Below are 144,179 nucleotides of genomic sequence, written 5' to 3'. Positions count from 1 at the left end.
AAATATTTCAAAAACGGTGAGGTTTAAGTGTGATAAACCTTAATCAAGTTTACCTTTATTTCAATCGCAGAATCCAAAAATAGAATAATATACAGGGTGTTCTATTTAAAAAAATACAACTATGATATTTTTTACTTATTTGGGACACTCTGTATCTTGTAAAAATATTTTTAAATTATAGCTCTAATAGTCCTTCAACGAACCCAAAACTTACAATTTGTAAAAATCTGATCGTTTAGCTACAATACTCCGTGTCGTATGTGGTGAACAACCCTGTTTATCAAATAGATACCAGTGTAACGTTTTTAAAGTCCGTTACAAACTCTGATGAATCTTTCAGATAACGACATAGTATGTCAAGAAAAATTTTTGAACAAATAACTTCCTAACTACAGGGCTCTAACTCACTGACGACCAGGTCGCAACGACCTGGCCGTCGGCTGGCCGGATGTATTGCGTTCATAGCTGCGGCCAGATGAACGACTAGTTTCAACAGAGTTGTCAGATCTAACGTTTTTTGACGTTTTACCAATTAGAAAATATTGTTTCAGAAAGAATTAAGTCTCAGAAATGTTAAAATATCAGAGTTAACTAAAAAACGAAGTTGCTATTCATAAGCTTATTAAATGTTCTAATATTAAATAACGCATTTAAAATATTCTTGGATTTTGGAAATGGCGTAAGTAAAATCTCCAACCCCGACTACACGATAACGTCGTTATTTCCATGTTTTTCAAATCCGCGATGTCTGCTATTCCATCAGTCGTTTCATAACAGAATATTCTACATCCTACGTCTATGTAATTTAATATGTGTAGAGTGAGACATGTAACTCGTGAGATTTTCAGCATTATATCAATAAAGGACAAAAACAGTATTGTTCCTAAAGGTGCGTCCAGGCTTGAGCATTTTAGCCCGAACGAACCGAGCGCGCACGAACAAGCAGAACAAATAGGCCGAACAAAAAGCATTGTGTACGCGCGACCGACAAAAAGGGAGATATTCTGTTTCTTTTTTCAACTGATATGGACTTCTACTGATGGCTCTTATCGACTTTAGAAGTAAACATCGTAAAAAAAGGTCGTCAGACACTGGCTCTAAATATAAGCAGGTAGAAAGTTTAGCTTCCAGTTATTTTAATGTTTACAATATAAATTCCTCTTTTTTATTGTTACTGAGAATCTACAGCAGTAAATACTTCTATTTTTATGAACGTTTAAGTTACTTTTACTCTTATTTTTTTTTTAAATAATGTACCTAGTAGAAATATAGTCTAATGGACCCTGTTTGAAAATCGTTAAATTAAATATAATATTTAAAATACAGCTGTCCTCCGTGTACAGGGTGGGTCAAATTCGACGCTTTTAAATGGAAACACCCTTTTCTATAGGAGATAGACAAAAACTAATATCGCTGTCTGTAGCTCAATTTTTGACAAAAACATGATGGTGAAAACCGCATATCGATATCTGTTACCGTTTCGGAGTTACGGTGTGTTTTTCAATAATATGCATTTTTAACAAATCACTGTAACTTTTTTGGTATGGAAAATTTTGTATTTTTATGAAAACATTTCCAAAGCACCTTTTTACGTAGAATTTAATGGTTTAAGTATAATTTTTTTTAAAATTAATAATTTAAGAATTATCAACAGAAAATTTGATTTTTTATATGGGACACCCTGTATATTTTTAATTTATTGAAAAGGATTTAAAATTACCTCTCCAAAAATATAACACATTTGATATTTTGCTCCATTCCTCTTCGAGATATAGAGTACATAAAAATTCGCCCGCTTTAAATAAGTAGGCTTTGAACGGCACCGGCTGTAATGCAAAAAAATTCTAGCTGTGAGCATCAATTAAAACGAAAATAATATTTGCTATAAGAGATGCAGAATTTTATAACAATTTAAAATATATTTAACCAACATCAACACATTTAAACTATATCTAATAACAATAAAAATAAATAGCAAGCCAAGACATGAGATTTTGCTACAGGTGTTCGACATATCGACCTTATATCTGTTATGGACAGACGGGGCAGTCTTTGAACATTTCTCGCGGAATTCATTAACTCAGTAGGGGTGAAAGATACCCTTTCATAACTGCTAAGTATTTTAATTCTTGTCTAGATTATACGGAAGAATAAGGAACCTTTATTCGCAAATATATCCATAGGATTAGATCCATGGGCTCTAAGTCAGGCGGCCTCGACGGCCAACGGCTGGGATCTTGGTTAGCTATCCAATTATTCTTGAAATTGGCTGCAAAAATTTGCTAATAACTTCAGCGTTCAGAGGCGGTGCGTCGTCTTGCTGGAAAAATATGTTTTCGAGTTCCATTAAGGGCATATCATCATTAAGGGGTTCAAAGCCTACTAATTAAAAGTGGCGAACTTTTAAAAATTCTGCATTTCGAAGGAGATTATAACAAAATATCAAGTGTGCTATATTTTTGGAAAGGTAATTTTAAATTCTTTTCAGTTAATTAAAAATATAGAGGGTGCCCCAAATAAAAAATCAATTTTTCTGTTGATAACTCTTAAATTATTAATGTTACTTACTACTTAAACCATTAAATATTTTCATAGAAATACAAAATTTTCCATAACAAAAAAGTTACAACGATTTGTTAAAAATGCACATTTTTGAAAAACACCCCGTAACTCCGAAACGGTAACAGATATTGATATGCGGTTTTCACCATCATATTTTTTATGAAAATTGAGCTCCGATATTAGTTTTCGTCTATCTCCTATAGAAAAGGGTGTTTCCATTTAAAAGCGTCGAATTTGACCCACCCTGTACATGACTACAATACAACTAAAAAAAATAATTTAATAAAAAAAACAAGTGGTTGTAGAAAAACTTTAAATATGATGTTTTTTTTATTTTTTATCATCGAAACTCGAAGGTATAATAACAGGTATCATACCAACCATAAATAGAGTATGTCATATAAAAATATTTTGAATTTTTACTAGAATCGACCCTTGATAAAAAAAAGGGAGTGGATTTAAGTTTCCCTTTGATCCAGTCTGGATACTATTTCTTTGTATTTTCTGCACGTGTGCAAAAACTACACTGAAACACTACAACTGTGAGAAAATAAAATATTGTACGTTAAATTTGAGGGATTTCATCTGAAAAATAATTAATTTGGAAGAAAACCGGCAACAAGCGTTAGAAAATAATAATATTTTAGTGCAGTCTACTGGTCGCAACGACCAACGGCCGGCCAGGACGTTAGTGTGCGCGGTATCATTTGATTTAATGGTTTTAGCGGCCTGGCCGGTGCGACCTGGTCGTCAGTGTGTTCGAGCCCTACTACTGCCTATAAAAAGGAATATATTTTTTAAATATTTCAATCGCCATATGAATATTATTGATTTATTTATTTTTTACTTCAGTTACAAATTAATCAGTAGTTTTTCATGGTACAAAGAATACAAGGTATGATCGATAGCGGCTCCAATTTCGTTCAGTTCGCGCATACCACCTGTGACGTCACTAGGAAAATGAGGAATAAATAAAAAATAAAGAAAGTTGACAGGAGATCTGCATTTTTTGGGGTTATGGTTAAGAATTGTTTATTAAGACTTTTTAGTTCGTTTAATTTAATAATTACTGAAACAAGCAGTTCCAAAAAAATATATTTAAAAATAATAATTATCTATTAACATGGATTTGGACTTTGGATCATAATAGGTAAGAATACTAAATTTATTTGTATATTCGGTACCTATAAAATTGTTTATTAGGTTTTAGTTTGCGATGTTTATCGTAAATAATTTTCATGTTCATTGCCTCTGATTTCACATGAGGACAGAGATGAGGATATATATGGAAAAGTAACCACAAGAGGAATTGTTACATCATTTAAAAAATGTTGGGAATTTTATTGTTTCCCATCGAAAAGTAGAAAATGCCAATGCAGATGAATGTATTGTAATTGTGATAGAAGTAATTCCAAGGGTGAAGTTTATTATAATTAGTGACCTGTGCTTCTTTTTATATGTAGATGTTTCAGGTTTTGAGAATAAATCGGTTGAACAAAACCCAAAATTTAGAGGAAGTATTTGCATACCCAGAATATGCCCATCAAGGATTATATAGCTCAAATTTCCTTTAATGGTAGGCAATTATTCAATGCAAATTAACTTATGAAATATTAAATAGTTTACAATGTGGTATATCATTAAAAATATATTACTTTTAGGTACAATTAGGGCCCGATACCTTTCAAAAAGTAGAATATTATTTTATATTAAATGAGATATTGTACCAACAATCAATTTATATTAATACCGGAGATTAAAAAATAACCGAATAAATAGTTCTTTTTTTTATACTACAAAAATAAATTATAGAATACAACAGTATTTAAAAAATAAATAAAAAGTTATGTCCCGGCCGAGATTCGAACTCCGGTCTCTCGCTTCCTAGCCCGACTCCTTACGCACTGCTCCACAGTAACTTGCTTAGCGATAATTCAATGACGGTATATAAACAAAAAAACAGGTTTATAACAATATCTTGACGATTTGAACTGGCGCGCGGAGCGTGCTGACCAATAGCGCCTGTTATCACCTGTGACGTAGCGATCAACCTGCGCAATATCATACCTTGTATTCTTTGTACCATGGTAGTTTTTAGTATACGAATACCAATCCGAACCAGTATACGAATATCTGTCTACATTTTCTGTGTCACTAAATAACGGGGAATTGACGATATAAGATATGAATGCCCGGTGTGGCGTCTATCTGCCTCCTATGCGGAGGGTTGCTGCCGCCCCTCTACTTAATAACGTCATCGCAGCGCTAGCTAACACTGACTTTTGAGAATATACTTCGATTCTGTCTTGTTTTTCTCCTTATCCTTCTCTGCCACCTCCGTTTTATCGTGGGCTATATTTTTGAAGCATTTCTTTTGAATATACATAAATCATTGGCGGCTCAGACGTAGGGTAATTTTAAAAATCCAGTTGAAAAAAAAAATAATAAAACTATTATGTCACTATCATTCAAATCAAATTAGACATTCGGTTAGGGCTTGGAAATGACGAGACCATTTCATATGTATAATTATAAGATAAGCGTTATTTTTTCGATCACACTGTATGTACATCATTATAGCGACTCCCCAAGTAGCATAGGAGGAAGAAAAGCCATTGACCACGGAAAATTAACCACTATTTGGTTGAATTTTACTTATATTTAACTTAATAAATTTCTTGTAGAGAATAAAGTGCGAGAAATCTAAAAATGAGGTCGTAAACTAGTTAATAATAACCTAAAATTATGCCTTTGAAAAGTAGCAACGTTGGAGTTAGCTGGCATTGTTAAAATCTAGTTACTAATGACCTATTGAGGGCATTAAGACTACGGGGACTTAAAGTAGGTCAAATGATGTTACGGTAATTCTCCTACAAAAATAAATTCAAAAATCGATAAATATTTTTAAACTAAAAAACACTATCTTTAGTATTTTCCCATACAGCACGTCCAAATGAAATTACGTTTCTACAAAGGAGACACATGAGAAACCAAATATGTTAAAGTGAACCTAAGTGTTCATCTAGTTCTAACATATACATATGAGATATACGCAGGTTTATATTGATAGAATTGTGTGATACAGTGTTTACTAGTTGTATACCGTATGCACTCAAGATTCTAAAGAGTTTTTTGTGACGTAACAAATAATTATTAAAATGATGAAATCTGACGGCGGTATATGAGACATACAATGTATATGTCATATATACGTGTGATACTTCGTATCATAGTTGTGCCTATAGTACACACCTTGTAAAAATGTGACGTATACACATAATATAAATTTCTATATAGACACTTTGTAATAGTGTACTTCTTGTGTCTACATTCTAGCATGAAATGAAGGTGTGCGCACGCGCGGATAGCCTCAGCGTAGACACACCGACCAAGTGCATCTTATGTGTTCTCTTTCCTTTCTCCTTTCTAGGAGTGGTATGTGTTAGCAGCCATTACTGTTTTATCATTCGGAAGCTCTGTATAAATGTTCTGTTTGTGTGTAGTTTAAAACAGATTTTAAGGTAAGCAAAAGTTTTTAATTACCTTGTTACACCTTCCTAAGAGTATTATTAATATTATAGCAGCGACTCTTCCCTTACTCGATGCCCAATTTACCAAATTTTGACTCCAATGAATGAAAACTCTAAATATTCACGTATAATGATGCAGACGTTAGCTCTGCAATATAATTTTTTTTAATTTGGAAATAATAAAAATCTAAATGGACCAGAGAAAGAAAGATTTAAACACTTCAAAGAACTTCTTACACTGATATTCGGTAAGTTATTGATGGATCAATATACAGGTATGCTTAATATTGAATAATCAGTTTTATATAAAATTTAAGGGTGAGATTGTTAATCTCGATGAATGAGTATGCTAACAAACCAACTGCTTGGAGGGAAAAGAAGAGAAAAAAATGACTAAAGGAGGTCCACCAAATCGTGGCGATATACCAGTGTTTACTATTTTAGTATGTTGTTATACTAGGTACTTATATTTTTAATACATTTTTATACAAATTCTGTTCTTTTACAGTGTTTTCTTACTTCTGGTTTCTGCAGTGTAAATAATTATTATTATTGTGTTATTTGCGCTATTGCGTTCCATGATATAAAGAAATATAAGAATTTTATTTTTAACCACTTAATCCATTTTATGGAAAAAAATGGTACATTTAATACAAAACAAAAATGGAACAATTTTAAGGCTACTTCTCTTGAACTTACGATCGAGATACTTTTGGAAAATACAAAGTTCCGAATTTTCGTTCTAAAAAGATATAATTGGTATCATTGAATAAATATTTCTTAAAAAGAACGAAAAGTTAGGCATCAAAACTTCATAAATTCATTCATAAGAATGTCATTCTTGTCCTAAATTCGTTCATAAGAAGTAGTTTTATCTAGCACAAGATGTATATACTAAGCAAAATACATACGTATACACGCAGTAGTCACAACTGCAATGTGTAAACAGAGTTTAAACGTAATACACAAGCACTGTGTATCCTACACCACACTGTGTATTCCTTACTTTGTGTATACGTAAATGCTATACTGTGGCTACATTGCGAGGCGGACGTTTAACCTTTGTGCATACGTGTTGAACTACAATGTGTAACCGTAGCATATTTACATCGAGGGAATTGTGTCACCTTGTGTCTACATCTATAATGTAAACACATCGTAAATGTGATTTGATGTGCTGTATGGGAACCTAACCTAACCTTACACTGGACAAATCCGGTGTAAAGTGAAAAGAAGGAACAAACCAGCTGTATTTTGGAATTAATCGGAAAAAATAATTTACTAAAACATATCGCTGCCTCAGAAGCAAAAGTCTCAAGCGACGCACCTGACGAACTCGAAGGGGAGTAGCTGAAACGGTATTTTCACTGTAACCGAGAGCAAATATTTTGACAGGGTGAGAAATTTTTATTTTCACAGCGGTTTAGGCGCATTTATTTGAGATATCGAGGGGGCAGACGTTGATTTTGCGATTCCGAATCAGTCCTGACACTTTTTCACGGAATAAGAATTGTATGGAGAAGAGAACAATATATTTTCCGAAGTAGACTGAAAACCGTAGGTATATTATAAGGGTTTATTTAGAAGAGGCGTGTAAGAACAATTTTTTATGTTTCCTTTCGTGTGTAGATTGAACGTTAGGCAGGGATGTGTCTTAGCGCCTCTCCTGTTCAATATATTCATGGCAGCGCTCTCCATTATAGTGGACAGCAAACTGCAGGAGAGAGGTTTGGGCATTAGATACAGATACGACGGCGGCACAAATTAACTACAACAGATGCGAAAGAACACCGAATCAGAGTACGTAGATCACCGAGTAGCGACAGACACCGTCGGCTCTTTTGATGTGGTGGGACCAAATTTTCTTTCTCTCTCTTATCACGTGCTTGACAGATAAACAACGTATTTAACTGCTCAACTTATGAAGTGGTCCTATAAACGTGGTATACACTGCTCACCATTTGAAGTGGAATTAAATATTTATAATATTTAGAGATAAATGATATAATATGAATCTCATTGAAAAAGATTGAAAAGAAACCTTGTGGTTGCTATTTAAAATGCAAAAAAGTTTTTGTGCTTTTACCTAATATCGATTTTATCTTTTTTGTCAGTTTATTTTTTACCTATTTTACATAAAATAATTTGTATAAAACTTAGTAATAAAAAAAATGGAATTGATGCAAAAAAGAATTTAAAAAGTACAATATGATCGAAAAAAAAAGGCGTCAGCGATGGCTATGAAATGACGATCGCTGTCATTTTATATGTAAAATTATATGGGGAATGTCATCGATGTTCATTTCCAAGCCAACTGGACGCTGTTTTTTTTTTCGATCAAACAGTATTACCGGTTTACTTCTGCAATTATTTGTCACTCGTTGTGCCACGTGAGCGCTAAGCTTATTACAAAAAAATGTTGTTTACAAAGATAGTATACTTGCCAAGTACACGAGTGTGAATCCGCCTTAAGGTTAATAACAATAACTACCGCTGTTCTGTGACTACCGTATGATCGAAAAAAAAACAGCGTCCAGTTGGCTGGGAAATGACAATTCCCGTATAAATTTACCTATAAAATGACAGCGATGTTCATTTCATAGCCATCGCTGACGCTGTTTTTTTTTCGATCAAACCGTATTTTTAGTGAGTAATTAAATGTACTTACCGTTCATACTCTGACGGTAAAGTAAAAAGGGATTTACCATCACCAAATTTTGTTGAACAAGGCCGATATATACAAGAAATACGTGACATTATAATATAGTTTTTATATAATTATTACCAAACCACGAAATACTAAGATGAACACTTTTTAAAAACACAAACGCACAAGGATCACACGGGACACGTCGACTGACTAACTCACAAGGAGGTCCGACTAAAAATGAAGCGTTCTTGACACTGGCAACAGAGTACCTAGATCCGTTGCCTGAGGCATACTTGAAATAAAGTATATATAGATATTTGATAAATGGCAACAGTGGCAACGTCGCTTCTTCATATGACAGATAAACAACTTATTTCGCGCAGCCGCAAAGAAAATTGAAAACGGGACTGTCGCTACTCGGTGGTTTAAGTACTCTGAACCGAATTACGCGTTCAGGTTTCTGTGACCTTCAGAAAGAGTTTATAGACAATCCGCATCAATGTATAGTTTGGGTTATTATTTGTTTGGGTGAAAATAATCTGCACCAATATGTTATGGAGGCATATAATCTCACAGTAATTTAATAGATTGTTCGTCATATTATATCAGTTCGTAGGAGATTAGGAAAAAAAGATATTTATACTATAAAAAATTAATTTATTTAACAAAATTTAATTTAAGATGTGACAAAATAGTTACTTTTCTATTGGTTCTATCGGACTTTTTTCGACTATATAAATCTTTATTTTTTGTAAACTTTAATGCATAAAATATTTTCAATCTAATAAATAATTTAATGATGTAAATAAGAGGAAATTCTCACATTCTATAGTTTTCATTATATCAAACAGCCTCTGAATGTTTTCTTCAGTGCAAAACTCATCAACATTTAATATAAATAATTTTTCCATTTCCAGTAAATAAAATGAACAAATTTTTCCACTTTCATGATCAAAGGCTTTTAAATGGGTAAATAATTTCGAGTTATCCAGAGATTCGGATTGTTTTGCAAATTTTAGACAAATATCACATTGATGTATATGAAGACCATTTTAATTGATCTAGTCAAACATAAATAAAGGCATTTTGAGTTGAAAACATTTCTCAGAGGCTATTTAATATAATGAAAACTATATAATTTGACCACCCATGTGAGAAATTTCCTCTTATTTACACCATTAAATGATTTATTAGATTGAAAATATTTGATGTATTAAAGTTTACAAATAAAGATTTATATAGTCGAAAAAAGTCCGATAGAACCAATAGAAAGGTACTATTTTGTCACATTTTTAATTAAATTTTGTTAAATAAATTAATTTTTTATACTATAAATATCTTTTTTTTTTCCTTATAAATAAACACATTTGTATCCCATTTTAAATAAGATATACAAATTACCAAAACTTAGAAATAACAGTTCAAAAGTTCAGCAAAAATCCTACACCCGTTTTTCAAAAGAAACATATAACCACGCACTATGTCATTCCAGCAAGCGAATACGACACAGCATAGGTTTCTGGACTAAACGACTGGTGTATTTACACCACTCAATAGGCGTGTGGGGTTTGCCGAGCGGTTTCCGATGCAGTCGCTTTCTTTCGCATCTGTTATAGGTAATTTGTGACGGCGGTCTGTTCAACATAAAAAGACTCAGGGCAAAAACACGTACAAAATTCATCACAGAACTTCAATACGCTGATGACGGTGCTCTAGTTGCAAATACGTTACAGCAATTGCAAGAAATGTTGAACACATATACATGGGCATACGAGGCCTTGGGACTTAAGCTGAACATCGATAAAACTAAAATCATGTGCACTCCCCCGGAAGATCACAACAATGCTATAAAAATCGGAGATGAGCTGTTGGAATATGTCGGAATTCAATTACCTCGGCAGTTTGATTTCGGAAAAGACCAATATCGACTCTGAAATTCAGCACAGGATTAGCAGCGCCTCAAGAACATTCTGGAAATTAAAAGACAGGGATTTCTACAATCATGACTTGAGCACAAAAACGAAACTTGCGGTGCACCGAGCGATAATAATTCCCACCATGTTATATGGAAGCGAAACCTGGGTGCCATACCGCCGACACATGAACGCATTAAACAAGTTGCAACAGGGACATCTTAGACAACTCTTAAGAATAAAATGGTACCATCATGTCTCAAACGTATCGGTCCTTGAAAAAGCTACCTGCGAGAGTATTGAAGTCATGATTACAAAGTCCCGCTTAAGATGGGCTGGTCACGTATGCAGAATGCAAGAAAACCGCCTACCAAAATCTCTGCTTTACGGTGAGCTTGTAGACGGTAAGAGGAGGCCGGGTGGACAACTCAAAAGGTTCAAGGATATTTTCCACGAAAACTTAAAGGGAATTGACAAGCAGAATGAGTGGGAAGAGGCAGCTCATAATAGAACGGAATGGAGAAGAATTGTAAAGTCAGTTAACGCGAAGTAGCTAAAAGCAAAAACAAAATGTGGGAAACCAAATGTGAGAGAGTGGAAAGATATATGGGAGGTACAAGAGTGTCAGAAGCGTGGAAGACAATAAGGAACCTTAGAAGAGACGAAAAGCAAAACAGTAAACTAGAACTTATAAGCATGGAAAAGTGGGAAGACCATTACAAACAGTTACTGACAGAAAACAGGACAGAATTCAAACTAGAAGTGCCAGATTTGAAAAACGCAAAAGATATAGATGTAAATGAAATAAGTGTAAACGAGATAAAGAAAGCATTGAAGAACTCAAAAAATGGAAAAGCTGCGGGGCCGGGAAACATTTTCATTGAGCTAATAAAGCAGGGACCCGATATATTATTGGAAATTCTAGCTGATATCTTCAACAGATGCCTGATAAAAAACGAAAACATTCCTGAAGACTGGAACCTGGCGTACATCAGGTCTATCTTTAAGAAAGGAGACAAAAAAAGATGTAGCAACTACAGAGGCATTAGTTTGACAAGCTCAATGGGAAGGTTGTATGGCAGGATATTAAAAGAGAGAGAGTAGAAGAGAGCTTTGAAGAAATAGAAGAACAAGGTGGTTTCCGCGCTGGGCGTTCTTGTACAGACAACATATTTGTGTTACAACAAATAATTGAAAAAAGGAGAGCTCGAAATTTGGACACGCATCTGGTATTTATAGATTTAGAGAAAGCCTATGACACGGTGCCTTTGAAGAAATTATTTGAAATCTTGGTTGAGGCAAATGTGAGTAAAACATATATCAATGCAATCTGGAATATGTACAAAAATCCAAAAAGTATGATCAGACAGGGGAAGTTCCTATCGGAATCCTTCCTGACATCTAAAGGACTTAGACAGGGGTGCAGTTTATCACCTACCTTATTTAAAATATATATCCAGGAGGCATTGAAAAACTGGAGAAGGAAGAGTAGAGCTATGGGAATAGAGATTGACAACCACTGTCTATCGACCTTGTTCTTTGCAGACGACCAAGTTATTGTTGCAGGTTGTGAGGAGGATGCCGACTATATGTTGAGGAAACTTGATGAAGAATACGACAGATGGGGACTCAATATCAACCTCACAAAAACCGAATACCTGAAAGTAGGAGAAGAACAAACTGAAGATCCTAAACTACACATACATGAAATTAAAAGATGTAGCGAATATAAATATTTAGGAAGTATTATATCTGAAGAAGAGAACTCCAAGAAAGATATACATAGTAGAGTTCACAAGGTAAGAAAGTAATCGGTCTTTTAAACCCTCTCCTGTGGTCAAATAAAACATCCATCCAAACAAAGATAAGGATTTACAAAGCAATCGTAGATCCAATTTTAACATACGGTGCCGAATGCTGGCAATTTACAGCAAAAGAAAGAAGGATGGTCGAGTCAGTGGAGATGGACTTTCTCAGAAGAGCATGTCGAATATCGAGGATGGAGCACATTAGAAATGAGGAGATTAGGCAAAGAACAAGGCGAATATATACCAGCACCGACAACATCGAATCGAGACAGCTACTATGGTAAAAAGAATGGGAGGGGAAAGATGGCCAAAAAGGGCAATGGAGTATCGTCCCCAAAGCAGAAGGAAAAGAGAAAGACCTACAACTACGTGGTTAGATGGAGTAGACCAGTACATGAGAGACAGAGCTATTAACCAGGAAGAATGGCAAAATCGAGCAGTATGGAGGTCGAAATGCGGGATGCGGCAGAAGCTGTAGGACCCCAGCTTTATATATATAGTTAAAAAAAGACAAAACAGAGCAAAAGAGTCAACAGAGCAATGAGATTTTTGAATGTCCGGAGTGCGGTAGACAGATAACATCACGCATCGGGCTTTTCAGTCACAGAAAAGCTCATGAAAGAAAACGCCTTGCGTGACCATCTTCTGATGCGTGTCAAATACTCGTCAGCGAGTAATGGCGGTATGTATATGTAGATTGAACGTTTTCACTGATTATCTGCCGGAGTTTAAATAATTCGGATATTCAAACAACTTGATTAACAGGATCACCTTCGGGATATACACAAATATCGTTAATAAGACAAAAGAACAAAAAATAAGAGCCTTTATAACAACACCATATACCGGGCGTTTTTCAAAAGTAGCTTACCCCAATAATTTGTTTTAGTCATAGAGAACATTGTAAAAAACTCACCCTGTATGTAATTATTGTTTCTAAGACACTCCGTAGAGCAATATATGTAAAACTCTTTTAAATAAAAACGTAAACGCGTATTTTAAAATGAAATTTTTCGGGAAAAGCTGGAATATTAGTTTTTATTTCTTTCCCAATTTTCTTACGATATAATACAGGAAGCAGTAAACATTACAATAAAATTGTCTACATATTGAATTCTTCTCTTTGTCAAATACCAAACCGACTTCAGAGCAAATGAACATAGAATTTGATGGCACAAATGTCGAAAATAAAGTTTATTTTTTATTTTTATTCGAGTTCGGTATTAAAATAGTAGCATTGGCGTAACAAATAGTGTCATATTTGACAGAATACTTTCGAAACTATAAAGACTAATATAACTAAAGAAGTTTATGGTTTTCAAGTTGCATTCTAGAATTAATAGTAATAGTACCTTAATTAATAATTAAGGTACGCGTACACTGACCAGAGCCGCACGCACCGCACGAATCGCACTTTTTTTCTTTGAGTCGTACCGAATGCGCCTCACGCGCCGCACTATTCGCTATTTTGTTTCTTTTTTCCCCTTCGCCCCCTTTAAACATCACTCCCTCGCTCCTGCCACGTCTACCTGGACCCGCTGGACGCATCTCCTCAAGTAGAGGCCGGTCTGTTTCTTTTTTTTTTTCATTACCCCTGCTCTTCGCTGTATTTTGCCTCTAGTATATTTTGGGCCAGTTTTGAGATGGCTTCAAAGTTTTCTCTTCTTTCTGTTACCGATTTTAAGAAGGTATCTGCGGAGATGTTGCCACCAATCGTCATGCGTGCCTCACATCTTTCCTGTTCCCATCTTGGACAAGCAAACATTGTGTGTTCTGGAGTATCATTGGGTTCAGCACAGTATCGGCATTCCGCGTCTTCCCTCTTTCCAATTTTACACAGGTAACTGCCAAAATTTCCGTGACCACTCAATAAAAAACTCTTTTTTCCCCTACTACACCCGTATTAGCCAATCGAATTTCTCATCAGTCGCTTCCGGAGTCCTGTTTGCGGTGATAGGCGTGTTTTTTTTAATATTTCTCGACAATATATGACAAAGAACAAGAAATAATTATGAGCTCCTTGCTAATAGAAGAAGAAATCAGTTGCTAATAGAAGAAGAAGAATCGAAAGTTATAGGTTCACAATATTTGCAAAAATCCACATTATTTTGCATATTTAATTGAGGATGAACTAAACATTTTTCAATATGAGCCATGAAAAATTTGCGAACTTCACCGGAACGTTTCCGATGGGCCACCCTGTATATTTAAAAAATGTACCTACATAGTAAACTGACATTTTCTAAAGTACCTTACGTTGTTTCTTCACGCACAATCGCCGATTTAAAATTTTGCAACTACGCCATACATTTTCATATGAATAGTTCATCGATCAATGTCCCAGGAGTCGTCCATTCTCCGCGATTTTTCAAAACTACGAAGGATTTTCTTGTTCGTTGCGCCATTCCAACTTTCTGTAAGGCTGAGTTTCCTTTAAAAGATGGCCTCTGGAAATAGTAGTTTTTCTTATTTCTTTAACTTCGTTTGTTGTTACTATTCTTGTAGGAAACAAGTTGAAAAGAAGTGTAAATTGTTGCGATTTTTGCAGAATTTAAATAAAACTGAGAAGGTCGGGTATTTATGAAATTTATGAAAGATTGTAATCAGAAATATGTTGGGCAAACTAGAAGATCAATATTAACTAGATTTAAAGAACATTTAGCTCAGATAAGATATGGTAGACCGGATAAATCTTGCGTTGCCGAACATATTGTTGATAAAGAACATTGTATAGCTCTTAAAAAGTTAAAATTAATTAAACCAGTCTCAAATTACAGACATTAGATGCATATGAATGAAAGCATCAGAATTAATAAATGTAAAGATAGCATGAACAGAGACAACGATCCAATTCCTTCAAGTTCTTTGTTCCTACTACTCTAGTGGCGGAAATCTAACTGTTACGCTCAGTGGGCTCTGACTCGGTTGGCTAGATTTTGCCACGCCCACTCGGTGCCCACTGAGCGAGTATATAAACGCTCAACTTGTAGATTGTACTTTAGTTTATAATCATCTGCTGATGATGCTAACATGGTTAGCGAAACGCGCGTCCAGTGTAAAAGTAAAAGTGTTTTGGTGTATTGTGGTGATTTAGTGTTTTTATTTTGCTGTGTAACACCATAGGTCCCAACCCTCAATGTAATTTTCCATAAGTACTCGAAGAATTAAGTTAACATGTTACATGGAAGTAAGATTTTTTCCATGAAATAATATCAATATGTTTTTGAATTAAAACTGGAGTGGCAATATGGATTTTAAATTACACTAAGACAAACAAAATTTATTATTAATAAAGTTCTATAATATTTCAAAAACAAGCTGGTCCTAAGTTAAAAATATTATGGCGTTGCATTATATCAATTCCAGAAGTTCGCAAGGTATTGTTTTCTTTACATGTTTATACATTTTACCAAAAGAAACTTTCTTATCGTAAAGCTATTTTTGCTGGAGTTTGAAAAGAAAAAGCGTGTTTCTCGTCTAATTCAATAAACAGTGCACAAAAGAACTTTTTCCGACACTAAAAGTTAAAATGGCCGGATATTTGTCTCTGGACTAAAAGTTTTTACAATTCTCCAACGTATCCAAACAAAACTAAAATATAAAACGAAAAAAGAAATATATTAAATTTATTACAGTATCTAACAGTATTAAAGAATAACTGCAGACATTTTTTAGTATAGTATTACCGGGTATAATAAAAAATATAATCAATGAATCATTTCAACTATTGTTTTCCAGAAACATTTATGTAAAACTTATTATATTCTGTAAAACTTGGAAAATAAGTTGGTTATAATAATGGTTTTATAATTCGGAAACTCTCTATTTATTTATCTAGCAATGCTAGAACACTCTATTAATTTGAAAGTCGATTAGAGAAAACAGTATGATTCATTGGCAAGCGATGTAAATATTTGTGAGCAGGTAAAAATGTGATGTAAGAGGAGGCTTTGCTTGCCGACGCGCGGCAGGTCAGTCGGTAGGAGACGGGACAGCCAGCTGTGTAGTAGTGTTGTGTTGTGTTTTGTCTATGGAGTGTAGAGGTAAGGAGAAATAACTCTTATGGGACTTTTATTGAAAAAGTGGTCACAAAATGGGAAGAATAAGGGTTCGCCAAATGACCACAGTGGCGCTAAAAACGCATAAATCTAAAAAATGAAAAGTAACCATAGATAAGAGAATAAAAATAAATATAACCAAACATTACCCAAAAAAAGTTTTTTTTATTTTTTAGAATATAAAATAATTATTGTTTATCAATATTTTGTGCTTTATTTATTATTTAACAATGGTTAAAGTGTGTGTGGTGCGAAGTTGATTGAATAGCTGATGGAAAAATAAAGAGCAAAGGCAAAGCCTGTAAAATACATAATATAATTCAGTATTGTATTATTTGTATTATATGTAAAAATTAGAGTCAATCAAAAGTGTAGTAAACATTTTTCGTAAGATTATTACAGATGATGTACATACAAAGTAGGAAATAAGTAAAGTTGTAGGTACTTTCAAGAAATATAGTTAACTGTAAGTGCTGTATTTTAATAATGTGTCAAAAATCAAAATCATCAGGATAATATTAGGTATTGATTTTCAAACAAGAATTAGATTACAGCGATTGTCAAAAGCATTTAGATATTGCTTTGAAATCTACAGATAAGGTATGGCAGTTTCGTTTTAAAGAACAAGATGTTAAAGTTTATGATAAAATTGTCATCAGAAATACTGTCCACTTGCAGTATTTACATAGGAAAATGTTGGAGGATGAAGCTCTACCTACTGCCTCAGGTTAATTTAAATTCTGAGTTGCAACAACAGCAACAAGCAAGAAGGGCACCATTAAATGAATATTATACACATAAGTATTATTATACAAAGAAAGAGTAATGTTATACACATAAATATTAACATTTTGTAGAGCAACAACAGAATAAAAAACCAAAATATGAACACCAGCAACTAAAACAGGAACCATTAAATGAATATTATACCCGTAAGTACAATTTGATTGAATAAAATTTACGACAGCGTCAGCGATGCCTATGAAATGAAGATTGCTGTCATTTTATATGTAAAATGATATGGAGAATGTCATCGAGATGTCATTCCAAGCCAACTGGACGCCGTGTTTTTTCGATCATACAGTATTATTATACACATAAATAGTAATATTATACACATAAACATCCCTTGATAGAGATCAACATTTTGTAGAGCAATAACAGCATCAAATAATGGAAATAATGGACCTTATTGCACAAATCAAAAACAAAATTTCAGCATTACTACTTTATTGGTTATATCAATAAAAGAAATTGAGTTTATCAGTCTAGATCCTACAAGCAAGCAGATCTATCACATAATTTTAAATAAAGATTTATCTATCATAGTATGTATAAACACTTTGCATCTTTTATTCAATGTTGTAATGAATTAACAAATTCCAGGTAATTTATTCTAATAACGAAAAAAAAACTTTGGATCAAAAAATATTTTCTTCTGATGAGGTTTATGAATATTAAAGTCTGTTGAAGTTTGGCCATTATGTGTTGGTATACAATTTATTTATGATGTTACAGTAGTTAAACCATCCGAGTACGAAACATGTTTAATATCCACTATTCTTAATGAATGGAAACTACCAACTTGAGAGGAAGCTAAGAGAAAGGTTCTATTGTCCACCCAATACAAGGAAAAGGGATATACATGAGGATCTGGAAGGGCTATAACATTACGTCTCAAGCCATGGGACAATAGGAAACGGAATTCAAAGGAAAATATTACAATACGTGGGATGCAAATTATAGTGCAAAGAATTGAGAAAAAGAATTATTAAAAGTAGTTATTGTTACGATAGTTAAACCATCCGACTACCAAATATATTTAAAATCCACTATTCTGAATGAATAGCAACTACCAACTTGGGAGGAAGCTGCGAGAACGATTCTATTGGGTGAACTACAAGGAAGACATGAGGATCTGGAAGGGCTATAAAATTATATTATTCCACGTCCCAAGCCATGCAAGCCATGTTGGAATAGCTGGGAGTGAAAAAGAAGATAATACTGCACACGATTCTTGTCTAGAAGTAGTTGATATTAAGGTAGTTAAGCCATCCGACTATCGAACATTTAAAATCCACTATTCTGAATGAATGGCAACTACGATGGCAAAACGTAAATAAATACTTGTACAGTATAAAATTACATTATATTGGCTTAATTTTTATACTAAATAAAATGTGTTACGTTATTTTTGACCTGCATTATATTTATTTAAATCCCATATCATCAATTAAACTTTAAATAAAGTTTTCCCAATTATAATTAACATTAATTTTAAACTAAAGCTTTTTTTCATCTTGAATGAGATTTACGAAATAACTTATGAGAAAAAATAAAAAAGAGGCTCAGTCTATTGCTTCTGAATAATCGATAATAAAACCACATGTTGACTTACTTTTATACTAAATAAATGTAGGTATGAAGTTATTTTAAAGCTGCATTATATTTATTTTAAACCCATCACCAATCATTACTTTAAATCATTTTTTTCTTAATTATAATTAACTTTAATTTTAAGCTAAAACGATCAGAATAATGTTTTCGTCGTCTTGAATGACATTTGCGAAATAACTTATGAGAGCAATAAAAAAAGAGCCTAGTCTATTGCTGCTGAATAAAAATCTGTAATTTATTTCATGTGACATGAAAATAAATTTGTATTTTTTTGAAACCCGTGGCTTCACGTATATGATTCACGTCAAATATTTATGTCTTTTGAATCAGCTGTTCTAAAAATGTTCGGCGCATGTCTTAAATTTTAGGTTTTTGCTACAGCAGCGCCATCCTAATTCTTCCCTTTTTTTGACCATTTTTTAATGCACGGAGTTGTTTCTCCTTACCTCTACACTCCATAGTTTTGTCACAGAGCTGACGTTTGGAGGTTGCGAGTCTTATGACTAAGGTTAGATTAGGTTAGGTATAAAGGATTAGGATATACTATACTATAGTATATATTGACTATTAGGATACGAGTCTTATTGACTATTAGGATACGAGTGTTATTGACTATTTGGATACGAATCTTATTGACTATTAGGATACGAGTCTTATTGACTATTTGGATACGAGTCTTATTGACTATTAGAATACAAGTCTTAGTGACTATTAGGGATGCGAATCTGTTTGGCTGCAGATTTGCGTCCGGGGAAAGCCCCTATACTTATTTCAGGTGACGCCAGCTAGTTGTTGAAGATTAACCAATAGATCCGAATAATATTTGAATTAGATGGAAGATATGGAATGTGATATGATGAATAGAATACCATTGGCTAGGGGGCGGAGTACCCCCGGGTGAGTTTTACTATTTAACTATCAATTTTATCCAGATCAGTAAATGTTTGTTTTGTTATTTTCATGCACAATGAGAGCCTGCTTGCCAATTACCAACTAAATGGATATTTGAGGTGAATTTGCATTGTGAGACCCGATTGAGTAAGTCCCAGATATAAGCGATTTTACAATTCCATCTGTCTTTTTATTTTTCATTTACATTATTATTCTTTGTTATTTAGTTTATACAAATACACTGTAGTACAATGCGTCTATAATGTACTGAACAAAGAGAGGATAGTAAACACGTTGCCAAACATATGAAATAAACCGAGAAACTGTGCACGTCGCTAAGAGACGTGGAAGGGGATATAGCAGATTTGTCGCAGTTGACCGGTCGACCCAATCAATACCTCTGTCAGTACTTAAAGTTCTAGGGAAAGGTGTACGTCATGCGTTCAGCTTCACGATTTAATTACGTCTCGTGATACTTAATTTGTTCATTTATTAACGGATCGTTGTAATTTTCCCTATAGCTTGAATTTTTTTAAGTGCAAGCTAGAAACACTTGCATTTTTGGTAAAAATAAGTGGAATTGAGTGGGTGTTCTATAGTGGTCGCGCTATTAGAACTCTGAATTCAAAAATCGATATCTCGAAATCTATTAGAAATAATAGATTGTAGTTTTTTCAAGAACTTTGTTAATAGTTCTGCTGTATTTTCTTTGTAGAGAGTATGTGAAAATCTTTATCAATACAAAAATTACACGATTGCTGAAAATTGCTATGCTCTAAAAGTAAATGAATGGATTGTTTACAATTTTTGAATACAAAAAACCAACCTTATCGAATTTTTCTTATGTAAACATATTCTAAAATATCCGATCTTGAAAATAAAAAAACGTTTCAATATCTAAAGTGGTTCTTGATATGCCTGTTATGTGTTAAAAAGTTGAGTTTTTAACTTATCGCGATTACTGACGTTTTCTCGTTATAAAAAAAATGACACCCTAACGATATCCTTATAATTCCATTTCAGATGCTCCGAAACATGTCTAATGATTTTATCTAGTTATCTCTTGAAAAAAAGTCTTTTAAAAATAAGCGGTTTGAGATCGTGATTTTACTTCACTTGATAGGGAAAGGCGTATCGGCAACGCCGCAACAGCACACCGTCGCGCGTCACGTCGGTCGATCGCGTTTCTCTCACTCCGACTTAATAAGATCCCTATGCGATTTACTTCCACACATGTAAATGCCGACCCAAAAGTAACCATTGCCAGCACGGTATAATAGATAAACAGACCAACGGATTGTTAAAAATGTTCTTCTTGTTTAGTTAATTAGTATAAATAATATTTAGTAGAATAGTAATAAAAATACTACTATAAATATATAGGTAATGACTAAATTTCTATTCTAAAGTTCGCAGCATAAAATTAAATTGAAAATTGTAGTTTCAAGACATGCAAGCTAAACAGTGGATGTTCGAAAAAACATGTGCCATCTCTCGTAACACCTCTCGTAAAAATAAGATTTTTTTTTTTGGAAAAGCATAGGTCCGATGTTGGTGTATTTCATAGCTACAAACGTTTAACGTTTTTATTTTTTAAATGTATATACATATTTATTATATTAAATGTCACTATACAGGGTAAGTTTTAAATAAGCGCAAATATTTTCGGGGCTGGTAGATCTCGATAAAAAAAAACATATTTTCTCTTTTCCGTTTTTAAAATAAGTCCAAAATAACAGGGATATTTTACTTTGAAAATTAAAAAAAAAAGATTTTTCACTTATATTTTCAGAACCACTGGACCTTTTCTTGGTTTCATTTCTTGTAAATTTAATCTACTACACATTCAAAAATAGCTGTTGAATTTTTACTGGCGTAGTCTTAGTAAATCAGTGAATGTGAGCTTTTACTTGTAATTTTTATCTAACAATCACTGATTTCCAAACTTTTACTGTAACACATATAACTTATACATAACTTATGAATCTATGATTCTCAACTACTTAATTGGAGATATAGATATATTTTATATTTAAGCATTGTAAACTGGATATCTGATATAATTGTTTATTATTAGAAGTAAATAGCAAACTATTAACCCTTAAATTGCGCTACTGGAATAACATAATAAAACATTACATTGACATTTATTTATTTATTTCCACAAATTTCTGGGCAAGGTTGTAAAAAAAGTTCGGAATACATTAAGACCGTTTTATCTCTGTCAGAGCAATGCATTTTCGTTTAAAAAATGTCGTTCGCATTCGAAATTATCCCGAATCTGGAAATAAACGACTTCCCCTTTATGGAGTCGCTACGACGAAAAACTTTATTTACAGCATCCTGTAAGGAATGTCTTTTAATTTTTCAAGTTAACGTTTCGCCAGATCTCGGATATCTCCGCATGTGAACGTGAATAATGTCTCGTATTTATTTTATATTCGCGTAGAAGTTTTCCTCTTTGACATAGAAGAGACGTTATATTTTATTTTTGATATCAAAAGTATAAAAATTATTAAAGAATAAAATTTAGGTCAACAGTGTAACTCGGATATTCATTCAGTTTAGGAAGCTTAGGTTAATATGTTATAGGATAATAATAACTTTACTCCACTATTTAATAGTTAGTCAAAGAATGTGTTACATATTGTGTGAATGAATGATTGGGTGTTAGAATGATTGGGAGGGGGGTTAATCACCGCGACACAGACTGCGGAAATTACCGGGGAATTTCACTATTGGCTATCAAAGGGAAAATTCTTGCAAAAATCATGTCAAACGGCCTGCACCCTTATATAGAAAAAAAATCTTCCAGAATCGTAAACGGGTTTTCGTACCAATCGCGGCACTGTCGATTCCATATTTTCCATCCGCCAACTACAGGAAAAAGTAAGAGCAGCAGTCTAAACTTTCTGTTGCATTCATCGATTTAACAAAAACCTTCGACTCTGTGAACAGAGATGCGCTTTGGGCGATTATGAAAAAGTTCGGAGTACCCAACAAATTTCTTACAGTGTGTAAAAGCCTCCATAATAACAACAAATCAAGAGTGTCATGTCTTGGATCATTGAGCGATCCCTTCCTAACAAACACAGACGTTAGGCAGGGATATGTCTTAGCGCTTCTCCTATTCAACAAATTCATGGCAGTGCTCACCATTATAGTGGACAGCAAACTGCAGAAGAGAGGTTTGGGCATTAGATACAGATACGACGGCGGTCTGTTCAACATAAAAAGACTCAGGGCAAAAACACGTACAAAATTCATCACAGAACTTCAATACGCTGATGACTGCGCTCTAGTTGCCAACACGTTACAACAATTACAGGAAATACTGAACACATATACCTGGGTATACGACATGGTACAAAGAATACAAGGTATGATATTGCGCAGGTTGGTCGCTACGTCACAGGTGATAACAGGCGCTATTGGTCAGCACGCTCCGCGCGCCATTTCAAATCGTCAAGATATTGTTATAAACCTGTTTTTTTTGTTTATATACCGTCATTGAATTATCGCTAAGCAAGTTACCGTGGAGCAGTGAATAAGGAGTCGGGCTGGGAAGCGAGAGACCGGAGTTCGAATCTCGGCCGGAACATCACTTTTTATTTATTTTTTTAAATACTGTTGTATTCTATGGTTTATTTTTGTAGTATAAAAAAAAAGAACTATTTATTCTGTTATTTTTTAATCTCCGTTATTAATATAAATTGATTGTTAGTACAATACCTCATTTAATATAAAATAATATTCTACTTTTTGAAATGTATCGGGCCCTAATTGTACCTAAAAGTAATATATTTTTAGTGATATACCATATTGTAAACTATTTAATATTTCAGTCACTTAAAAAGTTAATTTGCATTGAATAATTGCCTACCATTAAAGGAAATTTGAGCTATATAACCCTTGATGGGCATATTCTGGGTATGCAAATACTTCCTTTAAATTTTGGGCGTCGTTCAACCGATTTATTCTCAAAACCAGAAACATCTACATATAAAAAGAAGCACAGGTCACTAATTATAATAAACTGCACCCTTGGTATTACTTCCACTAATTATAATAAACTTCACCCTTGGAATTACTTCTATCACAATTACAATACGTTCATCTGCATTGGCATTTTCTACTTTTCGATGGGAAACAATAAACTTCCCAACATTTTTTAAATGATGTAACGATTCCTCTTGTGGTTACTTTTCCATAGATATCCTCATCTCTGTCCTCATGTGAATTCAGAGGCAATATAAATGAAAATTATTTACCATAAACATCGCAAACTAAAAACCTAATAAACAATTTATACTGAATATAGAAATAAATTTAGTATTTTTACCTATTATCGTCCAAATCCATGTTAATAGATAATTATTATTTTTAAATATATTTTTGGAACTGCTGGTTTTAGTAATTATTAAATTAAACGAACTAAAAAGTCTTAAAAATAAACAATTCTTAACCATAACCTCAAAAATGCAGATCTCCTGTCAACTTTCTTTATTTTTTATTCATTCATTATTTTCCTAGTGACGTCACAGGTGGTATGCACGAACTGAACGAAATTGGAGCCGCTATCGATCATACCTTGTATTCTTTGTACCATGGGTATACGAGGCTTTGGGCACTAAGCTAAACATCGACAAAACCAAAATCACGTGCACTCTCCCGGAAGATCACAACAATGCTATAAAAATCGGAATTCAGCACAGGATTAGCAGCGTCTCAAGAGCATTTTGGAAATTAAAAGACATGGTTTCCTACAATCATGACTTGAGTACAAAAATGAAATTTGCAGTGTACCGAGCAATTATAATCCCCACAATATTATATGGGAGCGAAACATGGGTGCCGCGCCGTACCGTCGACACATGAACGCATTAAACAATTTGCAACAGAGACGTCTTAGACAACTCTTAAGAATCCGGTGGGTCCATCATGTCTCAAACGTATCAGTCCATGAAAAAGCTAGAGTATTGAAGTCATGGCTGGTCAGGTATGCAAAATGCAAGAAAACCGCATACCAAAATCTCTGCTTTACGGTGAGCTTGTAACAGATAAACAATTTTGTAACAGAGATTTTCGAATGTCCGGAGTGCGGTAGGCAGATAACATCACGTATCGGGCTTTTCAGTCACAGAAAAACTCATGAAAGAAAACGCCTTGCGTGACCATCTTCTGATGCGTCGATGCGTGTCGAATACTCGTCAGCGAGTAACACAACCTTTAAGATCTATTGTGTTCCTCTTTCTTGAGTTGTAATTCATAATATTGTCTATAACTCATCATACATGGGGATTTTTATGTTGTCGGGGGGGGACTCCCTGCAACCCCAACCGTGAAAGTTGGGATTTGGCCCGTCCGGGCCCTTCACAGTCGAGGAGCTTGTCTCCGCCTGAGGTACCCGTGAAGTGGAGGCTAGGGGATCTATCTTTATTTTCTCCACCTCTTTAACTTGGTCACTCCTAAGACCTTATATCGGTGTTGACCCGAGGTCAATATTCCGATTGTAAGGACCCGACCATAGCGATTATCCCACAAGTTGACGACTCGCCAACTCGATGTGCATACATTGGTGTTCTGAGCCTAGATAAGGCTCAGCAGCTAGTGTCTTTCCCTTTGCTCCTCGGCAGAAAGGCAGTGATGGTCGCCTCTTTAGGGATGTTTTCTCCTTTCATTGCAACCAGTCCAGGCCCCTGCGAATTCTTAAGCTAAAGTGATCGCGCCGTTACTTGATATAAACAATCTATGAGGAGTGAGGGTGGGTCTTAAATAAGTGCAAATATTTTTAGGGGTGGTATATTTCGACCCCTAAAAGTATTTGCACTTGAAAAAAAGAAAAAAAAAGAAAAAAAAATACCACTCGGCAAGGGCGTGAGACAAGGAGATACCATCTCTCCCAAGTTATTTACACTGGCACTGGAAAATGTCTTCAAGAAATTAGAATGGAAAAATAGAGGTCTAAACATTAGATGGGGTACACCTTAGCCATCTGAGGTTCGCAGACGATATTGTCTTGCTGAGCACCGACATTCAAGAACTGAACACCCTGCTAAATGACCAATCCCAGAAAATTGGCCTTAAAATGAACTTGAAGAAAACCAAGATAATGAGCAACAATATCCATAACATTACCGTTGACAACGTTATTATTGAAAACGTAGACCATTATATATATTTAGGTCATAAAATCAAGCTGGGCAAGGAAAACCAAAATACGGAGATCAAACGCAGGATCCATTTGGCATGGGTAGCATTTGGAAATATGAGCGATATTTTCAAGGATAAAAAGGTGCCCATGAACCTAAAGAAAAAGGCTTACGACTGTGCTTACGTATGGCTTAGAGACTATGGCAATTACCCGAAAAACAGCAGAACAACTACGAGTAGCACAAAGAGCCATGGAAAGAATCATGTTGGGAGTCACCATTAGGGAAAAAATACGGAATACCCACATACGTCAAAAAACAAAATTAATAGATGTCGTTAAAAGAGTGGCAAGTCTGAAGTGGCAATGGATAGGACATGTGGCAAGACAGGATCCAGACCGATGGCCCCAAAAAGCAATCCTATGGAGACCTAGGGGAACAACAAGAAGTGTGGGCCGACCAAAAAAGAGATGGGTCGATGACGTCAGGGCAGTGGCGGGAAGACAATGGATAAGATTGGCTAGAGATCGCGAAGCATGGAAAACCCTAGAAGAGGCCTATATCCAACACTGGATGGAACCAGGCTGAGAAAGAAGAAGAGAAGAAGAGAAGATATTTCAACCTCAGGCACACGCCCAATAGTTTTTTTTGCAAGAAAAAATGTTGAAAATTTTGCATTTTTTTTTGTATCTAGGTAGGAAAATACATCAAATGAAAGGAATATACCAGGCATGAACGTGAACAGTAATACTACAGTAATAACATTTTTAGTACACATATTAATAACACTAATATTTACGGTAATATAATACTAAACGAATAAAAACAGCGTCAGATGGCTTGAAAATACCGGTCGGTGTCGTTTTCTGTGTAAAATTATGTAGGGAATGTCATTGATCATCATTTCCTGAACGGCGATTTTTTCTTTTGATCATACGCTATAATATTACTGCTGTGTCCCAGTTCAAGTGCATGCCTCCTATTGTGTTTGTTTACTTTAGGTGTACCTTGGCGTCGAATAAATTGTAGAATTTTTTGGTAATATATGGTTTATATATCTTGGTATTTTACATAATCTTTTGTATGGTAAGATTTGTTCTGAGGTATAAAATGTTAACATGGTATACAGAATTCATTAAAAATGGTTTGCTAAATGTATAGATCTGTATCTTTATTATGAGCAAACTAAAGTTCGATTGACACGGTCAAAGTTTATTTGGATCAGACACTACGGACAAACGGCCTACTGGACAAACATGCTTACTTCATCATTAAGATGGAGCTGAGGCTTGGTAGCGTTTATATAAATAAACAAAATGAAAGAAGCAAAAAATGAAGGCCTTCAAAACCCTACATATATGCTTATTCTCTGCATTAAGTTCATCAGACCAGTGGAAACAGCCATATAAACGCTGCGCACGTCTCATTTGGAAATTGATTTAAAATTATTGGAAATGACCAAGTAAAATGCACGCAGCAACAAAGGGTATTTGATCCAAGTACATTTTGACCGTGCCAAACAAGGTTTAAGTAAATCATGTTTAGCTGTTATATGGTTGTCCACATTTCTTTTATGGTTAATTGTATTTGTGATTTTGAAATGAATTTATACAAAGACGGTTTAAAAAACACCCTTTTGCTATTATTGGTATGTACATTGTATAAAAATGAGTGAATAAAATGAAATAATACTTATAGCAACTTATTCTTAATTAAAAAACATTTATATTCCAATTTAATCCATAAATAAAAGGAAACAGAATGTTTGAAAGAAAATTTTTGATAAAGGAAAATCATATTTTACTTTTAAAGTAACTCGAAGATATTTTTACGTTCGAAGAATTACGCTCGCATTCAACTTCCAAAATTTCATTTGAAAAATAAAACGTTTTCGCTTTATTTTGACAGCTTGAATCTCTTTCTCAGAATACAACCGTTTCTACTACAGTAAAATGTTCTTTCTAGTGCGAATATAAAATTTATAAGTAAAAATTTTACTGGACTTACATATATCTAAAAAAATATTTGTGTAATATTAATATTTTAATTGCATTCATTCAATTAACCTAAATTTAATTATTAAAAATTGACATAAATAAACTGAGAAAAATATACAGGGTGTTTCAAAACAAATGCGAAAACCTTCAGGGGGTGATTCCTTGTTCAAAATAAAGGGTAGTTTGCTTCATAAACGTTGGGTCAAAAGTCAACCATTAGAGAGATATCGCGGTACAAAGATGGCGGAAAAATAATGTTCTTATTTTTTATCTTGAAAACGAAAAGAGATAGACTAATGAAATTTTATGGAAGCATTACTGTTATGAAAACACACTTTCTGGTAATTTTTTCACTTTTTTAAAATGAGTGGGAGGGGTTGAAATAAACTACCCCTATCATTCTTGTTAACGAAATTTAAAGAAAAATCTTATCAAACACATGCAAAATAATTAATTTGGATAGTTTAGTTTGTTTAGAAACTTTTATCTCTTGTATTTTTTTTTTATAAAACTCACCGATTTGAAATTAAAAAATAAAATGTAAAGCATTACATGTCAGGACTAAAAATATTTTTAGATTAAGAATCTAGTGATAATAATGATAATAATAATAATCTAGATAATAACGTATTGCAGTAGGGTAATGTCAAATAAAACAATATTAGAAACATCCTAAAAAGTGAGAGCGGCCGACTAGATTTTTTCCTAAAAAAATTACAGCTGCCCACTAGATTCTATATCTAAAAATGTTTTTTGTCCTGACATGTAATGCTTTACATTTTATTTTTTAATTTCCAATCGGTGAGTTTTATCAAAAAAACACAAGAGATAAAAAAGTTTCTAAATAAACTAAACTATTAAAATTATTTTTTTTGCATGTGTTTGGTAAGATTTTTCTTTAAATTTCATTAACAAGAATGATAGGGGTAGTTTATTTCAACCCCTTCCACTCGTTTTAAAAAAGTGAAAAAATTACCAGAAAGTGTGTTTTCATAACAGTAATGCTTCCGTAAAATTTCATTAGTCTATCTCTTTTCGTTTTCAAGATAAAAAATAAAAACATTATTTTTCCGCCATTTTTGTACCGCGATATCTCCCTAATGGTTGACTTTTGACCCAACGTTTATAAAGCAAACTACCCTTTATTTTGAACAAGGAATCACCCCCTGAAGTTTTTCGCATTTGTTTTGAAACACCCTGTATAAATCTATATACAAGATGTCGCAATATTCTGTGGATTTATATCATTTGATACTATACTATACTATCGTAAACTATAATCAAAAGCCAGTCTGACTGATTTACGGTTATTTTTATTTATTTATTTTTACGGTAATTTTTATTTTTTTATTTATTTCTTTTTGATGACGGATTATGATGGATGGATGGACTGGAATTCTGCTAAAACCATGTTTTTTGGATTCCTGGGGTCTCAAAACGTTGAGAAAAGTGTTAAAAGCCATAGTCAAATTTCGCTCTAAACCAATTTGCCTGCATAAATGAACACGCCGAACATCATCTGACAAATTTTTAGAACTGCGAGAATAAGGGTAATGATTTCAATAATTTTTATCCCATTTTTTACTTGCCAGTCATATTACCCAATCTCACAGATGATTAGCTAGACTGTTTTTTTTTTCTTAACTGTTCTAAACATCTCTCACTAGTAAAAGTATTTTTATCACTGGAAAAAGTATATTTATACTTTCTAACACATTTTCCGTCTCAACCCATCGGAACCCCTCCCCCAATCCCTACATTTTATATGAAATTTGATTAGAATAACATATCAAATAACTCTATGGGTGTTTGCTGACTAGGAAAATAAGTACTGAAAATCTTCACTGCCTCCTGTTCTACTAGGCTTGAATTATCTTTTTATAAGATATACATTTGATATTTTTGAATTCTAAATAAATTGTTATATATCGATGGTCTACATAGGCGCCGGACAGGGGGGGCAAGAGGAGGCATTTGCCCCCCCCTGGATCACTGAAACAATAAAAATAAAAGCTATCTTCTTACATCCATCTGTAAAAAAAATAATCATTATTATGAAATTGTTAGGTGTTACCTGTCAAATAATAAAAAATGTGGTAATTATTGGGAAAATTGGAAATCGTCCGATTTTCACCAAAATTGCTATACACACTATTTTGAGGTCGTAGATTAAGAATCTATTTTTTCTTGGCGGTCTCTTACCGTTTTAGAAAACGGAAAATTATTTCAACATTGAATTTTTCTTTATTTCGGCCCTATAAAGTAATAATTTCACTCTATTTCCATTATATTAAAGTTTATCTAAAAGCCACACCTGATTGGGGATAGAAAAGTGTCCAACATTTTACTGAAAAACACTTTTCTTAACAAAATAGCAAAGAAAATTGAGACCAGATGGAAGTTTGACATTTGATATATCCTTCTTTCTCTCTCCTATGTAATAAGAGAGACAAATATATTCTAGACCTAATCTAGAAATTTGAAAATTTACAACGTTGCCATATCTTCTATTTTTTCGGGTGATTAGGGATTTTAAATAAATTACTTATTATGAGATCGACAATAATTAAATATACACCTATATCCACAAAATTACGCGGAAGAGTTTTGATTGCATTGGTTTTAACTTCTTTGCGGAGGGGGTTAATCTTTTTTTAGTTAATCTAATAATATAACAACAAAAGATTAACACCCTTTGCATGGAAGTTGTAACCAATGCAATCAAAACTCTTTCCTGCAACTTCGTGGGTATAAATAGTCAGATCTCGTTGGTAAAATAGCAGTTATGGGAAGGAACCGTTCTTTCGGCGACCGCCTTCCGATTCCAGAATGAGCAAAAAAATCACGCTAAATTTAGGTTTAGCATTGGCAACGTTGCTTTAAATGCCAGAAACACATAAACTTACTTCGGGTTTCTCTTATTACCGATTCTGAACCGTCCTAGAACTGTGATGCGTATGCGCAGAAGGAAATATGAAGACATTATTTCATTTGCGCATGCGCTGCAGAGTTCTTGGACGGTTCAGAATCGGTAATAACAAAACCGAACAAAGCTGTGACCTAACATTTTCAGATTGTTTACAAATTTATTTTAGCAAATTTTCCTCTATTATGCATAGAATTGGTTAAAAAAGTAACAGAAAATAGCAAAAACATTATTGATTATTGAATACCTAACAAAATATGTGCTAGAAAACCTTAAAAATATGAGAAATTAAGAAAAATTTGATATTGAAAATATTTTCCGGTTTTCTGAAAGACGGTAAGAGACCGCCAAGAAAAAAGTTCAGATTCGTAATCTACGACTTCAAAATAGGGTGTATACCAATTTTGGTGAAAATCGGACGATTTCCAGTTTTCCCAATAATTACCAAAAATGTCAATTTTTTATTCATTTTTACCTTGCCCCCCCCCCCCCCTAAATTTCATTCTTCCGGCGCCCATGATGGTCTATCCTTTTGTATAGTACATATTTCTATGAATGAAACCCTTTTACATAATATTGCTGTTATTCGCTACACCGCACCGTCCACATCTTTTTAAAAGTTTCTCTTTTGTATTAAATTTCGAAACACGTAAAGGGATTTTGTAACGAAAAAGGGAAAATTACAAAAACTTAGTTAGTTTCTGTGTTTAACATTTCACAAGGCTAATTAAACTTGTGATATTTGTATTTTTCTCACGTACCATGCAAATCTTTCAGTTGCAATTTTAATGTTGTACGTCTTCTATATACATCCGGTATAACCCAATATGTAGTTAAAATAACGATTATACTTTAAATCAAATTAAAACTTACTGTTTTTATGGAAAGCACTGTTCATTAAAATGTTTTATCCTATGTTATAGGGATGTAGAATGTAGAATGTAGAATGTTTAGGAGGGGAGTTAGTCACCGCGACCTTAAAGATCTATTGTGTGTTCCCCTTTCTTGAGCTATAACCAGTTATAACTCATCATACAGTCTCAAGGCTTTAACAAAAGCCAGTATCTGAGACGGCTCCATAGAGGCCAGCTCTCCATCCTTGACATCAGCCGTACCAAAGTTCATGGCACGAATAGTCGTCGTCTCGGCGCACTCAGTGATGAGGTGTTCTGGTGTTTCCCCATATTCCCCACAGAGTCTGCATTCGCCGTTGTTTCTCAGCTTCAGCCTACTGAGGTGTTCGTTGAGGAGACAGTGTCCTGTTAGAAACCCCGTGACAATCCGAAGATTGTTTTTACTTAAATCAAGGAAAGCCTTTGATTTTTCTCAGTCGTAGGTTCTGAGGAACTTTTTCGAGTGTCTTAGACCGTTGGAAGACACCCATTCTAAGTTGCGGTTGGAGTCTTCCAGATTCTTCAGTTCCGCTTTCAGCTGGTTTCCGCTTGGAAAACAGAACGGTTCTGTCCAGTTAGTGGAGTGTTCGCTCCTTTCCTAGCTAGATCATTTGCTTTTTCATTGCCTTCTATCCCTTGGTGAGCAGGCACCCAGAGTAGGAGGACTTTATTTTCTTTGCCCAACTTGTTGAGCTTCTCTAGGCATTCTTTGACCAACTTCGAATTGATGGTTACTGAGTTGAGCGCGTTTAGTGCTGCATGACTATCGGATAGGATGGCAATTTCCATGTTATAGGTTCAAAATCGAAGGGTCAAGCAGTACTTTGTAACAAAAAACCGATACGCTTTCTTGTTAATAAACAAATACTTAAACATACATCATAGGATAAAGTTTCGTGTCTTTTCTGCGCGTTGGCCGCACCGAATAAAAAAGTCTAGGGCAATCTGTCGGCAACACATTGATCTCATCTATTTATTTTTCATGTTATAGGGCTTGCTTTCCTCTACAATTTCCTGTCTCACAATGTACCGTTTGTGTCGGGGAAGGGATCATAGTTTCATAGTTGTCGATGTTCAAAAGAAATCGGTACATGTATATTATTTCGTATATTTTTCATTTTATTGATTTTATGGAAAGCACTGTTCATTAAAATGTTTTATCCTATGTTATAGGGCTTGTTTCTCCCTACAATTTCCTGTCTCACAATGTACCGTTTATGTCGGGGAAGGCATCATAGTTTCATAGTTGTCTATTTTTGAAAGAAATCAGTACATGTATATTATTTCGTATATTTTTCATTTTATTGATTTTATGGAAAACACTGTTCATTAAAGTGTTGCATCCTATGTTATAGGGCTTGTTTCTCTCTACAATTTCCAGTTTCACAATGTACCGTTTGTGTCCGGGAAGAGTTCATAATTTCATAGTTGTCGATTTTCGAAAGATATCAGTACATTTATATTAGTTCGTATATTTTTCATTTTACTGATTTTATGGAAAGCACTGTTTATTAAAATGTTGTATCCTATGTTATAGGGATTGTTTCTCTCTACAATTTCCTGTTTCACAATGTACCGTTTGTGTCCGGGAAGAGTTCATAGTTTCATAGTTGTCGATATTCGAAAGATATCAGTACATTTATATTAGTTCGTATATTTTTCATTTTACTGATTTTATGGAAAGCACTGTTTATTAAAATGTTGTATCCTATGTTATAGGGATTGTTTCTCTCTACAATTTCCTGTTTCACAATACACCGTTTGTGTCCGGGAAGAGTTCATAGTTTCATAGCTGTCGATTTTCGAAAGAAATCAGTACATTTATATTATTTCCTATATTTTCGAAAGAAATCAGTACATTTATATTATTTCGTATATTTTTCATTTTATTGATTTTATGGAAAGCACCGTTCGTTAAAATGTTGTATCCTATGTTATAAAGCTTGTTTCTCTCTACAATTTCCTGTTTCACAACGTACCGTTTGTGTCCAGGAAGAGTTTCTGGACCATTGGTCCGGAAGTCCGAAACTCTTGAATGGTGAATTACCATTATGTAATTTATAATTTTAATACTATGCCCCTATGTTATGTAAAAAACATTGAAATAAAAATGGCAAACCAAAAACCTAATATAGAGCTTTTTCGGAGGTCTGGGTCATCCTGTAATAATTCATAAATATAAAGTATACAGAAAAAACATATTTTTTCATAAATTTCTGTTAACTTCAAACCGAACAAGGCTGAAATTAGCCTTAAGTACAACAAATTTGCCATGATTGATGAGTGTTCCACGTTGACTCCTTAATGGATATTTTACTATAATAAAAATAACAATCCTCTCGTTTATCCCAGTCATCCTTCGCGCTATAAATCATTCCCGTAGACATTTATGAAGATCCGCCACTATTCACAAATCTTTATTTGGGGAGGCGACTTATCATTCATTCGAGTCCCTCCATTCAGTAAGGTTCAGTTCCTCTCTCCTCTTTTGGAATACTCTACAACACAAAAGAAGCATAACGCCCGTTCTTGGATAATAGTCCTTCCAGTCAATATTCCCGATGTTCTAAATTGATATATGATTTTTTAATGCAAGAAAAAATAATAAAAACGGATTTATTGCGAGATTTATAATAAAGAAATAATTTTTCATAAACAAAATGAAAGAAGCAAAAAATTAAGGCCTTGAAAACCCTACTACATATATGCTTATTCTCTGTATTAAGTTCATCAGACCGAAAGAAACAGCCATTCATAAAATAATTAACTAGAAAGAAGTGTCAACTCTGTGTTAAATCGTGGAAACACGATACGCCACCGAAAGCCTTCGTTGTCGTCTGGAGAACTAATTTTCCAATTGACAGGTTGACATGATGGCTTCGTATTTATTTCCGTTTCCGGTTATTCAATGACGGGCCCTCTTTCAGTTTAAATGTATTTTGTACTCTTTCTTATCATAAATAAAACAAAACAAAATTTTATTCAAACATATTTATTTGAAATATGAGACAACGTGACTAAATATATATATAAAAATAACGAATTGAAAGATTTCAACAGCAATTACTTAATTATATGCAATTTTAACGAAAATTAGTAAGGTATAAGCATGACTTACAGTAATTTGTAAATAAATACACGTATTCACAGCCATCAGGGACAGAAAACGGGGGCAGGAACATGAAAACGGGAGCCTTATACAAAAACTTGAAAACAGAAAAACAATTTTTTTTATACTAAAATTAACAAATAAAAATATCAGTAGGTATAAAATATCAGTAGGTATAAAATACATACTGTTTAAAAAAAGCGCCCATTATTCCCAATGAGACCTGGTTTATAAATCAAAAAGAAGCAAAAAGAGTTTTAGTCGGATAACAATCGGATTGTATCAGTCAGATTTACTGCATTATTGACAATAAATCGCACATACTGGAGATAACTAATGTTGGCTATAGTTAAAAATGATCTTACCTTGCTGTAAATTGTTTCCATTTTCAAAAAAATCGCCGATCATAAACATAACAAAATTTTCTTGCATCTAAAAAATACAGAAATAGTGTTAATTTACTACCTATTTTTAATATACATGGGACATACCTAGTACTGCAGAAACGTCTTTTTCTCCAGGATTTTTCATGTAATATATATTTTATATGCTTTATTACCTTTATATTTATAAATTTCTGCCGAAATATCAAACTGAATTTACGAAACAAAACTACACGGAGAGAATTAAAATGGCGTCGAAATTTGTTCCATTTGTTCTAGAACAAATCTTAAGTTGTCTCTGAAATCTGTCAATTCTAAACTGTGAAGTTAGATAATAGTTAGAGAGAAACATTGCTGTCCTTGTCTAGGCGGCCATACTTGTCGTCAGGAGATGACAGGAATGACACTAATGACTGTTTCCAATTTTCCTATTTCACTGTCACCCCCCTGCAGCCATTCGACGACCGGTTTCGGAGATTTATCTCCATCGTCAGGCCGACTTTGCTGTAACCCTCGATCTGACAAACGAAAAAGCAGAGAATAGCATTTGAGTACAAAACGTAGAATTTTTAGAATTTAGAATGAGTGGGAGGGGGGTTAATCACTTCGACCTTACAGATCCATTGTGTCCCCCTTTCTTGAATCATAACTCATCATACAGTCCCAGGGCTTTGACAAAAGCCAGTATCTGGGACGGTTTCATAGAGGGTAGTTCTCCATCTCCAATATCAGTCGTACCAAAATTCATGGCACGAATGGTTGTCGTCTCGGCGCACTCAGTGATGAGGTGTACTGGTGTTTCCCCATCTTCCCCACAGAATCTGCATTCGCCGTTTCCTCTTAGTTTCAATCTACTGAGGTGTCCATTGAGGAGACAGTGTCCTGTTAAAAACCCCGTGACAATCCGAAGATTGTTCTTACTCAGACCCAGGAAGGTCTGTGATTTTTCTTGATCATAAGCCCTCAGAAACTTCTTCGAGTGTCTTAGACCATTACAAGATTTCCATTCCAGGTTGCGGATGGAATCTTCCAAGTTCTTGAGTTCCGCCTTGAGTTGGTTCCCACTTGGAAAGCAGAACGGTTCTGGTCCAGTTAGTGGAGTGTTCGCTCCTTTCCTAGCTAGATTATTTGCTTTTTCATTGCCTTCTATCCCTTGGTGAGCAGGCACCCAGTGTAGGAGGACTTTGTTTTCTTTCCTAATTTATTCAGCTTCTCTATGCATTCTTTGACCAATTTCAAATCGATTGATACTGAGTTGATCGCCTTTAACGCTGCTTGACTATCAGATAAGATGGCTATTTCTTGTTTCCGATAGTTCCTATCTAAGATAAGTTGTACGCATCTCTCGATAGCGTAGATTTCTGCCTGTAGGATACTAGGGTAAGTGCCCATTGGTTCGGAGTAATTAGCTCTCGGCGCAAACACTCCGATCCCTGTTCCCGTATTGGTTTTGGAAGCATCAGTATACCAAGTTATGGTATGGTCTTTTAACTGCTGGGCAAGCGTTTCGCTCTTCCAATCCTTCTTATTGCTCAATACTACATTGACATGTTTGTCAAAGTTGTACTTCTTGGCATATCGTCCATTGGGAGTTGCAGAAGTGGTATTTCCTTTTGAGGGTGTTCCAAGCCCCTGATCTGACAATTCTCCCAGTACTAATTCCGTTAGTGACCATTCTAATCATTGTCGCATTGGCATATCTACCAATGACAATGTGCAGTGGTGTTAGATCTAGAATGACCTCCATTGCTGCTGTTGGACAGGTTCTCATGGCTCCTGTGATGCACACACATGCTAGTCTCTGGACTTTGCATAGGTTTAACAAAACGTACTACTATGACGAGTACTAGATGCTCTACGCTATCTAGCGGTAGCTGTGACAATCACAGATCGTACCGCCAAAATTAAAACCAGCGGCTTACTGGACAAACATGCTTACTTCATCTACGTTACCGTAGATGGAGCTGAGGCTTGGTAGGGTTTATAAAAATGAAAGATGCAAAAAATTAAGGCCTTGAAAACCCTACATATATGCTTATTCTCTGTATTAAGTTCATCAGACCGAAGGAAACAGTCATTCGACGACCGGTTTCGGAGATTTATCTCCATCAAATAATTTTTCCTTTCATATAGTTAAATGTTTATTTTTTGAAAAATATAAATACCTATTGGATGCTTTTATTTTATTTAGATAATTATTACTGTTTAATCCATTTAAAGAGTATTGAAGTGGTCACTACCTTGGAATTGAAATGATGTAAAATAATTGGTTGTTCACCACGTACGACACGGAGAATTGTAGCTAAACGATTGGATTTTTACAAATTCTAAATTTTGGGTTCATTAAAGGACCATTAGAGCTACAATTTAAAAATATTTTTACAACGTATAGAGTGTCCCAAATAAATAAAAAAAATATCAAAGTTGTATTTTTTTAAATGGAATACCCTGTATATTATTACATTTGTAATTTCTACGATTAAAATAAAGGTAAATTTGATTAAGGTTTATCACTCTTAAACCTTACTGTTTTTGAAATATTTTCAATTTTGTGAAATTGGAGTAAAAATTTTAAGGCTTTATTTCTTCAAGGATATTAGAGTTTTGAACGCTAAATAATTACCGAAGTTTATTTATTGACCGGTTATTGCGTTGCATTAATAAAAATTATACTACCTTATACAGAGTGTCTAAAAAAATTATTTTAAATAATTACTAGCTTGAAACGGCAATAACTTGTATAATTTAAATGAAACACCCTGTATATTTTAATTTTCTACCAAATTTTATTATGCCATTCTTTACCTATCTCTTCAACTTTCTCATCGTATACTCATATCAATTTTCGTAGTATTCCTCGGAGCCGAATACATGAATTAGCAATTAAGTAAAATCGAACAATACGAAGCAAATAAAAAATAAGTGTGACAGAAACATAAGAACATATTTTAATATAAACTCAAGAGGTTACTTCAATCGGGCTTCTCAGTTAATATAATAATAATTTTGAAAAGATCCAAAATTGATTAAACTATCTTCTAACCTTTTAAAAATGGCTGGGTTTGGTTGCTCGCGCTCTGGATACCGCTCAAAATATAAATCAGCTGCCATTTGCTTATGTTTGTTAGATTCAATGTAACATTTTAACATATTGTATTTCTCAAAATTTTCAAATTTACTCATTTTTTTATTATTTAAAATACACACACTTCAATCTGTTGAAATGAAATATCCCGCATCACTCAAAGGTATGTTCCGATCACCATGACAACCGTTTACTTTGTTACTCGGCGCGGCCTACTATCTACTAAGTGGATATTTTAAGAAAAATTTGAAATGTTGAGGTTAGTAGTGAAAATAAATTTAGTTTAGTTTAGTTTAGTTTAGTTTAGTTTATTAATTCCTTTTAATATAAATACATGGTACTTAGATTATAGGATCGTCGATAAATATATATACAGAAAACAACAATTTTTGACAGAAAATCATACAAATACAAATATAAAACAACTATACATGTTTTTATACACAAACAAAAACAATTGTAAAGAAGAATCATTATTATATATGTGCTGACAAGCCTGGAATTTCCGGCTCCCGGAAGAATTCGTCTAGAGTGTAATAGCTCCTTGATATAAAAAATTTCTTTAAATTAAACTTATTTTTTTGTTTTAGGTTTAGAGAGTTAAACTCTACGGACACTCTTCTCATTTTGTTTAAACACTTTCTCCCAAATATTGATGGGTTGTGTTGCCCCATAGTAAGGCGCGTATATGGGATATCAAATTCATCTTTGTAGCGGGTGTTGTGACTGTGAACTTCCCGCCGTCGGGATAATTCTTCCTCATTCTTAATTGTAAATACAATAATTGAATATAAGTACAAAGAATATAAAGTCATAATATTTAGCGATTGAAAACATGGCCTGCATGAGTCTTTCTGACCCCTCCCAGCCATGATTCTTACTATTTTCTTTTTTGGGCCACAAAACCGAACCCACTTCACCGGAGTGTCCCCAGTACACCAGACCATACGCCAACACAGATTGTACCAATCCATAATAAATCAGTTTTATTGTTTCGCCAGAAACTGTATGCTTCAAGTTTTTAATCAAAAGGAAGCAGAACTTAACTTTGCAGTTACTGACTTGGTATGGCCTCTCCATGTTAGCTTCTGATCTAGATGCACTCCCAGGAATTTGCTGCAGTCGACACTCTCAAGAGAACGATTTTCGGCTTTCACCAACAAACTATAGTCGAGGGATCTATTCTTTGTAGCAAACTCTACTATATTAGACTTGGAAGCATTTAGTTTAAGTCCATTATGGTAACACCAGCTCATCATTTGCTGGACTGTCCAGTTGCATTTGTCAGTTAGCTCCCTATGGGTATCTGCCTGTATTATGACGTTACAGTCATCCGCGTATAGGATTGGTATACCATAAGTGGATATTTTCTGTGGTAAATCATTAATAAATACATTGAATAATGTTGGCGATAGACAAGAGCCTTGAGGTGTTCCCTAGGCTAATTTCTTCCATTCAGATCTAGTACCGTCTATCTCAACTAACTGAGTTCTGCTAGACAGGTACGATTTTAGCCAGTTCAGAGGAGGACCCCGAATACCCATGCAGTTTAATTTATGAATTAAAAGTTCATGATTCACCGAGTCAAAAGCACGGGTCATATCAAAAACAAACCACAAACAAATTTTCGTTCTTCCAAGCCTTTTACAATATTTTTTGTAGCATTATTAAGTGCCGTTTCTGTGGAGAAATTGGCCCTGAATCCATTTTGATGGGGAGATAAAAGATGGTATTTTTCTAAGAACTTACATAGCCTTTGATTAAAACAATATTCAAAAATTTTAGCAAACTGGCTCTGAAGGGCCACTGGTCTATAGTTTTTGCTTCGCGTTTATCCCCCTTACCTTTATAGATTGGCAAAATTCGAGATTTTTAAGTATCTCGGATATATCCCCTGTGCAAAACTACGGTTAATGACCACCGACAAAGGATACGATAATATTTCCGCAACTTCGATTAATAAAGTGCCCGGAATACCATCGACGCCGTATGATCGTTTATTGCATACTCTGTGTATAGCTTTCAAAATTTCTTCAGGATTGGTTGGATATAGAAAAATGACCTATATAAGGAATTATTATTAAAGAAAACTAGATTTTCCGTGTCTTGTGTGGTATTATCGACAAAAACTTATTTAATTTATTACAAATTGTTTTTGTATCTGAAATAATAACATTCTCGGAGAGTGGGTCATATAAATGCGATACGGATAAACTATTTCTACCTCCTTGTCTATTCTCGTTTATGACCCTCCATGCCGTTTTATTTATATTTTTTGAGGAAGATATACGATTATCGTTAAACGTTCTTTTTCATATTTTAATTTTTGCCGGTAGAGTTTTCGTACTGCCAGGTAGCGTTCGTTATACATAGCGTTATTTATATGTTTGTTTATTGAGGCCATTTCCTTTACTAATTTTGATAGTTCCTTTGTTTCCCTTGATATCCACTGATTTTTTATTGATTTTGGCCTCATTTTGACCATTTGCAGTGGGAAAGCAAAATCAAACATGTGAAAGAAATTGTTAAAAATGATTCAAAAATCAAATTAGCCTCTATGTTTAGATCCGTTACAGAAAACCAGTCAGTATTAGAAATTAATTGATTAAAAGTAAAAATCGAATTCGCATTAAATTTTCTTTTCTCCGACATAGGATAAACAAGAGCTTGTTTAACTTTTTAAATTTTAAAATTTGATATGTATGGTCCGAAAGTTCATTATCATTAACTGCAGTCGAAAATTCTAATATATCAGTAAATATATTGTCGATACATGATTCGGTATTACTTGTTATACGAGTTGGCACAAAATCGTAGGCTTTAAATTATACTCCAACAATAGGTTGGTCAGTATTGATTTGCTGTTATCATTCACCGCAGACAAGAAGTTCACATTCACGTCGCCACAAATTATATAATTTACTTGATTGTCATAATAAGTACATAAAAATGATGACAATCCATTCACAAAGATATCAAAATTTGCATTTGGAGATCTATAAACAGTACAGACTAAAAATGTTTGAGAATTAATATTTATTTTAACTGAGCATATTTCGAATTCTTTTTCGATACAGATCTTTTCACTTGAAATATTTATACAATCAAGGCCGGCTTTTAATATGATGCAGACTCCACCTCTCTTGAATTCCTTTCTACAAAATGAGCTAACCACTCTATAATTACCAAAACTCAAAGAGCTAATACTACCCTCTGTCCAATGCTCTGACAGGCAGCAGACATCGATTTTGGATTCATCCAGAATTGCTTCCAGGCTTATCAGCTTGTCTGGGGTCAACCCCTGAATATTAAAATGCATTATGTTGATGGTATCTCGATCATGGTCCTGTTTAAAAAATCGTCTTCGTTGTCGGAAACACCTGTGCCGTAGTTTCTTAAGTCCTGCGGTTTTGTTTTGTTTGATGGGAAGTAGAATCTATTGATCCACGTTCCATTGGGCCATATATTTCCATCCATGATTTCGTCCTTTTGTCGAATGGTGCGCGAATTCTAAACGATGCCACTCTGTCGCTGTTTTTCTGTTCCAACTTTGTACACTCAATTTTGCAGATCTGAGAAAGGTGAGATATTATATCATCTTGAGATGTATTTCTATCCAGACGAGTAACATAAATCCAGGCATGCTTCTCAACAGCTTTAAGACTTGTCTTCTCTACATTGCTCCCCTTGATGTACCTCTGCTGCTTAGGTCTTCCGGATTTCTTATGTTGCTGATGCGAACACTCTCTATGCGATTTGTTAATAGCTTCGGTTTTTTCGGCGCCCTTATTCGACAAATTGTTGCTATTTGTCTCCCTCTTGCGGTTTATCTTAATAACACTTGGATTAAGTCTAGATTCCTCTATTTGTTGTGTTCCAGTCAACGTTGCAGTTGTAGATGGCGGTGACTTTGTTGTTTTGGTTTTGGTTATATTATTGCAAATATTTTTATTTTCTTGGTTTTGGTAAATACTCAAAGATTTTTCCAGTGTGTGTATTCTTGTGCCTTGCTCCTTAATTAGTGTAGACTGTGTACTTACAGTTTCCAGAAGCTCGTTCAATTTCTTGTCTAAATTCTGGAAGACCGCTGACAAAATAGATGTGTTTTTGACACATTGATCACAAAACCATCGTAGATTAGGACACTCTGGTAAGATTTTACTTTCATTTCTTCCGAGATTGGTACAATGCTTATGCACTATTTGCTCACATATTCCGCTACATTTAATTATAGTATCGCTTTGCTTAAAATTCACAAAACACTTGTTACAATTTTGAACATTGTTTATAGCTGCCGCCATCTTTAAAAAACTTCGAGAAAAGTAAAACTTCTTAAAAAATATAGAGTGTTATATATTTTCGAGAAGCCCATGCCAAGCTGAATAAGAAAATTTAAAAATATACAGGGGGTTCTATTTAAAAAAACATAAGTATAGTTAATATCTCAAAAAATATTTTTTTCGAAAAAAGTCTGACTACGCCACTGCATTCTACACAGAAAAGTGCCTTTAGAATGTATAATTCATTTTTCCGTGGTTGTTGAAATAAACAAACTATCAAACATCTTCAAAAAGTACAAAATTTGAGAATCCCCCTGTAGCTTCGAAACCGATCAAGATAGCCACAATCCCTTTGCGCTATTATAATTTTTTCAAAAAAAGAACCCGAGACTGCAGTATCAAAATTTGAATATTTCTCACGGTTTCCTAGATACCCTATTGAAACAACCAAAATGGTCCACCCTGTACATTGTATTTTAAAGTGCTAAAACTATTATTAAACAAGATTTGGTTTTCTTTATTAATTAGTAGCTTGCAATAATTTAATGGAGAAATGAAATTCCAGTTATTCAATACATTACTATTTCGTCATTATATGAAACACTGTACAACAGTAAATATGATGGCATTTTGAGTAAAAGCCAAAGCTATCCTATTTTAGATACAGCATGCAACGTACAGATAAATATATTGGCTCTGGGTCTAAAACAGGACGTTTAGCACACATGCGAGTTTACGAGCTTAATCGAAAGCTGCACAGTGGGAACAAAACGTGCAGAGAATCTGACAAAAGCGGTGTCTGCGAACTTTACTTGCTATTCTGGCTGTTTGTTGATTTAAACGTATATTGTCATTATATTTTTTAATGTTTACTTTTCTTTTTAAGTTTTATTAAAATTGCAAAATATAGTCATTGCAAAAAAAAAGAAAACCATTGCACATGAAAGTTTGAAATTCCAGATGTGCGAAATTCAGATTTTTTGGGTACCGTACCTCAAAAGGAAAAAAAGTACCCTTGTTTGACATAAGTGACAGACACTCTTATCTCGGGAACGCGAGGAGGTATCGTGTTGAATTTTTTCTACTAAAAAAACTGGAAATTCTGTAAAAAATTGAGAGCACATTCGAAACTAGATTAAAATATATTTTCTTTTTACTTTTGTATTGTGTTGATGTAAGCATCTAAGAAATATTGCTGCTTGTACATATTTTAATTTATTTTACTATGTGCCCCAATTTTGTTTGATAGCCAAAAGCTGTTGTCCACATTGTAAATCGAAGCAATCGGCTTTAAATATATGTATTTAGCTCAGTTTAATCACTCCAAAAGTAATTAAGACATCTATCAATTTAAAAAATTTTAATAAATTATTTCAGCATTATTAATACATGTATGTACATAAAACCTACATTTACAATTATCTTGAACTAGCGTTTACCAGCGACTTCGTTCGCATGGAATTATTCATTTGTAATGGTAATGATAAAGCAAAACAAGAATTTCCATTAACATACAAACTGAATAAATTATGTCAGCATGAGAAAAAACAATATGGCGATATTATTATATAACTTGTTAATATTTTATGGGTAGTTTCATCTCGTTGGAATTTGACTTTCAAAAAATCCGTTTGCCAAAAATAAGCTTTTTTCGTCAAGCAGTTTAAGCAGAATCGTGGTTAAGAAATTACCTAACTTTTTGGAACACCCTGTATGATCTTTTAAAAAATTTCAAAATATGTAAAAAAACAAATAAATTATGCTTGTCCGAGCGTTTTCCCAAAAGACTAACCGTTTTTTAAATAACAAATATTGAGGGGCATTTTCACCCTCTTGGAATTTGAGATTCGAGAAACCCCTCCTTATCGAACCTCTACATTCAATCCGTTTTCCGAAAAACTCACCGGTTTTTAAATAAAAAATATTTTAATATTTGTGGGATTGTTTCACCCCCTTAGAATTCGAGTATCGAAAAATCCCTTCTTATCGAACCTCTACACCTTAAAGTCAATTTGTTTTACAAAAATCAGCTTTTTACGGCAAGCGCTTTAAGCAGGATCGTGATTAATCAATGACCAGATTTTTTGAAACACCCTGTATACATTTTTAAAAAATCTTGAAATAAAAAATAAAATATACGTGTTAAAAAACAAAATAAAATATACGTGTTTAAGCGTTTTTTTTCGGAAACTTCACCGTTTTTTAATAAAAAATATTGTAATATTTGAGGGGTGGTTTCACCCTCTTGGAACTGGAATTTCGAAAAATCCCTTTTTATCGAACCTATGCACCCTAGAATCAACCGGTATGCCAAAATTGAGCTTCTTACGTTGAGTGGTTTGAGCAGGATCGTGATTAATCAGTATGTCAGTCTCTTAAGGATTTTATATACCGTATGATCGAAAAAAAATGGCGTCCAGTTGGCTGGGAAATGACGATCGATGACATTTCCCATATAAATTTACATATAAAATGACAGCGATCTTCATTTCATAGCCATCGTTGACGCCGTTTTTTCTCGATCATACGGTATTAGTATAGATCATAATTCATAATATATAAAATTGGGTCATTATAGGCAGCGTTATTTTATTTAGTATGAAATTCATTTTTCTGTAATTCAATTTCATGTACCCAATTTTCGTCACCCACTTTTATCATTAATTCTACCTTAAATTATCAATTAAAAATGGATGACGAGAACTGGACGGCTGCGACGGAGTTTAGGGCATTAAACATGTAAGCCATATTAATATAGGCTTCCTGTAAAATACCCTCTGATTTTATAAATGCAAAATGTCAGAGTTCTGAAGATATTTTGGACTATATTAAGAGTGATATAAGAGGTGTTTATGATATACCTGATTATGGTATTATATCTTATTGATATACCTGATATTATATCTTAAACTAATATGCCAAAGTAAAACGAATTTTTCAAGTTAAAAGTTTATTTACTAATTAAAAAGTATTTATATACTAATATGAAGTTACTGTTTTTTTGTTTATTCTTTTTATAAAAATGTTTAATACTTTGTATTCTCTAATTATTACCACACTATTATTTTTGAGCTGATATTCTTAATTAAAATTTTATTGTTTATGTTTTATTTCTTGCAATGTGTCTAAATAAACTTTTGTAAAAAACAATGTTTTTTGTGTGAAATAACACATATAAAGATATGATGAAAATTAGGACAAGTTGATGACGAAATATAGGTTTGGTTTGGATTGGAAGATTTTTTAGTTTTTCTTGAAAATTTCACACCTCTACTTTTCAACCAATAACATGCTTTAATGTTGACTAGTTACCATGGCAACTGAAAAAATTTCCGGAAATTTTTTCGAGGCGCCACGAAACTTTAGTGGAAATTTTTTGACAGTTGAAAAGGTCAAAATTAGTTGAAATTATTTTAAAATGTCATGTTGGATTAATATTTTTTTTTCAAATTTAGGTGTGAAATTTTCTTACCGAATACCACGCAAGCTTAAATTATTCCTGGAAATTTTCTTTCGGGCACGAATATTTTAGGAAAATTATCCCTCGTCTTCGACTCGGGATAATTTTCAAAATATTCGTGCCCTCAAAAAAATTTCCGAAAATAATTTAAGCTCTTGTGATATTATAAGTGAAAATAATCGAAAATATCGGTCAGATCCCCTAGAGTTATATTTCGTTTTCTTGTAAGCCTTATACTTATAATTCGGATTTTATAGCTAACTGAACTGAGATATTCCCTTAATGTGACGATAATTGGAACATTATCATATTTAACTATTAAATTATCAATTGGTGTTTATTTTAACATAACGTGAATCTCTAGTACGAACGCAAATCGGGTAAACGTAAATTCGTCCGGCAACTTGCTATGTTACTAGTAGCCTGGTTTGCTCTGTATAAATAACCTTCCGAAAAGCAAGTTCTAAAGTGTCTAAAAATTCCTTCAAAAATGCTACGCATTCAAACTTTAAGGAGCTGAGTTTCCAAACTATCGGAAAACTCGGAACAGACATTTCGAACTTATGAATTGCGCTATACACAAAAATATTTTCTGGATTGCTAGAAGTTTTTCGGTAGATTTTACGTCCTTCCCTAGGAGTCCAATCAGTCATTACGACTCTTTTCAGACGAAGTAGTTTTACAATTCCCGCCAGTTGCAAAATGAATACGACCATCAGTGGCCTGAAAGTTATCCGACTGAAACGCGAGCTGATGAACTGTGAATGGTTCGACGAGAGGTTTGGGTTTTACCTCATTTAATACTATATTTCTACTTTAGAAAACAGCCAAAACTATTATATATAATAATGTCTATAAGGTACACGTTTTTTTTTGGAAATCTTACTTTTGATCTTAATCTCGTTGTATTTACTTATATATTTTTAGTTTTTTTCATTTGAATTTTAATTTGAATTTAATAAATATAAATCTTGTTTGCGAATATTCCCACTAGAAAATATATATTTAAAAAAATAATAAAAAATACATTTAATATTATACCGTATGATAGAAAAAAAAATGGATTACAGTTGACATGGAATTGACGATCGATGACATTTCCCTTATAATTTTACATATAAAATGACAGTGATCTTCATTTCATAGCCATCGCTGAAGCCGTTTTTATTCGATCATACGGTATTAGAGAAAATAATTATTTATAGGCTATTATATAAAGCGTATTTGTTTTACACTGTTTATTTTTAATTTTTTTATAATTTTGAAATAACTTATACATTTTTAACGCAATTTTATTTCATGCTTTTTATATATAATATTTTATTTTTAGGCCCCGTGTCTTCAGTTATAAATAAATAACTTTTATCTAACAAATAACCATCTAAAAGATAAACAATCTAGAGCCTGCTATCTATAGAATATAACATTTGGGTATTTTCATACAAAATAATCCAAAATATAACAATTTGGAGGACGGACCGTTAGACACTCCGTAGAGAAAGTGTTGCCAATATAAGATATCTGAAATTGAGATAGTTATATATGAAAAGTCTATGCAACAGACAGAGACTAAAACTCGGAATTTCAAATCGTTAGATTAAAAAGTGAGGTTATTGTTTAGTTGTCAAAAGATCGTCAAAATAAAAATAAAAACAATAAAATTCAACTAAAATATAGGTATTTTGTGTTCAACTCCAACTAGTTCTATTATGGTATAGGCTAGTTAAATTTACCTTTATGGAAAAAGGGAAAGATAATTCAATTTCCGCAGTGGTGAAATAGATCTATTGATGGAATGCGATTTATAAGAAATTAAAACAAGGAAAAAAGTATATGTAAGGAATTTATAATTTAATTACATGATATTACTGTTATATTTATTATATTAACATTTTAGTACAATTGATAATACAATATGGAAGAAGCTGGTGAAATGCAAGTTATAAACAAATCCTAAAACCACCATATGGTACGTTGTTAATATTGAAAAATAAAAATAGCATAAGACTATTAGTAATAACTACAAATATGTTATTGTTCTAGGGCTTCTTATAGTAAAGAAATAGGTAGGATAGCATCGATGATAGTAATTAAGGTGAGTTTTTATTTTATAAAATAGATAAATGCACTTATACTTTTGTCTTAATAATAATAAATGAATAGTACCTATAACAATTGTTACATTTACACATTATATGTACAAATTATTTAATAAAAAAATTTAAATAAAAACAATTTTGCCATGTTACTTTTATTTCTAAGAACTCAAGTGATGGAACTTCAAAAAAAAGAAAAGATAAAGGAAAAATCTTGTCTGAACAAAGTTGAACTAACTGGAATTCAAAGGACCACAAACACAGGTATTTTAGCAAGGTTTAGCTAGAGAGTTACTTAAAAAACAGCTTGGAGAAGAGATGTACCGTATGATCGAAAAAACGGCGTCAGCGATGACTATGAAATGAAAATTGCTATCATTTCATATGTAAATTTATATGGGAAATGTCATCGATGGTCATTTCCCAGCCAACAGAACGCCGTTTTTTTTAAACATACGGTATAAGGTACATTGTGCAAGAAATTAAACTAAAATTGTAACACAAAAGAAATAAAAGCAAATGTGAGTTGAATAACAGGTTCCTGTTATAATATTAATTAATTAATATATGCGAATTAGAAATGAAATAAATAGTTTGATTTAAAAAGTTTTATTTATTTTTTACCTACTTTAGCGCTTTATTAATTAGGGAATGGTTTATAATTGAAAGGATTTAAATAAAATAATTTATAAATTGCTGTTTTATCACTATTATCCTGACTTAATGCATTCTCTTCGTTCTGATGCTCTAACAGAGGCTCTCTTTATTTTGTAACACTCCTTGTAAAGTCCGGCACTAGCAACAATAGTTTTTTGCACCATTTCAATGTGTTTATTGGTGTTTATACCCCACGTTCTAAAATGGTGATAGTCTACTAGGTAAGTCTTTTCCAAGTAATCTAAAATCGAATTTGTTGGAATAAACGAAATCTTCAATAGCAACAATGTCTTAGGTTATGTTAAGCAATTTTGTCAAATAAAATTTTCTCCTCATGCCTTATTTGCTCGTGCGTCAAATTTTTATCCGACAAATAAAGCGCTATTTGGCAGTTCAGGCCCCAAATAAGATATCTGATGGATAAGGTCATTTTATCTAATAGATATTGCTAACTATAGGTGAAGATACACGTTTTTCTGCTATCCATCAAATAAAATATATCTGGCGGATTATAACGCGCTATCTGTACCTGAAAACACCGGGGGGTAATGTAATTTTATTATATCATTTTTAAATATAGAATATAGAATGTATAATGACAGAATAATAAAAATGTTGGAGCTGTGTTCCATCTAAGGAAATAATAATTTATAGTATGAAAACGGTGTAAAAAGTATTAAATAAATCCCTGTGATAAAAAAGAATTGAAATAACATTAGAACATGATTCCTACAATATAAGCCTAATATAAGATAAAAATGTTTTTCTTTGAAAAACAAACAATGAAATAATGAAAAAGAAACATTAATGTTATATTTAATTAAAAAAAAAACTTAAGATACTATAAATTTACTTTAGGACAACAAAATGCATAGATCGTAACTACTCTGATTTTTGTCCATGGGACGAAGCACTGTGCGACGCTCCAAAGACCCATCTAAACTTACCCATCGTAACCCATAGTAACCCATCGTAAAAAATCATTATAACAAACAAAAAATGTTTTCCCTTTGTTCCTCGGAAGATGAAAGACTGTGACGGTTTTACCGGGCTTTAGCTCCGGGGGGGCCTAGGGCTTTTGTTTTTTTTTAAATGAAAAATAATTTTAAAAAGCACATTTTTTGAATAAAACGTTTACATGAATTTCTCTGTCAATAAATTTCATATACTTGGTTATCAAACCGTGATCCCGTAGATTACTTAAATACCTACAAATGTTCTAAAAAAATAAAAATTAACACATTTTTGAACACAACAAAATAATACCAACTAAACAAAACTAGAAAACGTCATTTTTACTGCATCACAAGCAAATAAAAATTAATACGTAGCCAAGAGTCATAATTCAGGATTTCTCTGGGGGGTGCCCAGCAGTACCTAGGGGGGGCGGCACCCCTGGGCATCCCTGTAGTTACGCCAATGGTATTAGCTAAAAGCTGAACAAGTTTATTTTAGATGCAGTTTATTAAGAAGACACGACGGCAAGCAAAATTATCTGGTTAAATTAAATTAAAAAATAATACTCTTTTAAACTAGGTTAAAAAGTTAAATACTTTTTTATCTTATTTATGAAAATAAGTATGAGACTAGCGTATTTTTAGAAAACTCATAATAAGATAAAATAAAAAATATATATACCAAATGTTTCCTTGAAAAAATATAAATTTGAGTATTATTTCGAAAATCAGAGCTATCAGCATGAAAATAGTTATGCCAATGTGAAAAACTCTATTCTCTGAAAAACTCTATTCAAAACTTGATTTTCGTCTTTCCGATAAGTTATACGATAACCGAGATAAGAAAGGGGTCGAAAAATGCTAAATTTTCAAATTCGCCGTGTATTTCATGAACTAAGAGGGTGTCTTGGCTAGCGATGGGAACTATCGAATGAATTAGACTATCGAATGTATACTGAATGAATGATTTCAACTATCGAATGGTTTTATTCGAATAAAATCATTCATTTATTTGTATACTAAAGCATATGTGACAACCTCGCCGTGCGACTAAATGGTTATCGTTGCGCCACAACTATCGAATGCTTTTGATAAATGAAATTTAGTATTCGTTTGATTTTTCTGTGGGTCAGTGCATTATTAGTTCTTCCAAATTTTTATAACTTCGCCTTGTAAATACTGTGCTATTTTTGCGTTTATTAAAATATTTAAAATACTAAAATAGTAGTTTTTTTTTAATTGACGATTGTGTGCACAGTGGTCAAAATTTTTCCGAAAATTTGTGTGATTTTCCGTAGCCCGATCTTTCAATTATTTAATTTTATATGGTATATTATGGTTTGGTTTGGTTGGAAATTTTGAGAAGCAGCAATTTTTAAGTGAGATGAGATGGTACTTACAATTAATTTTAAAAATACATATTTGTATTTTAGATGTTTTAATAATATGAATTAGTTGAACTTAATAATCATATTTAAGTAATGTGGTTAAGTAAATGGTTATCAAACTTAAATTTTGGGGTGAGAAAATTAAATTGAAAGTTTTACACGTACCAATTTAAAAAAAAATTAACAATGTTTGTATTTTGTTTATGCTAGTTCTCTTACATGTAGTTTTTTGCGAAGAAATATTTCATTTATTTTTTAAAGTAAATGCCGGTAAAAGTAAATACTATTTTTAAATAGTAATATAAAGTAATAAAAAGTAATATAAATAATTTTGATTTCAAATTTTTTATTTATATTTTCCTTCCATTACACTGCATGCTTAGAAAATTAATAAATGTTTATATTTGATGATTTTAAAATTTGTTGTTAATATAACAAATTAGTTCTGTAATTATTATTATTTAATAAACCAACGTTGCCATTTAGAGACTATATTATTTTTAATAGGATCTAATATAAATACTTTTGACTTCTATTTGTTGTTTATATTTTGCTACTACTTAAAAAAATGTTTATATTATTAAATGATATTAAATTTTGTTGTTAATAGGTATAACAAATTATTACTGATATTATTATTTATTAAACCAGTCTTTGCTTAAAAACATTAAAAATCATTTTCCTACATCCAAAATAAAATGTATTATTGCAGTGTAACAACAGAATATTAATAAAAAAAAATGCAAAACATATAGACATACTATCCCTAACTAACTAATGCTAAAGAACGATATTCTTTGCTAATACCAACTAATACGAATATATGGCAACAGCGCCCTTCATAATGTATTTTTTGTGTAAATACTAGCACCTCAATAAAAAAAATAATGTGTCCTTATCTTTATTTGACTCCGCAAAAAATCAAAGATGCCGGCTTCTTTCATAGCATTGCCACCGACCGCTGTCGGGTTTCTAGGAAAGAAACCTACGTCGCCGGACGACAACTAAAATCCAGTTTATATTTTATTAAAATCGATCCTGACGAATAAATGAATTTGATAAATGAATGAATTTATAAATGAATGGTTTTTGCTGCCGAATTACTAGAATACAATATTTCAAGGCAGATGACGCATCTATTCGATAATTTTTATTCGAATAGTTTTCGACGAATGTTTTCTTACTAGCTATCGAATTATTCGAATGAATTGCAACTATCGAATATTTCGATAGTATTCATTCAATAGTTCCCACTACTAGTCCTGGCCCTGTTTCTAGTCTGTGTGTAGCATCTTTAGTTTCATAAAAAAGTAGCAAAGTGATATAAAAACCACATCTTTGTATCTCTACTCATAAACGAGAAACCCCATAAAACACACAAAAATGAGACACCCTGTACATTCTCACAGACAGAAAAAACTCATTACATTATTTAACTCGAATTTTACAAAACAATGGCTCTGTGGCCCTTCTTTACCAGCCGCCACTGGTAAAATGGAATCACCTGTGTACGGTTTTTACATAAAGCAATAAATTTACCCGGTGTTTGTTAGGAACGCATCGACCTGCCAAAATTAGCTGTCAGTTAATCGTGTGCTGTCACCAACAATTTCCAACGGCGTCAAGCAAAAATGAAACATTTCCGGTGCGAGTAGGGGACAGGATGTTGTGCGAGGGTAAGATTCAAGCATAATCAACATGTTAAAGTTATAAGCGCGGTAATTTAGTTACAGCAAAATAATTCGTAACTGAATTTCTACTTTATTAGAGCAATTCAATTTATCATTGCGTTGGCGCCAGTCGAGGGTCATTTACGCGAAATTTTAATTCGCTTAGAACTCAGACGATTTCATTTCCATTAAGGCATGAGTTAGTGTAACGAGCGACTCGCCTAATATGTCCGTAATAATTTACCTATTTGTCTTCGGGAGAAAATATGAGTTTGCCTGAAATAATCCGGAAAATTCTGGCATAAAAGGGGAAAAATTAAAAAGCAAATAAGCAGCGTCTGTTTGAAATAGAATTTCGTCGCCCGAAGACAAGATTAATATCTCTGGTTTTAAGAATCTAAATACAATGTAAATAAGATAGTAAAAGCTATAATTATTAGTACTGTAACGTTTTTTTATAAAACATTACCACTGCGAACGGCAGCTTTTCATCGGAGAGCAGTCGTGGATAAGGTATTTCACTAGAGAGAAAACTAATCAATAACAATAAACAAAAAAATATAGATATTGGGCGCCAGGCATGTACAGGGTGGGTCAAATTCGACGCTTTTAAAAAAAATTAAAAAAAAATTTCTATAGGAGATAGACGAAAACTAATAAAAGACTAAATCTTAACAGTAACCTATATTGTTTACTACACTTATTCAATATCTGACTTAGAAAACCTTCCGATTAAACCCATTTATTTCTCATCTCGTCTTGATTATCTCACATTATTTTGAAAATCGAATTAAAATATCGTCAAAAAACTTATCATATTATTTAATTTTTGGTTTGTTTTGACGTTAGTAATAACAGCTGATAAATAGTCATCCTATGTTACTATGTTGATCACTCCGTAAAAGGTACAAATAGAGAAAATAATAGTTATGTTTGAATAAAATATTTGTACATATATCTACCGTATGACAGAAAAAAACGGCGTCCAGTTGGATGGGAAATGACGATTGATGACATTTCCTATATAAATTTACATATAAAATGGCACCGACCTTCATTTCATGGTCATCGCTGATGCCGTTCCTTTTCCATAATGCGGTACTATAAAAACTATTTATATTTTTTCTTTTTTCAATTTTCTTTGACTTTTTTATTATATTTTAAGTTTTTAAAATTTTGGTTTTAAGTCAGTAGTGAATAAAACGAAACTTGTGTTTACATGTTGTTTAATGACGTTTCGACTAATTTTAATTCGGTCTTCTTTAGAATCTGTAATATACAATACAATTTTATCACTAACAATGTGTTTAATATATAATTTTTTCTTACCACAAAAGTAGAAAATTATTTATACGTATATTATAGATTCTGAAGAAGACCGAATTAAAATTGGTCGAAACGTCAATCATTAAACAAAATGTAAACACAAGTTTCGTTTTATTTACTACTGACTTAAAACAAAGATTTTAAAAACTTACAATAAAAGCTATATATAAATGTTTGTAATGACACTTATTTAGATTAAAAAACTAAAAATAGAAGTTTTATTTGACTATTTTTCATATCTAGCTTTGTTTTTAAAGAACAAATTATACCCTTTTGAGTTATACCAAATTTGTTAAAATCGGTCAAGCTAAGAGTCATGTAGTATATTTTATCCCCATCTTCCACTCTATTTCACTAATTTTATGTGGTTTGTTAAGATCTAAATATATTAATGTGTATTTGGTTAAGATCTAAATAATATCAATTTCCATCATAAAGCATAAAATATAAAAAGTTGCATAAAAATATAAATAGTAATAATACTTTATAATTTTTTGAAATGCCGAATGAATTTGACTAAATTTGAATAAACTTCTCCTCGTCTATGCTCAAATTTAAGCTGGTGACGTACTCTCGACCGTCGATCGTGCGACTCCAGTGCGCGGCTACAATCGACTTTCCGACCGGTCGTGCCGCTCGGTCTCGCCGATACCTGTCCAGTGCGCGCGGAGCTTAACGCTGGAGCTACGGCCGGCCACCAAGATATGTTAAAAAACATACATAAAGCTAAATTTAGATACTCGCGCATCAAGAGAGTGGTTTAACCATGACTTTTATTATGATTATAACATGATTGACATGATGATTATAACAATTATGATTACAACCCCCCCATTATGAAAAAAATGTCAAAAATAATTTATATCATAATTATATACACTCAGGGATAGGAACAGGTGGACAATTGCATTGGTCTCCTCGATCACATGAAATATACATTTTAGATTTTTTTATGCGGTATGATTAAGAACAAGGTTTACAAAAGAACTTATGAATTAAGAGAGGCAATCCAAGAGGCGGTACTGGAGAAGTTTAGGTAAGTCAGCCGGTCGTTCTGTGAAAATAGCTAGTAATTTAGTTATTAAAAGATGCTTTTTTGTACTTTGGGTAATGTAAATTGTAAATAACCGTTTAATAATATATTCTCTCTTTTTATAAGTTATAATCGCTGCGATCTGGCCGTCATTGTCAATGCGGTTGAACTCTGAGTGAAATTAGTCAAGAAAGATAAGAATTGGCTATAACTCAGTAATTTTTCGAAAAAAAAAACATATTATAGCTTATATCTCTGAAAAACTTAAAAAATGGCGCTTTTTATGAAGTCATGGCCAACTATGGTTTTCATTTTAAAAAACATATGTTAGTATCATATGTCAAAAATGACAGGCTTTAGAAAAAAAAACGGAGGACGCAATCTCATTAAGGATGTAATTATCTGCAACTTTGGTCTGAAAACTTTTTGTCTAAAATAGTTTATAATGGAATTAGGGGCAATTTTTAAAATAGCCGAAATTTGTTTTTTTCGAAATATACAGTAAGCCATGAACTTTTTTTAAAAATCTGAAAGGCGCATATTTATGACACCACAAAACTGTAATTCTTTCCCCATTTAACCGACTCTCCATCTCGAGCTGTTTCCGATATATATATACCCATAGAGAACATCATAGAAAACTCTCCCTGTATATATATTATGTCTAATATGATAGTAAAAATCAGTAATAGTTTTAAAACATCCGTTACCATTGCCACCATATTCTGAAAAAAAAATGAAAAAAAAAATCACAAACCAAAAACTTAACAAAAAACTATTTACGGAGGCTGAGGGTTACCCTGTATGTCATATTTTTTATTATTATAGGTATATTTATCTCATGCGCTGGAACATGTACCATCACCAATCCTGGAACAATAAAATAAATCCTCTTAATAAACTTTCACTAGGAAAGCGGATTAAGAGAAGTTTGCGTTAACGTGGTGCGATCGAAAGGCTCATCGATGTGAAATAATCTTAGATTAAATACTTAGATCAGATTTTATCCGATGAGGACCGAGCGCTGAATTTACACGATCCCTAATGGAATAACGATTACAGAGATTACTTCATACAATCCGAAAAAAAAACGTTTCTTTTTTAAACAGGGTCTCATTCGGACGTCATTTGCCTCGGTTAATTATACAAAAACGGAGAGATGTAGAGACAAAATATTTTATGAGTATACAGGGTGGGGTCTCTCCCCGTATAACCACGCGATATAGTAAACTCAAGCCTATATAGATTAGTTTCTTTGCTATAAAGATGTTGCGATAAAGACTTCATATATAAAGCATAATTAAAGAATACTCAAATATTTCCTTTACAGACATGTTCTGTATTTAATCGTTATATCAACCATAAAGCACTGCCTGTATATGTTGTCCTATAGAGAATAGATGAATGATATTTATAACGCAAATAAAGAATCTATATAGTATCGATAACGCATAAATACAGATTCTATACAGTTTTTCGATGACAATATTCACTGTTACGAAAACTTTACTTATCCTTTATTAACTCTATACAAATTTGTATAGTTATACATAGTAAATATACGCTGATCCTTTACAACTTGTAGCATTTTATTTAAAATACACATAATTTATATAAATATACAGAATTATTTTATTTAAATAAATCTAAGAAAAAGTCTAAGTCCTCGCACCGAGATTGGCATTCTAAGTACTGCTATTATCTTTTATTTTTTTCTTTAAGTTTATTTCTGGCGAAATATTTCAGTCCGGTCGAAGTTTGTTGGTCACTTTATATCTGATGGTGTATAGTCACACTTCGTGCCTACCTTCCCTCGCCATATTGGTGATAGAGCTATCGGAGTTTGTTGGCATTTTGCCAATTTGTTTGGGAAAACCCTATGAGCAGAGGTAAGACTTTTATTTTAAACGTAACGTTTCCTAATACCTTTTCCTTTTTTGTACAGGGTTTTATTTTATGGTACACATTTTGTTTTATGGTAGCATTTTCTGGTGCCATTTTGTTTTTGTACCTGACATTTGGGCCACGTTTTGTCCTTACATTTCACACCGGGAATAACGGAGGAATCTCCTGAATCCAGAGAAGTTTTCGATCCTGCCTGTGCAGAGACGTTTTTATCACAATCCAGTTCCAGTAGCAGCTCACCACAACCAGCTTGTGACCAAAACGGATAAAAAAAGGCCAGATCATTTCATTTTATATCTATTTAATTTAAGTTCATTTGAATGCATTAAGCCCTTCAGGCATATTATATATTTGATTGCTTTGACCAGATAATGAAGTCACTTTGAAATATTTTATTCATGTTATGCATATTTCTGATATCTATATAGTACGGTTTTTTAATATAAAGAGTCCCTACATTTTCGTACCAAGATCACCAGACTTTTTGCGGAATAATTAATAAAATCTTAATATTCAGAAGCGTGCAGATTTAACTACCATCTTGAGTGATCTATTTTGATACATACAATTTACCAACAAATATTTTCAAACATCAAATTTTTCATAGTCTTATTTTATTCTACTCAACATTTAATTATTAATTATACTTAGTTATTAGTTTATCTCAGCGTTTCATTTGTGTAATTCCTAAAATACGTAATACCTATATTCTGGGTTGATTTCTCAGTTCTCAACTTAGAAGTTTTCGAAAGTAAATGGAAAACTGAGTATCACAATTTAATTTTCATTAGCTTACGACCCATTGCTCACCGGCGAACAGCTCCGTCGCATAGTATTAGTTGTTTTAATATTTTTTCCAAAAGAAAATTCTTATAAAAAAAAACATTCCATCTTTTTTTTTATAACTTCTAATGCTACAAACTTCATGTATTTTATATATCTATAATAATATTCCGCTGGTGCATCATTTCTGGGGTTAGAATCATTTTAATATGCCAGATACAAATGTGCTTCTCCGTGTTTCTTCAACATTCTACTCTAACATAAGGGAAGAAAAATCTAAAATTTGAAATCTGTGTATTTTCCACAAGTTGAGTTATTGAAGGGCCAGGTCATACCTAATATATCTAAACAATAGAAGAAACTTCCGCGGGGTAATTATAATAACGGTACTGATGGTCACATGGTCACATTGGGGTAACAAGTAACAAGTAACAAGATGAAATTTTCACATGAACACCCTTGATGAAGTTACAAGACTTGATGAAAGTTTTAAAACTGATGAAAACAGATTTCTACAAGCCTCTCTCGTAAATACTTTAGAAGCCTCAGGCAAGTGCTGAATAGCAGTTTCAACACCAACGACGATTTCCTCCAAAGCGCTACCAGAGTTGGGCAATGCAAACTTTAAACCTTTGTTTAATAAACTGAGCTCTTGTTTATCAAAAGTCTGCGAAGAAAGATTCTCTACTATGTTTATGTCTCTTTGGAAAACATGTTTGTTTTTAGAGCTTTTTAATTTTTTAAACTTACTATTCATTCAATTTGTAAGTAAAAATATAATAAAAGAGTAATCAAATTTTCAGTAATTTTACTTAAATCGCCCTAATACAAATCTCATCTAACCTATAGGTTTGATAGGCGTCCTTTACAAAATATGTATTAAAATATATCTAGAAAAATGTTCTTCGTATTACCTGAATTAGAAAAGTTATGTTTAAGTAAATACTTAAACATATCGTTTGTAGTATTTTATGCCTATATAATATTTATATTAATATTTGGAATATTAATACTACCAAGGATATGTTTAAGAATTTACTTAAACATAACTTTTCTAATTCAGGTAACAAGAAAAACTTTCTATAGATTTTAATACATATATTTTGTAAAGGACGCCGTCAGTATCTATATCGATACAATAACGAATCGACAAATTAACTTTATTCATTCTAAATCCAGAATGTATAGTGGCGGTAAAGTATCAATACAGGCCAACTTTATTCAGTACAGGCTAGACTGTATTAAGAATAAAGGCTGCCTTTATCAACTAAAGATTTTAATATAAGCTCGATAGAGGTTCTATACTGTTTGGTTATACGGGAGTTACCTTTCTAGCGAAAATCAAATGAAAAACTTTTTTCCTAAGCGGACTAGATAACTTATTTCCTATTTCCAACCCTGTAGTAATTAAATTTGTTTTAAGGTGGAATTCCTGGAGGGTGTTAATGGTGTTCCAAAACTTTCGAAGCCTCTCGAAAAAGTTTACGCCTTATCTTCGAAATACGGCAATTGGGATAATCGGTAGTCCATTAGAAAGATGCGCCAATCCGAGTATCCATAGTAATCTAACAAATCTTCGTTACATGTATACGTTGAATATACAGGGTGGCGCACCTCATTCGCCTCGGTTGATTGTACGAAAATAAGAAGATGTAGAAACAAAATATTTTATGGGGATATGTGGGAAGGTAATGTGCATAGCAAAATAAAAACACTAAATCACCACAATACACCAAAACACTTTTACTTTTACACTGGACGCGCGTTTCGCTAATCATGTTAGCATCATCAGCAGATGATTATAAACTAAAGTATAATCTACAAGTTGAGCGTTTATATACTCGCTCAGTACGCACTGAGTGGGCGTGGCAAAATCTAGCCAACCGAGTCAGAGCCCACTGAGCGTAACAGTTAGATTTCCGCCACTAGAGTAGTAGGAACAAAGAACTTGAAGGAATTGGACCGTTGTCTCTGTTCATACTATCTTTACATTTATTAATTCTGATGCTTTCATATGCATCTAATTGCCTGTAATTTGAAAATTGTTTAATTAATTTTAAATTATTAAGATCTATACAATGTTCTTTATCAACAATATGTTCGGCAACGCAAGATTTATCCGGTCTACCGTATCTTATCTGAACTAAATGTTCTTTAAATCTAGTTAATATTGATCTTCTAGTTTGCCCAACATATTTCTGATTACAATCTTTACAAGAAATTTCATAAATACCTGACCTTTCCAGTGGAGGTGTTTTATCCTTTGGATTACCTAATAATTGTTGTAATTTATTATTAGCACTATACACAAGTTTATAATTGACATTCTTAAAAATTCCTTTTAGACCACGGGATAACTCTCTATCAAACGGTATCGAAAAATATTTAGACGTATCTTTCTCCACTTGAAAAGTCGAATTTTCAGAAATCAATTTCGATCAACAAAAATTAAAGTAAGATATTTTTATTAGATATTAAACTTACATTTTCACCCGATCTTTCAAATTAAATATCTCGGAAACTGTGCATTTTCGAAACATACATACATACATACTGCCATTACTCGCTGACGAGTATTTGACACGCATCAGAAAATCAAGATGGTCACGCAAGGCGTTTTCTTTCTATGAGCTTTTCTGTGACTGAAAAGATTTTTCTCTTATACTTTTTGGTAAGACTCTTTACTTTTTGGTTGTCGCTGTTAACTGAGTTTAAAATTCTTCTCCATTGAGTTCTATTGTGAGCTGCTTCTCCCCACTCAGCGGTTTCTAATTTGTTCTTCCTCTTTTAGAATTTCGCCATTTTGTGCCATGATTGGGCAGCTTACCTTTTTAGTTGGACCGTATACTTCTTTTACAACCTCGAAGAATTTACGATAATCGTAATGCGTGGCTTCTGAATTCTTGAATCTGATTAGCCTTTTCCGACCACCAGTTATCTTTTAATTGGCGCAGATTTCTTCGAAACGTGTTGTTGGCTGCTTTAAAGTTGTCTACCAGCCTTGGATTGTGTGGATTGGCATTAAACCAGTCTGGTTGTTTCTTTGTGTTGGACTTTCCCAGTACTGCTTCGCTAGTTTTATGAATCGCATCCCTTAATTGTGTCCAGCCTTGTTCAGCTTCCAAGATTGAGATAGATGTTATCGGTGGAAGTGATTCTTTGATGGCTTCCCGAAAGGCGTCGGCGGCATTTTTGGTTTCTAGACCCCGTACGTTCAATTTGGTCATGTTGTTTTGCTTTTTACAGTGTGGATTTTTGGATTTTAACTGGATTTTCATTCGGCATCTATTCTGGCTTTTGTGTGTCTGACATGTTTTAGAAGCGCTCTTCAAACGATTACGTGGTCCAATAAATGCCAGTGACCTGAGATCTGGGATGTTTTCAGGTAAAGGTAGCTGAAAACATGTTGTTCTTCAACATGAACCACGTATCGGTGATGCATAGATTATACTCTGTGCATGTTGTTAATAAGCGTTCACCATTGCTATTTACGTTTCCCATTCCATGTTTTCCCAATACGTCAGCCCCTATTTCCTGTTGTTTACCGACACGAGCATTAAAGTCACCTAGCAAAATGATTCGTTCGTGCTTTGGAATGCGTTGGAGAGCATTTTGTAGAGCTTGGTAAAATTAACCTTATCCTCAATTTTAGCGTCTAGGGTGGGAGTGTAGACACTAATGATGTTGACGTAAGTTTTGTCTTGTATGGGGTACCTTGTATGGGGTCATAAAACGTTCAGAGACACCAACAGGTACTTCTGTTAATTTGGTGACAATTTCGTTTTTGATTGCAATGCCTACGCCATGAATTCTCCTGTGTGTTGCGGGGTGACCTTTCCAAAAGAAGGTGTAATGCTCCTCAGTGAGACTACCCTCGCTAAAAGTGAGACTACTGTTTCGCTAAGAGCGGCAACATCTATATCTAGTCGGTGGAGTCCCTGTGAAACCAGTGCTGTTCTTCTCTTTGGTCGATTTGAATTTATCTTGTACAGTAGAGTGCAGACGTTCCACGCCACAAACGTGAAACATTGATGTTTTTTGTTTCCCCCGATGATACGCTCAAGTAGGCACCCCATCCCGGACATCCGATTGAGGGGCTATTTTACCTCCGGATGATGCTTTTTTCCCACTCGAATATTTCATCATTGATGTGTGTTAGCTGCGTGAAAAGGTTTAAATGTAACGGTTACGCTGCCGCACAGTTTTGGCTGCAACTGTAGCACGGGATGACTATGGCACAGTGAGGACCGCGACGATAGTTCCCTTGTGCTACGTTCTCGGTCGATCTATTTTCGGAACACAGTTTAAATGGGGCCAATACGAGCCAAACCACTACTTACCGTTACTATCCACTTATCGTTTCCGAGAAGAAAATCTTATTTTTATTTACACATTTATTTTTTTTCCGGCTGGTATAATTTAATGTAGCGACCAAACGCCAAAATTTTCGTAGTGACTTCCACGCTTAATTTTAACGTTAACATCTTAAAAATTATTTAGAATCATAAAAAATGGGCCCTCTTCTAAAATCACACAGATTTTGAAGTGTTCGACCGGTTCTATTATGAAGCTGCTCAGATACGCAATCAAATAGTCGGCCAATGGTCTCCATAAGAACACTGAAAAAAGGATCTCTCAGTCGAAATGAATATGACTTTGACCCAAAAGATTGACGCTCTTCAATAGATCTATCTGTCCAAAGTATTTCACTCTTGACCCAAAATTAATATGCAAAGAAGTTCTTGCTACAAGAACAATAGTCTCTTTGATTCATGCAAAAATTCTTGATTGAACAGGGACATTTCTTGATTAAAGAGACACTTTTCTTAAACCAATAGCGAATACCATTGACTTAACTAAAATTTATTTTGATCTAAGATTAGTCTATACATCATATACAGGCATATTACGAGGTATATTATTTTCTGATAAATTTAGGTTTTCCTAGTCTGTAGTAAGTAAAGTGATATTATTTTCCTCGATAGAAGGTAGTTATTTCTGCTTCTTCACTCCTTGGTATTTTTTGGGGTGGTTCATCACTCTACAAATTACAAAAAAATGTTACATCACGATTAATCAAAGTAAAGCAAACAAATTATTAAAATTATAAGCTTTGGTCACATTTTGAATTTTTTAATACGACGACTTGAAATTCTAAAATTTTTGTAATTGTTTGCATAAAAAAATCGATATCTATATACTTATTCTATCTATAGTCAGGCATGCATTATCTAAACAGGTGCATTAGGTAAATGTCTCTTACCTTCAAATAAAGCAAATAAATGCTCTAATTTCCATTTTTTCAGAAAGTCCTTTAAAGAATCCATATATCCTAAAATGTGTCCATAAAAAATGACAAATGCATGTTAATAACAACCACTAATTTGTTATACAATATGCGTTTAAAAAGAAAATTATGCAGAATTCCAAGTGGAAAATTCCAAGCAACAAAACCCGTGCGTAATATGATGTGCGACCTATAAAATGCGACGTGAGACTGATCGGACTGCCGACTGATTGTATATACCATCCTTCGTCATCGTCTTTGCGTGTCGTTATTTTTTTCATCAAAAGAGTATTTAGCTATTGGAAAAATGGCCATGTTTCTTGAATGAAGTACTTCCTAGCGTATTTTTGTTATTATCTTAAAATAAAGTAACTTGCACTTGGTTGAATGAAAATAGATTCAAGAGAAATTTTTCAAGAGAACAAGTTTTCTTGAGTTAAGAAAGTTTTTCTTCAGGGAAACGCTAAAATAAATTCTCTTGCCGCTAATTTTTTTTTTCAAGAACGATGACGACTTTAGTTCAAGTCTATCTTTTTTATCAGTGAATATATTATATATTTTCACTATTTCAATAAAGTAATCGGCCGACTCGAAATTGCATGTCAACACCCAGACTTGGTAATTTAGCAATAAATCTGTAAATAATATCTAATATTTTGATAATACAATATAATTTCAAATGGTGTCAATCTAATAAACAGTTTTCTTAACACCGGTGCGGCGCGGCACCATAAATAATATTGTTATCTTATCTACAGAGAACATTTTTTCCCCGATCAGTAATAGTCTTGATATAGGCATAAAGATAGATATACGTGTAACCTAAAAAATAAAATAAAACAAAAACGGTGTGTTTTAGAACATTACAATATGTTGCAGTATCTTTAATAAGCTGTTCAATTAGAATAATCGCCGAAATTATTTTAATTAAGATGGTAAGTAGGTATTTAATTTATTTATTACGGTTAAAATAAAATAATCAAAACGAATTAAGGATCAATATACAGTATGTCCCCAGATTGTCTTTACAAGAGAAAAAAAACCTTTTATATTATTGAGATTTTGAAAAAAAACTCATTCTTCATAAAATTTTTAGCTTGTTCTATAAAATGGTTAAACCCGTTATACTTTTCTTCCAAATTTCCATACCGTTTTAGGGAAGATTAATAAAAACATCAAAATATTGTTAATTTTTTTTCTAAGTTCTAAAAATCCAAATAGGCCAGTAAGTGAGGATAAAAATAGGGTATTACCTCCGAATTCTTGCCACCCGCACTGATTGACGTGAAATTTTAATAGTGAATAGAGATATATGTAAGAAACAAAACTTACATAGTAGCGATGTGTGCATTCACCCTGGGGGTGAGTGCCACCCCTTTTCGGGGGTGAAAAATAAATCACCCATTTTAATTAGAAAGATCAATGAACGGATGAATTATAAGCAAAAAATATTCTATAACATTTTTTCAGAAAATTAATATTTTCCGAGTTATTTAGGATTGAAAATGTTGATTTTTCATCTAAAAACTGCACAATTTTCTGCCATTTGAGGGTTGTCGTAATATTGCATCATAATAATTTTCAAATTAGCCCTGTAGTGCATGTACAATGGAAACTAAAGAGACCATATAAAAAAAGATTTCAAGTTAACGTCTCCTTTTTGCTGTCAGGGCTAATCTGGACGGGGCCTACATTGTTTACGCGGAATCCGAACAGCGGTCCTCGGTCATCTCATGGTCAATGGCCTACCGATTTGGCAAGAGTGTCTAAATCGACTCTTACTCACGAGATATCCGATCTCATCCGGCCTCGAACCGGCGTGAATGAGCAGTGTATGTCAATAGATTTTACACTGTTGCCTTTTTTGGACAACAGTACGATACAGAGTTTCGAACCGGTCACCCGTCCATCCACTAGTATCGCCTTACGTTGCTTAACTTCTGCGTTCTAATGGGAACCGGTGTTTCGACGTAGCTGGACCGTTGCCCAAGAGACAATATCAATTTTGTTTACATCTTTCGGGAAATAGGTATACTCGTATATTTAGAAAAATTACATTACCTTAATAAAACTACGATATTTTTATCTTATCAGCCTACTTCAATAAATCGATATATTTTTTTAATCTATCGAAATTGATTTGATTTGATTGAAAAATAAGTTAGAAGTTTTATTGTAGCGAAAAAAAAGATAATAATTAATTGAGTGAAGTGAATATCTCCACTATTGGTTTGTGGGAGTAGAAAAGCACAGTTTATTATGAGTCAGTAGTTATACTAAGAAGTCTAGCACCACTCCCCAATGAGCTACATGAGCTACAATGAGCTACATCTTACGAAGGTTAATCCCAAGTGCCCTTTTAATGCTGAATAGTCCTAGATATTTTAACCAATGATGGCAGCAGTCGAATCAAGGACCATTAGATTGATATAGTCTATAAAATGAATAACTTTGAATTTTGACCGTTATTTTTTACCAAAATGGCAAATATAAAATCCCTCTATCCAAAAAGTTACTGACATTCTTTAAAATGAGTGCCTGAACGAATCAGATAGGTAACTCTTTTTACTTTCGTGAAATAGAAAAGGAAAATAATAAAACAAGTGACAGTTCTTCCTCTTCTTGCAAAAATCAACGCGAAATGTCATAACTGACAAAAGTAAAATGTCATCAGCTATTGACATTTCTAAATATCAGACCAATGCCGTCTCTAATAGAACTGCCTCGGGGCGAGATTTATGACGTCACGCTAGTTAGATACCCCGGATTAATAAATATATGTTGTAGACACGGAAAATGGAAAACATAATTATTCCTCGTATTTTTACTTGCAGATTTGTAACCAATATAATTATTCTTATGGAGCCGTGCTCACATGCAATCAAACAGTCGGCCGATCGGCTCCATAAGTATGTATTGCTTTCACTTTTAGAACTAATCTTGACTGACTGATTAAATCTAACTTTATAATAGGTGTCTTAATAACATATGTAAAAATGAGACATGTAAAAATAAGTAAAGTTCATTTACTTCTTTTAGTTACCTTTCTCACCTAGTATCTGCCAAGGTGTTACAGGGCGAATCCCACAAACACGCCAGTATTCAAAGCACATGGGAGCACTACTGACAGCCCAAGGTTTCATCCTTGTGAAAACAAGTTATGTCTGATCGCTCTGGGATCTTACTTTATTTAATTAAATGACTAAAACCCATTTTGACAGATGATCAAATCAGAGGCTTAACATACTGTTATTCAATTTTCTAGGTGCGATGTTCTTTCGGGTAATCATCAAGTATTCCCATTTAACAAATCAATTTTTAAACGGCTAATGTTCATGGTAAAATCTTCACTATGACGAATACAAAGGGGATAATTTTTGGTGGAGCTTTGATATGCGGTTTAGTTATTTACATAACTGTCATATTTGTTGGTACAAGTGAAGACAACGACTATAAACTATATTACAATAAAGATAAGTAAGTATAAAAGAATATAAACGTGTTTGTGTGTAACTCTTAATATTTATAGTAATTTATAAAAAAACATATTCTCAAGTGTTTGATTATTATTATGTTTGGTGATTCAATTCGTTCTTATTAATTGCACTATATTCAAAAACACTTTCACTAAACAAATATTTATTGTTTGCACATAGTGTTTTAATTAAACAAACAGTAATATTTAAAAGATTAAACAGATACGATGCATTACAAAATAAGTGAATATAATATTCTTAGAAAGTCAAGTAGGTATTTGTAAGTATTCCGTTTTTAGATTAAATCATTTCCAACACTTAAAGACAATAAAGCAATACAAAGAACATGGAGTTAAAGTAGATAAAACTTCAAGTCTCTCAGAAGATGAATCTATAGCTGAGATGCAAAAGAGTTTATCAAATTTTCCTATCGAATTTTGGTACCGAAACAAAAACAAATCTATGAAAATGAATAAAACTTGTGCTCTGTAAGTATGCAATAATGCGGTAAAGTGGGATCAGAGCTGCAACAAGTCAGTTTGAAAAAGACTTTAACTTTTCGTCTTAAGTAATTTCAAAATTCCAAATGATTTAAATCTGAAGTCGTTGACTTAAATCATCAAGTCAATTTATTTTTGTAAGGACTGAAATCAATATAATCTAATTTAATTGATCTGTGAGTTATGTCGGCAAAATTACTCAATCAAAATAATTACCGTCAAGTCAAAACAGCCAAATTTCAATTTAAGTATCTATTTTTATGGCCGTTAATAATAATTAAATAACTTTCGAAAAATAACTTAAAATCAAATGACTTAAGTCATTAAAATGATTTAAATGAAGAGCCGACCTTATAAAAAGCTTTCTTGCAGCTCTGAGTGGGATTAGGAAAACATATTACAGTTAAAGGTTGGAAACTTTGGTGTTAGAACAGCAAAATAAAACATTAATTCATAACAATACACCAAAACACTTTACTTTTGCACTGGACGCGCGTTTTGCTAACCATGTTAGCATCATCAGCAGATGATTAAAACTAAGTTGATTAAGACTAAAAGTTATGTTTTAATTATCTGCTGATGATGCTAACATAGTTAGCGAAATACGCGTCCTCTGCAAAAAAGTAAAGTGTTTTGTTATTTTGTAGTCAATTAGTGTTTTATTTTGCAGGAAAATATAGATTAACAACCAGATTTAAGTCCTTTTAAAACAATTTTACTTTCTAGCTTTCCTAGTTTATTAGATATCGAATACAATAATAATTACTGGCAGACGTTACGAACTTCTCAAGATGTGACATTTCATTTATACGGCGCTTATTTCGATAACAGGGAAAAAAACCTTTTAGGACCAACTGTTCGAATTCTCAGTATGATAAATCTGAAGAATACTACAGTAAAAACGCATTGTCAATTTTGGTTTGAAAACAAGAACGAACCTGTGATTGTACCGAGTACAGAATACAGATTTGTTTGGTAAGTTTATCACTCAAAATATATAATAAAATATAATAATAATATATATGATAATAAACCACAAATAGTGCATACAGTCGCTCCTACTAGTTGTATAGCTTAGCTTAATTATTTATCCCAGAAGTAATAGTACATAAACGAGTTAGGTTCACATTAGAATTTAAATTTATTCAGCTGATATTTGTGCTAATGTATTATATTATATTTCTTCTAATGTATATTTCCATATACCGGGTGTTGCATCGTCGGACGGGACATACGAAATCCCATGTAAATTTTATTGGGGTCAATTATTGGCTTCTCTAATTATTTTAGAGAATAATTCTATTTAGGTTTATTGAAGAGCACTAAAACCCACATTCAAAAGAATAACTTTAGATATTTTTGATTAGCCCGTTTACGAGTTATCTCCGATTTCTTTTTAAATATTTCTCCTTTCTTATGGCCCTGTATTTACTTATGAGCACCAGTCAAGGTAAAAGATAACTGTAAAATGAAGTTGTCATTTCAGAAATTTACCTATTTAGTGCTTTATTATTCTCTCATACATCAGAAATCTTAAAGATGTATTTATAAATACAAATTAATATGAATTAAAGTAAAATAAAGTAATCAATTACAAGGTTAGTTATAGTATTATTACAATATTAAATAACTTATTAATTTAGGTACTATTAAATTGTTAGAACTTTAGGATTTAAGATTTTCAGATATTCCTCTATCGACTGCTAGACAATAATCCAGGCGATCATAAAATTCTCTTCTTACATTCTCTAGTTGGTAAACTGAAATTCTATTGCATTCAGTAGAAATAGCATTTTTTAACTCGTCTAGATTTGGGTATTTTTACAGTCCTTGTATATCCTGTTTTTTAAATGGCCCCAGAGAAAGAAATCATTTGGCCAATTTACTGTATGATTTAGGCCAATAACGTTTCCGTTAAAACTATTGTCTAAATATTCCCGAACAGCCAGGGTACTATGTGTCGGGCAGCCATCCATTTGGTACCAAATTTCCTGATTTTTCCTAGCAGCAATATGTAAAGCAGGTAAAATATGATTTTCGAGTAGTTCCAAATAATATTCTGCATTTAAACTTCGCGTAAGAAATAATGGCCCGATAATATTGTGTCCGAATATCCCTGCCCAAACATTTACTTTCTGTGGATATTGCGTCCTTGTTTAGACAAACCTGTGTTGGTTTTCTTTCTTCCAATATGGATAATTTTGAACATTGGGTTCATTATTTAAGGTAAACGTGCATTCGTCTGTGAAACATGTTTTTTAAAAATTCCCTATCCGTGTTTGCTCTTTCCATCATATCAAAACAAAACGCCTGCGCCTGCCGCCGTATTTCGTCCCCATCTCGTAGCTCTTGGTGCTTTCATTTGAAGGAATAGTATTTATGTCGTTTCAAAATTCGAAACGCTGTATTGTGATCTATTTCTATTTCATCCTCAATTTTTTTTGTGCTGATCTTTCCATCGTTCTCTTCCACGCACAATAAAACTTCCAAGTCGGTATCATTTCTTGCATCTTCTCTTTGTTCCTGCCTTGCTTCACATCTGTAGTTCTTTATTAGGGTACCTTTGGTCTCAAATCTCTGGATATTCCTTGCGATTGTAGATTTTCCAGGTATCGGTTTATTCGGATACAGAGCAGCAAACATGTCCGACACCTTTTGATAACTATTTCCTTGATAATACCATTTAATCATCAATATTTTTTCTTCGGTAATGTAATTCATGGCTAATATTTTCGATGTAGGTATGAGTTTTTAATAATAATAATAAAGCACTGAATAGATAAATTTCTGAAATGACAACTTCATTTGTCAGTTATCTTTAACCTTGACTGGTGCTCATAATAAATACAGAGCCATAAGAAAGCAGAAATATTTAAAAAGAAATCGGCGATAACTCGTAAACGGGCTAATCAAAAATATCTAAAGTTATTCTTTTGAATGTGGGTTTTAGTGCTCTTCAATAAACCTAAATAGAATTATTCTCTAAAATAATTAGGAAAGCCAATAATTGACCCCATTAAAATTTACATGGGATTTCCTATGTCCCGTCCGACGATGCAACATCCGGTATGTGCTTCATATTTTGCTGTACCATGACTTCTACAGGCTTTAATTTTTTAGTTTTATATCTATTATTATTTTACAATTATTATTATACAAAATATGATTAACTTATAATGTTATTGGAAGGTTTTTAGATTGGGGTGTCCAGAAACAAGGTACTTTTGAACCTCACTTAATCGCCTGTGTTTTACCCGAAAATGTAAAGAATATTGTACCCAAATCGGTATCATTAGTAGAAAAATACTGTGATACTGCTAAAAATAATATGAAGGTTTACAACAATAAACCAGAAGAGAAGAAAGATTTTGCTGTATGCGTCAAGGTTAGTCGGTTAGTAAAATTTATATTTTTATATTTTTTAATTCCTAAATATAGCTTTATTTTTTTTCTTCGAAAAAAAATGTCCAAATCTGACTACCAGAAAATGTTTCTTGTCACATTAAGCCAATATAGGCGTATAAAATCTATTACACTGAAAAAAATATTGTTCATAGTAGGCATTAATGAACATTGATTATTAACTGTTGTTTCATTGGGACAATGATTTTATTCATTAATATAATGATTTGTTAATCATAGATCGATGTCCGATTTATTAATACTATGAATCTAATTTCATCAATATAATGAAAATCTGGTTATTAAATCATTACATTTTGGTTGAAATCATACGGTGTCTCCGTTATTAGTGAAGATAGAAGGGCGCTGTTTGCACAAACCTGTCTCACTTTTTTGTCAAACGGAAGATGCCGTAAACAAAATTTTCATAGCCCTCTTCGTTTCCGAGCTACAGGGTCTTTTTGAAAATTTTGCAATTTGGGACACCTCCTGTATCTCTGTTATTGTTAAAGCTATCGAGAAGGCGAAAACTGTTTATGGTAGAACTTTTTACGTAGAATACAGTGGCGTAGTCTGTTTTACTACCAAAAAAATATTTTTGAAAATATGAACTAAAGTTATGTTTTTTTAAATGGAACACCCTGTATATTTATAAATCATATGATCTGTCTTGCCATAAGCTTCTCAAAAATATATATCACTCTATATTTATTTTCACTATTTACTGCAATATTTAAAAGTTTTTATTAAAAGATCATATTTATTAGTAGGCCATGATTGATAATAAAACAAACTAAAGAATTATTAAAAGTATACTGCTATCTGTTTTTTGTTTTATTTTGGGAGCCGCTAATAAATTCTTTATATATTAGGGAAATTAACTCTCTACCGCTATTTGTAAATCTTGGAATATGTGTATACGTAAGAATAATCTATCGTATCGGAAATTTTAGATATTCCTTTAGCTAATTTACGTGAAATATACTTTCAGCAAGATGGGGAACATTCCCCCTCATAACTATGGAAATATTAGAATACTGTTAAATTATTATTTTTCAAATCAATGAATTGGAACCAATGAACGCATATTGATAGCCTCCTCGATTCCCGGATTTCGCCGTTCTCGATTTCTGATTTTGGGGATTTTGAAATACGAAATATATGGTGGGCACTACAACAATGTCGAACACCTGAAAAATGCTTTAATAATTCAAGATTTAGATATTTGCAAACCCATCCCGTTATAAAAAAAAGAAAAATATATTCACAGTTTCAGTGGTAACAGTTATTTCAAAAGTAAAATATATCAATCCCAAATAAATTTTAATATGTGTATGACTATTTTAGTAAATACCATTTTGATTTTTTGTTATTTATCACGGCCTACTAATAAGAAAAATGATATATTTTAATTATTGCAGTAAATAGTGAAAATAAATATAGAGTGATATATATTTTTGAGAAGCTCGTAGCAAGACAGATCATATGATTTATAAATATACAGGGTGTTCCATTTGAAAAACATAACTTTAGTTCATATTTTCAAAAATATTTTTTGGTAGAAAACAGACTACGCCACTGTATTCTACGTAAAAGTTCTACAATAAGCAGTTTTCGCCTTCTCGACACCTTTAACAATAACAGAGATACAGGGGTGTCCCAAATTGCAAAATTTTTGAAAAGACCCTGTAGCTCAGAAATGAAGAGGGCTATGAAAATTTTGTTTGCAGCATCTTCCGTTTGACGAAAAAGTGGGACAGGTTTGTGCAAACCGCACCCTTCTATCTTCACTAATAACGGAGATACCCTATGATTTCAACCAAAATGGGACACACTGTACATTGACATAACATTTTCAAAAACTGTTTTTCCATATTTCCCTGTCATGTTAAATTTACTAATTTATTTTATTTATAATTGGTATATTTTATTTGTAATTTTAGTATACATTGATTATCGTGTTTACAGGGCATGGATTTTTTGAAATCAGATTTGTCTGTAAAGCTAGCAGAATGGATCGAACTACTCCATTTACTAGGAGCAGATAAAACGTTCTTTTATATATTGAATGTACACCCGAACATCACTAAAATATTGAATTATTACGAACAACAAGGGAAGGTACGAAGTAATTACTAAGATAAAATGTCTACGCAATGTCATACATTGTTAATAATCCTTGATTATTATTAAAATAGACATACCTGAATTACATTATACCGTGCTGGCAACTGTTACTTTTGGGTCGGCATTTACATGTGTGGAAGTAAATCGCATAGGGATCTTATTAAGTCGGAGTGAGAGAAATGTGACCGACCGAGGCGACGCGCGACGGTGTGCTGTTGCGGCGTTGCCATACGCCTTTCCCTATCAAGTAAAATAAAATCACGATCGCAAACCGCTTATTTTTAAAAGAATTTTTTCAAGAGATAACTAGATACAATCATTAAACATGTTTCTGAGCATCTGAAATGGAAGTATAAGGATATCATTAGGGTGTCATTTTTTTTATAACGAGAAAACGTCAGTAATCGCGATAATTTATAAACTCAACTTTTTAACACATAACAGGCCATAACTCAAGAACCAATTTAGATATTGAAACTTTTTTTTATTTTTAAGATCGGATATTTTACAATATTTTTACATAAGAAAACTTCGATAAGGTTGTTTTTTCCATTCAAAAATTGTAAACAATCCATCCATTTACTTTTAGAGCACATAGCAATTTTCAGCAATCGTGTAATTTTTTTATTGATAAAGATTTTCACATACTGTCTACAAAGAAAATACAGCAGAAATATTAACAAAGTTCTTGAAAAAAACTAAGATATCGATTATCGATCGAGATATCGATTTTTGAGTTCTGATAGCGCGACCACTATCGAACACCCACTCAATTCCACTTATTTTTACCAAAAATGCAAGTGTTTCTAGCTTGCACTTAAAAAAAATCAAGCTATAGCGAAAATTACAACGACTCGTTAATAAATAAACAAATTAAGTATCACGAGACGTAATTAAATCGTGAAGCTGAACGCATGATGTACACCTTTCCCTAGAACTTTAAGTACTGACAGAGGTATTGACTGGGTCGACCGGTCAACTGCGACAAATCTGCTTATCCCCTTCCACGTCTCTTAGCGATGTGCACAGTTTCTCGGTTTATTTCATACGTTTGGCAACGTGTTTACAGTCTTCTCTTTGTTCAGTACATTATAAACGTATTGTACTCTTCTTACATACGGAAATCTCGACCCAAGACTAACTTTTGCCAGCCCTTAGTATTATTCCAGTATAACATTAATATGATTTTTATTTGTTAATTTTGAAGAGAAATATTATACTTGCTTATAAATAGAAAATAGTAGCTGAATCAGCTTTGTTTCTTTCAGATTGAGGTGAATCCAATATCTTTGGCCGGTGTTTCACCTAACGCACCACTTCTTCAGCACTACTATTTAAAAAATAAAGTGTTTCATAAAAGACAGCAAGAACTTATACCATATAACGACTGTTTTTATAGGCACATGTATGAATATAAATACATTATTTTACTTGACACGGATGAGGTACAAATATAAATTTTATTAAAAATGTTTTAATGCATGTCTCACGTTAGTGTGTGCTATACCAGCATCTTTTTTTTTGTTACGCGCACTGGGATAAAAATTCAAAGCCATGACACGTGAGCTAGCGTGACGAAAAGTGGTAACGACGCGCGCTGGGAGTAACGCTTCGTCCTACGTGGGAGACAAAAGTGAGCGGGCGACGCGTGCGACAACAGAGGGTAAGGGTTAGAGATGGGCGGTTATTGGTAAAAAACCGGTTATAGGTTAACCGGAATTATCTTTAAAAAATAATAACTTGACAAAATTAACCGACACAAATTAACCGGTTATTCAAATAACCTAACCTAGCAAAACTAAATATTTAGTTTTCCTATAGGTTTACTTACCTCTACTTTAGGTCTACTTCAAATTTAGATAATAAACTTAGTTAAATCGCATGATTAAATAGAGATTGTAGCAATGTAAGTATGTATATGTACAAAATGAATTTAAATAAAAATGCTAACCTCACTTTTTTGAGTAGACATGGATATGATATTAAAACTAGTAATTACTTAACGTTCAAATAAACCACACAACTCACAAGTTCTACAATCTACAACCAAGTTATTTTAATCAAATACCAAAGAAAAATAAGGAGACTGAATGAATAGATAATGAAAGATTATCTTCATTCATTACTTGAACTTCAATTTTGTATTCTTTAGTCTAAGCTTCAAGAGAGACTTCAAACTACAAATAAAATATATTTACGGTGAAACGTGGGTGAAACGTGGGTGAAACGTGGGTGAAACTGGGCGAAACCATGGAAAACTTTTGAAGAACCGTTGAAAATCCGTTAAAGTCGGTTAAAATTTAAATATAGAATTTAGAGAATCTGTTTGAAGTTAGGTTCGTATCACTTGGCTAGCTGGTGGCTAGTAGTAGTCTATGCCATTAGTACTTTGTTTTACGGCCTGATCTGTCAGGGCTATTCGGCCGTTGTTTTGATTATTATCATCAGGGTTCGCCTGATGCCTGATTTAATTTTGACATTTGATGTTTGATGTCATATATTTTCGTTTTGGGAGCGGGAGCGGGATCTCCCGTTATCGTCGTAATATCTGGAAGATCCGCCCCGTTCGCTTCTTCGAAATTTACGATTCAAACAGCTAATATTTAATTGATACTTGTTTTAAACAAGTACGATTTTTTAAAAAATAACCGGCTATAGGTTATTGAACGTAATGCAAGGTTATTAGGTTAACTGGTGAAAAAAAAACTACCTTTAAATAACCGGTTATTTTAGAGGAAAATACCGGTTATTCAAAAAACCGGTTACTTTTGCCCATCTCTAGTAAGGGTACGAACATAGTGGAGGCAGGTGCTTTCCGGCAACCAGCGCCGTCTCTGGGTACCTATTCTTGACCACTCGCATCTTCAAATATCGCTCGCATCTCGCATCTCCTAAAAAGCCATATAACAATACACAGATGCGTACCTTTGCGTATATGCATCACGTGTATTGTATATGGCTATTTCCGAGATACGAGAAGGGTTCGGAAGTAGATAATTAAGAGGAAATTTACCTGATTAACTAACCTAACCTAACCTAACCTAACCATATTCAAACGCAGCACATAGGGGTATTTGGTCTATAAACCTGGCCAAAAGTGATATTTTTTTTATTTTCATTTTTTATCGTAACTGAATACAAATCTATAAATACTAAATGTAAGCACGTTTATTAGCTTTTTTTAAGTCGTAAGTTGACTATCAAATAAATAATATATTTCAATTATAAGTATGAATTATCTTGAGTGTATGCTGAATATTTCTAAGATTATAAAATAGTGGAATTGTTTATAGTGCTTTTTTGCAAATTGTTTATAATAACTGTCATGATGGATACAGAGCCAGCTGGCAAGTCCTGTTTTATGCCATATTTTTATTTGGAAACGTTTCCTTCTATTCTATTTCTTTATAATGTTTTATATTTAAAAAATCAGAGGCATTTTTATACGGTGTAAGACTATTCGGAAATATTCCGCATGGAAATTAGTATCCGTTCAATGCTTAAAGTCTCCAGCTTTGGAATATGTACAAAAATCTTGCCAATATTTGCCAGTGCCAAAAAAAACATTGATTTAAATAGATTCTTAATGGATAGTCTTTACCCTATAACACCCATCCTCGCTCAAATATCGTCTATAATATACAATTATTACCAAAATTATAATGTTTAGTGTAGAATACCAGAAATAGTTTAGTAGTGTTTTCATAGTTTATTTATTTTGTAGTTAAGTAGTAGGTGAAGGGATAATTTGGTTATTTCTTCTTTTTGTTTGGTTAATTAGTAAGTTTATAATTTTTTCAGTGTAAAATACAAGAAGTAGTTGTGTAGTGTTTTTATAAGAGATTATATTAGTTTATTTTGTAGATGAGTAGTAGGTGAAGGTATTTCGGTATTTTTTCTTTTTGTTTTTCTTCTAATTGTAGTAATTCTATTAAGTATTGTGATAGATACGCTATATATTCCTTCAACTTCGTTGAAAAGTGCGTTATCATATAATTTTGGTGTTCTGGTAGTAGAATATACGAAAAAAAAATCTGATCAAGTTTATTTTAAATTAAATTAATCGAGTCTTATTAATCACATTAATCTAGTCAAATAAAAATAATAGTTAGTTTCTAAATACTATACAGGATGAGTTTCCTACGATGTTCTCTATGGGTATCTCGGAAACTACTGGAGATAGAGAGTCGGCTAAATGGGGAAAGAATTGCAGTTTTGTGGGGTCATAAATATGCGCCTTTCGGATTTTTCGGAGAAGTTCAAGGCTTACTAGATATTTCGAAAAACACAAATTTTGGCTATTTTAAAACTTGTCTCTAATTCCATTATAATCTACCGTATGATCGAATAAAAACGGAGTCAACGATGGCTATGAAATGAAGATCGTTGTCATTCTATATGTAAAATTATATGGGAAATATCATCGATCGTCATTTCATAGCCAACGCTGACGCCGTTTTTATTCGATCATATGGTATTTTAGACAAAAAGTTTTCAGATAAAAGTTGTAGATAATCACATACCTAATGAGTTTGTGTTTTTTTTTTCTAAAGCCTGTCATTTTTGACATATGATACAAACATTATGTTTATTTTAAATGGAAATCCTAGTTGGCCATGACTTCATAAAAAGCGCCATTCTTTAAGCTTTTCAGCGATATAGGTATAATATGTTTTCTTTCGAACAATTACAAGTTATAGCCAATTCTTTTCTCTCTTGGCTAATTCCCATACCAATAATACCATGCCAATTAGTTAGCATCAAAAATGTAAAAAGTTTTATGTTTTCAAAAAAAAATACCGTAAAATTCGTAAGCACTCAATTTAGAATAAAATAATCTAAGAATGAAGTGATTCTTTTATAAACCTACATTAAATCAAATTAAAATAGGTATGTAACTTTTTTTTACATATTAATTAACAACAATTAGCATTATCATAAATTATAAATGATGTACCAACATATCGAAATAATAATTTCTTTGTTAATACGGTTTAGAATTCTTAAAATAACAGGCAAAAATAATCCACAATTTACAATAAAATAAAAGTTTCGTTTAAATTTCTTAATCAGCTGATCATTATTAAAGTTCGCAGAAACCCGGACTATATTATTACATTACTCTAAGGAAAATAACGAAAATAATCGATATTTTTGACTCCGCCCCGAAAGGTTCACGATTTTTTATTTTTACTACGTTTTTTTTTTCTACTTTTAGTGCCGTAACCATGCTAATATCAGAGAATAACAAATTATCCCTTTGGAAAAATTTTCGGTGAACAAGCAGTTCTAAAACGTTTTCTAAAATATATAGGAACATTTAAAAGAAAATGCAAAATTTTCAACATCTTTTCGAAAAAAAAACTTATACGGATTAAGGCGGACTTGTTCTTGGGGTCGAAATATACCACCTAAATATATTTGCACTTATTTAACACTCGCCCTGTATATTTTTTTGAACCTATGATTTAAGCAAGTATTTTTCTTAGGTTATAATGCCAATCAAAGCAATGAATTGGTCCAGTCTTATTGAAAAAGTTCTTCCAGAGGCGCGTATAAAATTTAACAATGATCCTTCAACTCTTACTGTCCAAAATACATTCTTTTTGGATTATTTTTTGGATTCGCACGGGTGAGTTTTATGTGAAATAGTGGTGTCATTACAACCGAACTAAAATTTGTAATAAAAAATAGAACGCCAATACCATACGATTTGTATTTTTTTAAATCGGTTCATATAAAGTAAATACCTAAATAACATCGATTGATTACTCATACGGTACGACCAACAATGATAGTGATATTCTTCAACAATGATGATCTTCTTTTATTGAAAATTTACTAAGGTCTGACTTTATTATGAATTGTATTTTGAAAAATACAATTCATAAAATAAAAATGAATTATATTTTGAAAATCGAATTTGATCTTGTAAACACTGGTCTAATGTTTGCTATTGCTATATTTACTAATGACATCAAAATAAATTTATTTAGAGGTCATTGATATTTACTATAAACTAGCTAAATATTTTTGAATGTTGTTTTTATTTTTTTGTTTTTTGACATTGTAACGACCAGACTTTGACCAATTATAAGGTCTAGTTTTATATTGTGTGTCTGTAATGGGGGATAGGTGCGTGGGAAGATCCCGTCAGGGTGTGGCTACAGACTGTACGGCTTGCCCTACGTACCTACCGTAACAAACACAGTAAAGGCCTCTATCCTGGATCTTCACTTTGTCTGGCCCATAGACTTAAAATAAAATATAGACTGAGCATCTCATTCATAAATAGCTGGAACATGCGGTCAGACAATGTCTTGTTATTGTTGTGTTATTGTTTTAGGTTATAACGAGTGCGACACGAGCGATAGATAGGTTGTCTCTGTTGTAACGGTCGTTCCCTGACGACTCTGCCGAGAAACACAACACTGTCTTTCGTTTCTCAAGTACACCTGAACTCTCCGTATCATAGCCGGGTAATTTTTTTATTTTAATGAAGCTATAATTAAATTAAAAATATATCGTATTTAAACTTTTTTATATTTTATTAAGATTTAGGACAGGTTTTTTAAATAAAAGTTTAGAAAAAACGTCTTAGAGTCCAAAAAGGATAAAAAATAATAAAATACACCTTATAGAAGAAATTTTATAATCGAAATTACGTAATTTTTGAAATTAATAATAAATTATTAATTTTAGTCAAACATTTACAACCCCTAATATTAATCAAAACACGATCTATTCCACAGATATAATAGAATCGGCGACAGGGAGAGAAAAAAAATATGATTGTTGTAATTTTTTTTCTGGTTAAGTGATGTCTTATGTAAATTAGAGAAAACATAAATTTGTTCCATTAAAGCAAGGAAGGTGATAGGAAGTGGATAAAATGAAAACTACATTTATTTAACTCGGTACTGTCTTTACTATATACCGGGTGCGTCCCAAAAGTGGCTCATCCCCATAATTTTTTATATTTTCAAATAAAAAAACAAGATTTAGTATGTTAGTACATGACATAAATTAGGATTGATTGACGCATTCAATTGTTTTTGGTCACTTCCTGTTTCACCGAAAATGATTATAACTTTTAATTTTTAAACGGCACCCTTGGTATATTTCTACTTTATTCGATAGAAAATGACACTCTGAATAGAATGACATATCATATGTCAACTTTTGACATTCTCGCATATGGTTTAATTGTAATTGTAACACGCGGTTCATAACGACAATTTGACTCGAAATACCAAGTGTGTGGTATCAATATATTCATAAAAAATGCTTTTTCAAAATATGCTAATGAGTCACCCTTGTTCCATTTGAAAAAATTGACATATGTATGATAAAAAATACGATTTGTACATCTTTTAACCGGCCTAGACAAGACACGAAACCCATTAGACGATCAAAACTATTTTTCCAAGGCTCCTTGATTAAAACTTAGTGTTTTTAACAAAATCATGGCACCCTGGATTGAAATTTAAAATAGGATTTGTTTTTAAGCGACAATGTCAAAAGTTGACATATGATATGTCATTCTATTCAGAGTATCATTTTTTATCGAATAAAGTAGCAATATACCGAGGGTGCCTTTAAAAATCAAAAGATGTAATTATTTCGGTGAAACAGGAAGAGACCAAAAACATTTAAATACGTCCAATAAATCCTAATTTATGTCGTATACCTACTAACATACAAATCTGTTTTTTTTTATCTGAAAAAAGAAAAAAGTTATAGGGGTGAGCCACTTTTGAGACGACCCGGTATATTAAAAAATATTGTTTCATAATGTAATATCATTTTAAAATTCTTGTATGTTATTTTAGATTCTGAAGATAATTTTAGAATAAACCGGAATATATTTTTAATAAAAACATTATTAATTATTAACAGGGTTATAATTATGATTTTGTTACAATGTAAATAAGTAAATAATGTAATGTAAGAGAAAAAAATCAGATTTTACATTTTACTAAAATATTATCTAAATAAGCGCCTTTCTACAACAACGCCACTGACTCTCAATGGGTAAATTGAGAGTTGCCTACCGGTCAAAAGTCGTTTCAAGACTTAAATGGATTATTTAAGTCAAATTTCTTGCAAATTTGGCACTGGCGAACCATATTTTATAGTTCTTGAACAGAAAAAGTCAATAAAATAAACACTTAAGGACTACAAGCTAAGAAAATGCGTTAATACAGCCGGGGAGATAGCGGCAACAAAGCTTTACCGCACACGTGCGACACGTACTACAAGGTAATAAATGAATGAATAGGCTCCCTCGCCTCTAATCGGTGTTGTCATATTGTAAAAAACTTATCCTTTTTAAACAGTATCCGACTTATAATTTAGTAGTATAAGGACTATTTAATACATATCTCTTGAATATTAAAACCTACTTCATTAACTGTAATATTAATATCTCAATATATGTGTATAACAAGGAATAAAATATTGATAATATTAAAGACGTGACAACATAGGCTGGATGAGGAAGGCTCGGTCGACTGTACCCAGAAGTAAACATGTGTACAAAAAATATTGTCTGTCCGCGTTGAGATGTAAATAGTGTAGTCTATATTTTATTTTAAGTCTATGGTCTGGCCTGACTTTTTTTTATTTTAAAGTATTTTCTATTTATTATTGGAAACTATATATTTAACAAATAAATAATTATTCATTATTTAACTTATATTTGTAGGTACTTTACAGAAATCCCAACATACATGCACATGATGCAACATGTCTACAGATCGAGAAAACACACGCGCCCAGGGTCCTATGCTAAGGCATTTTTCAGCACCGAACATGTCCTATCGCTTCACAATCATCATCCCATTGAATGTCTCGACGGCTGTAGAAATTTCGACATAAGAGTAGAAGATGCCCAGTTGAATCATTATAGGTAATTTTATTAAAGTAGTCGCGTACATACAGGGTGTTTCAAGAAATATGTGCCATCCCTTGTCGGGAAATTTCTCGCATAAAAATAAGATTTATTTTTTATATCAACACGGGTTCGATTCTGCTTTGTTTCCTAGCTACAGGAGGTTAAAATTTTCTTTTTTTTTCGATTTATTATAATTTTCTTCCAAGTAATTCGAATGAAATTTGGAGGATAAAAGTTACTGTAAGTGTTACATATTTTAATGCTAAAATAGCTTTGATCAATTCACTAGGGACATATACAGGGTCCGGCAATAGTGCGTCGGGTATCTGTAGCTCCTAGAATAAAATACTTGAGAATTTTGTTTTAGTGCAAACCTAAAGTATGTACCAGGATGTATTTCAGGAAAATATTTTAACTTCTATATGGTGGCTCAAAAAACTGTGAGTGGACCTGGATGATTTTTTTTAAATAGAACACCCTGTATATTATTGCATTTTTGGATTCCTTTCAGATCACTTTACGTACACCTAAGATATAAATAAATATATTTCGATAGTTTCAGAGATATTAAAAAATAAATCAAAAATATATATTTTTCAGCCCTTCTTAAAAAAAATATTAAAAATACAAGAACTGTTCTGAAATCAAAACTATATTAGGTATTTACTTTAGATGGTCTATTCTTACTTTGCTATAAATATGGTAATCGTAAATCATACAGGATGTTCAATATTTTACGCCAAACTTTCAAAAATATAAAATAATTTTTCGTCGTTTTTTTTTAAATGGAACACCCTGTATATTATTTTTGTGTTTGATGGAGAATTAAAAAATGAACATTTTTTGTATTTAAAGTATTTCAAAATTTTACACTATCCCTATTCGGCTTTGGCAATAAAACGTGTGTAAAAGTACCAAATTTCAAGAAAAACGGTTTACTAGTATTCTTAAAAATAGAGAACTAGTAAAACTAGTATTTTTGTTTACCCTTTCGATGGCAGTACGTTGGTTTTCCGCAAACAATTTAGGGTATATATTCATAGGAACTTGTTGTATTTTTATCTGTAGAATCAGCCACCGAAAATCGATAAACTATTTCTTTGACACCCCGTATAATCGAGCAAAAGACTTTATTATTTTTACTCACACTATACACTGAAGCGACAGAAAATTTAAAAAATAGACCGCTGTGCATCAAAATAATTTTCTAATGAATTGAAAGAATGTTTTGATAACTATTCTAGTAGTATCAGAATATCAAAAGTATGTTTTAATACAAAATTTATCGGATATATTATTTATAGGTACTATCTTTATATTATTACTAATAATATATTGTTTTTGTTTATGTAGGTCTAGCTGCGATAGTGCAACGAAAAAGGAATGTGACGAGTTACTAAAAGACATAGTTTTAGACTCATCGATATGGAGATATAGTGAAACGTTAAATTCAAACGTCTACAACACCTTAAATGAATTAGGGTTTTTCGAAAATACCACAATAGTTAAAAAATCAACTAATTTATTTTAATTTGATTATGTAAATTGTTTAAAAAAATTTTAAAATAAAATTCAAAGTAAATAGTATAATTATTTTGTTATAGTAGATACTAAATAATATTATTGATTAATTTTGTAAAAAAAATTAGTAATAAAGAGTGAAATAAATCCAAAATACCAAACTATACATATATTTTTATTAATAATTTTTTTTTTAAAATAGGCGTATATGATTTGACGTTTTTCTTTTCTTTTTATTAATTTTGACGTTTAAAATTGTCAAATGTTAAGTAGGTAGTGACAGTGGCGGACACATAGGGGGGGGGGCCATAGTGCCCGGGCCCCCCCTAAAATCCATAAATTGGGTAAATATTAGGCTTTTGGGTTAAAAATAGCGCCCTAAAAAGCATATTCTATATTATTTTTTATTTGCCCCCCCCCCTAAAATAAATTCCTGTATCCGCCCCTGGGTAGTGATTATTAAGTGGCATATCAAGAACTCGTTTAAAATCAAAAAATGAATTATGAGAGTGATAATGAGCCCTGTACACCACCAGAGATAGCAGAGGCGGCCAAATTAACAAGTCTTGGATTGCTACCACAAAAGGCTAAGGATCATTACATGTCTACCTACAAAAACTTTCTAGACTGGAGGATTGCTAAAGGCATAAATTCGATTTCCATTATTAGTATATTTAATTGCCATTGTAACGGAACAAAAATCAATCTCTTGATTGACTAAAGACTGTTGGTACGATATTTTCATGCAAAGAACTTGAAATAATATCAATGAAATTCAAATACATATATAACTTTAAATAAGACACAATTTACCAACTTTAGTTACACAAAACAACAAAAAGTCAGATGCTGGTACTCCAATTTATCGTTCTCCAACAACTGTACTCAACTAAAGTTGGTAGAAGTATGTTTTGTTGCAAAAAACTTGAAGCAGCATCAATAAAATTCAAATACATATATAACGATAAATAAAACACAAATTACCAACTTTAGTTACACAATACAACAAAAAGTCAGCTGCTGGTGGTACGATCCATAATTTTTCAACAAATTTATTTTACTAAAGATGGTAGAAAAAAGTACTAATACACTGATGATATTGACGTTTTTAAACGGTTTTATTTAGCTCGACTCGTACGGTATTTATTTATTTGGGTCAAAATTAGAAATTGAAATTTAAGTACCTTCCTGTTGTCAGATTGATCTGAAATTTGGTACACACCGATGACAATACAATATAATAATATCAATAACATTGTAAATCTAAGATGGCCGCCGGTACAAAATGGCGGATTTCATATTTTTCCACAACCCCCTCAATATGGGTATCAAATGAAAGGGCTACACTAGTAGAATACTGTGGTTATGACAAAATTTAAAATCCAAGATGGACGTCGTTACAAAATGGCGTATTAGGTGAAGGCATGAGTAGTCGTGTCCAGAACAGTTTTGTCCAAGATTGTGTGACGTTAGAAGGACAGATAAAAAAAAATAGGTGATTAGATGTACCTACGTAGTTAGCGGTAGCTTTACCACCCAAGTTAAGGTAATAGGTTAAAACGTGCTGAGGACTGTATGGCATTAGGGTGGCTAAAAATGTAATGTCGCAAGCGTTTTCCCCTCAAGATTGGGCGCCTCTTGTTGTATATTATAGCCTTGCCCCTCTACTGGACCTCTGGGGGGGGTCGACCGTTAAAATGTCCATTACTCGTGGGAACAACATGGAAACAATAAATAAAAAAACAAGCAAAAATAAATTATCAGGTAAAAAAACATGTAATAATGATGCACTAAATGAATTAAATAGAATGAGGAATATTCGGTAGGCATTTCGGTTAAATACTAAAAACTAGAAAATAAAAAATCGGTAAAAAAACTTTAAAAAGTTAAACGGTTTTATCTTATGTGCACTGAAAACTAGAAAATAATAATAACAATTAGGTATTTTGAACTTCTAGTTCAGAAATATTTTAGTACTAGGCAGAATAGCTTTTAGGCATATCAGACTAAAATAAAAACGTGGGGCCCCTCTGAAATCCTACCTATGGCAAAGCATATCTTTATACTTTGGTAGATCATGAGCTCGGCGTTCGCTGGTGAAGCCGCCACGGCTGGTTATTGATTGTCAAAATCTCCAGTTACGATTATAGTAAGTCGATGCAATCCACACTTAGTATAGAAGAAAGTATTACAGCAATAGTTAATGGGTCCCACGTTTTTATTTTAGTCTAATATGCCTAAAAGCTATTCTGCCTAGTACTAAAATATTTCTGAACTAGAAGTTTTAGTTCAGAAATTTTCTCAGTTCAGTTTTTTTTAGTTTTCAGTGCACATAAGATAAAACCGTTTAACTTAAAAGTTTTTTTACCGATTTTTTATTATTATCTTTTAGTTAATTTTGACGTTTGAAATATTGCCAAATTTTAAGTAGGTAGTGACATTTTCCCCTAAAACATGTATACAATAATTAATTGTAAGACTAACATTAAAAATACAAATTCAAACACTCCTCATAATTATTATAATGGCCGTGGACAAAGTATAGTATTCAACTCGCAATTTATAGCCATTATTCACGCGGGTGACGTTTGCGTCACGAGCCGTAGGCGAGGGGCGCAAATATGGTTAGCATAAAGTATGGTTAGCAAGCTAATGGCTAGCATAAATTGCACGTTCAATAATATGCTATTTTTTAAATCGCAATTTCAAACGTTCCATATAACATAACAATATTTAAAAGTAATACCTTGTAAGTAATCCCAGTGAGCATTTTATTCCTTTAAGGGAAATTTGTTCTAGGTGATGTTGTTACGTTACCCTTCTTTTGCCTCATAAAAATGAGTAAAAGACAGATGTGTAACTGTTCCCTAAATATGACAAAACTTTGCTCACTGGGATTATACATATATCGAGAAACTATGGTTACGCTCGTTGAATTTGACGCTTTATCTCAGTTTAATAATTATATTTTCGTACTTTTATGTCTAGGCGTTAAAATTACTTTTTTATATTGACAATCACGTCGCAAAAATTAATACTTTTGTGACGTTTTGAAAAAAAAAAACATTTATAACCCAAGTAGCATTTTCACGACTTGCGACCACATGTTTACTTAACACAACGTTGGATTAGTTACAAAAAATAGTTAGCTCCCTACCTTGGGTATTAAAATAAATTTAAACGTTTTTATAACGTTGTGCCGACGTTGGACTAGTACTATAGCAAAGTAGAAGCTTCTGCGACGTCGAATAAACGTTGTCTTGTAACCTTTTTTGCTTAAGTAACCTTTAGGTGATTCGGACAACGTAGTTACAACGTTGGACAATATAGAGTTTTCCGACGTCAGTTTCAGGACCTATTCCAACGTTATGCAAACGTCGTCTGTTTTACTAATTCCAACGTTGTTTAGATTTCCTTATTCTTACGTTGGTAGGACGTCGAGTCGCTACCTTTTTGCAACTGTATTGAACCTTAACCTTAAATCATAAATTTTCACTTCATTGTTCTGTTCAGTCAGACAGTTCAGTGCTGTTTTTGTTTTTATAAAAAAAAAAACTTAATTAAAATGGGACATAAGAAAGGTACATATAAAATTAAATTTAAATATACATCGACATATATTACCGATAGTTTATCCACTCCCTCGTTTATTTAGATTATAGAGGGCGGCACAAGCTAGACTCTAGGATGACTAAATTAGGCAATCTTGCGACTAGTATACTACCTGTTAAGGCCGAACTGCGACTTTATTAGTCCAGTATCGAACTACTCGAACTACTCCATCTTAATCTCCAAAACAACAAAGTGAAAGCCGCCATGTTGTTAAATAAGAAAATGTTTCGTTCCTAAAATAGCAATTCCTGCTTTTTGAATACATTAACTTGAAATATTTGACCCTAAAAACACGCGGAAACAATTTTTCGACTGCGAATAAATTATTTTCATTTTACTAAAAAAAAGAAATTCAAGAAAGTTTTTAAAACTTCTTTAATTTCAAGGCCCATTAGTATTTTTCAAAGTAGAAACAATACATTTATCAATAAAGTTGTTTGCGTTTAACTTTTTTGCCTTGGGTAACAAGTTACAGAGTCGGTTAAAGTGTTTCAATAATTATGATCTTCAAACATCCTCCACACTTAAATACTTTTGTTTTGTTTTCCTTCACTGCCATCTGACATATGTCTCTAACTAAATCATAAAAATAATATTTTTACTATAATTATCCCAATTTAGGATAAAACGCGACTTAGACGCCATATTAGTTTTGTATTTCTGTGAATTAGATTTTAAACAACGTTGCAGTTTGTACTAAATTAGGCTTCTAGCCAACGTCGGTATCCAACGTCGTTTCGACCCAAAAATTATTCTCCAAACTAGTGCAGACTAGGGTTGGCACGAGGTTGTGCCGACGTTGCGCCCCGACGTTTGGTCGCGTGACACAACGTTGTCCCGACGTCCAAATGCTGCTTGGGAACTTTTCAAACTTAAAACTTACAAAATAAAACAATGAATTCAGACTGCTGAATTTATCGACGATTTTTTAAGTAACTAGATTTACTAAAACTCATATATTATTTTGCATTATTGCGACATTTCTTAATGGAACATTAAAATCCTGACGCTTATGAAAAGCTTATCAAAATCCGGACATGTCCGGATTAATCCGGTCGTCTGGTAACCCTAAATGAAGGCAATGAAAGATTTTTTTTGTTTTTGTTTTACAGACTCTAATCTTTTATTAATTCTTAAATTTAATAAAAGAGTATTTTAATCTTTCTGACTTTTAAAAAAACCGCTTCTAAACAGCAAATATACGAAAACGTGAGATATACGGCTGGCTTCGGATAAAAATATTGTTACGGTCCAGATTTCTTCGGCCATAAATATTGTAAATACATAAATAACCCTCTCTTGACTTGCTTTTAATGAAAGGTCGCTGTTATTTTGACCCAATCGTAAATTCCGATATTTGCGACAGATATGGGGACGCATATTTTAGTTTTAGGGTGAAAGATTCTAGATATAGAACTTCGTAAAGAAAATTTTGTAAAAAAAAACATAAAAAAATGAATTTACTATATACAGTGTGACCCACTCAAGACCGGGCACCCTCCATAAAATCTGTGTTTATAGTCCGATTTTGATGATTTTTTTTTCAAATATAAAGTTTCAAAAAATGTACTTTAGGGCTCAATGTCATGTTATTTCACAAAAAACAAGGCCTACTTAATAAAGTTTTTGTGGTGAAAAATTTGCAAAATCATATTAGCGATTTTTTTTCAAAAAATTTGAGTACACCCCTACATTCGGCATCCCCCAAAACAGTTCTGTACCAAATTTCGTTTAAAAATATTAATTATTAATAATTCTGCAGTTAAATTAAATAATTCCCTATTTTTGCCAATTTAACGATGTATGTAACCCTTGAAAAAAACAATCCACGACAACGAGTTTTATTACAAACAATGATAAAAATACTACAAGCAACACAATAATCGAATAATAAGTTTAACATATTCAAATAATTCTAGTTGCTTCTACCAGCCCTCCATTCAGTTCAATACATTTGTCGCATCTTTTTCTTAGATTAACAGTTACATTCCTAAGCTGCTGTGGTGTAATATTTGCAGAAGCCTCTGTAATTCTAATACGTAATTCATCTACAGATTGAGGTCTAGACTTGTAAACTTGTTGCTTTAAGAAACCCCAAAGAAAGAAATCAAGGTGTTAGGTCCGGGGATCTCGGTGGCCACCAATTAGCTGGCTATTTCGACCTATCCACTTATTTTCAAAATTTTCATTTAACCATTCCCTGACAACTGCCGCGTTATGCACAGGTGATCCGTCCAATTGAAATTTTAAATTCAAACGGGTTTGGCATGGTAAATTATGTATTGCATCCCAAAAGTCATTAATCAGAAAATTCAAAAACGTTGGACTATTCAAATTTCTCTCAAAAAAATATGGACCAATGATTCTATCATCAAGTATGCCACACCACATATTTAATTGTATTGATCACCCATTCAGGGTTTTCGACTGCCCAGAATCGCGAATTTTGAGAGGATACTACTCCGTTTGTACTAAATGTTGCCTCATCACTAAATAAAATTTCTTTTAAGAAATGTCTATTATTTAAATACTCTGCTTGAACCCATAAGCAGAATTCTAATCGTCTAACATCATCTCCGTTTTCCAAAGTGTGTAAAATCTTTGGTTTAAAGGGTTTAACTTTATTAGTTCGCAAACATCTCCTAATATTTTCCCTTGGTATATCCAAATCAACACTGGCGCCTCTAATGCTTGCACGAGGATTGTTACGAAAATATTCTAATATTTCCTCATTCCGCCTATTTATTCAATGTTCCGGCCTTCTGTTTTTAGTAAGTATTTTGACACACAACCAGTTTCATTAAAAAACTCTATTTATTCGTTGAACCGTGCTTCTACTTACTGCAGATCTGTCGGGATGTCTGTTGTTAAATTCTCTGGCAGCTTCTCCTGCTTGAAGATAGTTTATCACCCACTAAACGAATAATTTCAATTTTATCCCTAATATTTAATTGTTCCATAATGCAAATAATATTTCTTGGATACAACACTTTTCTGCGTGCTATTAAATTAATATTCAATTCTACGCTGCAAGAATTGACAGCTAATAAAACCCATTGTTGTGGATTGTTTTTTCAAGGGTTACGTGATAACTCATCGTTAAATTGGCAAAAATAGGGGAATTATTTAATTTAACTGCAGAATTATTAATAATTAATATTTTTAAACGATATTTGGTACAGAACTGTTTTGGGGATGCCGAATGGTAGGGGTGTACTCAAATTTTTGAAAAAATCGCTAATATGATTTTGCAAATTTTTTCACCACAAAAAACTTTATTAAGTAGGCCTTGTTTTTTGTGAAATAACATGACATTGAGCCCTAAAGTACATTTTTTGAAACTTTATATTTGAAAAAAAAATCATCAAAATCGGACTATAAACACAGATTTTATGGAGGGTGCCCGGTCTTGAGTGGGTCACACTGTAGAGTGGTGACAATTTCGATGCTCAACATTGGCATCTCAGAAACTACGAGAGATAGGAATTCGGTTCAACGCCGGCTAAACTATCGACTTACGTGTTGACAAGTTGATTAGGCAGGTTATTGAACTCGGACGTACCGTGTCGCATCGACAATGTCGTTTTTTCAAAGACTGTAAGAAGTATTTTCAAAACTAAAAATCAAAAAGGTATTTTAAAATGGAAACTGTGACTTTCCTATACGATTTATTTATTACATGTCTATATTTTCAATTTTCATACAATTAAAATTATGAATTCCAGGTACCAATAAATAATTTAAAAAATAAATGAAATATGAAAATAATATTCAATATGAAAAGGCCATTTCACAGTATACCAAAAAACTGTCTAGAATTTGAAAATAAAGCACACTACACGATACGCTGGCTACACGCTACACGTGCATGAAAAAAATGTAAATTTTAGTTCGGGAATAAAAAATTTAAAAATATGACTGATGTTTATATTTGAAATTTGTAATTGATATATATCGTTAATGGTTTGGTTTCATTGTATTATAAAATGCATATTGATAATTGGCAATGTTTTTATTACAAACATTTGAAGAAGGGAATTTTATATGTCAATCTAGAGTGTCGTAGCTGTATTAACACCACTAATTTTTATCAATATGCCTTGGAAAAATCGATTTTATTGTCTAATGTTTTTCGTGTCTTTTCCTGACTGGTTAAAAAATGCCCAAATTGTATCGTTAATTATAACTCAAGTTTTTCAACTGGAACGAAGGTAGCTGTAAAAGTGTTTTGGTGTATTGTGTTTGGTTTGGTTTGGTTTCGTTAAACTGTCAGTTTATAATCATCTGCTGATGATGCTAACATGGTTAGCGAAACGCGCGTCCAGTGTAAAAGTAAAAGTGTTTTGGTGTATTGTGGTGATTTAGTGTTTTATTTTGCTGTGTAACACCAAAGGTTCCAACCCTCAACTGTAATCTTCGATGACTTCACGGTCAACGGAACTGAATCTTTATCGTAAGTTTAGTACTAAGATTAGGTTATTAGGAGCAGATATTTGGTTTCTTAAATCATGCAAAGCCAATTCAGTTTATTCTAGTTTTATTAAAGTTGATATTCCAAAAAGTATAACGTTAGTGATAAGGTAGAGAAAATTGCAAAACAAAAATGGCTTGATTTAGAAATCAAATTTCTGTATAGTAAACAAAGTATGCTTGAAATTGAAGCCTATGGACTTTACAAAAAACTTACTTATAAGCTAACTAATGTAGAGTATGAATGTTGGTGTCTCTTTCAGAGAAATATGTTTGTGGTTATCAATTCAAAATTTGTTAAGAAAATGTCCATTTTGAATAATAAGTTTAAAAAAATAAAAAGCTCTAAAACACAAACATGTTTTCCAGAGAGACATAAACATAGTAGAGAATCTTTCTTCGCAGACTTTTGATAAACAAGAGCTCAGTTTATTAAACAAAGGTTTAAAGTTTGCATTGCCTAACTCTGGTAGCGCTTTGGAGGAAATCGTCGTGGGTGTTGAAACTGCTATTCAGCACTTACCCGAGGCTTCTAAGGTATTTACAAGAAAGGCTTGTAGAAATCAGTTATCAAAAAATATCGTTTCAAGTAAATCATGAAAATCTAACAAGGAGCACAATATTGTCAAGAGTTTGCGTAGCAAAGATTGTTTCTACCTAAAAACTGATAAGGGAAATAAGGTTGTTATATTAGATAAAAAAGACTATTACGATAAGGTTAACAACTTAATCGATGATGGTCCTTACATAAAATTGAAAAAGAATCCTTTGTCTAAGATGGTAACAGATCTTAAAAAACTTTAAAAGAATGTAACAACCTTATTGATTTTTCTTTAAAGAGAAAATTGCAAGTATCCAATCCCTCATTACCAAAATTGTATGCGTTGCCAAAAATTCATAAACCGGACAAGTCTATGCGCCCAATTGTTTCGGCTGTAGGTTCTCCGACTTATAATTTGGCAAAATGGTTATCAAGGGAGTTCGAAAATTTACCTTATCATGTACCTTCTTTCTCAGTTAAAAATGATATTGAATTCATTAACAAAATTAAAAATATAATATTGCATGAAGGTGAAATTTTGGTCTCCTTTGATGTATCTTCGTTGTTCCCAAGTGTTCCAATTCCACATACTTTAGGCTACTTGAAGGAATTACCGAACGCAAATGCTCTCGACAACAAAACTGTGATTGAATATATTGAGCTTACATCATTATGTATGAAACAAAATTGTTTTCACTTTAATAACAACTTTTTTGAACGGGAGATACAGCAATGGGTAATCCATTGTCTCCATTTTTGGCTAACTTATTCATGAGCAGGTTTGAAGTGGAGTCTAAGAACCAGTTTGAGTATTTTCCAAGAGTATGGTTTAGGTATGTGGATGATATTTCAGTTTATAATCATCTGCTGATGATGCTAACATGGTTAGCGAAACGCGCGTCCAGTGTAAAAGTAAACGTGTTTTGGTGTATTGTGGTGATTTAGTGTTTTATTTTGCTGTGTAACACCAAAGGTTCCAACCCTCAACTGTAATCTTCGATGGCTTCACGGTCAACGGAACTGAATCTTTATCGTAAGTTTAGTACTAAGATTAGGTTATTAGGAGCAGATATTTGGTTTCTTAAATCATGCAAAGCCAATTCAGTTTATTCTAGTTTTATTAAAGTTGATATTCCAAAAAGTATAACGTTAGTGATAAGGTAGAGAAAATTGCAAAACAAAAATGGCTTGATTTAGAAATCAAATTTCTGTATAGTAAACAAAGTATGCTTGAAATTGAAGCCTATGGACTTTACAAAAAACTTACTTATAAGCTAACTAATGTAGAGTATGAATGTTGGTGTCTCTTTCAGAGAAATATGTTTGTGGTTATCAATTCAAAATTTGTTAAGAAAATGTCCATTTTGAATAATAAGTTTAAAAAATTAAAAAGCTCTAAAAACAAACATGTTTTCCAGAGAGACATAAACATAGTAGAGAATCTTTCTTCGCAGACTTTTGATAAACAAGAGCTCAGTTTATTAAACAAAGGTTTAAAGTTTGCATTGCCTAACTCTGGTAGCGCTTTGGAGAAAATCGTCGTGGGTGTTGAAACTGCTATTCAGCACTTACCCGAGGCTTCTAAGGTATTTACAAGAAAGGCTTGTAGAAATCAGTTATCAAAAAATATCGTTTCAAGTAAATCATTAAAATCTAACAAGGATCACAATATTGTCAAGAGTTTGCGTAGCAAAGATTGTTTCTACCTAAAAACTGATAAGGGAAATAAGGTTGTTATATTAGATAAAAAAGAGTATTACGATAAGGTTAACAACTTAATCGATAATGGTCCTTACATAAAATTGAAAAAGAATCCTTTGTCTAAGATGGTAACAGATCTTTAAAAAAACTTTAAAAGAATGTAACAACCTTATTGATTTTTCTTTAAAGAGAAAATTGCAAGTATCCAATCCCTCATTACCAAAATTGTATGCGTTGCCAAAAATTCATAAACCGGACAAGTCTATGCGCCCAATTGTTTCGGCTGTAGGTTCTCCGACTTATAATTTGGCAAAATGGTTATCAAGGGAGTTCGAAAATTTACCTAATCATGTACCTTCTTTCTCAGTTAAAAATAATATTGAATTCATTAACAAAATTAAAAATATAATATTGCATGAAGGTGAAATTTTGGTCTCCTTTGATGTATCTTCGTTGTTCCCAAGTGTTCCAATTCCACATATTTTAGGCTACTTGAAGGAATTACCGAACGCAAATGCTCTCGACAACAAAACTGTGATTGAATATATTGAGCTTACATCATTATGTATGAAACAAAATTGTTTTCACTTTAATAACAACTTTTTTGAACGGGAGATACAGCAAAGGGTAATCCATTGTCTCCATTTTTGGCTAATTTATTCATGAGCAGGTTTGAAGTGGAGGCTAAGAATCAGTTTGAGTATTTTCCAAGAGTATGGTTTAGGTACGTGGATGATATTTCAGTTTATAATCATCTGCTGATGATGCTAACATGGTTAGCGAAACGCGCGTCCAGTGTAAAAGTAATAGTGTTTTGGTGTATTGTGGTGATTTAGTGTTTTATTTTGCTGTGTAACACCAAAGGTTCCAACCCTCAACTCTAAGAAACTCCCCTCCAGATATGGCAAATGTTTTTTTAAACACCCTGTAAATTATAATTATCATACATATACTGCTAGTCATAATTAAAGTTTTAACTGCTTTTTCGTCTTTCCTCCAATTTTCTCATTTGCATAGCGTTAGCGGATAAGTTCGCCACCACTGCAAATTACTGTTGTTATTCCACCGACGACATTACTAACTCGAGTTTTCCGGATATGGCTCGTTAGATACGGCGCGGATTTCCTTGAGAATCCTCGAAACTAAATTATTGAAATGCCAGTAATATTCTCGTATTATTTTTTTAAAAAACACCTCACTCCCGCGCTTGTGAATGCTAATTTTTAATAATTAAATGAATTGAACTTTTAATGCTATATAAAAAATATGCGTATTATTTCCAAATGTTTTGTTACACGTTTATTCGTTTATTCTGATCTTTTCTGATTAAACGGATATTCATTTTTCCAACCCGACTTAAAAAGAAGAGAGTTAATACGATAGAGAAAGCATATAACTAAGACGCGCACAAAATCCATATAAGTATACTTGAGGCGTCACGTTGCAAAATCCATTTTTAGTATTGAAAATACTTCTGGCCGCGTTTATATGGGACCCATCTTTGAAAAAACGACATGCTAGAGGCGACATGGAGTTCAATAACCTGCCTAATCAACTTGTCAACACGTAAGTCGTTAGCTGAATAGAGCAAGGCCGTCCGAGGGCCGAAATGAGGTCTTATTAGTGTGGGCCAACTATTTTATGGATATGGATGTTTAGTCTCTGAAAGCCGATATTATTATAAAAAAGCATATGCGTCAAGGCATGGGTTGTTAAGTACAGTTGGGCTATTTTAATCTAACTCTTTCCGTATGAGAAGCAGGGGACAAATTATACGTGAAAGAGCGGAATAACATAAATAATATTTAGACTAATGCAATATTTTTTCATGGCGCGTAGAATAATGCGCACAATCGATGCATTAAAGGGAATAATTAATTAAATCATTAAGTTCCAAAACATATAATAATTCGGGTCTCATCGGATCTGCTGATATATTTTGATAAAATTTAGGCTATTAGGACCTATATTTTTTATACGATAATTATTTTTTTAATTAACAACTTAAGACAAAGAAAAGGCTTGCATGGTTTCCACCGCCAACGTAAAACAAATGAATTCAAGGCGGTGCCAAATATTTATTGGGATAAGTTTTTATCGTTTAAATATTGTTGTAAATAATAATTATCATTTAATTAGTGCTAACTGATTAAATTTCATAACACGGCGAAATTTCAACAAAATCGGCCAACGGATCTTTGAGATATTAATAAAAAATGTCTATTAGAAAATACCTTGACACCCTGTATCTTTAAAATTATACATTTCCGGACACATGTTTATATGAACTTTTTACCTTAGAACACTCAAAGAATCACCTCCTGAAGTTTGGCCAGATACTTAATTAACATCCTGTATTTAAAAATGGCTAGCTAGTGATTTAGTATGCTATGTTTATTTTAGTAGGAAAAAAAAATAATTTCATAAAAAATAAACAAACCCATAATACAAATACTATGCACCAATTAATTAATTTGAATTGTATCTAAAGGCACTTTAATAATTGAAAAATGGACAGGAGCACTTAAAAATAACTTCATAGAGTAAACCAAATATGCTAAAAATAATAATTCCAATAAAAACACACAAATGGCACATTAAAATCTGCATTATCTGAAATCAAACTATAGCTAAACGGCTAATAAAATAATAGAGACAAGACGCCGACATCTATAACAAGATGAGCAGTTTTTAATAATTATTCCGAGTTATTATTTCATACTTGTTTTACAATTATTGTAATACAGTAGCATTCCTTCAAATAAATTTTGATTTAAGTATTGTTAATATAGTCATATTAATGATTATAGCCCGTATGATTTCTAAAATAAATAATCAAGCGTGTTTTTATCAGAATTATTAAATGATTAAGCAGAAATAGTTAATATTTAGTAACTTCGTAAGTGTTATATTTTAATATAATTATGGATTTAATAATTAAATAATTATCTTAACTTTAAATTGTGGTAAACTTGTATGAGTTTCAATCATTTATATTTAAAATCTTAGTGAAGGCAATATAGATTTTAGGCAGGAGAACTCAAGAGAACGACTGTGTAATTAGTAATTAAGACTTTACAATTTTTTTTACTTGCCATTTTCTTGTCGTTCACGTTGCACGTTGACTCTTCGTTGTGTCACACACAATCTGAATTTCGGATATGATGCAGAACTGATAAATTGGACCAAATATATTAATTGCAGGTAATCAAAGACATATTTTTGTTAACTTTGCAAACATTTAAGGCATGCAATAATTTAAAAAAAAATTGACGTGAGATTACTTTATAATTCTTGGAAATCTTGGATGATAAAGATTTGAAATATTATGGGTCTGTTTTGTTTAAGAAGCTAACAAATAATTTCAAAAACTCAACTATCAAAATATATTGGTAGCAAATTTTTAAAATCATGCATAGCTATAATGTTCTATATTAATTGGACCTACTGAATGTAAACTAGGTATAGTTGCTGCAATCGATAATATATTTTGTTGCTTTTTCATATCACACAACATTTTCATCATAACAAAAAACCGTCAATACCGCTACTCATATTATGGGCACCTATGACTTAAATCTCATAATGATGTTTAAAAATACATAGGTATACATACTATGAGTAGTGAACGAAGCTGCAAACTAAGTTATCGTGGAACTATATTTTAATTTATTTTTATCTACAGTAACTATTACTTATTTTTTGTACGGCGAATTTAAATTTATGGACCGTCCATAAATTTACACCGTAAGTTCGAATATTGGTTAAACCTAGAAATACCCAGGTAATAGCCCGAAATATGCAAAAGAGGGAGTGAGTTTAGGTTAGATTAGAATTAGGTTTTAGTTGGTTTTGCATTAATAAAAATATAGGCCTAATCTAAACTTAACCTAAAGTGACTTTTTTGCATATTTCGGGCTCCTACGTGGGTAACCCTACGTTTAACCAATATTCGGGCTTTTACGGTAACATAATACTCATTCTGATTGGTTTAATCTGGCTCCATAATGAAACTGTGGGTTCGAGGTGCTGTTGCAAATTAATGCCATTAATTCTATATATACGAGTATATATACATACATACCTCACATTTCTATAGTGTCGTGACCGTGATCGTGACCATTCATGACTTCGTACACGTTCATCTCCATCATTAATATTTTTCTTACTAAATTCTTCACTTTTATAAAAAGCCATTACGATAAAAATCAAATATCACTTGTTCACTATACGTATCTGGAATATATTTCCGAATGGCAATTAGCGATATGTTAGACTGCCGGAGTGCTGACGTCACGAATGTCAAATTGCTTTGCAAACAAGCAAGTTCTTTTATATTTCTAATGAGCTCTTCCAAATGACGTCACAAGTTAATATAAAATGTAAAAAACAGGTGATTGCTGACCACCGCCGACTTTTGTGTCTGGTATTTTCAATACGCCTATGATGGTTGCGCATGTTGCAAAATCTGTGAATTTTTTAAAATTGACTAATGACATATATTAATAGTGGACCCTAAAATCTACATAAACATAGTCTCAAACTGATTTTATAAAAAAAAATAATTTACCCATATTTCCGGAAGATATTGTCAAACATATCAAAAAATACATATTTTTTAGGTACTATAAATATTATATTAATCCGATGTACCGTTATAAAACTACATTATGTGCTTTATTATTTTTTGTTATTTTAGGTGAAAACATATTTTCACAAAAGTAATTTTGAATAATTATTTTAATAATACCTGTCGGATATATATAAATGACGAACAGAAAATATTTCTATACTGTCGTCCTAAAATATATGCCTGTGTTCACAAGGTTTGAAACGTTAATTTTTGATTTATATTTAAAATAAATTTACTAATATAAAATGAAATATGCTCTGGTGAGCTTTGCAGTGGTTGCAATTACACTCATTGTAAGTATTGTACCATATTAATATTATTAAAAAACAAATTAATAATTAAATTGGTTTTATGATTCTATTGGAATATTCGATTGTATTTGTGATTACCTTTATAATTCAAAATAAAATTTAAAAATTACTGATTTATGATTGTCGTCTGTATTTTATTTACCACATTATAAGATTATTTTTATATATTTTAATTTTAATTTAAATTAATATGAAGTTAACTAGTTCATTTTAAATATTGTCAGGTTATTATAAAAATTATATCAGAATATAAAATAAATTAGAGTCACCCCAAGTAGCATTTTCACGACTTGCGACCACATGTTTACTAAACACAACGTTGGATTAGTTACAAAAATTAGTTAGCTCCCTACCTTGGGTATTAAAATAAATTTAAACGTTTTTATAACGTTGTGCCGACGTTGGACTAGTACTACAGCAAAGTAGAAGCTTCTGCGACGTCGAATAAACATTATCTTGTAACCTTTTTTGCTTAAGTGATCTTTAAGTGATTCGGACAACGTAGTTACAACGTTGGACAATATAGAGTTTTCCGACGTCAGTTTCAGGACCTATTCCAACGTTATGCAAACGTCGTCTGTTTTACTAATTCCAACGTTGTTTAGATTTCCTTATTCTTACGTTGGAGGACGTCGAGTCACTACCTTTTTGCAACTGTATTGAACCATAACTTTAAATCTTAAATTTTCACTTCATTGTTCTGTTCAGTCAGACAGTTCAGTGCTGTTTTTGTTTTTATAAAAAAAACTTAATTAAAATGGGACATAAGAAAGGTACATATAAAACTAAATTTAAATATACATCGACATATATTACCGATAGTTTATCCACTCCCTCGTTTATTTAGATTATAGAGGGCGGCACAAGCTAGACTCTAGGATGACTAAATTAGGCAATCTTGCGACTAGTATACTACCTGTTAAGGCCGAACTACGACTTTATTAGTCCAGTATGCGACTACTCGAACTACTCCATCTTAATCTTCAAAACAACAAAATGAAAGCCGCCATGTTGTTAAATAAGAAAATGTTTCGTTCCAAAAATAGCAATTTCTGCTTTTTGAATACATTAACTTGAAATATTTGACCCTAAAAAACACGCGGAAACAATTTTTTCGACTGCGAATAAATTATTCTCATTTTACTAAAAATAAAATTCAAGAAAATTTTTAAAACTTCTTTAATTTTAAGGCCCATTAGTATTTTTCAAAGTAGAAACAATACATTTATCAATAAAGTTGTTTGCGTTTAACTTTTTTGCCTTGGGTAACGAGTTACAGAGTCGGTTAAAGTGTTTCAATAATTATGATCTTCAAACATCCTCCACACTTAAATACTTTTGTTTTGTTTTCCTTCACTGCCATCTGACATATGTCTCTAACTAAATCATAAAAATAATATTTTTACTATAATTATCCCAATTTAGGATAAAACGCGACTTAGACGCCACATTAGTTTTGTATTTCTGTGAATTAGGATTTTATACAACGTTGCAGTTTGTACTAAATTAGGCTTCTAGCCAGCGTCGGTATCCAACGTCGTTTCGACCCAAAAATGATTCTCCAAACTAGTGCAGACTAGGGATGGCACGAGGTTGTGCCGACGTTGCGCCCCGACGTTTGGTCGCGTGACACAACGTTGTCCTGACGTCCAAATGCTGCTTGGGACTAAAATGCTCTATGTCAGATTTTCAGTTTAACTTACTTTAAAATACCTACGTAGTGTTTCAATTTTATTACAAAGGAGGATTATCTCTGTAGTTATAATTTTTTTTTTTTGGAGGGGGGGGGGTTACGTCATCATTATATGTCAAATACGAGTTTTATGCTATACGCACACTGGGCTTGCGTTTTTTAGAAATCATTGATGATATTTGGGTTAATACTTCAGGAATATTTTCAAATAAGAAATTAAACTGAATGACTTCAGGTTTGTTCCGTTTTCCAAGTAATTTATTTAAAGTTTCCTAAAAAACTACATAGAAAATAGTAGACTCTAATTCAAAATTTTAGATAACCATCAAACAAAAGAAAAATATATCAATATTTCCCCTAACCCAAACCAAACTACCAATTGATAATATGTCTATTTCATGTAGTTAATTAATAATGGTATTTTTTTAGGGATTCAGTAAAAGCCAATGGGGTGGACCTCCAATGTGGGGAGGGGGGCCGCAGATGGGAGGCCCACCACCTATGGGCGGGGGTGGACCTCCAATGGGTATGGGTGGAGGTGGTGGACCACCAATGGGTATGGGACAAGGAATGGGTCAAGGTATGGGACAAGGTAAGTGGAAGAATTCACGTTATCTATATTAGTTCCACAGGTGCATATATATTCTGCAGTCGAAAAAAAAACGGCCTCAGAGGTGGCCTGTAAATGTAGATCGCTATCATTTCATTAGTCATTATCTAATTAACTTGACGCCATTTCTTTTTCGATTATATGATATCTACAGTAGCGATGGGAACTATCGAATGAATTAGACTATCGAATGGTTACTGAATGAATGATTTCAACTATCGAATGGTTTTATTCGAATAAAATCATTCATTCATTTGTATACTAAAGCATATGTGACAACCTCGCCGTGCGACTAAATGGTTATCGTTGAGCCACGACTATCGAATGCTTTTGATAAAAATTTAAATTTAGTATTCGTTTGATTTTTGTGTGCGTCAGTGCATTATTAGTTCTTCCAAATTTTTATAACTTCGCCTTATAAATACTGTGCTATTTTTGCGTTTATTAAAATATTTAAAATACTAAAATAGTAGTTTTTTTTAATTGACGATTGTGTGCGTGTGCAGGTGTCAAAATTTTTCCGAAAATTTGTGTGATTTTCCGTAGCCCGATCTTTCAATTATTTTATTTTATATGGTATATGGTCTATTTTTTAATGGGAAATTTTGAAAAGTAGCAATTTTTAAGAGAGATGAGATGAACTTAGAATTAATTTTAAAAATACATATTTGTATTTTAGATGTTTTAATAATATGAATTAGTTGAGCTTAATAATCATATTTAAGTAATGTGGTTAAGTAAATGGGGGGTTATCGAATTCAAACTATGGGGTGAGAAAATTAAACTGAAAGTTTTACACGTGCCAATTTAAAAAAAAAGTTAACGATGTTTGTATTTTGTTTATGCTAACTCTCTTACATGTAGTTTTTTGCAAAGAAATATTTCATTTATTTTTTAAAGTAAATGCCAGTAAAAGTAAATATTATTTTTAAATAGTAATATAAAGTACTTAATATAGATAATTTTGATTTCTAATTTTTTATTTATATTTTCCTTCCATTACACTGCATGCTTAGAAAATTAATAAATGTTTATATTTCATGATTTTAAAGTTTGTTGTTAATATAACAAATTAGTTCTGTAATTATTATTATTTAATAAACCAACGTTGCCAAAAAATTTAAAGACTATATTATTTTTAAATAGGATCTAATATAAATAATTTTGACATCTAATTTGTTGTTTATATTTTGCTACTACGTAAGAAAAATGTTCATATTAAATTTTTTTATTTTTTGTTGTTAATAGGTATAACAAATTATTACTGTTATTATTATTTTTATTAAACCAGATTTTTTTATTTTCTTTATACCAGGAAAATGATTTTTAATGTTTTTAAGCAAAGATAAAAACATTAAAAATCGTTTTCCTACATCCAAAATAACAAGTATTATTGCAGTGTAACAACAGAATATTAATAAAAAAATGCAAAATATATAGACATACTATCCCTAACTAACTAAAGCCAAACAATAATATTCTTTGCTAATATCAACTAATACCAATATATGGCAACAGCGCCCTTTATAATGTATTTTCTGTGTAAATACTATCACCTCAATAAAAAAAAATAATGTGTCCTTATCTTTATATGACTCCGCAAAAAATCAAAGATGCCGGCTTCTTTCATAGCATTGCCACCCACCGCTGTCGGGTTTCTCGGAAAGAAACCTACGTCGCCGGGCGACAACTAAAATCCAGTTAATATTTTATTATAATCGATCCTGACGAATAAATGAATTTCATAAATGAATGAATTTTATAAATGAATGGTTTTTGCTGCCGCATTACTAGAATACAATATTTCAAGGCAGATGACGCATCTATTCGATAATTTTTATTCGAATAGTTTTCAATGAATGTTTTCTTACCAGCTATCGAATTATTCGAATGAATTGCAACTATCGAATGTTTCGATAGTATTCATTCGATAGTTCCCACTACTAATCTACAGCGCTTTTTAAAAAGGGGAAAAACATTTTTAAAATATCTTCTGCATACTTCCATAAAAGGTGCGACCTAAAAGTTACTTAAAAGGTATTCTTACTAGATATGAGTTATTGGTTGTTGGTATGAACGAAAATTATTTAGAAGACTTTGTTTCGGTCAATTTTGCAGAAGTTTCAAGAAAAATACCTAAACCTACATATTTAAATATCTATAAATTTTACTAACAAGAGAGAAAGAGCTCGGTGGCACATATGTTTATTTTTAATATTTTAGTGTTAACCCATAGGTATGCACGTTCTTGGGTAATATGTGGAAACGTTTATTGCATTAAAATATGCCGCATCTATAATAACTTTTACCCTCAAAATTTCATTCGAATCGCTAAAAGTACTTTACGGAAATTATAATAATAAAAAACTTAAGATTTTATTTTCTTTACAATGAACTTATTTTAATTCCAGAAATACGTAATCTATATCCGTGGAATAATTATTGGAACACGTAAAATAATTCTACATTAATTATAAATACATTTTTTTATCTTAGGTGGAGGTGGCGGGAACCAAAACTACCCACAAAATAGCACAACACCAGCAACTACCACTACCACTACATCATCTTCATCGAATTCTGGACCACCACCTGGTAATTACAGTGGCGGTGGCCCTCCTGGTGGAATGGGAAATGGACCACCAAATTTTGGATAAAATAATAGATGGGTAGATCAAAAATTAGAATCATTATATAGACAAATTTACTAGCCAGATCATCTACTAGTTTATTAAATATTAACTTAATTTATAAAATTTATATTTTACGCACTTCATTTCAATAAATTTTGTATATTCGTTGCTTATTTTTCTACATAAAATTAACACTTATGTAAAATTAAATACAAACTATTTAAATAAAGTCATGCAATTTTTGAAACCATTTCAAATCAAAAATTAATAATAATAAAAATAAAATAAAATTCTTAAACGATGTGGAATTTATTTGTAACACTGTAACATAGCATCGAAACTACACAAAAATATTTTATCGGAATTAAATGTACGAGAGGGATTGAGCTAGCTCTAATTCAATATAGATGCCTCTGTATTTGTCTTGCCATAAGCAAGGCTATATATCAACGTGATATGAAGAAAAATCGTAAAAGTTTTTCCAGAAACTCCTCCCCGTAGACGCAAGAAAACAACAATGTAAATAACATCACATTACAACTTCCTGAGAAATTCCTTGACTTTTATGGAAAAAGAAGTAATTGAACATAAAAAAATAAAACAAAATTAATGAAATTAATCATAAATAAAATAATTTATTTAACTAAAAATTTGAAATTAAGAAAAACACTACAGTTTTTTGGTACAAGATTTGGTATGTAAGTTGATGATAAAAATCGAGGTTGAATTAGCGTATTCAATTATTTTCGGCCACTTCCTGTTTCAAACAAGCAAACAAAAAACGCTTTATTGTACAAAAAGCCAAAACGGCTTCATCGACAAAGCACTCACAAAACAAACAAAAGCACAAAAAAATACCAACAACAAAAAATACACAATACAAATAATACAATTCAAAAAAATTTAAGTCATTAAAATAACAAAAAGAATATACATGGACAACTGCAGAACAGTACGCAGTAAATAGATATAATTTTAGAGTTATAAAATATTAAATGCTTGACCTTTGACCAGTGTGTGAGATGATCAAAATTTTAAAATTCAAAATTGTTCATAATTAAACATCAACAAAAAAGTCGTTTACCGTATATAGGGCTCTCTCCAGTAAGTATGATTTTAGAGCTTTGCGAAATGCGGGAAAGAATGAAAACGACTTGATATTCAAAGGCAGATGATTGTATATTTTTTTGGCATTGTACAGTATTGAACCTTTAACTAGTTCTGAGCTCGGGGTTGGCAGATAAAGATCGTGCTCCGCATTCCTATGTGGATAGTTATGAGATGGCCTTTCGGGAATAGCAGATATGTGCTTGCGGATTAAGCAAACGGATTCAAAAATGAATAAAGAAGGAAGAGTCAGTATTTTGAAATTTTTAAAGAAATTCGGCAGTGAGTTCTACTGTTCAGTCCCAATAAATATCGAACTGCTCTCTTTTGAAGTCTGAAAATACGATCAAATTTTGTTGCGCAGCAAGTACCCCAGAACGGAAGGGCATAACGAAGATGTGACTCAAAAAGGGCATAATAGGCTATTCTAGAGGTTGAGAAGTTAAGTTCCTTAGAAACTGATCTTAGCGCAAAACAGGCAGCGCTTAGTTTCTTTGATAGAGCTTCGATGTGAAAGTCCCATTTTAACGAGTTGTCTACAACAAGTCCAAAGAATTTCAAGAGTCCATGACGTCAATAGTGGTGTTATTAAGTACAAAAGGTTGTATAGTACTTTTATATGACAAAAATTTAGTTTTTGATAGGTTGAGGCATAGGAGATTAGAATCGCACCAAGATTTAATGGTGCGTAAGTTACTGGATATAGTATTATATAGTGCCGCAACATCTGGGCCGCTCCAAGTGAAACTAGTATCGTCAGATTTTACCCATGGTACAAAGAAAACAAGGTATGATCGACGGCGGTTCCAATTTCGTTAAGTTTGCGCATACCACCTGTGACGTCATAGGCCATACAAAAAAATATCCATATTGTTCAATTGCCACTAATAAAAAAAGACCAAAAACAGGGAAGAATTAGGATATAACCCCAAAAGTTATGTCAAATCATCGAGCTTGACATTTGAAAAATTATTTTCACATTTATTGTGTCATCTGTTTGACAATTTGAAATTGGCGCGCGGAGCTTTCCTACCAATGGTGTCGTTTATCACCTGTGACGTAGTGACCAACCTGCGCAATATCATACCTTGTATTCTTTGTATCATGGATTTTACCGCTAATGTCTAGATTTGCAATGTCGTTCATAAATACCAGAAACAAAATAGGGCCAATTACTGAATGGACACTACATTTTATAGGCTTACAAGAAGACATAGACGTATCAATCCTCACAAGCTGCCTTCTGTTGCCAAGATACGACTTAAGCCATTCGAGCGGCACTCTCAGTGATTAATCAATGACCAGATTTTTCGAAACACCCTGTATACATTTTTAAAAAATCTTAAAATATGTAAAAAAAAAATATATACGTGTTTAAGCGTTGTTTCGGAAACTCGACCGTTTTTTAAATAAAAAATATTGTAATATTTGAGGGGTGGTTTCACCCTCTTGGAACTGGAATTTCGAAAAATCCCTTCTTATCTTCAAGCTTAATCAGGTGACTAAACGCTATTTGGTATGAATTTTAGTTGTGTAATGGGTGTTCAAAAGATTTTTCTTTATATGAGAAACATAGTTATCATTTTTCTTGAATGAGTTCAATAATCTAAAATTTTTAATTTAATTAAAACAAACTATACAAACATCTAAATAGAACTTTTCTATTAAATTAGAAATAGGGTACGAAGTTTATAAATAAAAATATCTAATAGACTTCCACTTACCGACCTGTCTATTTATCGAAACTTTTCGCATCGAACGATTTGCTAATTAAAGGTTCGTGACAAATAGAACAAAAAAAGCTGGCTCGGAGTGGAAGCCAATTTATTTACGATAAAATGCGGAATTTTACCCCGCTTTGATGAAATTCCTTTTTTGTCACTTTTTAAGATGCTCTCTGTGTGCCTTTTTGAATCAACAGGACTTTCGCAAAAAAGCAGGACGGCTTTAATTTTCTCAACAGGTCGAACGTACTTAGTAAAAAGCAGCAAATTTATAAAAAAGTTGACAAATTATTTAAAAGCAACCATTCAATCGAATGGAAATGAGTTTGAGTGATTCGTCATTCTGTCACGGATTTTAAAAAATAAAACAATTCTTTGAAATAAACAAAAACAATTTCAGTTCTTCTTAATCTATACTAATATATAAAATCATTAAGGGACTGACATACTGATTAATCGCGATCCTGCTCAAACCACTCAACGTAAGAAGCTCAATTTTGGCATAAAGGTTGATTCTAGAATATAGAGGTTCGATAAGAAGGAATTTTTCGAAATTCCAGTTCCAAGAGGGTGAAACCACCCCTCAAATATTACAATATTTTTTATTTAAAAAACGGTCAAGTTTCCGAAAAAACGCTTAAACACGTATATTTTATTTTGTTTTTTTTACATATTTTAAGATTTTTTAAAAATGTATACAGGGTGTTTCGAAAAATCTGGTCATTGATTAATCACGATCCTGCTTAAAGCGCTTGACGTAAAAAGCTGATTTTTGGAAAACAGATTGACTTTAGGGTGTAGGGGTTCGATAAGAAGGGATTTTTCGAAACTCGAATTCTAAGGGGGTGAAACTATCCCTCAAATATTAAAATATTTTTTATTTAAAAACTGGTGAGTTTTTCGGAAAAACTCTTAAACACGTATATTTTATTTTGTTTTTTTACATATTTTAAGATTTTTTATAAATTTATACAGGGTGTTTCATAAAATAAGACCATTGAGTAATGACGATTCTGCTTAAACTGCTTGACGTTTAAAGCTGATTTTTGGCAAACGGATTGACTGTGGGGTGTAGAGGTTCGATATGGAGGGGTTTCTCGAATCTCAAATTCCAAGAGGGTGAAAACGCCCCTCAAATATTACAATATTTGTTATTTAAAAAACGGTTAGTCTTTCGGGAAAACGCTTGGACAAGCATAATTTATTTGGTTTTACATATTTTGAAATTTTTTAAAAAATCATACAGGGTGTTCCAAAAAGTAAGTAATTTCTTAACCACGATTCTGCTTAAACTGCTTGACGTAAAAAACTTATTTTTGGCAAACGGATTTTTTGAAAGTCAAATTCCAACGAGATGAAACTACCCCTCAAATATTACCAAGTTATATAATAATATCGCCATATTGTTTTTTCTCATGCTGACATAAATGTGAGAAAATTTTATCCGGTTTGTATGTTAATGGAAATTCTTGCTTTGCTTTATCATCACCATTACAAATGATTAATTCGATGCGAACGAAGCTGGTACACGCTAGTTTGTAATAAATTTAAAAATCATTTAACTTAAATGCCACACTGTCAGTTATTGTCTGCTATTGCTAAAATTTTATCATCTCTTGGTTGTCATGAAAACGAAGAATATAAATCCCCCTTCAATTCAAAATCAGCCTTTAAATCCATTTTAGCCTTTGAATCCATTTAAAACGCTATATATAAAAAAATACAATGTACAAAAAATATTTTAATAATTGGGAATCCGGAATACTTTTTTCATATATTCGTCCAAATCATGCCTGTAGTAGTTTTAATAAAAATCTTGTATAGACAGATCATAGATCACCTTTTAGACATGTATTTTGTTACTTATATACCTAGTTATGTTTTTCAACAACAATAAAATATTATGATGATCCTGCAAAGTAACCGAATTTTCTCTTTTGTTTAGGGTAAAAAGATAAAATATCAGCAAAGAGTGAAAACACTAAAACACAAAGCTTGGAATCTTTAGAGAAAAGCTATTCTCAAGTCGACAATATTATTTGAGAACGATAAATTTGTTTTGTTGAGGTCGTGACCAAGAAAAAAATACATTGAAACATAAAAAAGGACAAAACTGACATCAGCATCTCGGCCTTGTCCTATCTTTTTTTTGTATCGAAATCAATAGAAGGAAGAAGAAATAAAAATATTAACATATAAATAGGGCGTCGTGAATAAAACAAAACGCGCTAAACTCCCTACTAAATTCCCCAAATTGCAAAGAAAGAAATAGGGGAATATCTATTTTGTATGGCCTATCGACCGTTCCTAACAAAAAAGAGATGTTTTTATCTATAGACGTTAGAATATAAGATTTGGTTTGGCTGCAAAGACATACTGATAAATATCTCAGTCAGATTGGCTGCAGGATATTCAAAAAGAAAAAAGTAATTGTTAAAGTATTTGATAATTTGTTAAGGCCTATTACTTTGAATATTGGTTATCATATTAACCCTCGAGCGGGAACGTCCGGAATTTTGTACCGCAATTTTACTAATTTCGTCAAAACAAAATATCCATTGAACGTTGGTTCAGTGGCAATTCTGTCGTAAACCTGGCAACTACAGAAATTGCGGTAGTCCGTACCGCTACGCGCCGGGTTATACCGTGCTGACAACTGTTACTTTTGGGTCGGCATTTACATGTGTGGAAGTAAATCGCATAGGGATCTTATTAAGGAGATGAATCATCGTTTCTTGTTCACTGTTATTAGTATCTTAATTATTAGATATTAATACATCTGATATTATGGTATGCTGGTATTTCGTCGATTTTAAAATAAACTAACTATTTCTATCTTATTTTTTTGTTAAAATGGGCATAATCAAGAGGGCTACTGATACCGTGTTGTAAAAATAAGGTAATTAAGGGCTTATTTTTTGGTATTTATTATAATTTTGCTAATATCTTCGGTTTGAAAGAAGATATCAAGATGCGGTTTTCGCTGACTTTTTAAGCTTTTACTACTCTTTACTATCAGCTAAAATTACATATACTATAGTATTTAATTTTTTTGAAAAAAAGCGCTATGTTTGTTAAATTGTAAGAAAGTGCCCCCTAGCGTCTACGTTCAAAACCTTATTATTACTATTTTTACGGTATAATATAGAGTAAGAAACGCTCTTTTAAACGAGCCTTCGTTTGTTGGATTCTGATCATCCAGTCCGGAGTTATTAATATTTAAATAAAGATAAATCTAACCTTCCCCCACCACTTTATTTTATCAGATAGGGGAAAATGTTTCTAACAAGAAAAATCCAAAATTTACTGAAGATTATGAAGCTATTATTTATAGTACTCATTATCTAGGCAAAATTCTGTAAAAATTCTATTTTCTTATTTTCCATAGCAGTTGCGCCCTCTAGCGGCCGTTTTACAAACGTGAAAATAATTTCCAGCAATTTCTCATAGCCTCTTTAGTTATAAATATTTTTTTCCGCAGCCCCTACGGCTAATACTTTCCGAGATACAGCCGAGAGCTATTCTTAGTGGGACACCCGGTACCCTGTACAGGGTGTCCCACTAAGAATAGCTCTTTAAAGCAAAATAAAAACTGAGTTTATAATCATCTGCTGATGATGCTAACATGGTTAGCGAAACGCGGGTCCAGTGTAAAAGTAAAAGTGTTTTGGTGTATTGTGGTGATTTAGTGTTTTTATTTTGCTGTGTAACACCAAAGGTTCCAACCCTCAACTGTAATCTTCGATGGCTTCACGGTCAACGGAACTGTTGAGTTTATAATCATCTGCTGATGATGCTAACATGGTTAGCGAAACGCGGGTCCAGTGTAAAAGTAAAAGTGTTTTGGTGTATTGTGGTGATTTAGTGTTTTTATTTTGCTGTGTAACACCAAAGGTTCCAACCCTCAACTGTAAAGCTCTTTAAAATTTTAAATCCTAAATTAATCAAGATACCGGGGTTTTCTTCATAAGTGTTTGTCAAACATCTAATTACGCAACTTTTATTCCATTTAACCGATGCAGATGATTATAAACTTAACTACTTATGAGTTTATAATCATCTGCTGATGATGCTAACATGGTTAGCGAAACGCGCGTCCAGTGTAAAAGTAAAAGTGTTTTGGTGTATTGTGGTGATTTAGTGTTTTATTTTGCTGTGTAACACCAAAGGTTCCAACCCTCAACTCTAATCATAATTGTATGTCCCTTGATGCAGGGGGGTAGGTTTGTTTCTAATAGGCAGTAAAACCAAAAATTCTACTGTGAATCTTCATATTCTAGGCCTGTAAAGATAAATAATTCCTGGAGCCATCTCGAGGTATAGTACTCAAGTCGGAGCGAATCAATTGATAGCACGATGAAAAGAAATAATAGCCGTCATAAAACTGTAAATATGTATATAACTAGTACAATGCAGCTATTTAACTGTAAGTACAATGTAGCTAGATATTTAGTAGAATAGGGGTATTATAAATTAATACTAAATACAATAATTGGTCATTCTTTTCATTCCCATTCAATTCTTCCCATTTAATCGTTTTCCCATAAAAAAAAGGAAAATTAAAATTAAGTGTGCCCTTAACCAAAAATAGTGAAATAATGGAGATTGGAGTCAAATTTTATATTAGCATGTAAGACTTTGAATAAAAAGGTGTAAAAGGATTATAAATGCTGTATTTATATCCTTTAATATCATGATAATATAAAATTTGAGTAGGTATCTCCATTTATTTTACTGTTTTTGGTTAAGGGCACTCTTAGTTTTAATGGCCTTAAAAATAATAAGTATAATAATAATTTAAATCTCCCGCTCTTTCATAGTTCGTTCCTGTAGCCAACTAGAGGGCGCCAAAAGCGCAATCTTCCAACATATTACCACGCGATTTACCACTCTCTAAACTATTAACTTTCTCTATGGGCCGATCCTTTAAGGAAAATGATTTTAAATCATGATTACTTTTGATGCCATTTATGCGGAACTCAATGATGTCTGATCAATAAGGTTATTTTTTATCAAATTATTATCAAAATTATGACTTTTAATAATTATATTAGTTATACCTTCTTTATTCTCTATATAGTCATGATAAAACAACGTAGAAAATGGAGAAATAAAACTCGCTACCTCCAACTAACAATATCATAACATTTTCCTTGTTTACTATATACAGCTTCAATTTAGTTGCAGAGCCAACATTGACAAGGAAACGTGCTGAATAGACAGCAACAGAACGTAATACTCCCGGGAGCGTTTGAAACAGCTGAGCTTTCTGGCGATGCCACTTCAGGAAAATATCAATTCCCAAATTTCCCATCGCGTACGGTCTAGATTACTTTAAAACGCCAATAGGGCAGTAGAAGGAAAAAGTACGATCTCTGATTGCTTCCTTATTAAATTGAAACAGTATAATACAAAGCTATTTCTACTAGGAACTGAGAATAAAAACGCTTTTGAGTTTTTATGTTGAAATAGTTTATTATAAAATATAGATTTTTAATTTCAGTTAAAATATGTTTAAACGAGTTTCTCTATCGTCTCCGCTCAGTAGAACAAGACTGTAAACAAAAAAAACGAAACTTCCCTAGACGCCTTAGAAATATTTTTTTAGAAATTATTTTTTTGGTTCTTTTAATTTTCACACTGTGAAGTCGGAAATTCAGTTTTTGTTAACATTTACTAGAAAACGCTAGCCATTAAGCATTGGACCCGTGAATGTGGTATTTTAAGGAGATTTGTCAACTTTTCCTAGGAATTTCTAACATTCAATAGTAAAAGTATAAGTAAGTATCAAAAGAAAATTTGAGCTTTTATATGGGACACCCCCTATATTTTTAATTTATTGAAAATAATTTTAAGTTATCTTTCCAAAAATATAACACACTTGATATTTTGCTCGATTCCTCTTCGAGATATAGAGTATATAAAAATTCGCCCCCTTTAGATAAGTAGACTTTGAACGGCCCCGGCTGTAATGCAAAAAAATCTAGCTGTGAGCATCAGTTAAAACGAAAATAATATTTGCTATGAGAGATGCAGAATTTTATAACAATTTAAAATATATTTAACCAACATCAACACATTTAAACTATATCTAATAACAATAAAAATAAATAGCAAACCAAGGCATGAGATTTTGCTACAGGTGTTCGACATATCGACCGCCTTCTGTTATGGACAGACGGGGCAGTTTTTGAACATTTCTCGCGGAATTCATTAACTCAGTGGGGGTGAAAGATGCCCTCTCATAACTGCTAAGTATTTTTAATTCTTGTCTAAATTATACGGAAGAATAAGGAACCTTTATTCTTCCGCAAATATATTCATAGGATTAAATCCATGGGCACTAAGTCAGGCTGCCTCGACGGCCAACGGCTGGGATCTTGGTTAGCTATCCAATTATTCTTGAAATTGGCTGCAAAAATTTGCTGATAACTTCAGCGTTCAGAGGCGGTGCGTCGTCTTGCTGGAAAAATATGTTTTCGAGTTCCATTAAGGGCATATCATCAATAAGGGGTCCAAAGCCTACTAGTTAAAAGTGACGAACTTTTAAAAATCCTGTATTTCGAAGGGGATTATAACAAAATATCAAGTGTGTTATATTTTTGGAAAGGTAATTTTACAAAATAATTATACATAACCACAAAAAAACAAAGCAAATTTACTCCAGATATCTGCCAATGTTTAGCCCAATTTAATGTTACCCTTATATTGCCTATTATTCAACTTATCCTTGTTTATCCTTATATTTTACAACATGTGGTCGCGCTAACTGAACCTTTCAAACTCTCTGCAATAATGCTACGCATTCACTAGTAAAAGTTGGTTTCAAAAATAGATATTGAACTTTTACTGGCGTAGTTTTAAGCAAATCAGAGAATGTTGGCTTTTACTAGTAATTGTTAACAACCACTGATTTTACATTTGATTTGAACTTTTACTGCAACATATAAAAAAAAGACCGTTATCCGGCGGCATGATATTTCCCTATATATCTGTAAATGCCGGAAATGACGACGACACGGTATGAACTTAACCTAGTCGATAATTGGCGTTCAACAAATTAATTTTTTATCGCTTCACTTTTTGTAGACTGTAAACTTTGATATAATTGTGATTTATGTAAGATAAAACATAATATTAATAATAAAATATATTCATTTCTTCTAATATCTAGGATTTATTGAAAGAGATTCGAATTTAAACCGATACACGATTATTATTAGTGCAACAATATAATTTTGAACTGGATATTCGCCATTTATTCCGTATAAGACAAGCCATTAGTGCACTATAAACACAAACAAGTTTACCTCCGAAATGTCAAATTGATCTGCCACTTAATTAGATTCCGGCTATATCGGGACGTGTATCGGCTTACTAATGACATACACTATTATGCATTTACCTTAAAGCCATGTCGTCGAGGACTTGCCGCTCCGTCTGGCTGGCATCCTTAAACGAAGCTTGGCTTCGGGTGACAAACTAAACAAAGAGGTTTATTTACAGGCGACAGTAACTATACTTGATAGTTATTAACGTCGTTATAGTAAGACAAATCAGAAGAAGTAATGTTCAATATCGTGTTTACTTGTTTATTATATCAATTAAACAACTACCCATACAGTACGTCCAAATGAAATTACGTTTCTACAAGGGAGACACATGAGAAACCAAATATGTTAAAGTGAACCTAAGTGTTCATCTAGTTCTAACATATACATATGAGATACACGCAGGTTTATATTGATAGAATTGTGTGATACAGTGTTTACTAGTTGTATACCGTATGCACTCAAGATTCTAAAGAGTTTTTTGTAACGTAACAAATAATTGTTAAAATGATGAAATCTGACGTCGGCATATGAGACATACAATGTATATGTCATATGTATGTGTGATACTTCGTATCATAGTTGTGCCTCTAGTACACACCTTGTAAAAATGTGACGTATACACATAATATAAATTTCTATATAGACAGTTTGTAATAGTGTACTGTTGTGCAATGCTGTCTCTAATAGAACAGCCTTGGGGCCAGATTTATGACGTCAGGCTAGTTAGATACTACGGATTAATAAATATGTTGTAGAATACATGGAAAATATAATTATTCCTCTGATTTTTGGTTTGTATTTTAAAAATTATATAGTTCACATGAAATATACATAATATACAGTTAATAACTACAACATATATACCTATTTATAGTAATAAATACTTTGGCAAATAAAATATGAACCATACAAATGCAGCAAGTTTTACAATATACAAATAATGTATTACGTAAGATATTGGGTAAAATGTAAATATATTTTAAATTTTGGGGTTTAAAAATCGATCTAATTTAACAAAAAACATTCAATATCTACTAATAGTGATTTATTATTATTTGCATTCACAAAATTTATATGTATATTTTGCAAGTATCAATGTTCGAAAAATTATATTTACAAATAATACAATATCATCTAAAAAAAGGCGTCAGCGATGGCTATGAAATGAAGATCGCTGGCATTTTATATGTAAAATTATTCTAAAATTTTTGATTTTCTTGGGATTTTTAGGTTCGGGAAAAACGCTAATTTAAGTTTTCATTATTTTTATTTGGTTTAAAAAAAAACGTTTTGGCCAGCTATAGCCTTCATCAGTGTTGTGTCATATGAAAAAAATAGTGTCGAATATAATCCAAAAAATTACATATGAAATATTCACACCACATAATGTTTACTGCAATTAATAAACTAATATAAACTTATCAAAAGATGACCACATATTTTTTAGAATTATTATTCTTAACAGTAAAACTATCTACATTGACTATGGAGACTATGGAGTACGCAGTAAACATTATGTGGTGCGTGGTGTGAATATTTTATATGTAATTTTTTGGATTATATTCGACACTATTTTTTCATATGACACAACACTGATGAAGGCTATAATGTTAGCCGAAACGTTTTTTTTTAAACCAAATAAAAATAATGAAAAACAAATGAAAACTTAATCAGCGTTTTTCCCGAACCTAAATCCCAAGAAAATCAAAAATTTAGAATATTTAGAAACAAGGTTCAAGAATATCAAATTTTCCAAGATTGTAAAATTCTAGTTAATTTTTTTATGTGTACAATTATTTAGGGAATGTCATCGATGTTCATTTCCAAGCCAACTAGACGCCGATTTTTTTTCGATGATACGGTATAATTCTTAAATAAAATGTAAATAACATTCGATCAATTAAAACAAAGAAATATGAATTTCTTAGTATTGTTAGTAACACCTTTATTCTTAAAACTTAATTTTGTATTGCAAATATACCAATTTTATTGTTATTTTATTCATATTGTATTCAGCCATCACTTAAATATTTGATATGAATTTGGTATTATAAATAATCGACACCATTCAGTAAAAATTACTGAACAAATAGGTATATGTTATGTTTTACATACATTATATTATCAAACAAAAACACATTCTTCTTTTAAACTTTATCATTCTTGTCTTTACAAAAATCTTTTTTAATTTTGAACTCAAAATAATAATCTTTTTCATGATCTTTAATACACATATTCTTTATTTTTCCCTAGATCATAATACCTACTTACGTGTTTATCTTACGTGTTTGAATCTATCGAAGCTGAACCAACAACACTTGGAGTGGAGATTCCACAATATGAATAAAATAAACATAATTGTCCAGTTTTCTTTAATACCATTCTGGGAGAATATTATTTTTAAATTTATTAAAGATATTTTCAATAGAATTGTCTTGATTTATAACTCGTACCCACTTTTCTTGCTCTTCCGGATACTTTAAGCTGCCTAGTATAACTATCCTTTCCACCAGGAACACAACAAAGATGAGGCATAGCACCAAAAACACACTCCACTTAAGCTTTATTGATGAATTGTTGAGTCTTAAAAAACACACACAAAAATCACGATAAATAAAAAATTTATGGGCACTTTTAGGTTAAAGCAGTTAACAAAACGTATAATATTTCGTGTTTTTTTTTATGAGAAACAGATTGACCATCATAGTAACCATATATCTGGTAGTACTTTATGTCACTTAAACACCAAAATAATTAGTTTTTTGCACTACAATAACAAATAATACCAAAAATCAACCGACAAAATATGAATACAGAATCTAACCCAATATCTAAGTATGTACAGCTGATGAAGTAAACAAAAGTCCGCCCGTAGGCTGATCTTTTATAGAGGGCATTGTGTTGTGTCTAAATTCTAGCATGAAATGAAGGTGTGCGCACGCGCGGATAGCCTCAGCGTAGATACACCGACTAAGTGTATCTTATGTGATCTCTCTCCTTTCTCCTTTCTAGGAGTGGTATGTGTTAGTAGAGATGGGCGGTCATTGGTAAAAAACCGGTTATAGGTTAACCGGAATTATCTTTAAAAAATAATAACTTGACAAAATTAACCGACACAAATTAACCGGTTATTCAAATAGCCTAACCTAGCAAAACTAAATATTTAGTTTTCCTATAGGTTTACTTACCTCTACACTCCATAGTATCTACTTCAAATTTAGATAATAAACTTAGTTAAATCGCATGATTAAATAGAGATTGTAGCAATGTAAGTATGTATATGTACAAAATGAATTTAAATAAAAATGCTAACCTCACTTTTTTGAGTAGACATGGATATGATATTAAAACTAGTAATTACTTAACGTTCAAATAAACCACACAACTCACAAGTTCTACAATCTACAACCAAGTTATTTTAATCAAATACGGAGAAAAATAGACCACAAGAAAAATAGACCAAAAGAAAAATAAGGAGACTGAATAAATAAATAATGAAAGATTATCTTCATTCATTACTTGAACTTCTATGTTGAACTTCAATTTTGTATTCTTAATCTAAGCTTCAAGAGAGACTTCAAACTACAAATAAAATATATTTACGGTGAAACGTGGGTGAAACTGAGCGAAACCATGGAAAACTTTTGAAGAACCGTTGAAAATCCGTTAAAGTCGGTTATAATTTAAATATAGAATTTAGAGAATCTATTTGAAGTTAGGTTTGTATCACTTGGCTAGCTGGTGGCTAGTAGTAGTCTATGGCATTAGTACTTTGCTTTATGGCCCTGACCTGTCATGGCTCTGAACCTTTATGGCCCTGACCTGTCAGGGCCATTCTTCGTTTTGGGAGCGGGAGCGGGATCTCCCGTTAACGTCGTAATATCGGAAAGATCCGTGCTGTTCGCTTCTTCGAAATTTACGATTCAAACAGCTAATATTTAATTGTTAGTTGTTTTAAACAAGTACGATTTTTTAAGAAATAACCGGCTATAGGTTATTGAACGTAATGCAAGGTTATTAGGTTAATTGATGAAAAAAAACTACCTTTAAATAACCGGTTATTTTAGAGGAAAATACCGGTTATTCAAAAAACCGGTTACTTTTGCCCATCTCTATGTGTTAGCAGCCATTATTATTTTATCATTCGGAAGCTCTATATAAATGTTCTGTTTGTGTGTAGTTTAAAAGAGATTTTAAGGTAAGCATAAGTTTTTAATTATCTTGTTACACCTTCCTAAGAGTATTATTAATATTATAGCAGCGACTCTTCCCTTGCTCGATACCCAATTTACCAAATTTTGACTCTAATGAATGAAAACTGCAAATATTCTCGTATAATGATAAAGAGGTTAGCTCTGCAATATAATTTTTTTTAATTTGGAAATAATAAAAATCTAAATGGACCAGAGAAAGAAAGATTTAAACACTTCAAAGAACTTCTTACACTGATATTCGGTAAGTTATTGATGGATCAATATACACAGATATGTTTAATATTCAATAATCAGTTTCATATAAAATTTAAGGGTGAGATTGTTAATCTGGCAATAAAATACAACAAAGTCCAACAGAGTGCTCGATGAATGAGTATGCTAACAAACCAACTGCTTGGAAGGAAAAGAGGAGAAAAAATGACTAAACGAGGTCCACCAAATCGTGGCGATATACCAGTGTTAAAAAGTTAGGCTTTCCCATGTTAAAATGTAGACAGTATAAATTTGGACTACTTTTAGTAAAATTTACCTCTATTTTACCGTGTTATGACCTCAGGTCGGTTATTTTTGACTTCATAGCCCATATTTCATAAAAGACATTATAACCTGTTAACTTGTTTTTAACTTCCAAATTACTTTAGTTTTATTCTCCACTTTGGGAATTTTAACGTCAATTTTTGGAAATTTCAACCAATTTCCAGTTGGTCAATAATAGTCCAGGAGGTTAATTTAACGTAATTTTAACTTCAAATGTTTGTTGGGATATAATATTCCATTTCGTACGCATAACTTAAAATCAACTTTCTTCGGGTAAAATAGTCCCACTTTGTTATACAGGCATACACAGAGAGAAAACAGACCCAAATCCGCAAAGTAGATTTAAATTGGGCTCACGGGCACTTCATTTATTTGAAAAAGCCGGCGGGACGAGTTAATTCGGACCGGCACCGTCGAGAGATGACTGAGGACGAGTGCCGAGAATTCCTTTCTCAAGGACGAAACGTCGTGCTCGACACCGCCCGTACCTCATTTATATTTAACAAGGTCGGTTTAGAAAATAAAAAGGGAGAGAGTTTAAAAATTACGGCGGCGATTCTTTCGCGTTCGTTAATTATGGCCCTTTGTCGGGTAGCTTTTGATGGAAGTTATCGGAAAAGGTGGAAATAACAATTTTTTACATAAAAAATATTGAGTATAGTCTGTCCAACTATGTAATGGAATATTTTAGAGCAGACAACAAACCAAGCTTGTTAAAACTTTGTCATGTGTTTCCGCCCTTAAATTGGTATTTTTTCAGAAGATCGTAAAAACTGTTTAGAATGAAGGACCCGTTTCTCTGGGAAAAACTAAATATTTTTCTGTTAGGTTTAAAATCCCACGTCCATAAATTAATATACGACTAGCATCAATCATTAAAGCTGTAAAATCCTAAATTTTAACTTCGAGATTATATAAGCAAAACCCCTAGAAAGCAATAAAACTCTAAAACGACACTCTTCTCACGATAGACCTCCCACGGGCCAATACAAACAGATTTTGGATAAAAACAAGTATAATTGTTAATTTAAATATTAAAGTAAAGTTCACGTAATGATATTCTGAAAATTAAGGACTGTCCTCCTTTTTTTTATCCAAAATATCCAAAATTATGTGAAATAAATAAACATATAAGATAAAACAGCGAAATCTAATGAAATCAAATTATAAATGTGATTTGTTTGTTTTTTTTAAGGACAGACCTTAAAATATACTTTAGTTAGGGTTAGATTTAATCATGTGTAATTGTGTTTACGGTAATTATAATATTTACACGGATATTAGTAATAATTTGGAAATAATGTAGAAATGGTCATAGTAACGACATCTGTGACAAGTAGGGCCAACTAGACCGGGAACGACAGGGTAGTTGAGGTTTTCTCAGACCAATCAGACGGTTCCTGAAAAGCGAACCCGGAGAGGATTTGAGAATGGCTCGGCTTTTGGTGGTTCCCTATTCTTTTTACCCGCCCATTTTAAATATTTCGAGGTTTAGGAAAATAGATTCTTGGATCAGTTCGGTACTGACTTTTAAATTAGACGGTCGAATTTTCTCCGTGTAGATCTTATATTATCCAGTGGTTTTTTTTTTAATAATTTTAGTAAGTTTTCGATATAAAGATTTTCTTAAATATTCAATTCTCAAGTTAGGAAATTTTAAACATTTCATGTATAAAGATTTTTAATTTGTTGTTTTAGATTTTCTTTAATATTTTTTTATTAACGATTTAAGACTTTCTGTTTGTTCTAAAGGCTTTAGTAAAAGTTAGATATCATCACACAAATGATTATTTTACAATTGTTCTTTTTATTAAATTCTAATTTAAATCCAATTGTTCAGTTAATATTTTTTGACATATTAATTTTCTAGCAACGAAAATTCTAAGAGAGATTTGAATTGAATGCTAATTTTAGATAATTTAGATTAGACTAATAAGAAGAATATTTTGTATTTTTAACTTTATCACTTCTGAATTTTAATATCATTCGTTAATTATTTTTGATTAAATTTCTTTCCTTTTGTTTATATTTCGTTAATTATAAATGTCTTGTTAAATCTTTTTTCTTTATTTTTATTTATTTATTTTCTTTATATTAAATATAGTTAGGTGTTGTGAAAAATCGGCATTTTATTTTTGAATCTCACCTTTTCTCTAAAATATTAAACTATCTAAAAGAACACTGTGATAACCGGTCGAGTGGTTTAATCCAAAGAATAAGTCCAAGACCGAAGCGGCAGATCTACAAGGGGATTAATGAAGTCTTCGACAGGTTCTTGTTGTTGATGAAATGCTGACGGATGTTGACGTAATAAGGTAAGTGGCAATATAGTTTATAGTAACTTAATTCAGAAAGAACCCTTACCATAAAAGTGCGATGCCTTAATTTCTATTATTAGCTGGCTATATTTTTTTTTTATATATAAACGATAAACTATATTTACGCTCGGAAAAGACAGTGCTCTCATTAATCCAAGTTCTGCCTACCGCTCAATAAATTATTTTAATTATAAAAATTATATAAAGGCCACACTACCATGATAATGGACAAAATCTTGAAAGTTTTGTCACAACTACAAAATATAATGTATACGAAAGATGCGTACAACTTATCTTAGATAGGAATTATCGGAAACAAGAAATAGCCATCTTATCTGATAGTCAAGCAGCGTTAAAAGTGATCAACTCAGTATCAATCAATTCGAAATTGGTCAAAGAATGCATAGAGAAGCTGAATAAATTAGGCAAAAAAAAACAAAGTCCTCCTACTCTGGGTGCCTGCTCACTAAGGGATAGAAGGTAATGAAAAAGCAAATGATCTAGCTAGAAAAGGAGCGAACACTCCACTAACTGGACCAGAACCGTTCTGCTTTCCAAGTGGTAACCAACTCAAGGCCGAACTCAAGAACTTGGAAGATTCCGTCCGCAACCTGGAATGGGAATCTTGCAACGGTGTAAGACACTCGAAGAAGTTTCTGAGGGCTTATGATCAAGAAAAATCACAGATCTTCCTGGGTTTACGTAAGAACAATCTTCGGATTGTCACGGGGTTTTTAACAGGACACTGTCTCCTCAATGAACACCTCAGTAGATTGAAACTAAGAAGAAACGGCTAATGCAAATTCTGTGGGGGAAAATGGGGAAACACCAGTACACCTCATCACTGAGTGCGCCGAGACGACAACCATTCGTGCCATGAACTTTGGTTTGGGGACGATACTCCATTGCCCTTTTTGGCCATCTTTCCCCTCCCATTCTTTTTACGTGCCCATACCATAGTAGCTGTCTCGATTCGATGTTGTCGATGCTGGTATATATTCGCCTTGTTCTTTGCCTGATCTCCTCATTTCTAATGTGTTCCATCCTTGATATGCGACATGCTCTTCTGAGAAAGTCCATCTCCACTGACTCGACCATCCCTCTTTCTTTTGCTGTAAATTGCCAGCATTCGGCACCGTATGTTAAAATTGGATCTACGATTGCTTTGTAAATCCTTATCTTTGTTTGGATGGATGTTTTATTTAAGCACAGGAGAGGGTTTAAAAGACCGATTACTTTCTTACCTTGTTGAACTCTGCTATGTATATCTTTTTTGGAGTTCCCTTCTTCAGATATAATACTTCCTAAATATTTATATTCGCTACATTTTTTAATTTTATGTATGTGTAGTTCAGGATCTTCAGTTTGTTCTTCTCCTACTTTCAGGTATTCGGTTTTTGTGAGGTTGATATTGAGTCCCCATCTGTCGTATTCTTCCTCAAGTTTCCTCAACATATAGTCGGCATCCTCCTGACAATCTGCAACAATAACTTGGTCGTCTGCAAAGAACAAGGTCGATAGACAGTGGTTGCCAATCTCTATTCCCATAGCTTTACTCTTCCTTCTCCAGTTTTTCAATGCCTCCTGGATATATATTTTAAATAAGGTAGGTGATAACCTGCACCCCTGTCTAAGTCCTTTAGATGTCAGGAAGGATTCCGATAGGAACTTCCCCTGTCTGATCATACTTTTTGGATTTTTGTACATATTCCAGATTGCATTGATATGTTTTACTCACATTTGCCTCAACCAAGATTTCAAATAATTTCTTCAAAGTATTGTTTAAGACTGAAAATGTTTTAAATGTTAAATGTAAAACTTGAACTTAAATCTACACTTAGCTGTTCTTTATGTAATCTTTCTTCAAACAGTAACAGCGTGAGGTGGTCTCGCATCTCTGTACTCGGCCATCCAATACAACAAAAGGGGCCAGAATGAGGACACCATGAATTGATACAGCCGTAACTACTAACTAAGTTATAGATGGGAACGAAGCAGCATGAGGCTCAAGCTACATCCACGCTGGGGCAATATGGGGACACTACCCGTACCTTGGAACACTACTAGGACCTTGGATAATGTCCGTACCTTGTAAATAGTCCGTACCTTGGATCCTAAAAATACGAAACTCTTGTTTAAAATCAAACAAGGTCTAATAAACAAAATGAACCTACCTCGAATTACTTCCGAGGGCTCACTAAATAATAAAGAACATGTCCTTTCTTCCATGTGACATTCTGGAGGACAAAAGAAAAGGGACTCCAACGTGCCAGCAAAATGCAAATACAAGTTAGGTTGGGACATCCAAAACTCTACCCTAAAAATATTCAATAATAATATCGAATCTATAAAAGATAATAACTCATCTTTACCTGTAGCTTCGAAATGGCAGCTGATTCAGATTTTGCAGCAAGATTTAAATTGCCATTTCTAAAAGCAGGATTTGCAACCGTGGCCAAAAACAAAGTGAGGTTAAATCGCAGAGAGGCGCCTTGACATATGACAAGGATCTTGACAGCGCGCGCCTCCACAGAACAGTGAAACGATAGCAGGGTTGGCGACTAGGGAACGTAAAAATTACGCCAAGTGTGCCAAATAACTATCCGGCCTGAACGAGAGGGAATCCGGTGATGATAGGCCCCAGACATCATATATTATATAAAAAAAAGACATGTAACGAACTATAAACGTTACAAAACATACCGTAACAGAACGAATGTATATTACCACCGTATCTTATTATTATATTATTAAAAGTGATGCTAAACATTTGACATGTTCGTGCTTGTTTGAGACGTATTAAAAATCTGAATTACATTATCGATTTTACTAATCTAGGGTTGTCGTCAATATTATGCCAGACGATGTTTTCAAAATGACGCTAATGACGAGAGACAAAACGAAATAATTGAAACTCAGAGAACATCAAAACAACATAACATAGAAATAATACCTTTATATTTGTTTTCAGAGTTTTGATTGTAATTGTGTGTTATTTATATAATCTGATATCTACTTGAAATAAATTGAAATCGAAGTTTTTTTCTACTTTAATCAAATTTGTGTCTGGTAAAGAAAAGACATATTTTGCAATGGATCTTTTAAAATATATTTTTAAATTCTGGTTGTTTTGCGAAACAGTTTTATGTATTCAAATAAAATGGTATAATAAAATTTCATTTTCGTTATTTACTCAAGATTTCTTTGAATTGTTTAATAATCCTCCAGTTATTATTTATGGTTGTTATAATCGTAGTAAGTAAAATTATTTTAACTTTTCAATGTTATATAACTAAATATCGTTATACAAGGTGTCCCAGAAATAGGTGCAAGTATTTTAACTGGTAGTTTTCAACCTCAGAAACAGACCTATGAGTTTTTTTTCGCGAAAAAAAAACTGAAAATTCGCAATTTTTTTTAGTGTTTAGTTAAAAAACATAATTTCTTAATAATATGGCAACATCGGTAGTAACTGTAGATTAAATTTACAAGAAAGAAAATCCAGAAAAGATCCAGTGGTTCTCAAAATTTGAGCAAAAAATCATTTTTTTTATATTTTCAAAGTAAATAACCCCCTTATTTTGGACTTATTTGAAAAACGATAAAGGGAAAATATGTTTCTTTTATCGAGATCTAGCACCCCTTAAAATACTTGCACTTATTTCTGGGACACTCTATACAGACCGGACCACCGTAGTAGTAACATAAGCAGAACCGGACGAATTAGCGTATACCCGTCCGCCGGATAAAAAGCAGGCAAAAAAATGCGATAAAATAAAAATAGGTAGATATGTGATAAGAATGTTTCAGAATTTGTATTTATTCGTGTTTTAATAGCCGAATACATAAATTTTCGCGACAGTTCTCGTGTAAAATTTATTTTTTAAGTAAAATAATGGATGTTTACGAAGTTCGTGAGAAAATTCAAATTGTAAAATGGTATTTCCAAAAAAGGTCTTATCGGAATTGTAATGGAATATTTTAGAGCAGACAACAAACCTAGCTTGTTAAAAGTGTATCATGTGTTTCCGCCCTTAAATTGTTTTTTTTCAGAAGATCGTAAAAACTGTTTAGAATGAAGGACCCGTTTCTCTGGGAAAAACTAAATATTTTTCTGTTGGGTGTAAAATCCCACGTCCATAAATTAATATAATACTTGCTTTGAAACAGCTAGAAACGACTAGCATCAGTCATTAAGGCTGTAAAACCCTAAATTTTAAATTCGAGATTATTTAAGCAAAACCCCTAGAAAGCAATAAAACTCCTAAGACGACACTCTTCTCACGATAGACCTCCCACGGGCTAATACAAACAGATTTTGGATAAAAACAAGTACAATTGTTAATTTAAATATTAAAGTAAAGTTCACGTAATGATATTCTGAAAGTTAAGGACTGTCCTCCTTTTTTATCCAAAATATACAAAAGTATGTGAAATAAATAAACTTATAAGATAAAACAGCCGAATCTAATGAAATCAAATTATAAATGTGATTTGTTTGGTTTTTTAAGGACAGACCTTAAAATATACTTTATTTAGGGTTAGATTTAATCATGTGTATTTGTGTTTACGGTAATTATAATATTTAAACGGATATTAGTAATAATTTGGAACATAACGTAGAAATGGTCATAGTAACGACATCTGTGACAAGTAAGGCGAACTAGACCGGGAACGACAGGGTAGTTGAGGTTTTCTCAGACCAATCAGACGGTTCCTGAAAAACGAACCCGAACAGGATTTGAGAATGGCTCGGCTTTTGGTGGTTCCCTATTCTTTTTACCCGCCCATTTTAAAGATTTCGAGATTTAGGAATATAGTTTTTTGGATCAGTTCGGTACTGACTTTTAAATTAGACGGTCGAATTTTCTCCGTGTAGATCTTATATTATCCAGTGGTTTCTTTTTAATAATTTTAGTAAGTTTTCTATTTAAAGATTTTCTTAAATATTCAATTCTCAAGTTAGGAAATTTTAAACATTTCATGTATAAAGATTTTTAATTTGTTGTTTTAGATTTTCTTTATTATTTTTTTTTATTAACGATTTAAGACTTTCTGTTTGTTCTAAAGGCTTTAGTAGAAGTTAGATGTCATCACACAAATGATTATTTTGCAATTGTTCTTTTTATTAAATTCTAATTTAAATCCAATTGTTCAGTTAATATTTTTTTTGACATATTAATTTTCTGGCAACGAAAATTCTAAGAGAGGTTTGAAATGTATGCTAATTTTAGATAATTTAGATTAGACTAATAAGAAGAATATTTTGTATTTTTAACTTTATCACTTCTGAATTTTAATATCATTTATTAGTTATTTTTGATTAAATTTCGTTCCTTTTTTTTATTTCATTAATTATAAATGTCTTGTTAAATCTTTTTCTTTATTTTCATTTATTTATTTTTTTATATTAAATATAGTTAGGTGTTGTGAAAAATCGGCATTTTATTTTTTTACTCTCACCTTTTCACTAAAATATTAAACTATCTAAAAGAACACTGTGATAACCGGTCGAGTGGTTTAATGTAAAGAATGAATCCAAGACCGAAGTGGAAGTTCTACAAGGAGATCAATGAAGTCTTCGACAGGTTCTTGTTGTTGATGAAATGCTGACGGATGTTGACGTAATAAGGTAAGTGGTAGTAGAATTGTATATTAACTGAATTTAGAAAGAATTCTTACCATAAAAGTGCGATACCTTAATTTCTACTTTTAGCTGGATATATTTTGTTTTTTTATATGTAAACGATAATCTATATTTACGGTCTGAAAAGTCGGTGTTCTCATTATCCAAGTTCTGCCTACCGCTCAGTAAATTATTTTAATTATAATTATATAAAGACCACACTACCATGTTAACGGACAAATCTTGAAAGTTTTGTCACAGAATATACAAACAAATTTTCCACAAACTTTTGTAAACAGGCCAATTCCATCTTTACCTACTGTATCAAGAGTTATTAATAATTTTGAAACACATGGGTGCGTGTTCCCACAAAAACACAAAAAGCCTGATGTGTTGATTAATGAAGAACAGGAGTTAAAGCAAGTGTTCATTTGTGCTACCGCGGATCAAAATCCCACGTTTTCAAGTAATCAAATTGCTGTGGGGGTTGTCCTGCCCATAATGCCCGTATTGTTTACGAATATTTGAACAATACTTTTCCCAACCGTTTAATTAGTGGATATGGAACGATTTTGTGGCCCGCTAGATCACCAGATCTTTCTCCCAATGACTTATTTTTATGGGTTTATGTAAAATCCAAAGTGTATGGTCATAATAGGGCTAATAATCTCGATGAGCTCCAAGTAAAAATACGAGAGGCTTTCCAAACTGTTAGCCCTAATATGTTGGCCAATGTCATACGAGGATTTTACGACCGCCCGGGCTTCTGTCTAGCACAAGAAGATGGTCTTTTTGAACACTTGTTATAACTTTTTTTTATTTAGAGTAATATTTTAGTTTTTTTTGGGGTTTAGAGAATGTATTTCTTTTTAGTTTTGGCTTGTAAACACACTCAAATAATAAATATTTAAGTATTTTCATTTTAAATGTTACCTTAAGTGAAGGTAAACACTTAAAATGAAAATAATAAATACTCACTACAACAAATAGCACAACTACAACTGCGTACTGCCTGACCAGCCGACTAGCCGGCAGTGAATCTCGAGTACGAACGCAAAACGGGTAAACGTAAATTCGTCCGGCAACTTCCTATGTTACTAGTAGCCTGGTCTTCTCTGTATATCTATAATACATCTAACCCCCTGGAAAGCTAGTACTAACTTTTGAAGCGCTTCAGAATATTAAAAAATTCTTCATGTTTTTATAGCTACGTAATACTTTAGCTACTTTAAAAAATTACAGATGAGGGAATCACAGTAATGTCAAACATTAAGCGGAATGATATTTTGGGAAGATCTCAATTTCTAACGTCATTAGAAAACTCGACATATCAAAATATTAATTGGTATATTGCTGATGCAATATCCTGTAACATTACGCAATATCTTAGAGAGGTAGGTCTAAATAAATATCAATAAATATTCTTCAAAGGCTTCGATGTATTTTTAAATTATAATTATACTTATCTATTGCAGATTAATGACAAAGAGCAATTTTTATATCCAAAAAGACATTTAATTTTGATTGTAAAAGAAGACTACGAATATTATATAAATATTTTCAATATGTTTAATATTTTTCCAATGAGTGAAGTATGGATTGCTGAATTTGATATTGACAGCCAAGTAGTTCAGATATCAACTATATATAAAATAAATAAACTATTATTTCCTGGTAAGTAACAAGAGATTTCATATCAAGTAAACGGGCCACTACACTACTCGCGAAACAAACCGAAGTACGTTAGAGTCGAATAGTGAAAAGGATTATTTCGTGTTTCTTGTCTAATTAAATTAAGCCCAGATGGGGCAAAGTTAGACGAGGAAATACAAAATATCCTTCTTCACTATTGGACCTTGACTTATGTCGTTTTATTATAATGACCGCATTTTGACCGCATTTTCAAGCTCCAGAAGAGAGCTGTTCGATATTCACTAGGACTAAACAGCAGAACTCATTGCCGGGACTTTTTTAAGGAATTAAGAATATTGACTCTTCCTTCCTTATTTATATTTGAATCCGTTTGCCTAATACGTAAACATGTATCAGCTTCTCAAGAAAGGCCATCTCACACTTATCCACTCAGGAACGCGGAGGAAGATCTTTATCTACCTACCCCACGCTAGAGTTAGTTAAAAGTTCAATATTATACAACTCGAAAAAAAATGCACAATTACCTGCCATTTGAAATCAAATCCATAACATCATTTTTTTCATTTCGCAAAGCATTGAACTCTTATTTACTAGACAAGGCTTTCTACGCCGTAAATGAATTATATTTGAATTGAAAATCGAATTTGATCTTGAAAACACTGGTCTAATGTTTGCTATTGCTATATTTACTAATGACATCGAAATTAATTTATTTAGAGGTCATTGATATTTTGCTATAAACTGGTTAAATATTTTTGAATATTATTTTAAATTTTTTGTTCTTTGACATTGTAAACATTTATAAATCTTTATTTTAACAATAAGACTGACAATATTATTTATATAATGTTTTGTATTATCTTTTGTTTGTTTGTTTGTGTACCTTGTTTTTTTTTCTACTTTGTTTGTTAGTTTACCTTTGTCTACAAATTGAAAAATTTTTTGACAATAAAGGCATTTATTTATTTATTTATTTATTTATTTATTTCGCGAATAGTGTACAGGCAGATATAAACAACAAAAAATAATGCCTTTTCTGATTATTTTTTTACCTTTTTGAGTTGATATAATTAACCACCTAAATGACTGGTAATATCTGTGTAAGAAAATATTAATTAATTAATAACATGCTTCATCATCGCATCTGCCTAGCAATACTTACCAATTTTGCCCATTAACTAAAAAGTATTATCCTTAACTTTCTGCTATACAGGGTGGCCCATCGAAAACGTTCCGCAAGGCATAACGGCCAGGGTATTTGTTTTTTCAAAAAATCCAAAAAACACGTCAATTTTGTTTGTGAGGGGGACAACTTTTGCCCCAAAAATGATTGCGAAATCTTCAACCCTCTGAGCGGGGTTGTTATCCCCCAACTTTTTTCAAATGGGAAGGGGGGTCAAGTGGCGCCGCAATGAAAAGAGCTTTCTATTCTCTATATTTCCCCGCCTCGTTTTTGAAAATCGGTCGAGTAATTGAGGAAATATAAAGGATTGAAATTTGAAAAGTTTATTTAAACATTTATCAGAGTAAATGATAAGGATAAATTCCTTCGACCAATTTGAGATTTTTTCTTGTTATTTCTAAATGTTTATGCATTTTTTCACTTGTCACAAGGTTGAACGATCAGGTGCGGTAGTTGCTAGATAGCTGTTAGTAGTCATTGGGCCACTTGAGCGGCTTGAGCCAGACAGACAGCCAGATATCCGATATGGATAAATAGGAATGTGATGTAAATCAGGTAAGAACAGTTAAAATACGCTAATAAACAAGAATAAACAGGTTAGAACCACTTTGAACCGCTTTAAAATAGAAATAAACAGGTTTGAGCAAAAAATGAACAGGTCTGTTGTTTTAAGCTAAAAGCGGTTCAAAGCAGTTCAAAAACGGTTCAAAGTGGTTCTAACCTGTTTATTCTTGTTTATTAGCGTATTTTAACTGTTCTTACCTGATTTACATCACACTCCTATTTATCCATATCGGATATCTGGCTGCCTGTCTGGCTCAAGTGGCCCAATGACTACTGCTGTTCTGTGACTTGTGCGTTGAAGTTCTTCTCAATATCGTTAAACTGACCCACAATAGAATTTTCAAAAATGCCAGCCCACACGTTCAATTTCTGAGGGTTTTGTGTGTGCACCTCGTGAAAAACCCTGGGGTTGTCTTCAGCGTTCACTACACCGTTCAAAAAGAAAGTACACTCATCCAAAAAACACACATTAAATAGGAAACTATTACTGTTTGACCAGCGGATCTGTAGCTACGGAAGGAATGCGAGAAAAAAAAATCGATATTGCCACGTTTATCTATAAAATTGCAAAATTGCCAGACATGAACTATAAATTTAATATATTTATAATGTGTTTAGCATATATTCTGACGTATATTACTAAGGAATTTTAACGTAGTTCATATTGTTCGATATGTTTTATTTAATAACTTTCATTCTGTATAATCTGCCTATTATGAAAGTTGAAGATTTTCAACGATATCATTGGCAAACCGGCATCGCCACGCATGGCCGCCTATTCATCGAACATGATTGGCGAGTACGTCACAGGATTTGTTACCACGCGGTTGCCATGGCTTTTACGCCTTTCCTATTCGCTTGCTTTATCCCCAACTTCACGGTCTCTTCTGAAAAGAGTAGGAATATTGAATACTATTGAAATATCCAGTGGCGGTGTCATTTTTTTGATCATTATTACTTTATTTCATTATTTTATACCGGTTATCCTAAACTTTATTCCTATATTTTTAGTATATTTGATAGTTAAGTTGTGTTTTATTGTTTTGTTATCTTGTTATAATGTTTTTCGTTCGTAGTTTTTAATTATTAATATCAAGTTTGATCGTATATTTGTGTTTTAAAACGAATAAATTTGTTAAGGGTAAGACGCTACATAGTCAGACAAGAGAAATAATAGCTAATTTATATAGGTAAGTTAATAATAACGTGGATGAAATCTCATTTGGTGTATTTCCTTGTGTTCATAATAGGGTTTGCGATGAAGAAGCTACAGAGAGTTCGCTTGAGTTGCCGCTTAAACGTAAACTTGAGCGGATATTTCTTTATACCGGAGTTAGCGTATCGGCTATAAAAAAATTCACACAGAAGATAAAAAAAAGGCTGAAAACTAACCCCGATAAAATGATATCCTCTCTGGAAAGAAACGACCACGTGAGACTGCTGTCGAAAAGCTCAACGACTTTTTCGAAGTGGTCAGGAATTTGATAAATAGATTTTATCTCGAATTCAAACTCGTCCCCACAATTAGAAAGCTTTTGCAAAAATTGCAGGAAGAATCGAATTTTCCTTTTGCAGGGAAACGCTTAGGGGGTTATTAAAATCAAATGAATTTTTTTGGCGTAAATGTTAAAATAACAGATAAATATTAATGGAGCGGCCCATTATATTGCAGAGAGAGATATAAATATATATACGCGAAATTCGAAAATATAGCCAAGTATTATCTATTTGGATGTAACATATGGGTAGACAATGACCTAACTTTTAAAAACTGCTGGCGGAGCGATACCATATCTGGTGTAATAGGCACTATCAGATCTACTGAGTAAAATTATGTTTTGTTTGCGCTTCCAAAGTTAACTATTTTCAAGATTTTTTTTTTGCTGGAAATAGTTATATCTAAAATTATGTATTATAGAAAAAAATATAGTTAGTACAGATATATAAATAAATATACCTCAAGACTCAGTCTTGATCATCTGCTGATGGCAGACATGGTTAGGGAAAGTGCGTCCAGTGTAACATTAAAAGTGTTTTGGTGTATTGTACTGATTTAGTGTTTTATTTTGCTGTATAACACCAAAGGTTTCAACCCCCAGCTGTAATTATTTCTTCTATTATATTAACAACACAATAATAAAATGATTCAAAATATTTAAGGGCGCTTTAATAAAAGCTTTTAGTGTTTATCTGCTAACTCAACAGTAACGATTCAAACAGCATAAAGTTTTTTGAAAAAAATTATTAATCTGAGTATTATATTTATGATACACATTATTTTCATATAACACCGTACGCCCATGCTTATTTTATGAATGAAATTGGGCGTGTTTTGTTTACAACTGCGTTCCCCTGCCGATACCCCGTAGCTACAGATCCGTTGGTCACACTATATATTCGCCACTCGTTCACTCATAGTTTCACAAAATTGAAAGCGACGCGACGATCAAAATCGTCTTCGTTGATTTCTTGTATCAACTGAATTTTGTACGGGTGGAACTTGCTTTATTAATATCCTTTGGACACTTGTACGATTCACGCCGGTCTCATTGGCTAATTTTTTTGTACTCAGCGTACTATCCATGGCAACTTGGCCCAATACGAATACCTCCATAGCTTCATTTACTACAGGATTTTCCCTCTGCCTCTTTTTATTCATGCACTAACTCGCGAACAATTTTGCCATAAAGGTGGTTGTCAAGATGGCGTTCATTGAATATCTGCGCAACCCGATTGCCACATTCATTATTTTTAAAATAAAGTTCGATTATTTCCATTTTTTCTGCCAGTGAGTAAAAATTTAACGATATTGAGAAGAACTTCAACGCATAAGTCACAGAACAGCTATCTAGCAATTACCGCACCTGATCGTTCAACCTTGCGGCAAGTGAAAAAATGCGTAAACATCTAGAAATAACAAGAAAAAAAACTCAAATTGGTCGAAGGAATTTATCCTTATCATTTGCAATGATTCATAGCTATTTGTCTAATAGATATCAAATTGTTCATACGGAAAACAGGCAATCTACTAAAAATAAAATTCTGAGAGGTGTGCCTCAAGGAACCATATTGGGCCCATTACTTTTTAATATTTATGCAGCACAAGTTTCTACGGAAGTGGTTACATCTAAAACATACTTTTACGCAGACGACACACAGTTAAGTTATTCATTCTATCCTAATGACATAGATAATGCTAATAAAGTCTTAAATAATGATATAGATAAATTGGTTAAAGCTTCCAGTAAACATGACTTAATTATTAATCCTAATAAATCTTCAGTGTTAATTTTTGGTTATAAACGCCAAGAAGTACAAAGTAAATTAAAAATAATGGTTGACAATAAAGAATTAAGTGCTGTGTCGTGTGCTAAGAATCTGGGAGTTGAACTGGATGTGGATCTTAGATTTAAAAAACATATTGCAAAGCTACTTCAGAGAGCATATTGTAACCTTAAGATGCTTTACCCCCATCGTAAAATACTTGATATACCAACTAAAATAATATATATATAATTACCGATACATTAGTTCTTAGTCATTTTAATTATTGTGATGTATTGTATGGGCCTTGTTTAGACGTTAGAGATACCGCCAGAATAGAAAAAGTTCAGAAATCTTGTTTGCGTTATATATATGGTATTCGGAAATATGATAGAATATCTCATAAACTTAAGGAGACAAAATGGATGAACATTGCAACTAGGCGTAGACTGCACTCTCTGACTCTGTTCCATTCAATTATAATAAATAAAAGTCCACCTTACCTTTATGAAAAAATACAGTTTCGTACTGCTATTCACAATTTGAATTTGAGGCAGAGGGGTCTCATTTCACCCACTCCGCACCGATCTGCATTGTTTGAACGATCTTTTACATTTAATATTTATAGTATGTACAACAATCTAGATGTTAAGTGTAAGAACTCCTCTTTGGGTGAATTTAAGATAAAAGCAAGAAAAATACTTTCTGAATATTGATTAGGTTGCATGTTGCGTGTAGGTGCTGTTTTCTATCTGATTTTTGTGGGAAATTTTAGATTGCCTTTAGTTGTTTTGTTTTTATTATATTTAAATTATTATTTTTTATATTACTTTTTTTTTAACTTTGAGGCTGGAACTTGATCAACAACTGTTGTTTCTCCAGTCTTTTTGTAGTTTGTAAGATTATATTGTTGTTTTTTGTATGATAATGTTTTTTAAACTCATCTGTATAAATTTGTTGCATTGTATATATACAAACTTCAATAAATATATTATTATTATTATTATTATTTACCCTGATAAATGTTTCAATAAACTTTTCAAATTTCAATCCTTCATATTTTCTCAACGACTAGACCGATTTTCAAAAACGAAGCCGGAAAGTATAGAGAATAGAAAGCCCTTTTCATTGAGGCAACCACTTGCATCTGATGCGTGTCAAATACTCTTCAGTAATCAGTAATGGCAGTAAATAAGTAAGTAAAGACCGACACGAAACGACAGACGTCTCTCTACATTATTCGACTTCGGCAAACCTTGGCTTACTTCGCTAGTCGTGTAGAGAGCGTTATTAGTTATTTTTTTACAAGAAATGTGGAGATGTATATCGACTTCGTTCAACTTCTTATACCTGAAAAAATACCTGAAAAAGCGACATTAGAATTAAAGAATAAAAAAACAACTTACAAAAAAATAAACTACATATATGAAATAATAATATAGCTACCAAAATACAAAAAAAATAACAATAAGAAATTAAGTATTAACATAAATTATGTTATATGTTAAAAAAAACATTATAGATAATTTATGTCTTTTATTCACTCTAATTTTTGGATGTTTAATGTAATTTGACGCAACTCAGAAAATATATTTATTTTCAATATTAACATAGGAAAATAAATGTATATTAGTAACTCCTTAATTTCTATTTTTTTCTAATATGAAAATATCTAAAGAATAAACTATATCTCCTTTAATAACATATTTGATGCAAATGATTTCTCATTGTTTTGAATAGGCCTTCATCATTAGGGTACCATAAGAATATGCAGCTTTCAAAATCTGAAAAAAAATATTTGTACATCACAATGCGTCAATGAGGTAAAGAATAAAATCGGAACTATAAAGATGACATTAGATTAGTATGGAATTTATGAAAATAAAAAAATTGGTAGACGAGGTTTTTAGCTTTAATTTTTTTAACTAAATAAGATCCTTTAACATGCGCCCTTAGATTGACGATTTAATAGTCCAAAAAAAATCATTTTTGAGAGTATATTGTGAGAAAATTTAATTTTCTAAGAATAGTTCCAGATTTAAAAGTAGGTAATACAAGATTTTTGTCTATTATCTTCGGGAGAAAGAGAATGAGAGATTCAATAAACCAAAACGTCTAATAAAACAACATACATATCTTTTAAAAAAAAATTTTTAGTTTGTCATAATATATTGGGATGTGATCCGTTTATTCTAAATAATAAAATTAATTAGATTTTTTAAAATTTTTATATGGATATACACATTTTTTAGGGCACATATTTTCACGGCCGATAGATCTCGATAAAAAAAACGTTTTCTCTTTACCGTTTTTCAAATAAGTCCATAATAATTGAATTATTTTACTTAAAATTTAAAAAGAAAATGATTGTTTAAAGTTTTAAGAACCACAGATTTTTTTTTGGTTACCAACTTCTTGTACAGGGTGAGTCAAATCCGACGCTTTTAAATGGAAACATCCTTTTCTATAGGAGATAGACGAAAACTAATATCGGTGTCTGGAGCTCAATTTTCATCAAAAAAATGATGGTGAAAACCGCACATCAATATCTGTTACCGTTTCGGAGTTACGGGGTGTTTTTCAAAAATGAGCATAGCGAAATGAGCATCTCTCATAGCAAATATTATTTTCGTTTTAATTGATGCTCACAGCTAGAATTTTTTGCATGAGAGCCGGTGCCGTTCAAAGCCTACTTATTTAAAGCGGGCAAATTTTTATATACTCTATATCTCGAAGAGGAATCGAGCAAAATATCAAGTATGTTATATTTTTGGAAAGGTAATTTTAAATTATTTTCAATAAACTAAAAATATTCAGGGTATCCCATATAAAAAATCAAATTTTCTGTTGATAATTCTTAAATTATTAATTTTAAAAAAATTATACTTAAACCATTAAATTCTACGTAAAAAGGTGCTTTGTAAATATTTTCATAAAAATACAAAATTTTCCATAGCACAAAAGTTACAGCGATTTGTTAAAAACGTATATTTTTGAAAAACACCCCGTAACTCCGAAACGGTAACAGATATCGATATGCAGTTTTCACCATCATGTTTTTGGCAAAAATTGAGCTCCAGACACCGATATTAGTTTTTGTCTATCTCCTATAGAAAAGGGTGTTTCCATTTTAAAGCGTCGAATTTGATCCACCCTGTACATTCATTACTTGTGTTGCCATTATCATTTTTTTAACTGAAAATTAAACAATTTTTTCAAAAATTCAACATTTTCACTTTTTTGTGAAAAAAATTGGTGTATTCCTGAGATTGAAATATATCACCTCAAAATTTAATGCTTATTTAAAACTCTTTCTGGATAGTGTATATCATATTCTTTTTTATATTTGGTAGTTGTTTTATTTTACATTTAACAAATAAACTTTTACATATCGAGGGCTAAAAGGTAGAACCTTGTATTTACGAAAAATTAATTTCACTGAAACCAATAAAAACCTCGTCAAGCTAATTAGGGTGAAGTTTTTACGAAGAAGAATGATTATTTTTCCATTTTACTGTCTAATTATATGAAAATAATAAAAATATATCAATCCATCTCAATTTGGCCAAAATTGTACTTGTAGCCCTCGATATTTTTCATTATGAATGCAGCATATTTTTATATGCATTTTTTGTTAAAGGAAATTATACATTTTATTAACATACTAACCAATAAAACACTTTCCGTTGTCATCTCCGAGAATGGCCCAATAGTTAACGCCAAAGGTTTGTGTGCCCTCGCTATCATTACCAGTAGTATATTTTTGATTTCCTTATTCGACTCGTACCAAAGACTTTCGTAAATACTATCAGCTATTAAGAGACTCTTAAAAATCAATAACTGTTAATTTAAGTCTTGATTTTGCACCACTGAATATATTTACTTGTTCTTTAATGGTGTGCGCTGTCCAGGCAAATATAAACATTTGAAAAATCAGCAACCAAGCGAAGATAAATGCGAAAAGCATATTTGAAATATCACTGGCCTAAAAAATATATTTGTTACGAATACTTTATAATTTCATACAAAAAAAATTTTAATAATGGGTTGAGCACAGTATATTTAAATTAAGGTACTATTACCGTTATTAACTTAATCATCACTGATGCAACATTAAAAGACGTCAACAAAAATTCTATCAGCGTTGCATATTTTGCTCCCTCATTAAGATTGTTAACAAACCTGAAATTTTAAACTTACTCTTTTAAAATTCTTTCTAGTTTATTCATTACATTACCTTATTGCTTCTTGGTGTTCAGAGACGCAATATTTTATAACTGATATTGCATCTTGATTGGATTCTTCTGCTATTTTGTGATATTTTTTAATCATGACACCAACTACTGATATTTTCAATGAAGCAAAGTTTATAAGCGAATATAATGAGATTTGCGATGCGATACTAACTATTGGTGGTAGAATACAAAAACAGACATTTAATACAACTATAAATGTTTTATGGTTGCTTTTTTGTATTGGTAAATACATTTCATATAGTACAGCTTTATTTTCCATATCAAAGTCCTTGATACCAATTTTCGCAAAAGACATGAACGCTGTAGTTACCATAGCTGCCCAAGTAGATATAGTGTAAGCTATAACAGCTTTGTTAACTAAGGAGTTATAAGAATAATATTTCCTCAATATTTTTTTCACATCTGGATCATTATTTTCAGCAATTCTTTTCTCCAGCTTGATTACATCTTCTAACATAGAATTTATACCATTTTTCTGATAAATTAAACACTTAGTTGTTACTATTACACTGGATAACATGACCGATCCACTAGTGCTTAGTCGGTCAGTTGAATCGGAACTGTTTAATATTCTTCCGAATTCGATGATCTCGAGTAAAGTTAATATGTGAAATTGTAGTTGAGCTAAATACTTGTAAGGTAAGTAAAATAATCTTTTTTGAACTGAAAAAAAGTCACTGGACCACATGCCACTCATTATCATAAACAATTTTGTTTGAATTAATGAATTTGTCATGTTGGCGTTTGGTGTTACAAACACAACTCTTTATGTTTTCTGAAAAAACTTCCTTCGGGAAAAAAGAAACAATTACTTAATTAATTTGATTGTAATTAGCTAAAATGTATTTAATTGTAACCTAAGTAACAATAAAAGAAAGTAACTATAAGATTATGTATTATTATACATTGTTAAGGCAATTTTCGAAAAGATTAATAGCGGGTAATTAAAATAATTAATTGAACGATAATTTATTTTATATATTTGGAAAATTGGAAATAATATATTTATTAGCAATAATTCCCGTGGATATTCATTTTTATTTAGCGCAACCCAGAATTTTTTGAAGTGAATAAAAATATAACATTTTTTTGTACTAAATACAAGAAAGAGAAAACAATAGATATAGAAAATAAATGATAGCATTTAAAAAAACAATTTTCTCAGTTAGAAATAATTAATCATGTTTGTATGATATTCTTTAAGACTGTGCTATGGAAGACCCTAGAATTTTATCAACCTTTTTGAGTCGCATCTTCGTTATGCCCTTCCATTCTGGGGTACTTGTTGCGCGACAAAATTTGATCGTATTTTCAAACTTCAAAAGAGAGCAGTTCGATACTTATTGGGACTAAACAGTAGAACTCACTGCCAGAATTTCTTAAAAAATTGCAAAATACTGACTCTTCCTTCCTTATTCATTTTTGAATCCGTTTGCTTAATCCGCAAGCACATATTCTCTATTCCGGAAAGGCCTTCTCACAACTATCCACTTAGGAATGCGGAGCACGATATTTATCTGCCAACACCGAGCTCAGAACTAGTTAAGGGCTCAATACTGTACAATGCCAAGAAAATGTACAATCATTTGCCTTCGAATATCAAGTCACTTTCATTCTTTCCCGCATTTCGCAAAGCTCTGAAATCATACTTACTGGAGAGAGCCCTATATGCGGTAAACGACTTTTTTGTTGATGTTTAATCACGAACAATTGTGAATTTTAAAATTTTGATCATCTCACACACTGGTTAAAGGTCTAGTATTTAATATTTAATATTTTATAACTCTTGATTTTTTGATATATAACATGATTTTATCCATTTACAGTTTTCCTTTTGTAAAATTTTCTAGATACGCCTGTGTTCTGCAACGTCCACATATGTTTTATTTGTAATTTTATGACGTAAATTTTTTTGAATTGATTTGTATTGTATGACATTTTTTTTAATATTTGTATATTTGTTTTTGTGCTTTTTTGTTTTGTGAATGCTTTGTCGATGAAGCTGTTTTGGCTTTTTGTACCATGAAGCGTTGTTTTTCTTTTTATTTAGAATACTAACCATTCTTAAATTTTACGAAAACTATACAACTTTTCGACGAGCTAGTAGCCTACATTACGATGATGGTTAGTTTACTGTATATAACCAAAATCAGCAATGAGTCGTGTTTTTACGAAAGGTTAGCATGCGCGTTAATATTTTTTGGGACATTCTCGTATTTTTTTTTGGGACAAAAATCGTATGATTTCGACAGAGCGGATATACCTGTGGAAGAACTGGCGCTTATTCTTGAAGACTATGCGTTCAACATGCAAAAAAAGAACTCTGAAGACTACAAGGAGAGTGAAAGTGAAAAAATTCAAAGTGCTAAATGAAAAAAAGGTGAATAAAATAGTGTCTAAATATTATATATATTTCATAGACATAGACATTTAATTCAGTCCATTCCAAGTCCTGTATTTTCGTCATTAAGAAGAAAGGAGGTGTCCAAAAAATATAGAAAACATCTCAGCTTTGTAATTGAAATGTATCAAAATTATCATGTAAACAAATAAAAACCAGACTCTCAAAAAGATATTCTGTCATTATAAACGTCAAAAAATTTCCAATATAATTCGCTGTTGGGTGCCCACAAGGAAAAAATGTTCACTAAAATTTATCCGTTGCCATGGTGATTTGTGAAAAAAATACGTTTTGATTGGTTCGAAATTACAGGTGTGGAATTTTCAAAATAACACCAATTATAATACGTATGCACATTTATTTCTATACTACTATAATATCATTATACCTATTTGTACCTATTTAATAATATTTTTTCAGAAAGTGATTTGTGTGGCCGTTTTTATTCTTCTTTGTAACCATTTAACATCACTGTTGCATATGAGTAAGCAGCTTTAATAGTCTAAAATAAAATAATAGCAAATTAATGAAGATTCTAATGTAAAATGATGCAAAATTTTTTTGGGCGCGGTCTAAAAGCAACAAACAATCTAAAGAGATTCTTCTCCTTCCATCTCTTCTTTACTATTAGAATATTTAAGTTTTGTTATAGTGCTAAAAATATTATTTTGCGTTTTATCAGTCATCATGTATAAAAGTATTTGAAGTTTGATTTGAAAGAACGAAAATAGTATTTTCCCTCATAGGGTATTGTTTCTTACTGTTAAGGCAGTATTGCTGGTCATAGGACTGAAAGGGCCCAATGTCACTACCAACGGTTTTTGAGCTCGTATCATCATGATTGCTAGCAATTTCTTTACTTCCTCACTGGAATTATACCATGGACTCTTGTAGATATAATCGGAAAGAGCAATACTCTAAAAACATATACATTATACATACGGGTGAGTCTTCCCAAGCAGCATTTGGGCGTCGGGACAACCTCGTGCCAACCCTAGTGTGCACTAGTTTGGAGAATAATTTTTGGGTCGAAACGACGTTGGATACCGACGTTGGCTAGCAGCCTAATTTAGTACAAACTGCAACGTTGTTTAAAATCCTAATTCGCAGAAATACAAAACTATAATAATATGGCGTCTAAGTCGCGTTTTATCCTAAATTGGGATAATTATAGTAAAAATACTATTTTTATGATTTAGTTAGAGACATATGCCAGATGGCAGTAAAGGAAAACAAAACAAAAGTATTTAAGTGTGGAGGACGTTTGAAGATCATAATTATTGAAACACTTTAACCGACTCTGTAACTCGTTATCCAAGGCAAAAAAGTTAAACGCAAACAACTTTATTGATAAATATATTGTTTATACTTTGAACAATACTAATGGGCCTTAAAGTTAAAGAAGTTTTAAAAAATTTCTTGATTTTTTTTTAGTAAAATGATAATAATTTATTCGCAATTGAAAAAATTGTTTCCGCGTGTTGTTTAGGGTCAAATATATCAAGTGAATATATTCAAAAAGCAAGAATCGCTATTTTAAGAACGAAACGTTTTCTTATTCAACAACATGGCGACTTTTACATTGTTGTTTTGGAGATTAAGATGGTGTAGTTCGAGTAGTCGCATACTGGACTAATAAAGTCGCAGTTCAGCCTTAACAGGTAGTATACTAGTCGCAAGATTGCCTAATTTAGTCATCCTACAGTCTAGCTTGTGCCAACCTCTAAAGGAATGGATAAAGTATCGGTAATATGTCGATGTATATTTAAATTTAGTTTTATATGTACCTTTCTTATGTCCCATTTTAATTAAGTTTTTTTTTATAAAAACAAAAACAGCACTGAACTGTCTGACTGAACAGAACAATAAAGTGAAAATTTAAGATTTAAGGTTATGGTTCAATACAGTTGCAAAAAGGTAGTGACTCGACGTCCTACCAACGTAAGAATATGGAAATCTAAACAACGTTGGAATTTGTAAAACAGACGACGTTTGCATAACGTTGGAATAGGTCCTGAAAGTGACGTCGGAAAACTCTTTATTGCCCAACATTGTAACTACGTTGTCCGAATCACCACCTAAAGATCACTTAAGCAAAAAAGGTTACAAGACAACGTTTATTCGACGTCGCAGAAGCTTTTACTTTGTTGTAGTACTAGTTCAACCTCGGCGCAACGTTACAACAACGTTTATATTTATTTTAATACCCAAGGTACGGAGCTAACTAGTTTTTGTAACTAATCCAACGTTGTGTTCAGTAAACATGTGGCCGCAAGTCGTGAAAATGCTACTTGGGCAATAAGTACAAATATTTTCAGGGCTGGTAGATCTCGATAAAAGAAACATATTTGCTATTTACCGTTTGTCAAATAAGTCTAAAATAAACGGGTTATTTTAATTTGAAAATTTAAAAAAAAATATATATTTTTTGCTTGATTTCGATCACTGGATCTGTTCTGGATGTTTTTTCTTGGAAATTTAATCTATATACTATCCATAATACTCTATAATCATCAACATATTATGAATAGATATTTAATAGTATTTTCATACTCATTCAGTTTTTTTTCACTTACTTGTTCTTTAATTTCATTAGCTGTCCAAGCAAATATAAATATTTGACATACTAACATACAAATAAATAGAAATGCAAACATAAATTTTACTGCAGATTTTATCTAAAAATAAAAAAATATTTGTGAAAGTTACTTTATTGTCTGAGTACAGTCTGTCCCCGGATTGTCTTTACAAGAAGGAACCCATACAGCACGTCCAAATGAAATTACGTTTCTACAAGGGAGACACATGAGGAACAAAATATGTTAAAGTGAACCTAAGTGTTCATCTAGTTCTAACTTATACATATGAGATACATGCAGGTTTATATTGAGAGAAATGTGTTATACAGTGTTTACTAGTTGTATACCGTATGCACTCAAGATTCTAAAGAGTTTTTTGTAACGTAACAAATAATTATTAAAATGATGAAATCTGACGTCGCGCGTCGGTATATAAGACATACAATGTATAAGTCATATGTATGTGTGATACTTCGTATCATAGTTGTGTTTATAGTAATTACCATGTAAAAATGTGACGTATACACATAATACAAATATCTATATAGACACTTTGTAATAGTTTACTGTTGTGTCTACATTCTAGCATGAAATGAAGGTGTGCGCACGCGCGCGTAGCCTCAGCGTAGATACACCGACCAAGTGTATCTTATGTGTCTTCTCTCCTTTCTCCTTTCTAGGAGTGGTATGTGTTAGTAGCCATTATTGTTTTATCATTCGGAAGCTCTATATAAATGTTCTGTTTGTGTGTAGTTTAAAAGAGATTTTAAGGTAAGCACAAGTTTTTAATTACCTTGTTATACCTTCCTAAGAGTATTATTAATATTATAGCAGCGACTCTTCCCTTACTCGATAGCCAATTTACCAAATTCTGACTCCAATGAATGAAAACTCCAGATATTCTCGTATAATGATAAAGAGGTTAGCTGCTGCTCTGCAATATAATTTTTTTTAATTTGGAAATAATAAAAATCTAAATGGACCAGAGAAAGAAAGATTTAAACACTTCAAAGAACTTCTTACACTGATATTCTGTAAGTTATTGATGGATCCATATACACAGATATGTTTAATATTCAATAATCAGTTTCATATAAAATTTAAGGGTGAGATTGTTAATCTGGCAATAAAATACAACAAAGTCCAACAGAGTGGTCGTTGAATGAGTATGCTAACAAACCAACTGCTTGGAGGGAAAAGAGGAGAAAAAAATTACTAAACGAGGTCCACCAAATCTTGGCGATATACCAGTGTTTACTATTTTAATATGTTGTTATACTAGGTACTTATATGTTTAATACATTTTATACAAATTCTGTTCTTTTACAGTGTTTTCTTACTTCTGTTTTCTGCAGTGTAAATAATTATTATTATTGTGTTATTTGCGATATTGCGTTTTATGATATAAAGAAATATAGGAATTTTATTTTTTAACAACTTAATCCATTTTATGGAAGAAAAGTGGTACATTTAATACAAAACAAAAATGGAACAATTTTAAGGCTACTTCTCTTGAACTTACGATCGAGATACTTTTGGAAAATACAAAGTTTTGCCTTCCTAATTTTCGTTCTAAAAAGATATAATTGGTGTCATTGAATAAATATTTCTTAAAAAGAACGAAAAGTTAGGCATCAAAACTTGTATTATTTCCTAAATTCGTTTATAAGAAGTAGTGTTATCTAGCACAAGATGTATATACGAAGCAAAATACATACGTATACACGAGGTAGTTACAACTGCAATGTGTAAACAGAGTTTAAACGTAATACACAAGCACTGTGTATCCTACGGCACACTGTGTATCCCTTACTTTGTGTATACGTAAATGCTATACTGTGGCTACATTGTGAGGCGGACGTTTAACCTTTGTGCATACGTGTTGAACTACAATGTGTAAACGTAGCATATTTACATCGGAGGAATTGTGTCACCCTATGTCTACGTCTAATAATGTAAACACCTCGTAAAGGTGATTTGATGTGCTGTATGGGAATAACGCTTATTTATTATTAATACATTTTCTTCATAAAAATGTTTGCTTCTTCTAAAATGGTTAATCCCGTTTATACTTTTTTTATGCAATTTTCCATAGTGT

General features: G+C 32.3%; 3 protein-coding genes and 1 long non-coding RNA gene across 6 annotated transcripts in view; 3 read left to right on the top strand and 1 right to left on the bottom strand.

Annotated features, from left to right (window-relative positions):
- The first annotated feature begins 16,945 nt into the window (after nt 1-16,945).
- LOC115876438 lies at nt 16,946-18,131 on the top strand. Its single transcript, XR_004049148.1, has 3 exons — nt 16,946-17,453; nt 17,675-17,849; nt 17,908-18,131. It is a non-coding gene; the product is annotated as an uncharacterized LOC115876438 (long non-coding RNA).
- Nucleotides 18,132-52,772: 34,641 nt separating this feature from the next.
- On the top strand, nt 52,773-83,281 carry LOC115876435. 3 transcript variants are annotated; one of them, XM_030892207.1, is made up of 10 exons: nt 52,773-52,867; nt 66,461-66,672; nt 66,971-67,159; nt 67,898-68,146; nt 70,361-70,556; nt 72,542-72,694; nt 73,969-74,145; nt 78,190-78,332; nt 81,408-81,611; nt 82,950-83,281. In XM_030892207.1, the coding sequence occupies exons 2-10, from the start codon at nt 66,548-66,550 to the stop codon at nt 83,125-83,127; spliced, it is 1,614 nt and encodes a 537-aa protein (XP_030748067.1). In that variant the 5' UTR covers nt 52,773-52,867; nt 66,461-66,547; the 3' UTR covers nt 83,128-83,281. The 3 variants fall into 3 exon arrangements, with proteins under 3 accessions (XP_030748067.1, XP_030748068.1, XP_030748066.1); XM_030892208.1 differs by lacking the exon at nt 52,773-52,867 and adding an exon at nt 55,206-55,223; XM_030892206.1 differs by lacking the exon at nt 52,773-52,867 and adding an exon at nt 63,930-64,130.
- A 14,960-nt stretch (nt 83,282-98,241) lies between these two features.
- On the top strand, nt 98,242-103,545 carry LOC115876436 (metacaspase-1-like). The gene is made up of 3 exons (XM_030892209.1): nt 98,242-98,367; nt 100,508-100,670; nt 103,185-103,545. The coding sequence occupies exons 1-3, from the start codon at nt 98,320-98,322 to the stop codon at nt 103,343-103,345; spliced, it is 372 nt and encodes a 123-aa protein (XP_030748069.1). The 5' UTR covers nt 98,242-98,319; the 3' UTR covers nt 103,346-103,545.
- A 36,399-nt stretch (nt 103,546-139,944) lies between these two features.
- The window catches only part of LOC115876548 (odorant receptor 49b-like), a 7,569-nt gene continuing 3,334 nt past the window's right edge, over nt 139,945-144,179 (bottom strand). Inside the window, exons 3-5 of the mRNA XM_030892359.1 lie at nt 142,079-142,180; nt 140,264-140,419; nt 139,945-140,004 (exon numbers count right to left, since the gene is read on the bottom strand). Of these exons, the coding sequence (XP_030748219.1) occupies nt 139,945-140,004; nt 140,264-140,419; nt 142,079-142,180 (318 nt within the window). The remainder of the gene's footprint in view (nt 140,005-140,263; nt 140,420-142,078; nt 142,181-144,179) is intronic.

This window comes from Sitophilus oryzae, unplaced genomic scaffold (genome assembly GCF_002938485.1).
Source record: "Sitophilus oryzae breed Bouriz unplaced genomic scaffold, Soryzae_2.0 scaffold_1436_pilon_pilon, whole genome shotgun sequence".
Taxonomy (NCBI): domain Eukaryota; kingdom Metazoa; phylum Arthropoda; class Insecta; order Coleoptera; family Curculionidae; genus Sitophilus; species Sitophilus oryzae.
Note: the sequence above shows the minus strand (reverse complement) of the source record. Positions and strands in the feature narration are given on the sequence as shown.

Bases quoted from the DNA above. Each gene is read 5' to 3' on its own strand.
- LOC115876435 (XM_030892207.1), top strand. From the start codon at position 66,548: ATGACGAATACAAAGGGGATAATTTTTGGTGGAGCTTTGATATGCGGT. The intron at 67,160-67,897 runs GTAAGTATGCAA...TTTACTTTCTAG, and splicing joins ATGAATAAAACTTGTGCTCT to CTTTCCTAGTTTATTAGATA. The intron at 74,146-78,189 runs GTACAAATATAA...TATTTTTCTTAG, and splicing joins TTTTACTTGACACGGATGAG to GTTATAATGCCAATCAAAGC.
- LOC115876436 (XM_030892209.1), top strand. From the start codon at position 98,320: ATGAAATATGCTCTGGTGAGCTTTGCAGTGGTTGCAATTACACTCATT. The intron at 98,368-100,507 runs GTAAGTATTGTA...GTATTTTTTTAG, and splicing joins TGGTTGCAATTACACTCATT to GGATTCAGTAAAAGCCAATG. The intron at 100,671-103,184 runs GTAAGTGGAAGA...TTTTTATCTTAG, and splicing joins GGGTCAAGGTATGGGACAAG to GTGGAGGTGGCGGGAACCAA.